General features: G+C 37.7%; 5 protein-coding genes and 1 long non-coding RNA gene across 7 annotated transcripts in view; 4 read left to right on the top strand and 2 right to left on the bottom strand.

Moving 5' to 3' along the window:
- LOC587999 overlaps window positions 1-2,998 on the bottom strand; it is a 4,224-nt gene extending 1,226 nt beyond the window's left edge. The window contains exons 1-3 of the mRNA XM_787701.5: window positions 2,928-2,998; window positions 1,199-1,609; window positions 270-442 (exon numbers count right to left, since the gene is read on the bottom strand). Coding sequence (XP_792794.4) covers window positions 270-442; window positions 1,199-1,609; window positions 2,928-2,949 — 606 coding nt within the window. The 5' untranslated portion in view covers window positions 2,950-2,998. The remainder of the gene's footprint in view (window positions 1-269; window positions 443-1,198; window positions 1,610-2,927) is intronic.
- Window positions 2,999-8,371: 5,373 nt separating this feature from the next.
- Window positions 8,372-22,903, top strand: LOC105443141 (lactase-phlorizin hydrolase). The gene is made up of 9 exons (XM_030998603.1): window positions 8,372-8,829; window positions 9,297-9,771; window positions 10,292-10,856; window positions 11,594-11,913; window positions 14,503-14,585; window positions 17,891-18,214; window positions 18,518-18,992; window positions 19,684-20,251; window positions 21,142-22,903. Exons 1-9 carry the CDS (start codon window positions 8,546-8,548, stop codon window positions 21,450-21,452), a joined length of 3,405 nt encoding a protein of 1,134 aa, XP_030854463.1. The 5' UTR covers window positions 8,372-8,545; the 3' UTR covers window positions 21,453-22,903.
- An 8,223-nt stretch (window positions 22,904-31,126) lies between these two features.
- On the bottom strand, window positions 31,127-34,546 carry LOC592486 (lactase-like protein). The gene is made up of 3 exons (XM_030998596.1): window positions 34,248-34,546; window positions 33,419-33,893; window positions 31,127-31,708 (listed from the first exon to the last, which is right to left on the bottom strand). Exons 1-3 carry the CDS (start codon window positions 34,544-34,546, stop codon window positions 31,127-31,129), a joined length of 1,356 nt encoding a protein of 451 aa, XP_030854456.1.
- A 7,599-nt stretch (window positions 34,547-42,145) lies between these two features.
- LOC575323 (general transcription and DNA repair factor IIH helicase subunit XPD) lies at window positions 42,146-65,209 on the top strand. The gene is given in 23 exon segments (XM_030999388.1): window positions 42,146-42,248; window positions 43,030-43,129; window positions 43,795-43,935; window positions 44,576-44,689; window positions 45,170-45,286; window positions 45,762-45,878; window positions 46,637-46,760; window positions 47,406-47,502; window positions 47,877-48,010; window positions 48,531-48,699; window positions 49,207-49,328; window positions 49,656-49,725; window positions 50,244-50,313; window positions 50,740-50,841; window positions 51,415-51,478; window positions 51,888-51,979; window positions 52,868-52,990; window positions 54,826-54,898; window positions 55,974-56,128; window positions 56,746-56,805; window positions 63,021-63,048; window positions 63,051-63,163; window positions 63,530-65,209. Coding segments are annotated over 23 exon segments (2,283 nt in total). The 5' UTR covers window positions 42,146-42,243; the 3' UTR covers window positions 63,623-65,209.
- Window positions 65,210-66,297: 1,088 nt separating this feature from the next.
- On the top strand, window positions 66,298-143,743 carry LOC579469 (polypeptide N-acetylgalactosaminyltransferase 2). Of its 2 annotated transcripts, none has more exons than XM_030999095.1 (14): window positions 66,298-66,637; window positions 71,170-71,411; window positions 79,450-79,548; window positions 80,607-80,674; window positions 106,328-106,393; window positions 108,842-108,963; window positions 112,484-112,659; window positions 128,924-129,027; window positions 132,548-132,674; window positions 133,883-133,975; window positions 134,566-134,649; window positions 139,813-139,939; window positions 140,573-140,692; window positions 141,749-143,743. In XM_030999095.1, exons 1-14 carry the CDS (start codon window positions 66,533-66,535, stop codon window positions 141,908-141,910), a joined length of 1,695 nt encoding a protein of 564 aa, XP_030854955.1. In that variant the 5' UTR covers window positions 66,298-66,532; the 3' UTR covers window positions 141,911-143,743. The 2 variants fall into 2 exon arrangements, with proteins under 2 accessions (XP_030854955.1, XP_030854956.1); XM_030999096.1 differs by lacking the exon at window positions 66,298-66,637 and adding an exon at window positions 70,273-70,360.
- Window positions 81,243-84,073, top strand: LOC115929590. The gene is made up of 2 exons (XR_004066611.1): window positions 81,243-81,856; window positions 83,486-84,073. It is a non-coding gene; the product is annotated as an uncharacterized LOC115929590 (long non-coding RNA).
- Window positions 143,744-144,179: the final 436 nt, after the last annotated feature.

Raw genomic sequence — 144,179 nt, 5'->3', positions numbered from 1 at the left:
ACTGTTCCGCATATCGATTGCATCCCTTTATTTTGCCTTAATTCAAGCGCATCCATGAAGTTAAATAATACCTGTGTGGTATGAAAATATAAAGTTGCTAAATTTACTGCACAATGGAAAACATATAGGTTCCTTATAAGGGTCATGGCATTGTTTCAATGTAAACCTGTTAAGAGCCAAACTGGCATTGACTCTATTTGAAATGATGCAAGGTATAGTCCTTCTAGGTTACAATGGATGATATATCCATCTGATGTAAGTACACTCACCCCGCAATGCGTGCAGGTGGTGGCTAGCATGCGGTATCCCTTGAGTAGGTAGTCTCCCATCAGTTTACTGATCTTGTCTGATCTTTCCTTCTTGGCTTGAATCACTTTCATCTCAGCCTCGGTGGGCGGGGTCCAGTCACAGTCTGCCCCCATATCCATCTGCTCACCTCGTCCTGTATAGAAAGAGGGAGAGAGAAAGGAGAGATAGACAGAGACAGGTATAGAAAATAAAGAGAACAGAAAACAAATGAGAGAATGCACAAAAAGGAAGATACAGAAAGGACAAATAGAAAACAGAGAAAAAGGAAAGGGAAAATTTAGGAAAAGAAAAGGAAAGAAAAATTTGATACAAGTTTGAATTTTAATGATGATCTAATAAGATATCTGCGAGAAGCAATCTTGAATGAACAACAGCAACAAAATTTAGATTATCCTTGGTCTGCAAGATATATTGATCAGAATTGCCAGAATAGACTTCCCTGAAAACTGTTTGTACAATGCTCCGCTTCTCAAAATTCTCAATCTAATATAAAGTTTGACACTTTCAACATCCATTCTCTACTTCGCAAAGTTCTTATTGACAGGAAAATTCCAGGACATTAGATTACATTATAAATCCAAAGACACTTTTACACATCATTTGATTAGTATAACAACTTATCTACAAGTATACAAAAAGGATTAGTATTTCCAGATCAAAACCTGAATTTATGAAAATTTTGAGTTTATATTCAAAAGCCACAGCTCCATACCTACTACCGGTATGTGTAAATGGGTTAAACTAAATTATCATTGAGTGCCAAAATCCAGGTCCAACTACAGCATTAAATGGAGTATTTATTTCAATCTCTTTGTCATTCTGAATTCAAAGGGGGAGGGCAATCTATAAGAGGACAACCCTATTCTCATTTCAAATTCTTATGATGCACCTTGCTGAACAGTGACTGCATCTGCAATGTCGACGCCTCGGCTCCTCCCACCAACTCTCCTATGCACCCCTCCCTGGCGTCTATCCCCCGCGCTGTACGAATTAGGTTGGTAGATCACCCCTTCCTGATGGAGCCATTTCAACTCCCTGGTATAGGCCTTTCTGAATCGCCACACGCTGGTGACGGCCACCTTATGTCCCAATTCACGGCTAAAGTGTTGCGCAGTCTCCAGGTCTCCTGCCACCATCGCGTACTTGGCAATGCGGGTGCGCATTTCGGGGGTGTACGAGTTGTACTTGCGGCCGTTGGGCCTGATTGAGCGGTTGCCTCGAGGGTATGGAAGGGCACGCTGATTGACTATCATGTCAACTGCCATCTGGTTTACAGCAGCCATGTTTCTCTTCATGTCACCTTAATATAAGTGAGACAGAGAGGAGTGGAAATTATTATGTTTTAAAGTCTATTTTTATTTCATCTATCTACCACAGTTGGCCAAGCTATTCTACTGGAAACTCAACTGACTTGTCTTTAATTACTGAACATTTTAGGGGTACTCTCTTGGCACTGAATTTTGAAAGCTAACACAGGCGTTCATGCTGGGACCATAAATAAAGAGAAAGATTCTACACGTCTACTACAAAGCATAGCATGCAATCCTAAAAAAATTCCAGTAGTTGATGTCAATAGCGTGCCCTTCCATTCTCCTCCTGATTGGCTGAAAAGTCCCTGAAAATCAATCATTAGAATGTCACTTCTGTTTGGGAAGGACCTCGGTATTCAGTCATTTTATGTCCCATACATGAATTGACATAAAAAGTGTCATTTTCACTTAAAAGAGTGCTACATATCTAGCCATTTAGCTATGTCCATTAAGCTGGATCCAAGGCCAGGGGAGTGATGGTAGAGTGCAAGGAGCATCATTACTGGCATCTAACTAGACCTCGACTTGTATAGCTTTGATGTTTGATGAGATTTTAAGACGAAATACCTTGCGCCTTTGAATGTTTTTTTAAACAGATATATGGCGCCATAAAAATGCTGTTCATCATCATCATCACTGAAACAATTTTAGTAGCAGACATAAACTTGTTAATGTTACTTCTTTTTATTGAAAAACTGTTTCAAACATTGGCACATGCACAACTTCAAGCCACAACCATGACAACACTCAATGTTTTGGAAAGCAACTACTGAACTAGACTTTCTAGAGCCTGGCTGAGGTCTAGATAGATAGATAGAAATTAAGATAACATCAAGTAGAACTAGAACTAGATCTGAAAACCAGACTGCAGTAAACTAATCTGCTAATGACTGCATTTTTTCAGATCTGGTAATAAAGGTAATAATAAAGACTCAAAGTCAAAGCCAAAAGCTACAACCACTCCAGCAAAGGCCAATACTAGTACGCCACTGGTCTTTCTGTCAAATCAAAGCATTGACCACCTACTACTACTACTACTACATGTACATAATGGTAGTCAGGCGAGTCTAGTGTAGTGATCAATGCTTTGGTTGGAACTTATTCAATAACACGAAATACTACGAATGGGGCTACAGTAGCTCAAATCTACAAAGAAGGGCGTCTTGCTTCTTCATTTCAAACACTTTTGCACAACAAAAAACGCAATGCAATACAAAGGAAATACACTTTACCGAACATACCACATGCCAAATTAAAATCCATCATAAAATGTATCTTAATTAGAAAAAGGCGCAGTTTCGCCCTTACCTGATGATGCGGCTGCATCCATCCTTGTCAATGAAATTATCGGCTATAGATCACATGCGCTTTATTTGACGACAACATTGAAGGTATCTGCGCTTGCAAACTTCTCTTATATAGGCCTACATAATTCCGATTGATATCAATTGTAAATGAGTTGCGATTAATATCAACTCTTTACAAGATCTGAAGATGGGGCCTAATTTGCAATTCATTAATATGCGCATCTACGTAAAACTTTCTGGTACGTACTGTGTGTGGTGATCGACGGTCTCTTTGACTGCATCCCTGCACCGAAATCGATGTCGTAATCGCACCACAGACTACCACCACACCTGGCAGATTCCCTTTACCCCCTTTAGGCCCTTTAGGCCATGAATTTTTATAACAATAAAGAAGTTTGATGGGCTCCGGCCCGACCGCCCCCCTAAATTTCCTAGAATAATTTTTCCGTGAGACGTACTTCCAGCATAGTCCTAGAAACAGACCTGCATGAGTGTGCATGGATTTAGTAAGGGGCATCTAGTAATGGATTCAACACTAATGATGCCAATAAGTTCATAATGTAATATGTATATATATACACATATATGCTTTATATCGAGAAAGATTTTAATATATCTCTATATGTGTAGACCGGGTCAGTATTATACTGGAAACATGACGGGCCCCGACTTAGGTGGAGAAAAGTAGTAGCCCCTAGCTTGTGGGCAATGGCTTATCTAGTAATGGCCAGGTGAAAACAATTAAATTGCACCCGGCGGGGCAAACAAATTGGGCAAGTAGTGAAATTACGCCGCCCCCCCCCCCCTCCCGCCCGAACTTGTCTACATAACTGTACTACGCCTGAGAGCAAACGAGCAAAGCAAACGAGCGCAATAAAAACGCAATTTCTCCATCTTACCTAAGGGAACAATTCAATACATGTAATATGATGGGCTGAGACCTCTATGTCGAATATCATAATATATAAATTTCGCAAGCGAAACAAAAGAATTAGAAGACTTTATTATGGTATAATAAATTAATTCGTGATCAAAAGACATTACATAATATTCAAAAGTTAAATTCGGGCATCTTGCTGCCCGAATAAGAGGTGATAGTTGGCCAAATATTGGAATTTTGAAGAAAAAAAATCCCCTGCAATCGAAGAGTAGAGTTTCTATAATTATGGACGACGATATAAACAGTCTTCACTTCACTTCTTTTTCGAATTTCGAATGGGGTGCAAAGCGAGTCAACGAACTCTTAGAAGGAAATATAGTCAAGGAATTTAGAAAAGTAACCGAAAGTTAAACATTCTTTTAAATGTTGAACCTTAATTTGCAAATGACATTGTACACTCCATTATAATTATTGAGGCGCAATATTCATAAAGACAAACACCATAGGGAGCAAAGCGATAATATTCAAATTCAAGATTACAAATTTGAACCCTATGTATAAACGGTATGCTCTATTGGGGTACATAATTTGGGATCCTGAAACAAAACACGCGAGGCAGCAATAGAGGTCTAGAACAAAATTGCATCTCAACCTTCAAAAAGTCTTCTTCTTTTAAAACATGATGCACTTGGGGCGCATGATTTTAATCATAATGGTCATCATGGATAATGATTTTTCTTCCTTTCCGGTCATTTCTCTCTGTGTCGTTTTTCTATGCGTCCCCTTCAATGCTGTGCCGGTTCACCCCCTCCCACCTACCCTATCTCTCTCTCTCTCTCTCTCTCTCTCTCCCACCCTCTCACTCACTCCTAACTCTACCCATCTATACGCTGTCAGTCATAGGCGAAAATACCTAATGTAGAGTCGAAGCTGACCAGGAAATTGTAAATTATTTAAAGAGCGCACAAAATATCTCTGAAAGAGGGTATTTAATATTATACTCCATGACTTTATTTTATCACTCTTGAAATAGAGAGTAAAACCTTTAACAATTCCTCTAATCGAATAATCACGATTCGCAAAAATTAAGAGTAAATAATATCATTTTTGTAACTTTTCAAGTTGCAGATGATGGTGGGCTGATGGTTACAAAGTCACGGTTTTACATTACTGGTACTTCCAAAGTGCCTTCTATTTTGCGATGAACGGGACCCGTTAAAAACTTCTTTTGCCAATCTAGGTAGCTCTCCCTCAAATTATTCATTTGTATTTCTGCCACAACCGTTATCGCATCATACCTAATCTGACTGGTATTGGTAAACATTTCTATTGATTCGTTCATGCCCGGTAAACCCTTTGATGATCTTACAGCAAACTCGGACACACCTGATGGAGGAGAAATCGAACCTACTCCCACTATTGTTGATTTGGAATCATTTTGTGATAAGGATTCTTCCAAATTGTTTGCCAACTCTTGTGGATTTTCATCGGGTGTTGTTTCATTTTCATCAAAGTTTAATTTGAAGGTCGACATGTGCCGGTTTCCATCGCCCAATTTAACCCTACTAGTAGGCCCGGGCGGTAACGGTGGCAAGGTTTTAAGGGACATTGTCAAATGTTGGTCCGTCGTCATCGTCCTACCAACTTCTGTCTTTCTATCTTTGAACATTGCATTTGTTGCCTGCCACTGGGATGGCCGCTGCGATTTCATTACGGTTGGATACGTGTCATCGAACATCGCCGAAATTTGGTCCGAATATATTTTCGTCTCCGTCTTGCCAGCATCCGTCTTTCTATCAAGCAGCTTTGCATTTTCTATATTCGATCGAGTTGGCTGCGATGTCATTTCGGATGGAATTGACGGTAACATTTTATATGAAATCTCCAGTCTTTGGTCTGAGATTCTCCTTATCTCCTTGCCAACACCTGTCTTTGTCTGGAATTTAGCATATTTCGTTGTGTTCGAGTGGGGTAGTTGCAATTGCTTTTCTGACTGAAATGGCAGTTTTCGAGACAAGCCTGGGATAGTTTCGAGACACTCTGTTTCCATGCGATATACTTTCGTTTCTACTTGTGTCGCAGACAGGTCCTTAACGTCGATATCTAACGCAAGATGATCACCTATCCCCGCACCTATCTCATTTCGTAGAGTTACGTCTGTCTTTTGTTTTGCTTTATTACCGACCTCCGGCTCCATATTGGAACTTGCACCGATGGTGACGTCGCCCTCTGCTTGGAGATGTTTGTCATCATCTTTGTGGCTTGATTGCTCTTCCCGCTTCAGGTCTTCCCGCAGTAGCCGAATCGCGTTGTCGAGTTTTTCCATCTCTTGTTGAAATTTAATTGATTTTCGATCTTGAAGTTGAATGTCTTGGTTGAGTTGATGGTCCTTTAGTGTATTCGAAGTTTCCAAGATTGTATGCATTTTCCATCGTCTGATAGCGCTATTGTACACAACCAGGAATATTGTTGAAGTTTAATAAATTAGTAAGATTTTGAGAATATTTTGTATTAAGAATTTAACAACTGTCTGTAAATAATACTGATTTTGTATGTAACGTTAAAAGGTCGAAATGACCTGTGAATAATCTTGCTAAACTTAATTTTAAAAAAACAAGTTACAATCATTGACCCTTTAAAGTCGGCATTTCGACCATGTCTTACAAGCCGATATTTCGTCCAGAAATTTGTGTTATCTCTAACAGTAATATAAGAAATATATATATATATATATATATATAACCGTGATTCATGTATTTTTGTCCTTTATTTTATCGAACCTCTAGTTTGACCGTTATGATTTTAATGTGTTAATTTTGCAGATAGGGGAAATATTATTTTTTAACCTCCCTCAACATCTATTACACAGCCTCGGAGAATATACCTCATGTCCATATGTATCATAATTTCACAAATAATTAATTGAATATTTACCTTCTGAGGATGCCGAATATCTTGATGTCCAGCATACCGTATTCATCATCGAATATACACTGGTCACAACCGAGAGGTTGACGAAGCGACGTTTTTCCAGGAGAGAGACGGCGATTATCCATGTTCTGATAATGAGACTATTAATCAAACAGGCATAATTATGCTGATTATGCTGGGAGGAAAATAATCAGCCGCATCTCCTGGAGATACTAAAGAGGAATTACATTTTCATTAAGTAGGCCTATAACGTTGACCTGAGTAGACACAGACGAATCAGAACAAAATAAATTGAAAGATAGAAAGAATTACAAGATGTATCAAAATATTTTGCGAATTGTTTCGGAAAGGCGGTATGTGTGGCGTTAATCACCGACTCTTTCTTTTACCTTCCTGGTACCGCTCTAAATAAAAATTAAACAAAAATACGATTCTTCTAATACAGTAACCATGACTGCATCTTCTCATGATTGATGCGCGCAGGATGACGAATCACAGTCTGCGCATGTACAATAAGGTATGTCACAATAAAGATCGCTTGGTTGGTTTTGGCATCCCCATCCCTTCCTCGTTGCCCCAATTGTGTATTAACCAAATTTCAAGAGTACCGGCGATTATTGGCCCTGGTTTCCCGTAGCCCATATATTAAATTGAATCTGTTATGCAGACGAGTTATTTTATGGGGGTGCCAAAAACAACCAAGCCATCGTTATTGTGACGTACCTTATTGTACATGCGCAGACGGTGATTCGTCATCTTCGGGGAACTATGCCTACACAAGGCCATCTGGCCTTTTTTTAGTTCCCTTTTTCAATTTCTTATATATTGCAAAAGGTTATTAAAGTGCATCTATGTATTGTTTTGATTGAAAATGGAAATAAATAAAAAATAAATAAAAATTGAATTGAATTTATATGACCTCGTCCCAAATCTTACAGTTCGCAAACACCTTTTCAAAGTTTACCTTTAAATCTAATGTGCCTAGCAACCTGATATAGATATTTTACATAATAATATCCATCGAACAAATAGCGAAAGGCAAGTCTTACCAAATGTTACTGCAACACGGCCACATGCATCTAAGGCAATGTTGCAAAACCCTGTACTTTACCTATTGAATGTGCGAATAGTACAGTGACATATAGAGTGGTATATAATTGAGACATGTTTTCTAGAAAGGCAATACAAATTGGGCGTTGCATTGCCTAATGTTGATTTCTTGAAATCCCTTGCGAACATATTCTGCTATAATTTCAGTAATAGGATTAGAGTACTAGAGTAGGTCCAAAGCAATGTTTACATACTCGGGGCTTCACTCATGGCTGGCTGGGACCTGCCCATTCAAACTAATATACTTTTTTAACCGGCAATCAAGCCAAAATATTGAGCGGACCGTGAGGGACCCCCCCCCCCTTCCCCCGCTTCGACCACTCCGTACCTGGTTGCGCCTCAGACAATCATGCAATTGATGGGGAAAGGTTATGAAACAAATTCTGTATTTTTTTCTTTTCTTTGAATGATTCAATTAAACATTTCAACCACTCTTTGAACCTTAGCTGCCGTAAAGGAGGCGTTTTGTTTAAGGATCAGTCGATCTTGTCAATATAATGATAATAATAATAAAAAGTGTGGTTATAAAGCGCTTACCACGGACGTCTCTAAGCGCTATTGACTGAAAGCATCGCCAGGATGTTTCATAACTGAGTTCAAAGACAGCTCAATTCTACTGCTTCTCTGCCAGACCATAAGACTCGCAGACAAACTTAGTCACAAACCAGTTGGTTAGGATTAACACTTCGACGCAGACGATGGCCACTTACCGCCTCCTCGTATTTATCACACTGTGCAGTGTTTCTGCACTTGCTCAGGAATTCGTGTATCCCAACGTCTTCAACGATCCCGAGAGAGATGCTTTCCTCTACGGGACGTTCCCCGACGACTTCGCCTGGAGTTCGGCAACCTCGTCATACCAGATTGAAGGGGCGTGGGATGGTGAAGGCAAGGGGGAAAGCATCTGGGATACTTTTACCCATGAAGGGGGACACGTTTACAACAACGATACCGGTGATGTTGCTTGTGACAGCTACAATAAGTAGGTTGATTAAGATAAATTGTTACAAAATGGCAAGGGGTTAGCCCATCGTCGCAAGGGTTGTCCCTACATGTCATTACATTGGTCAAACCCCTTAGTCTAGCGTTTCGGCAAATTTTGGAAAACGTGGAAAATCTTTGCTCTTAGGCTAAAATGACAGGGGGTTAACTTACCGTTTTTGCGAAAAATATGAAAATTTTGATTTGTGTTTATTTGGTCGCAATGATTGTCCCTGCAGGTCATTAAATTGGTCAAACCCCCATTTATTCCTTAGAGGAGCGTTTGGGCAAATCTTTGAAAAAATGTTGGGGGAAAAACAGGGTAATAACTTATTCCCTTCCACATCATTCTAATAGCTATACGACTTGTCAGTTTAGTCCTGAAAATATTCATCTACGAAAGACCATATTACCCCTAACCCAGATGACCCCCTCAGTACGTAACTGTTTTCTTCGTTGTTCTTTCAGGTATGGTGAAGATGTAGCCTTGATGAAGGCCATGGGACTGAAGTATTACCGATTTTCCATCGCTTGGGCACGGATCCTGCCAGACGGCACCATCGACAACATCAACGAGCCCGGCATCACGTATTACAACAACGTGATCGACGAACTCACGGAGGCCGGCATCGCTCCCATGGTCACCCTCTACCACTGGGACTTGCCACAGGCTCTCCAGGATGTCGGAGGCTGGGACAACGAAACCATAGTCCAACATTTCAATGACTATGCGGACCTTTGCTTCAAGAGGTTCGGCAACCGGGTCAAGTTCTGGATAACATTCAACGAGCCATGGATTGTATCTCTCTTGGGTTATGGTACCGGTGCGTTCGCCCCTGGTATCGCTGAGATCGGCACTACAGTTTACAGGACTACCCATAACATCATCAAGTCACACGCCTGGGCGTATCACACCTACAATGATACATACAGAGCTACACAGGTATTGATTTAAAGTGATTGTACATCCTTCCTTAACCTCAAAAGTGACATCGACCAATGAGGAAAACTTTGGAGATAAAAACAAGTAAAATATGCCGAGTTATGCTAGTATGTCCCATCTGAATGCACATTCATCAGTGCTTACATTATGTTCTCGGTATCTCAGCTTTTAGACACATCAAAGGTGAGATGCAGGCTTTAAAATGGAATGTGATTGGGAAGGTTTGAGCATAACGTAATGCGTATAGGTCAAGGACCAGGTACATCTCTTCTGCGTAGCATACACATTTCATTTACAAATTTAGCTTGCATATTTCGGCAGTTACTTTGATAAAAGTCCAGGGAATCTCAGTTTACCATGCAATCTCGATGTGATAAACAGGGGAGGGTATATAATTATCTTGACTGCCCATGTGTCATAGATCAATTAGTGCAAGTTTCCCCTGTGTCTGGGACCTGTGGTCAACTAGACTGCATCCATATAAATTCTATATTAATTTTTTTTTCTTGATTCTGCACAGATGGGACAAGTTGGCATCACTCTGAATTCCGACTTTGTTGAACCTTGGGACAGGACCAATGCATCCAGTGTCGAAGCCCATGATCGGCAGCTTAACTTCAATCTTGGCTGGTTCGCCCATGCTATCTACAAAAATGGAGACTATCCCGAGGTCATGAAGTCAAAGATCGCAGCCAAGAGCACCGCTCAGGGTTTCAACCAGTCCCGGTTGCCCGAGTTCACTGATGAAGAGAAGACCATGATCAAAGGCACCGGTGATTTCTTTGGGCTGAACCACTACACGTCCAACTACGCCATCGCAGTACCGGAGTACCTTGCGAACCCGCCAAGTTATTGGACAGACTCCGATGTCGGGTCATGGCAAGATGAAGCCTGGCCCGGGTCCGGCTCTGAATGGCTGAAAATAGTCCCATGGGGCATCCGTCGCTTGGTGAAATGGGTCCACGACGAATACCGCGTGCCCATCTACGTCACAGAAAACGGGGTCTCGACCCACGATGTCTACGAGTTAGACGATAAAATAAGACAGGATTACTACCGAGCCTACATCAATGAGCTCCTGAAAGGTATTTCTCTACATACATTTCTATATACAAGGGATTGTTAAATAAATGTTCATATGCATCTCGAAAGGGAGACATTGAAATACTATAAACGGAGGAAGAGCATTGGAATAAAGTACGGAATAGTAGTTATATTAGGTACATTAAAAGATATAAGTCTTCGGTATGATGGTAAAGAGTACAATAGTAAATGTCTGTTCATTCATTTCAAACTAAAACTACGATTGATTATATAGCAAATAAGCAAAGTTTTTTATTGACGAAACACAAAGAAATTTTTCAAGAAATGTTAAGGTTATAACCATTTATTTAATTACTTGATGTAAAAATATATGAAATATGTGAAATAAAACACCTCGGTAAGAAGACCAGAAAAACAAAAATATCAAAAGACATAATTTTACAATAGTCATTTGAAAATATTAGAGGCGCTTTAACGTACTTTCTACTTTTACTTTGAATAGCCGCGTAGATGTATTTTAAAAGCCACTTTGATACTGTATACTTTTTCATCAAGCCTCTTCAGATGTCTCTACTGATGGGTATTTTTTTGTAAACAAATGTGCATACATTACAAACGGCGACGACGATCCACACCTGTATAATTTGAAAGATATATATATATATATATATATATATATATATATTTATATATGTGACATAATTTGATGTACGTACATATATAATGACTCTCATTTCTTGTTAATATTGCATATCCTTTGATTTATTTGACTTCACAGCTGTTGTATTGGATGGGTCTGACGTAAGAGGTTATACTGCGTGGTCGCTACTTGACAACTTCGAGTGGGGCGCCGGCTACAGTGAGCGTTTTGGCATGCACTACGTAAACTTCTCCGACCCCGCTCGTCCAAGAGAGGCCAAGACGTCGGCTACCATGTATGCCGAGATAATTTCCAACAATGGATTTCTTCCGGAGAACCTGATTACGTCTCCGAGTCCGACGACGTCAGGAGCCACCTCGACTACGAATGGGTCGATCATTGCCGTGATCATCGTCGCCGCCGTTTTCGTTAGCGCTTTCGATATGCTCACCAAAACATGATTCGCTTCGATGCAATTAAGTTATGGCGAAATACAACATCGTAGGAATAACGTTTGGGGAGTGTAGTTAACTTGGAAAACAAAATCTTTTCTATTTTCAAAAGCGACAGGTAGATCTCTAACCCAAATGACTGATGCAGTTTACAAGAAAGAATGGAATTTAAGTAGCCATGAACCACACTGTCAAATATTGTGCATGTTATGTTGTTTTTATGTTGATTTAACCAATATGATAATGATGATATTAATAATAAAAATAAGAAGAAGAAGAAGAATAACAATAATAATAATAATAGTTATAATAACAATAAAGATAATGAAAAATAATAATAAAAAATAATGACAATATTACTAGTATTGATTATAATTTATATTTATTTATTTATTTCATTTCTCTTCATGGTCTTTTTCCGAATTACTGGCAAGAAGATCGAAGAAAGAGAAAAGGATAAAAATGAGAGAAGATGTGAGAACAAGAGAGATAGAGAGAGAGAGAGAGAGAGAGAGACCAAAAAAGGAGAAATACAAGGTGCACTTGAACAAGAGGAGAGATAAGACAGAAGAGAATGAAAATGGAGTAGTAATAATTATAGTGCTTATAATAGCGCCTAACACTTACTTTATCAGAGGTCTTATAAGCGCTCTACAAATAATGCAGCATAATTACCCTGGTTTTAGCAGTGCAGCTGTTACGCGCGCTGCGTTTCAAGGAATACATTCCTACCAGGTACCCATTTACTTCACCTGGGTGGAGTGTGGCAAATGTAGATCAATGTCTTGCCAAAGGACATTAGTGCAGCGGGAAAGGGAAATAGAGGATAGAGGGAGGAAAATAGTGGAGGAGAGAAACAAAGATAAGAAAAAGAGAGAAAAGGGAGAGTATAGAGTAGAGAGAGAGAGAGAGAGAGAGAGATGGGAGACTGGAGGACACTAGCGCTGAGCCTATCTTGTCGTAATACTGGTATCCATAACAACGGATGGTATTCTGGGTTTGCAAGCCATGCCGCTTCCATAGAATAGATCTCGTTTTCCATCCAAACCATGTTTTTGTCAGCGTCATCGACAAAATTGAGATAAATAGAACACATCAATGTTTATCTAGTAATTGATTGATGCACACTTTTTATGCATCTGATGTACATCTACACGTTTTTAGGACTTTAGAACACGGCACACGCTACTATGATAATCACTTAAAAATAGTTATTAATGATTAATGACTCTTTTTTCCAGACATGAGATAAATTCCTGGATGTATAAAGTGTCATCATATTTACATGTAGATAGAGAGATAGATAGATAAGATAAGATAGATAATTATTAGTTTCCACAATATCTCGTTTTACATAGAGTGTAACAACATATTGAAGAATGATTATAATATAAATGTACATACAATACCGGTACACACTATTCAGAAATTGTCCTTCAGTTGAACTAAGAGATAAATTATGGTGGCGGAGCCTATATGGAAAAGCCTGTGCAAATATGTACCGCTTTGCAGCATGTGCCCAAATCACATTGCAATATGATATGTAGGGGGGGGGGGGTGGGATGGGGTGGGGGGGGGGGGGGGGGGTTAATGCAAACTGCATTATACAGCATAAAGTGTGTAGTATTTGGTAGAATATTCTTAAGTTTGAATAAAATGCCGACAGCTTGTAAAATGGTGGTACTGATAACTTGTATGTTTAGTTTCCAACTTAGCTTCCAACACTGGCATTATAAAAATACTGCTTCCATTAGAGATAAAGGTGGTCATCAAAAGAAATATTCTTTTTTTAAATCGATTCCTGCCTGTGTTTTATCAAAATGTATGAAATTTTTTTATATTTATATTTAGAGATAACTATTGCTCTTAAAACATACTGCGACGTTTTCAAGTTAATTGTTATTATTCGCCAGTGGTTCAAGCTCAGAATGAGAACAAAAGAGAGTAGTGTCATCGGCGTATAGCATAATTGTGTCAGATTAGTGGAGGATTTGAAATATGATTTGATGTAAATGAGAAAAAGAAGTGGGCCCAGGATGGATCCTTGAGGCACGCCGTATGTTATGTTATGATAGTACGAGAATTTGTTTATTAGATAAAGTCAAAAATTGTAAATAATAATAATAATAATAATAATAATAACAATAATAACAATGATAATAATAATAATAATAGGCTAAAAATACTTCTATTACTTCAACTACTACTACTGCTGTTACTAGCAATACTGATAATACACGTATTTGGGGTTCATGATTCCTTTCGCAATGAGATATTAAAGATAAAGCACTAATATTATTAGGAAAAAGTCTTTTTAAAAGAAAAAAATTACATTATTCTATTTGGATTAACTCAAGTTTATTATATATTCTGTCTGTATCTTCTTAGTTTTATATCATGAATATATGAAATATGTATTACTTTGCACCGGCTGATGATTCTTTAAAATAACCATGGAGTTATTTAGTGTTCTCCGCCGACACTTCATTTAATGGAAAATAAAGTATTATTTGTGATATTAAAGTGAGCCATATAGGATTAATATTATCATCTACTCTTGAACTTTGGATTAACACTAAGCTTTTTCAAATTAAGACAAAGATTCAACGCCTTTGTCTGGACAAATCTTCTAGAGGGTTGTCCTTCAGATTTACCAAGGGCATCGCTCAAATGCACAGGTATGTTTTCAAGCTGAGAAATGTAATTTTCTTTTTCGGGGAGGAAGGGTTTGGCGGGGTGTACCTCAATGGACCCTGGACCTTTTCAAACCTGTTTTCTCCCCTTTTCTATATTGGGAGGCATTTTGCACCCCTTTACCCTTCCCAGATCAGCCTTCAATTACGTATCGTCTATATTATGCTTTTATTATGCCTGTATTATGTTCGGGCTTTTGAATGATATCATATCGTGGTTTTATTTCATTATTTCAATAAACTATTTTAATTTGAAGTTGAATACAATCTGTACTTCTCATCAATGTTTCCCCATCCTTAAAAAACTGGGTCGGCACCCACCCATCCAGGTCGCCCCTCTTCTATTCATGCTTGATTCAATATTGAGGGAACCCTTGTATTTATGATCAGTGGGCGCCGCGGTCCAATATCCCCTGGTGGGCGTATCCCTTTATTTGCAGTTGAGAAGGGATAAGCTGAGTGTAAGGTCAGGAAAAATACTTTATGTTGAAGTAAACTCCTGCTGTGAGTGTGTATTAACAATGGAAACCAGATAATATTGATCAGAATTCAATGACAGGGATGGCTCATGAAAAAGAAGGTGCTAAGAGGAGGGGGGGGGGGGTTGAGTAATGAAATTAAAAGGAAATCAACCCTCCCCTTATTCATAGAGAGCACTTTCCCCGGAACATGCATGTGCCCCCCCCGGCCAAATTTCATAACTTTTGCCCTTCTTTTCTGTCCCCCCCCCCCTTTTTTTTTATAGATGTGTACCCCCCTCACCCTCGGTAAGCGTATCCTAGATCCGCTATTGAACTATGTCACCTGCTGAAAAAACTATATCACTCTGACTGTTATCTATAGTAGAATGACTTTACAAATTTATATTGTTTTATAAACGCACTATCTCATTAATGATAAAATGTGACATCGAAAACTCTGCGAATATGATTTATTTTATCCACCTCAGACAAAGACATTGTGTCGATTCACCTACTAGAGTAAAGACCTTTCGCCTACATATTTGAACCAATCACTTGATTTGTTCTTCTTGTCTCTCTTTCTGTCTATTCTAACCCTTTCTCTCCCCTCTTACCCTCCCCAATTGTCTGTCTACCTAGCCTCCCTGTATGTCCTCCCCCCCCCCCCCGTTCGTGTGTTTGATTCTGTTTCGAAGTATCAATGTCCAATAGGGCAATATTTCGAGTATACACATTATAAACAAGATGTATACTACTACTTCTACTACAACTGCTGCTACTACTAACACTGTACTATTGGTGATGATGATGATGATAATGATGATAACAGTAGTAACAATAGAAAATAATAATGTGTGTGTTTAAAACAATCTGCAGATTCCAAAGAAAAACATTTTGACCTTAAAAAGGATGTATCTTCTCAGGCATTGCCCCTAATTAATGAGCAGATATTGAGTCTCAACATTTTTCATGTTCCAAAACATCTTGTCACAATCCTAAATTGTTACCCCATCATCACTCCTAAAAAAGAAGAAAAAGGATAAAGATAATACGAAAATGCAAGGTACCTACGGCTATTCGTACCAAAACAAAATCCTGTTCTTAGCAATACGACAATATAATGCCCTTGAATGACGAATTTAAAGGTACTGAGCTTTAGAAAAGTTTATTATTTTCAAATATCTATTGGTATTATTCCTGAGAGGGGAGACGAGGAGAATTAGGAGGAGAGAGAGAGAGAGAGAGAGAAAGAGAGAGAGAGAGAGAGGGAGGGGGGGGGGGGCAAAGTAGATACCAAATGTTAGCACTAGATCAGGGAGTGCAACTTCATAATTGGATAGGAGAGTTCCCTTATCTTACACGACCTATTTTCACCACACGGTCGTTACTTAGGTAAGCACTATTTTTCATTATGAATTGATGTGGAATTTGATTATAAGTTGTGCAATTTGAACTTTACAGTTCTATTCAATCTTCTTGACAAACATTGCACTGTTAGCAACAATATTGATACAAACAAAGAATAATATATTTATGACGAGGCAATAGATGCTTTTGCTAAACTTTGGAATGATTGGATGAAAAGGCATATCATTGTCAATATTTAGTTTAGAAGTGGGCCTATTTGTTGAGTGTGTGGGTAAATGGTTAAAAAACATTCAACCAATCATGATATCATACCAATATTCAGAACAGGTAGCAATCCATTTAAAATCGGGGTTCTGGAGCCCACCTGAACTTCCCTCTAAACCTCAATGCTTGTACCACAATACAACAGTTATAAAAGAGGATCCTTTCCCCAATCTTCGTCCTACTCTGACTGTCTTCCTTTGAATTCAGTAAAATGACTCCTGTACACGAGACACGTCGCAAACAAAGAGAAGGAAATAACAAGCCAACATGAGAACAATCGGCAAAAAGTTTTATTACAACATTTGATAGAAAAATGAAATAAGTGAACTTATTACATCAAAATATATATATATATATTGATCTATCTTATGAGAGGCGATAACACTTCAACAAGTTACAATCAACAGTCACTTTTATTTGTACAATAATTAACCAAGTCATCACGATTACTAAAAACATGTATAATGTATTTTATACTCTTTGTATAATGTACTTTTATAACATCATGTATGGCTCCTGAAGAAGCGCATGGAGACGACGTCAATTTGAGCAACATCATCAAATATGGTTACAATGCATTATATGAGCCTTGGTCTATTCACAATCTGCATCAAGACAATACTTGAAATCTGAAGTTTGTTTGTACTTTAATAACAGATAGAGATTACAAAAGTAAATATTTTGTATATTATGATGAAGCCGGGATTATCTGGGTTATCATTCTGATATGATCCTATTCCTCCTGCATCCATAAAATAGGCCTAGTGTAAAATATAATAGTTGACATTTACTGCGAATATTTAAAAACGATAGACGACTCCCATCCTTATCTCCACAGGAATGGCAGGTAGATACAGAGCTCTAGCTAGCTATTACCCACTCCGCGGCATATTCAGGGTCTTTTGCATCAGGCTAGCAAAGGGGTGGATGATCCAAGATTCAGGATTGATGGCGGGATAGGGGGGGGGGGGGGCTGCACATGTTCGTGTCCAAAATATCTGACAACAATTTTTTTTTGACGGGGGTAGAGTTTGGAGGTTTATTGAGGGGCACGGGCCCCTGTACTCGCTGGATCCGCCACTGGTAATACAAATAATGATAATTTGCCTTGTATTCCAGTAACCTTCGCATGATATCAAAGCTCACCTTGACGTTTGGCAAGACAGTCAGGCATTCACGGGACTTCTTGAAGTAAAGAAAAAAAACGTTAGTTGAAACCAAAATGAAAATGTTAATCACTCTTGTGTCGTTGATCGTCTTCGTCAACGTTGGCGACGTGCGCTCGGTCGACGATCCTGAATTTGTCTTCCCCGATGTTTTCAACGATCCTGAGAGAGATGCTTTCCTCTACGGGACGTTCCCCGACGACTTCGCCTGGAGTTCTGCGACGTCGTCCTACCAGATCGAGGGAGGTTGGAACGCAGATGGAAAGGGAGAGAGTATTTGGGATACTTTTACGCATGAAGGTGGTCACGTGCAGAACAATGATACGGGGGATGTTGCCTGCGACAGCTACAACAAGTAGGTTACTTACTCTCTTTAAACTTGCCTATTTCAAATGACATTAACAATGCTTTGATGAAATATTATAAGAAGGAAACGTGAGGGTGCACATGCATGTGTATAAATACTTTGGGCGAAGGGCATTATGCCTGTGGTGTGTCTCATGGATGCGTCACTGCTTTGGTCTTTAGTATTTTTACCTGTTCTTACGTTTCATTTTTGCATTGATTGAACGCCTCCTGGCTCTAAATAAAACATTAATCATACTTTCCTCTTTGTGTTATTTTGAGGTTTAAGGTCATCTTGATTGATTGATTTCAGATACCAAGATGACATCGACACCATGAAAGACATGGGCCTCAACGCTTACCGTTTCTCCATATCCTGGCCCCGGGTTCTCCCCGACGGCACCATCGACAACATCAACGAAGCCGGCATCAAGTATTACAGCGACGTCATCGACGCCCTAATCTTAGCTGAAATCACCCCCATGGTCACCCTGTATCACTGGGACCTACCACAGGCTCTCATGGACGACGGGGGCTGGGATAACGAGACTATCATCGATCCCTTCAATGACTACGCCAACCTTTGCTTTGAGAGGTTCGGCAACCGCGTCAAACTGTGGATCACGTTTAATGAGCCATGGGTGGTGACGTTGCTAGGATACGGTACTGGAGAACACGCCCCTGGCATCGAAGAGATAGGAACCACGGTCTATACAACCAGTCACAATATCATCAAGGCGCATGCCAAGGCCTGGCATACATACGATGATAATTGGAGACAAAGTCAAGTAAGATATTTCCACTGGCTAACAAATGGAAAATGTATAATTCTTTCCTTTAAAAGATACGTTGTAAGATGGGACTTCATTACGCGAGAATACTGAAACCATTATCATCATAATTATGTTGATAACTTATACAAGGGCACCCCTCAGTCCATGAAATGGTGAAAACAAGGGGTAAGGAAGAGGAGGGGTGAAGAAGGGGGAGGGGAAAATGAAGGCGTGGGAAGAAAATGGTGTGGCCCCATATGCACAACCTCTTTCTTAACGTACTTCATCTATTAGTAATACATCAGTCTCACCTCCAAACCGATTCCATCCCGACTCTAAACCGACATATTCTCGGCCATTCGGGGGATAATGATGTTTGCTCAGCCTGGTGTCGGTCTCCTCGATGTGACTGGGTTATAAGACCGATGCCGCAGCCCCATAGTGCGCATAAATAATACTGTAAGGCATACACTATAATTTATACGTCACTGATCATATTGTAGAGTTGTCAATTGTTACATTCAATGGCATTACGGGACGTGTATCACTGTATCAGATTCAAATAATTTCATGTCAGTATTCTGGTTCAATTGCTCCCTTTGAGGTGACATTATATCTTAGCGCATTTTGTCACTCTTTCTTTTCGAAGGCGCAAACGGGCCTTTTCACATTGCTATATTTTTCTATCTTTCCTTCCTTTTGTCAGGCCGGACAAATAGGAATCACGTTGAATTCCAACTTCGTCGAACCTATCGACCGTGACGACGCATCTAGCGTGGAAGCAGCTGATCGTAGCCTGCAGTTCAACCTTGGCTGGTACGCTCATCCTATCTTCATCAATGGAGATTATCCCGAGGTCATGAAGGACAGGATTGGACAGAAGAGTATGGCCCAAGGGTTCAACGAGTCCAGGCTGCCAGAGTTCACCGACGAGGAAAAGGCGTACATCAATGGCACGAGTGATTTCTTCGGGTTGAACCACTACACGTCCAACTACGCCTGGGATCTTGGATTGAACTTGAACACTGACCCAAGCTATTGGGCCGACTCTGATGTGGGCAGCATGCAGGATGATGCATGGCCCACCTCGGCCTCGAGCTGGCTGCGGGTGGTGCCGTGGGGTATCCGAAGACTCCTGGCGTGGATCAAGAAGGAGTACGGTGACCTGCCCGTGTATGTGACGGAGAATGGTTACTCGGACGAAGATGTACGTGAGCTTGATGACGTCATGAGACAAAAGTATTACACATCCTACATCAATGAAGTTCTTAAAGGTGAGAGGATAGGAAACAAGAAGGGGTCTCGCACGGTCACTATAGAATTATCGACGCGCTTCCCTGATCTTGCTGAGAAAACCAATTGAATTCTAGGCATTGAGGGGGTAGCACTGGTCTTACTTTGTGAATAAAATGTGAATTATACAGACCAGCGATTAGCGGAAGGATTGCGAGTCGGGGTACTTTTATCTTCTTTCTCATCCTTTGCCCCTTTCTCTTTCCTTCTCCCCCTCTCTCTCTATCTCTCTCTGGCCATTCGATCAGGAGGAAGAGTCCTCTATGCCTACTGTAGCTAAGCCACTGGTGCCGAAAATTGTCAAAGCATTATCTTGGAATATTATACGGGGGGGGGGGGGGGGGTCTGGGTGCGGATACAAAATAAATAAATAACGTTAGAATCGTAAGTAGAGGCGCGTATTCAATATTGAGGAGGGATAGTCAGTGTGGAAGATCCCAAGTATGCTTGGCCTCAAAGCCCTGTTAGGCCTACACAAATATTTGCCACAATATTCAGGCCTGTTGCGTCCCCGACCTGTATCAGCCACTGCAAAATGAAGATTCTTTAAAGGGATTGCATTTCCGATGTCTTAATCACAACTATGTTATGTCTTATGAAATGACCCAATAAGACTTTTTCGGTAATCCCTTTCTTTAATTATCGGCCTTATGATTGCCATGTTTCAGATGAATTTTGTTTCATCAATCAATATCGAACATTCAGCTAAACGACATTGCCAATGTCGTGATAACGCTCCATTTAAAAGGTAAATATGAAAATGATCATGTATGTAATAGAAAATATTTCTTTTCATGAATGTATGAAAGCCTTGTTTGAAATGATTATGATATTAATTTTGGATCATAATTATTTTGGATCTTAATTACAGCCATTGAGGTGGACGAAGTTGACGTGAAGGGATACACGGCGTGGTCACTTCTCGACAACTTCGAATGGGCAGAGGGCTACACTGAACGTTTCGGGATGGTCTACATCGACTTCAGCGACGAGGATCGAATTCGGGTACCCAAGATCTCAACCGAAGTCTACGCTGAGATCGTGGCCAATCACGGCTTCATAAAGGGCATGACGACGATGCCCACCACGATGATGACGACGGGAATGGCGAATGCCCCGAAGGCGCTCAGTGTGTTTTTGACAAGCTTTATCACTCTTGGTGCATACATTCTTTTCCGTTAGGTACAGTACAATATGGTTGAGCAAGCTTTTTTTTATCCTGAAGGGAGGAACAAAAGCGTCTGATAATTCGGACTCTATAAAAAAATCCTAGTGAAGGCATTTGACCTAGTTAGCGCCTGCTTGCACCCATTCTATGAGCTTCTGTACAAAAGTCTATAATTTGTTCTTTATTTTTTAGAGTCGGACAAGCGTGTTTTCTCCAATCAATAAACTGTATTACAAGATTTTGTTCATGACCCCCATCCCCTTCCACACAAAGAGAGAACGAGTTAAGAGGAAAAGAATCGTTCATGTTGCTAATACGTATAGTTACGAGTTTAGTTGGTTGCTTAAATTATTCAGTTTACGGTTATGGATTAGAAGAAGAAATGATCTTCCATGATAATTTAATTGCTGTTAGTTTCCCCTCCCCCCCCCCCCCGAGGGCCAGGAGCTCGATTTTACAAATTTAGGTGTAGGGCCTTCTTTTTTCTAAAATGATGAACAAATCTTCCGATTCATCAGAAGCCCTATTATAGTTTTAGAACTGCAAGACCTCTGGATTAACAAGTTAATAAGTTTTTAAGATTCGACACCCTCTATATTCCGGCAATGAATGTAGAATTTTCATTAATGTCGAAACATCAGCAGACGCCGTATGGATGACGAGTCGACCGTAAACAATCCACCTACCTACGATTGTTGAAGTAAAGGAGATAAAATCTAGGGGGTAGATGAAGCTGAAGAATCATACTGAAAATAAAAGATTTGATCTAAAATATATTGGGATACGTGACAACGTTTTCGTCCTAGTATGCAAAAGTTATGTAAGAGAAATTTAACATTTTAAATTTTCATTTTTTCATTGTTTCATCACATCTGTTTAGTTTCTTTATGCGCTTTGTATTTGAACCAGTTTTTAGTTCATAAAACTCATTTTGCTTATGACAGAACCTTACCCAAGACAAACTTGCTTACAGGTATGCGTTCTCGAACAGCCTATTGTTTATATTGTCCATCTTATTTATCTGTAAATTTCAAAGTGACAAAGACGAATTGGTCTTTTTAAAAATCAATTATTGAACGTGTACATGAGCCAATGACATCATAATTATATCTCATGAAGCGGGCTTCTCTTTAATTTCAATTTTTAAACACACTATTTTATAACTTTATCTTAAAAATTGGATACTGCACATTCAAGCCAAGCGTATATTGAAAGTTAGTTTAGCGTAACTATCATCTAGTAATGTTACAGGTATTTTCAGAACGTCTTTATTTGCGGATTTAGTTTACAGAAAAGCAATTTTCGAATGCTCGACTTATCAAGTATTATTATAACAAAAGACATGATGTAGAAATCTATTTTGAAATCAGAATGTAAACAATTATAATGATCAAAGAATATAAATCCGGTATCGATTTTGTTCTCTAATCAAATATGCGGAATATTAATTGTATTAAGTTCTAGTAACGATTCATTAATCATTCATTCCGGCTTTCGTGTTATTGCAGGAAATAATAATAATATTCATTTGAATAACGGCTTCACAAGCGCGTGATGATGCGATGTGTCATCATTAGACCTATTTCCTGCTTAGAAATTACTTCCAGTATTACAACTATTCAACACACCCAGGGGTAGATCCGGGGGAGCCCTGGGGGGGGGGGGGGATCGAGCCCTCTCCCCTGTCCCAAAATAGATTTAAAAAAGATGGTAACGTTAATTTTACCTTTAAAAAAGAAACGAAGACGGCCCCCTAGCAATTTGTTTTCGTTTGCTAAAAAAAAAAGGGGGGGGGGTCAATAAAAAAGAGCACCCCCACCTCCGTTGGGCAAAACAAAAAATAGTGCTCATTCCCCCCCCCCCCCCCCCGCTTATTCGGTCGGGAGGCTAAGTCGCCGCTCAATATTTGCTCACGAATTGGGCCCCTTCTTGGGCTCCCTCCCTCGCCGCCGGCTGGATCCGCCACCTGACACAAACTGGTATATATTGCCCATAAATATCCCAGTAAATGTAGCCTTTAGCATTGACTAACGAGTCTACTGCTCTTTAGTAAAAAATATATGTTTTCTTGATCTTTGATCAGAGAAAAGGAAGAACAATTAGAACAATAAGATATTTGTGTGTGCGTGGATGAAGAATTATGAAACCAGTCAACTATTACGGCCGTCTGAGATGATCGTATCGTGGTTCTATTTCATGCCACTTTAAAGTTGAAAAAAAATAAGGTATTTGGACTTTATTCTCAGGAACTGAACATAGTTTGATTTTTCGTTTCATCCGCAGAGAGAGAGAGAGAGAGATAAAGGGGGGAGAAGGGGAGGAGGAGGAATAGAAAGAGAGGGGGAATATAGAGAGGGGAGAAGGACAAAGAGAAAGAGGGGGAGAAAGAGAGAGACAAAGAGACAGAGGGAGACAGAGAGAGAGAGAGAGAGAGAGAGAGAGGGGGAGGGGGATTAAAGGTGTAGATTGAAAGAAAAAGGAAAAAGAAGTACATCACATAAGGATCATTTTTTGGCAGTCATGATTTGTTCTAGTGTCACTCGACTTATTAATGTTATTTTTGTTTACTTCAAATTTTAACAATTTTTCTTTCCATGGCAAGAGGAAAAATATAAAGAAACTAAAAAGAAGAGGAAGATAAAAAAAACAACCTCTCAATGAAACAGCAAATCTAACATGTGTTGTGTAATAGTTCCTCTACTTATGGTTGAACAGTATCGAGAGAGAGGGACAGGGAGAGTTTGATTAGAGAGAGAGAGAATGAGAGAGAGAAAGAGAGAGAAAAAGAGGGAGAAAGAGAGGGATGGGTTAGAGAGTGTGTTTTTGAGTGTAAGAGAGAAAGAGAGAGAGGGATAAGTGGGAGAGTGTGTTGTCCGTGTAAGAAAGAGAGAGAGAGAGAGAGAGAGAGAGAGAGAGAGAGAGACTGAGGGAAAATGGGGAGGATCACATGTATCATGACATACAAGCAGGGAATTGACATTTGATTATTGGCAGAAGACTCCCTTCCAATGTATATCGGCCTTTTAATGTGTTTATTTGAGGGTCAACAAAAAGTTCCAGTGATTGCAAATAGAACACTTAATATCTACTGGTTCCGCATTCAGAGCAGGATGTTTCGAAAAAGAGAGTTTGAAATAAAGAGCAATTCAAGAAAAAGGGATGGAGAAAGACTGAGAAAAGAAGAAATAAATACAAATAATGAGGAACAAAGAAAGAGAATGAACACACGCTCCCCTATCTCTCTCTCTCTCTCTCTCTCTCTCTCTCTCTCTCTCTCTCTCTCTCTCACCCCTCTCTCTTTCCCTCTCCCCCTCTCTCTCTCTGTCCTCCCCTCTCCATCTACTCCCCCTCCCCACTCTCTCTCTCTCTCTCTCTGCGGATGAAACGACAAATTAATTGTTCAGTTCTCCTGAGAATAAAGTCCAAGTACCTTATTTATTGCTTGTAAACTAAATAGAACAACGATCAACTCAAACAGCCGTAATATTTGACTGGTTTCATAATTCTCCATCCACGCAAACACAAATATCTTATATTCGGAATATCGTTTAATTGTTCTTCCTTATCTCTGATCAAAGATCAATACAATCTATATTATTACTAAAGAGCGCTTGTTAGTCAATGCTAAAGGCTACATTTACTGGGTAATTACTTTATGGGCAATATATACCAGTTTGTGTAAGGCGTGTGGAATAGTTGTTAAAATACAATTTATTTGCCATAGATAAAAGTAATTCCCCTTGAAGAAAAGTCTAATGATGCCACATTACATCATCGCGCGTTTGTGAAGTTGTTATTAAATGAATATAAGTATTATTTCCAGCAATAACACGAAAGATTGAATGAACAATGAACGAATCGTTATTAGAACTTAATATTCCGCATATTTGATTATCAAACAAAATTGACATGGGATTCACATTCTTTCATCAATATAATAATGAACATTCTGATTTCAAAATATATTTCTACATCGTGTTTTTCGTTATAATAATTATATATTTGATGAGTCGAACATTCGGGAATTTAATTTCTATAAACTAAATCCGCAAATAAAGACCTTCTGAAAATACCTGTAACAATGCTAAATAATAGTGACGCTAAAATAACAGTAATTTGCGCTTGGCTCCTGCATCATGTATAGTTGAATGTACAGTATCTAAGCTTTTAGATAAAGTTATAAAATAGTGTGAAGAGAAGCCCGCTTCATGAGATATAATTATGATGTCATTGACTCATCCTGTACAGGTGCGTTTATTGAAAGAAAAGACCAATCCGTCTTTGTCAAATTGAAATTAACTGTTAAATTAAATAAGATGGTCAAATTTCATAACATAAGGCTGTCGAGAACGCATTCCTGTAAGTATGTTTGTCTTGGATAAGGTTCTGTCATAAGCAAAATGAGTTTTCTAAACTAAACATTGGTTCAAGTACAAAGCGCATAAAGAAACTTAGCAGATGTGACGAAAAAAAGAAAAAATGGAAATAAAAAATGTGAAATTTCTCTTTTATAAGTTTCGCATGCTAGGACGAAAAAGTTGTTACGTATTCCAATACATTTTAGATTAAAGCTTTCATATTCAGTATGATTCTACAACTCCATCTACCCCCTAGATTTTCAATCCTTTACTTCAACAAACGTAGGTAGGTAGATTTTTTTTTACGGTCGACTCGTCTTCTGTACGGCGTCTGCCGATGTTTCGACAATAAAGAAAATGCTACATTCATTGCCGGAATATATAGGGTGTCGAAACTTAAATACTTATTAACTTGTTAATCTAGAGGTCTTGCAGTTCTAAAATATAGAAAGAGCTTATGATGAAGATTCGTTTATCATTTTCTTTTAATGAGAAAGCCCTACACCTAAATTTGAAAAAGATAATTTCTTCTTCTAACCCATAACCGTAAACTGAATAATATAAGCAACCAACTAAACTTGTTATACGTATTAGCAACATGAACGATTATTTTCCTCTAAACTCGTTCTCTCTCTGTGTGAAAGAGGGAGGGGGGCAAAATCTTTGATTACATGTTATTGATTGGGAATAAAGGGCCTGTCAAACCTACAAAATAAAGAAAAATTATTAGACTTTTGTACAGAAGCTCACAGAATGGGTGCAACTAGGCCCTAACTATGGGTTGGCATAAACCTGTTTAATAATCAAATACTAGGATTTGTTATAGTCCGAATTCTCAGACGTATTTCTCCCTCCCTTCCCGGGATCAAAATAGCTTGCTCAACCATATTGTACTGTACCTAGCGTAAAATAATGTATGTACCAAGAGTGATACAACTTGTCAAAAACACACTGAGTGCCTTGGGGGCATTCGCCATTCCCGTCGTCATCATCGTGGTGACGGTGGTGGTCATCGTCGTCATGGTATTATTGCTCTTTATGAAGCCGTGATTAGCCACGATCTCAGCGTAGATTTTGGTTGAGATCTTGGGTTCTCGAGGTCGATCGTCGTCGCTGAAGTCGATGTAGACCATCCCGAACCGATCGGTGTAGCCCTCTATCCATTCGAAGTTGTCGAGAAGTGACCAAGCCGTGTATCCCTTCACGTCAACATTGTCCAGCTGAATGGCTGCAATTAAGATCCAAAATTAATACATAATAATTTCAAACGAGGCCTTCATACATTCATCAACAAATATTTTCTATGATATACAGCTAATATTTATATTTACCTTTAAAATGGAGCATCATCAAGACAGTGACAATGTCGTTATCGTGAATGTTCGATATTGAGTGGTGAGACACAAATTATCTAAAACAGGCGCGTACGCAGGATTTTTTCAAGGGGGGGGGGGGGGGGGGGGGGGGGGGGGGGGGGGGGGTAAGAGGACACTTTTTTTTTTTTTTTGGTCTCGAAATTTGAAAATTTGACATTTTGCTCCGTTGAGGGGGGGGGGGGGGTAAGGTCAGCTTTTTTAGGTCAACCATGGGAATATTTTTTTTTTTTAATTAAAAAAAAAAAAAAAAAAAAAAAAAAAAAAAATCCAAAAGGGGGGGGGGGGTTTTAGAAAAATTTAGGGGGGGTTTACACACTAAAAATTACCAAAGGGGGGGGGGGTTAACCCCCAAACACCCCCCCTGTGTACGCGCCTGATCTAAAACAATGTAGCAATCATACGGCCGCTTATTAAAGAAAGGGCTTATCAAAAAAGTCATACATGTATTGGGTATTTCATAAGACAGAACATAAGTGTGATTAAGGCATCCGAAATGCAATCCCTTTTAAGTATCTTCGTTTCGCCCCGGCCCCCCCCCCCCCACTCATGTTTCGAAATGACCGCATGCGTGTTGCCAAAATGTCCGGTAAAGGGGTACTTTTCGTGCGACAAAGTCCGGCCCGAGAATTGTAAAAAAAGAGGTGTATTTGACTTTTCTCCCGGAGATTTCTTTAAAAAGGGGGGTGTTTTCTTTTTTTCTCTCATCTATTTGGACTCCTGAGAAATTATTCCGAATTTAGGGGGGTACATTGAGCATTTTTCCTGATTTAGGGGGGTCTCCAAGGCAGGAAAAGCCCGCGAAAGGGGGGTTCGGAAATGTTGGCAGTCCTCAGATAGGGGATGATTTCAAAAAGAGGGAACGAGCATATGCGTACCCTAAATAACAATGAGTGGGGGGGGGGGGGCCGGGGTTTCGCAGTGGTTGATACAGGTTGGTAACGCAACAGGCCTGAATATTGTGGCAAATATGTGTAGGCCATTTGTATAGGCCTAACAGGACTTCGGGGCGAAGCATAATTCGGACTTTCCACTATCCCTCCTCAATATGAATACGCGCCTCTACTTATAATTATAATGTTTTTTTTAAAATCCGCACCCAGACCACACCCCCCCCCCCATTTTAATTCAAAACAATTGACAATTTTTCGGCACCAGTAGCGTAGCTACAGTGGGCAGAGAGGCCACGTCCCCCTGATCGAATGGCGATAAAAAAGCAAAGAGAGAGAGAGAGAGAGAGAGGGGGGGGGGGGGGGAAGAGGCATAAAGCAAGGATAATGTACATTTTCTCAGCACGACATGGGCATCACCATTTTCTTGATAACGTGACGTCCTATGTTATGTAAAGTCGTTTATGACTGATGAAGATAAATAAATATCAAGTAAATGTATTCTAATTTATGGATGCTTTCTTCCCACGTGTATGTGGTGACGCAGCATTTTATTCACCTGCTATTTCCTTTAGTAATACAATTGCCAGAACGTAAATTGCATAAATAATATGGAAGTGCTATCTTTGTTAGGAAAGATGTGAAGAGGAAAACATAGAATTCTTGCTGTTAACATGGGGGAAACTAACAGTCACCTCTGTTTATAAACCGCCGGGATCTACATTTGCCTTTACTGAACCTCAATCTTTCGACTATGACCTTGTAAACGTTATTATTTGAGATTTTAACAGCTATAGCACCTCGTGGGGATACGAAGAAACAAATGAGGATGGTGACCTTGCTGAGGCCTGGGCAGAGGCACATCGTCTTGACTTAATCCATGATGATATGCTCCCCATTCCTTCAATAGCGGTCGATGGAAAAAAGATCTATCCTTTACAAGTGAACGAATTTCATGCCAAACCAGGAAACGATTCCTAGAGCCAATACCACATTCACAACACAGACCAATAATCGTTAACATCACTGCTGCTGTGGTACCTCGGAGAGTTCCCATACGAAGCCGTTTCAACTTTCGCGAAGCTGACTGGGAGCAGTTCGCCATCCATCTAGTCTAGATGAAGCTATATCTGATCTTGACCCAGTCCCGGCAAACTACGACCAATTCGTCCGGACTGTACAGGAGATATCCAGGAAACACATTCCACGTGGATTTAAGGAATACGTACATACCTGGAATATCAGCTGACAGTGCCTTGCTGTACAAGAAGACTACAAAACTGTACGAGGAATACCCATTTTCAGAGGAAACCCTAAGTGCAGGTGGGCTCCTAATGGCAGCAATATCAGAGGAACATAGGAAGTCCTGGCAAGATATTATTGAGGGTGTTGATATGACGCACAACAGTAAGAGAGCTTGGTTTACCATTAAGAATATCAGCAACGATCCCAAGAAGAATACGCCACAAAAGGAATCCCTTGCAACAGGTTGACACAGAATCTACCTTGCACTTTAACAACCTTGAACCCAAGACGGCTATCGGCTCCCTTAAGAACAGCAAGGCAGCTGGTATTGATGACATACGTACAGAACAGATAAAATATTTTGGGCACACTACACGGGAGTGGCTACTCTCGCTGTTCGACAACTGCGTATATCTCCCAACTTCGTAAAATATGGCGGACAGCCCGTGTGATTGCCATCATCAAGCCAGGGAAAGACCTTAACGAAACAAAGAGCTACAGACCAATCTCCATGTTGTGCCACCTTTTCAAGCTCTGTGAGCGCCTCACCCTGAACAGACTGGGGCCAGTCACAGAACAACACCTGATACCAGAGCAAGCAAGCAAGCAGGGGGATCGTGCACTGACCAAGTGCTAAATCTAACCCAGAACATCGAGGATGGTTTCGAGAAGAATGAACCGACTGGAGTTGTGTTCGTCGACCTGACAGCTGCCTACGACACTGTGAACCACCGTATACTTCTCGACAAGCTCTAATCCATGACAAAGGACTCCCATCTGACTAAGCTTATTCAAACGCTCATGGAAAATAGACGCTTTTATGTTGAGCTCAACGGGAAGCTCAGCAGATGGAGGAAACAAAGGAATGTTCTACCTCAGGGCAGTGTTGCTCATGTGCTCCTTAATGTCTACACCAACAACCAGCCAGTGTATCCAGGGACAAGAAGCTTCATCTATGCTGATGACACTGATGACACTGAGCACCCAGTGTTCTCACATAGACAGGATAGAAGCCACTCTTTCATCAGCCCTGGACAACCTGACAGACTACTACAACAACAACCATCTGAAGGCTAACCCTGCCAAGACCCAGGTTAGCTTGTTCCATCTCCGCAACTACAATGCTGGGAGGAAGCTGTCAGGATGAAATGGCACGATGTCTCCTTGAAACACTGCGATCACCCTGTCTACATTGGAATCAATCTTGACCGAACCCTTTCATACAAACAGCATGTTCAAAAGGTGAAGGGTAAAGTCGGGATAAGGAACAACCTCCTATGCAAACTGGCAAACTCGTCTTGGGGTGCCAATTCCCCCACTCTGAGGTCAACTGCTCTCGCATTGTGCACAGTTTGGTGCATGATACGTACAACTTAACCTAGTACGTCACATTTTCAAGAAAATGGCTGCGCCCATGTCATACTAAAATGCATCACATCATGCCAAGAATATGTTCATTTTTATTTTATATATCTCTTGTCCATTTTCTTATGGAATTTTTTTTACCTCAAAGGGCAGGAATATATCTCATTCTCAGAACACCTACACTCAGGCGCGGATCCAGGATTTCTCAGGGGAGGGGGCCCAATTTTTTTTTTTTTTGCTCCCGAAGAATTTGAAAATCGCGCCGGCCGAAAAGTCGCTCGGGGGGGGGGGGGGCTACACTATGGGATGACGTTTCCTTTATTTCACATTTTATTCATATAGTAAGACGATCGAGTGCTACCCCTAAATGCCCAGAACTCATTTGGTTTTCTCAGCAAGATCAGGGAAGTGGGTCGATAATTCTATTTTGAACGTGCGATCGAGACCCCTTCTTTTTTCATATCCTCTCACCTTTAAGAACTTCATTGATGTAGGATGTGTAATACTTTTGTCTCATGACGTCATCAAGCTCATATACATCTTCCGTCGAGTAACCATTCTCCAACACGTATACGGGCAGGTCACCGTACTCCTTCTTGATCCACGCCAGATGTCTCCGGATACCCCACGGCACCACCCGCAGCCAGCTCGAGGCCGAGGTGGGCCATGCATCATCCTGCATGGTGCCCACATCAGAGTCAGCCAAATAGCTTGGGTCAGAGTTCAAGTTCAATCCAAGATCCCAGGCGTAGTTGGACGTGTAGTGGTTCAACCCGAAGAAATCACTCGTGCCATTGATGTACGCCTTTTCCTCGTCGGTGAACTCTGGCAGCCGGGACTTGTTAAACCCTTGGGCCATACTCTTCTGCCCAATCCTGTCCTTCATGACCTCGGGATAATCTCCATTGATGAAGATAGGATGGGCGTACCAGCCAAGGTTGAACTGCTGGCTACGTTCAGACGCTTCCACGCTAGTTTGGTTGTCACTGTCAATAGGTTCGATAAAGTTGGCATTCAACGTGATTCCTACTTGTCCGGTCTGAAAAAAGATGGACAGACAGAAAAATTAAAGCAATGTGAATAAGCCCGTTTATAGTTACGAAAAGAAAGAGAGACAAAACGTGCTTAAGAATATAATGTCATCTTAAAGGAAGCAATTGAACCGGATACTGACATGAATTTATTTTAGTTCGATACATGACATTGTATAAATAAATGATGTTGTACTTCTATTTGTTATGAAATAAGTCATCTTTAGCAGAATTTAAGTTAGATTTAAGTTAGATTAAGCTGATTTATTCATTTATTTGTATAAACAAACTGTAATTTTGATTTTGTAATGTAACATAGCATACTGTATAATTGTGTACTGAATAATATTGTGTACTTGTGGTGCTGTCGTCCCGGCTTTATTTCGTGTAAGGATATTGCTTCACTTAATGGCTGCTGGGACAACGGCACCACTGTGCCTAGAAACAATGTATTAGGCGCGTAATAAATGTGATTTATTATTATTATTATTATTGTCCCTAATGGCTAGGTCACATTTGACGCGGCGGCCGTGGGGTCTAAAATATCTACGGCAAATAGCTATTATAGGGCCGTCGTAGCATTCCCACGGGCACATACGGTAGCAGTCACAAATGTAACACTCCGCGTAGGCCTACTTTTAATTTGTGGAGACAGAAAACCTGCGGCTGCCGTACGGCCTTTGAAGTGATGACGCACGGTCACCTTAGGGCGGCCCTGCGGCGGCCGTAGGTTTGGAACCGCTCTACGGCATGGCTACGGTGTGTCTAATTGGCTAATTGCTACGGCGAACCTAGAATTGAAAAAACGGCGACCCGTACGGCCTGTAAAGATATGTATACGCCCTAGGGTGACCCTGAGGCCACAGCAGATTCTCTGCGGCCGTCGCAGGTATCTCTCGATTTCGGGGGCCTACGGCCGCCGTATCCTATCCGTAGAGCAAATGTGATCTAGGCATTAATGTCATTGAAATGTGTAACAATACTTATTGACAAAATCTAAGATTTGATCAATGACGTAGCGCCCCGGCGCAACGTATGCCTTACAGTATTATGTATGGGCACTAGTGTCACATGGGGCTGCGGCATCGGTCTAATAACCCAGTCACACCGAGGAGACGGACACCAGGCTGAACAAACATCATTATCCCCCGAATGGCCGAGAATATGTCGGTTTAGCTAGAGTCGGGGTGGAGTCGGTGTGACTGATGCAAGCACAAATATCTTGATAATCAGACAGGCGATCGGCTTGTAAAGTCATGGGGTTCCTGACTGACCTCAAGGTTTATAATTATCGTTGCAACATGAGCTAAAACCTGGACGTTGTTTTAGAATCTGAGACAAAGTTACCGGATCCCTTTAAGGTTGCCAACTTTGAGCTAGAAATGAGAGAGACATTGCGAGGGGGGGGGGAGGGTAATGAGCACTTAATTTGTTTTTTCGTGAGAAAATATTTAGTATATATGGAGCACCATTTAAAGAAATCAACATCCAGGTTGTGAATGGGGACATACCATTTTCTTCGCGTGTTCATTTTCTCCTCCCCCTTCGTTCTCCCTCCCTTCATTACTCCTTGTTTTCACCATTGAACTGAGGGGGTGCCCCAATATATCAATGTAATTATGATGATAATGGTTTCGGTATTCTTGCGTAATCTCCCATCTTACTACGTATTTTGTAAAAGAATTTCGATTTATAAGCTAGCCATCGAAATATCTTACTTGACTCTGTCTGTAATTATCATCGTATGTATGCCAGGCCTTGGCATGCGCCTTGATGATATTGTGACCGCTTGTATAGACTGTGGTTCCTATCCCTTTGATGCCAGGGGCGAGATCTCCAGTACCGTATCCTGCCACCGACACCACCCATGGCTCATTAATCGTGATCCACAGTTTGACGCGGTTGCCGAACCTCTCAAAGCAGAGGTTGGCGTAGTCATTGAAACGGTCGACGATAGTCTCGTTATCCCAGCCCCCGTCGTAATGGAGAGCCTGTGGTAGGTCCCAGTGATAGAGGGTGACCATGGGGGTGATGTTAGCTGCGATTAGGGCGTCGATTAGGTTGCTGTAATACGTGATGCCGGCTTCGTTAATGTTGTCGATGGTGCCGTCGGGGAGGACTCGTGGCCAGGATATGGAGAAACGGTAAGCGTTGAGGCCCAAGCCCTTCACGATGTCGATGTCATCTTGGTATCTAAAATCAATCAAGCAAAATTACCTTAAACCTCAAAATAACACAAAGAGGAAAATATGAGTAACGTCTTATTTAGAGCCAAGGGACGTTCAATCAATGCAAAATCAAATGAGTCAATACCATTCTGGATAACAGCAGAACTGATGACTATTTTTGTCTTCATTATATTCATGAAAGGCTAGAGTAGGAAGAAGTACTTAAGACCAAAGCAGTGACGCATCCATGAGACGCAACACAGGAATAATGCCCTTTTACCAATATCTTCAAATACCTCCCCTCATGTTTTACACTCGTGTTATTTCATCAAACATTGTTATTGAAAATACGCAGGTTTAAAGATAGAAAGGAACTTACTTGTTGTAGCTGTCGCAAGCAACATCTCCCGTATCATTGTTCTTCACGTGACCACCTTTATGTGTAAAAGTATCCCAAATACTCTCTCCCTTTCCATCTGCGTTCCAACCTCCCTCGACCTGGTAGGACGACGTCGCCGTGCTCCAAAAGAAATCGTCGGGGAACGTCCCGTAGAGGAAAGCATCTCTCTCGGGATCGTTGAAAACATCGGGGAAGACAAATTCAGGATCGTCGACCGAATGCACGTCGCCAACGTTGACGAAGACGATCAAAGACACAAGAGTGATTACAATGTTCATGTTGGCTTTAACGTGTTTAAAAAAATTAAAAAAATCCCCAAGACGTCCCGTGAAGGCCTTGCTGTCTTGCAGAACATCAGGGTGAACTCTGACCCGGACTCTGACATGCGAATGTAACTGGCAGACACGGCAAATTATCATTATTTGTATTTCCAGTGGCGGATTCAGGGGATACGGGGAACCTCCAGAAAACCTCCAAACTCTGCCCCCGGCGTCAACATTATTGTTTTTTGTCAGATATTTTGGACACATACATGTGCCTCCCCCCCCCATTATGTGACTGCTATTCAGCTTATTGATTTGATTATAGGTCTACAAAAAAGGTTAACAATTATATATACAGAACAATGGGGGGGGGGGGGGCTGGTAAAAGAGAAAAGGGGAGAGAAGTTGAGGGGAGAGATTGGAGAGAGACCGAGAGCGAGAGAGAATAGGGAGAAGGTAACATGGGAGAGAGAGAGAGAGGGCAATGTATCATGACAAATAGGGAATTGACACTTTAAAGTGGCACGTTTCCGCCAGTGTAGTTATCGCTGCTCTAGTCATCGCCATCTTGGTTCCGAAGATCGACTTCTAATTTGCATACAGCTGTCAATCAAAGTACGCGCGGCCTGGCCTGCCTCCGCCAAGCCAGCTGATCGCTAACGATCGCGACGTCACGAAAGTGGGCGGAAACAGCAGCCGAATCTTAGAGCCGAACTGCGATTGGCATTACTTCGGCACATTGTATGCGATAATCGGTATTGTCCGGGCATTCGGAACATGCCATCTGCGTAAGAGCCGTATTCTGTTGGTGTCAATAGGCAGCTAGCACCGTCCGCCAGCGGGTACGTATTTTGAACGCCCTCTGGAATACGGGGAACATGCCTCTTTAATATCTAATAGTTCCGCAATAAGAGCAGGAGATGTAGAGAAAGAGAGATTTGAAATAAAGAGGGAAACAGGAACAGGGATGGAGAAACGAAGAAAGAAATACAAAGTAATTAGGAACAAAGAAAGATAATGAACGAAAAAGGAGAAATAACTAAGAGAAGATAAGAGAAGACAGGAAGAGGGAGAGAGAAAGAGAGAGAGAGAGAGAGAGAGAGAGGCGGAATTTGTCTCTGTATTAGTTCCTTTTTGCTGAATTACTTTAAAATCTAATTATAAAATTGATTCAGCAACCCATTGTTATCTTAATAGCTTAATTAGCTACTAAAATAAAAGATCATGCCCCGACATGCAACATATTATTGGACAATAATAATAAAAAAAGAAATTTATTTTATTGACTTGCAAACGCCCACAAATATTGATTTTCTTACATCATTTCACAGCTTGCGACATGACTACTTTTCCCCGTCTTTTTGTATCAATTTGTACTTTGTCTAGAATTATCTATAAATGATTGACGATTCAACCGCTTCTTGATTTCATTGTGTGTGTTAGTATTCCATGTTATTGTCTCAACCACAGGCGCGGATCCAGGATTTCTTAGGGGAGGGGGCCCAACTTTTTTTTTTTTTGCTCCCGAAAATTTGAAAAACGCGCCGGCCAAAAATTCGCTCAGTGGGGGGGGGGGGGGGGGGGGGGGGGGGGTAGTGAGCACATTTTTTTTTTTGATCCTCAAAAAAAATTTCAATTTGCACCCCCCCCCCCCCCCCCCCCCCCCCCCCCCCCCCTTGAGCGCCAGGGGGGGGGGGGGGCCCAACCCCCCAAAAAGGTAAAAATCACGTGATTTTACATGATTTTTTTCTCAAGGCCCCCGGCCCCCCTGGATCCGCCACTGCTCAACCATACCCGTAAGAACTGTTCTATCGATTTCTTTTAGTTTGCACGCTTTTCTATGAAAGGAGGTAATAAATCCAATTCAATGTAATTGAAATTCAAAACACGAATTTTGTGCATACTTCTTATTTTGTTAATGTTGCACAAAAAAATTCTTTTACAAAAAAACCATGCCATTTTTGGTATGTGTATTTTCAAATTGACTTCAAAAATATCATTAAGAACTTGTCCTTGAAGAAAAGTCTGATTTTTTTTTCTTCTAGATTAGTATGCCTTTAATCACAAAAAACAAGAAACTAATGCACATCAGAAGTTCTTCATAAAATGATATACTTTCTGTATTCCTTTATTTAAAATGCTCTTAGGAAATATAATGTCACAATGCATAAAACAAACATAACATTTTGAGAATCATTTTAACCATAATCATTTTGCATAGTGTCAATTCCCTTGTGGCTTTCAATGGGAAATATATCATTGTAACAATCTCCTCATTAATGAGTATACCGACTCCAGTCAAGAGGCACATCTTATAAGATTAAATTCACAAATGTCTACTTCATTAAAAAAAGTGATCCGGCAGAACTTGGATTTATATTTTTTTATATGTCACTGCTTTTCAGTGATATACGTTGGTTCTGTTATCACAGATTCATGACTGGTAGTTTAAATATTATGAAATGAAATTTTAAGCTCGCTATAAACATAAGAAGCATAGATAATGATAATTTGGATTTGAATTTGAATCTATATTTTGCTTATCATAAACAGCTTGATTTGATATAGTACACACATTCACAGCATGTTATGGATAAATACATACCATGCGATCAGCTGATATTTAGCTGTTTTCCAATACCGGTAAGTCATAGGCAAACTTATTATGAGCTCTCTATAGCTACTATTACCCTTGCCATCGGATTAATGAACATACACAAACACATATTAGATTGCCATGTCTCCTTTGCTGATCAAGAGCATTATTATCATATAGAGGATACTGCAATTTCATTCAAATTTAATATTAATTTAATATTCTTCACAATAAAAACAAAAGACAAATGTAATATCAATATGCATAATAAAGAAAAGAGGATTGATATACTATTTCCAATATAAACCTTTGAAAGCATGAAATGAGCATGAATTTTGAGAGTGGTTCGGATTTGCAAATGGTTCAGGCCGCAAAATAATTGAATTATAACCGACACAACACTTTATGCTCGTAATTCACAAAAGTTTCTTACTGTGTCTCCAGACACAATGTTATGTTGGTTACATGCTTTCCCTCACTCTTTAGTGTATTGAGTACTTTGATATCAATTCAATCTTCTTTATCTCAAATTCTCAATACTGATAAACACGTGCTACAGACAATATATTGCATTGAAATAAACAATACCGTAAATCTCCGTGTATAACGCGCACTTTTTGCCGCCGAAAAAAATTGAAAGTCGGGGGTGCGCCTTATACATGGGTACAGAAAAAAAAAAAGTTTTTTTTTTTTTTTTAAATTATTTATGGCGCTATGCCTGGCAATGTCTCCCAGCTCAGTAATCAGTGTGTTGACTCACCACTCGGAAACTACAACAACACTAACATTTGTCTGTCATCTTGGTTTGAAAGTAAACTTTCTAATAGATCTCAATATGTAGTTTATAATAATAATTCCTCAATTTTTTTTTATAACAAATGGTGTACCACAAGGTTCTATCCTAGGACCTAGGTACTCTATTGTTTTTAATTTACATTAATGATCTTACAGTCTTCTAAAAAGGACATTGTTTGTGACAAGTTTACAAGCACAAATCAGCTCCTTTAACTGCCCCTCGATGTTAAATGAAGGTCCTTCCCCGTGTGGGTTTTCGGCAACAAAACAACAACAACAAAAAACGATTTTTTTTTTTTTTTTTTTTTTTTTTTTTTTTTTTTTTTTTTTTTTTCTTCTCCCCAAAATAGGGGTGCGCCTTATACACAGGTGCGCCTTATACACGGAGAATTACGGTAGATCACATTTCTCTTTTTCTCACTATACATGTATTATTTTACAGTAGTAAGCCTATAGCTGTCATTTGTATAAAGGCTACAAGTTGTCCAATGTTGTTAAGACACGCTATTTACTATCTTCTTTATCGTACTATTCATAATTATTTACCCTTTCAGGGTCTGAAAGTCCAATTCCTTGATAGTGTTCATTGATTGTGGCATATCCTAATATAGCAAACATGTATCCTATTATCCTTTACCTTAAACTTACTGGATACAAACAATTGTAACAATCGCCCATGCTAGGAAAAAGGGTGCAAACACAGATACAGAATGAATAGATACCTAATGCCCCATCATTGTTTACCATTTAGATGATAACAAATCGTAACAGGGTGTAGCAAAAGAAAGGTGAAATTCTTTAAGTGCAAAAAATTCAGGGCCGAGTCTCTTTAATGCCGACTTGGTAGTGATGAATTGGAGCTACTGACTGAGCTCTCAACAATACACTAATTTCACAAGCTTTTGAAGGGCAGTTCAGTGACTCATAGAGATCCTTCATGTTTTAAACGGACCTCAGCAGATGATACGTTCAATTCCGATATAATAAATATAATAATTCATCATGTAATAATCAGCTTTATAGGCTGCTCTCATAAATCCTCCCCTGTGGTTGGTTGACTGATTTCCCACGTGGCATAGTCCTGCAGTCTTGCATCCTTAAATCCTCCAAATTCGGCCCCTTTGTAGAATACTGTAAACAATCATTACAAAAAAAGCAATGATAAAGATGAGATTTAACTTTTTCCTATCAACTATATTAAATATTTCCTTCATAAAAACATTTAACCTTTACAGGCCAGTGAAGTTTTTTTCGGAGGCCTCTAATTATGAAGAGGCTACATACAGGGGGCATTGTTATTTGTCCCTTTAATTTTATTTCTAAGAATTAAAAGGATTGAATGTGACATATAATGCTGTCATTTTGAATCTATGAAAGTAAGGACCTACATCTCATTTTCTCAAGACATTAGACCGGTTGACTATCATATTCAAATTTATGGATGTTTTTTTCCTGGGGACCTAGTCAGGAGAACTTTTGCCATTAACCTGTCATTAATGAATGAACTAAAATACTTGGGCAAGCTTTCAGTTTGTCAATTAATACAACCTCTGTTTAAAAGTATGCAAACAATGTGAATATGGTAGTAAATCAATCTATTTGTTTCCTTTAATTTTAAATAAAAATTAACTGTGATTTATAAACACTGTCAATGCAATCTTATCTTTAAAAGGTAGTAACTTGATTTGTTTCCTTTACTTACAATCTAGAATCTTAGGATGACTCTCGTGCATGTACTTCCTGAAATCTGTAAAATTAGACAAGAAATCATTCAAAAATTGGCATACAACAAGTATCTAGACAATACATATTCAGTAGACAATAGTTGTGGGTAATATTGGGAAGCAAATTTTATATCCTACATGAAATTAGGCTTGCATGGATTGATTTTTTAATCATTGGCATATTTCCAAAGTGTTGTAAAGGTTATACAAATTTGACATGCCAAGCAAAATGGATATAAGATATTATTGGTATTTCCCATAAGCATATGGCACCCATTTCAGACAAATTATATAATAATAAAACATAGACTATGTGGTATTATAAAAAAAAGGGATTGTCTAATTCGATCTCAGTGATAATAGTTCATCTCGATCAAACAGTGTAGCCATATACTATGGCTCTATGTATGGAGTATTGGTGAATGAGTGAGAGGAGGAAAACATGACTGTCCTTTCTGTTTTGAGTTTTGACATAACAAATATATAATTCAGTTTGATTCAAAATATCAATGAAGGTTGAGAAATCAATCACTTTATAAATGATGCTTAATACACTTTCTGATTAAGTCTTAAATTGTTATAACCCTTGATTCCTCACAGATACCCCCCCCCCCCTTCCTCAAAAAAATCTAAACTTCTTTTAAACGTGAGGCAATCAATGCAGATGAGGCCTGTTAATAATTTACACTCACCTTGCTGCGTATTCATCCTGTGCCATACGTAGTAAGCAGCTCCAAAGAACCCAATCTCAGCGTAGATGACCCATTTCATTCCCGTCCACAGGCGGCGACCACCAGAACTGCTGAAGTTAAACATGACTGTCTGAAATAGAAACAGCAACAATAGAAATAAATAGAAGTTATATTATATAATTTTGAGCAAGCATTAACTCTCTCTTATTAAAAATAGCCTTCCAATGAAATTAAAAGGCTTCACTAAATTACATTTATACAAAGGCCATTTGTATCGTAACCAGGTCTAGCTAGTCTAGATCAAAGCAAATCTACAAATATGTAGCAAAAGACTGCATCATCTGAATGACAACTAGATCTATATCATGTTTGTTGTTGATTATAGAGTAGAAATGTTGATACGCTTAACAAGAAAAGTTACATCTCATGTTCAGTGATTTCATCATCATCATCGTGCAGGCCATAACAAGCAGCTAGATGCGTGTATAAATTGCAGAGGCTTAATGGAGCCCAAGCCTTAATCCAGGCAATGACATTTGATGTCAGTATCTATCCGAGTATTACCCCATTCACAGTGGTTTTGAAATTTGTAGCGGCGTTGTAGCGGAGCGGCGACACCGCCATAACACCGCTACAAATGCATTCACAGTAGAAAAGTTATCCCGCTGCAGCAGCGTGATAAATATCATGTACCATTCACGCTGCAGCGGGTGATTTTTATTACCTCCGTAACAAACACGTGTATGCATGGCTCATGACCCGCGAGTGACCCCGATATGACCGGAAATACTTGCTTGAAATTGCGCGGTAAACATGTCAAGTTGCTTTTTGTATCCTCGATCATATTACTTTTTAAAAAACTAGCATTTTTATTGCTTCCAGTCAGAATATTTTAATTTTTTGAAGTGTGAAATATTTTTATATGGATAATTATAATACCTACATAATAATAAAATCAATTTGAATCCACTGGTTACTTTATTTCTATTTCACTTTATGTTCCCCATTGCTGTAGAAAAGAGGTCAGTGATAGGTAAGTAAACAAATCACACGTGTTTGTCGCGGTGTTATAGCGGAGAGCCTTCACACTGAGTAAACACCGCGACAGCAGCGGGACTGTCCCGCTGCTGTAGCTAGGCGTCCCTAGCGATAGTTTGTGTCGGCGTTATCGCTAGGCGGTGTTATCCCGCGATAGTTTATAACGGGTCCGAGCCTTCACACTGAAGACAACACCGCGACAGCAGCGGGACAGTCCCGCTGCTGTCGCGGTGTTTGAGGCCACTGTGAATGGGGTATATGATGACTAAAAATAATTGTGAAGCCTAAATTCAATATATTTACCTCGGTGTGATTTACGTTCTGGTCTATACAGCAAAAGGAGGGCTTATTCTTCTTCTTGGCAACATCCAAATGATCTGTGACGAAATATAAGACAACGATAATTATATACCAAAAAATTCACTGAAATATTGTAAGGATCTCACATCACATTTCTGTCGCAATCCACATGATAATTGCATTTCTATGGAATGCTTCGAGTACAATAAGTTTTCCTCTGTTTTCATTACATCATTACAACTGCAGATCTCCGAGAACAACGGAGGAAGAAGAAGAAGAAGAAGAAAGAAGATAAGAAATTGTACATGATGTTTAATATATATCATTTTAATACTTAAAACAAGAGATATAATCTAAATATTAAAGTAAATGTTATACATATTGACATTTTTTAAATGGGAATTAAACATTGGATTATTTTCTTGCACTTTGGAACATTTCTTCAGCGGCTTCTCATAATCACTTTCGCATGATTTCTCCTCGAAGTTTCAGAAGTAGGGCCACGGATCTTGTCTCGAATTATCAAATTTTCAACTTGAATCTGATAAAAAGGAGCAACAAATAACAATGAAGTAAGCCGTAATTTCTCACTATTTTATTGAATTGAATGATTGCAATGTAATGATGGTGAATTGCTTGCTGTTAGTCAGTGTGTGTGAGTGTTTTGATAGACATGCATGCCCACGCGAGTTTTCAGCCAAAGCCTCGGTTTCTGCCAGTCCGACAGGCTCGGCATGCTCGAGGGCTGCGGTACGCTGGCTTCATTTGGTGCAGGAAGATCGAGGAGGAGACAGCTCATATTCGTCTCCTCCTCGTGATTGTGACTCGTACTCGTGAGCTTTGTATGCCAGGAACAGGGCACCAAGATTTTACTCTATGCTCTACCAAATTGACTAGGAACTACCACAAACATGTGGTATTCTCTGAGCCCAGTGAATAAGCATGCCAGGCACAGGCAGCTCTCTTTTGTCTTCTTATTCTTAACCGTCTGAGTGACTGAGAAATATATAATTTTGTTGTTTATGACTGAGTACTGAGCTGAGTATGAATATGTCAGCTCAGTATGTCTATGACTATGTGGGCCGTGGGTATATATATGTTTTTCCCTAGCAAAATAGAAAACTAGAAGAAACAAGGAAGATAAAATAAGTCTTGGTCTCTGTTTGGGACTGCTATTTTTAAAAGAGATCAATGCTGTCATCATTTTAAGTGAATTTGATTTAATTTATTTGTCAATTAATATATTCTCATTACATTGTAAGCATTTTATTTTTAACCTTGATCGTCAGTCTACAATGTACCTTTGATAGGCATGGTAACATGAAACAAATCTTTGACGTTCTTTCTTCACAGGGTCAACGTAGATGGTTTGTTAGTTCACTTCCCCTATGACTACATCTACCCAGAGCAGTTTATGTACATGATGGAGCTGAAAAAGCTTCTAGATGCCAAGGTGAGTTTTATTGACAAGTGTAAGTTAAACAAAATTAAAAATAAAGAATTAACATCAATTTAAAAAAAAGAAAGGAGAGAGATGTTGCCAATGTAAGCTTAAATTGCTTTTACTCCATATTTGTAAAGATCACTCCCTCTTTAACTTTGGTCATATCTCATAAAGATTTTAAGGATTTATTTTGGGTTAAATGTATGTATTCCATGGAGGTTAATCATCAAAATAATGACTGATGATCAATGCCAGTATTCTTTAGATTGAAAAGTGATAGGTCTCTAAATACTTTTGGAAGTGAGATTTCTTGTTAGCAGCTTATTGAATTTACTTATTGAATTTACACATGTACAGTATGTGTAAAATTATTAATTAACTTCAAAAGCTTTCAGGAAACCTGAATGGCATTCAGTCAAGTTTAATATAGGTTTTAAAGTTTTGATTTGTCCAGATTGATCACAAAGTAGAATCCACCATTCATTCCATATTTTTTATTTAGATTGAAAAGAAAAAAATACAGAATTGCAAAGACTTCTGAAAATTCATTATACAACCTGAACATGATTCCTATGGGACATACAGTAGGGTATTGTAATTGCGCCAGAGTTAATACGTCTAAGGTTGTTGCAATAGTATTAGAGATTGATCTGTTTTATTTTCAAATCTTCTAGGGTCATGGAGTTCTTGAGATGCCATCAGGAACAGGGAAGACTGTTTCTCTGCTAGCTCTTATCGTCGCTTACATTCAGGCCAATCCTCATGAACTTACCAAACTCATCTACTGCTCAAGAACAGTTCCTGAAATTGAAAAGGTATATAATCCTGTTTAGGCCAAGTGGATTAGCTTTTATGCTGCAAAGTGAGATTTTTCTTTGCTACATGTATGTGTTCTTATTAAACAGTATGTCTTGTAGCTGAAAAGAATATTCATGGACAAAAACTATGCTAAAAAGTTAAAGATTTGCCAGTTTATCATGTATAAACACAATGACACATATTAATATTCTAATGCTTATTTTACCTTTTAAAGCTCCAGGGATCAAAGGCCATACATGGTAAATGCAACCAAAATGGGCACAGCGTGTGCAGAAATTGTTGTACCGGTACTCCCTTCCTAAGTTGTACAAATATCACTTTTAGGTCTGTGAATTGAAAGCTATTGAGCCATCTTTAAATGGAACGAATTTGTGAAAGAGATAAGTCTTTGTTGAGTATTATAAATATGAAGACAGAAATTATTGTGTCTGCTATTCCAGTGTATGAATGGTTCCTTATATACTGAACCTGAACGTGTTTAGTGTTTACTCTTTAGTCTTGAAACACCCCTTGTATTTCCATTCACAATCTAGTTGATCATTTTGTCAGATTAAACCAATGACTTGTGTTTGTGCTTTGTACTACATGTTCTATTGAATCAAAGAATTCACTGTCCGAATATTTATTTTCTTTCAGGCGGTGGAAGAATTGCGAAGACTGTTAGATTACATTGAGGAACAGACTGGGGAGAAACCCAATTTTGTAGGCCTGGCTCTCAGCTCCAGGAAGAACCTCTGCATACATCCAGAGGTGAGTGTGTGGATAAGAATTGGAGTGAATCGATATTAGGCGTGAATAAAAAGGAACAAGATACTGTGGTTTACGTCTTTGAAACACCTTTATGTGAAAGCCTTATAATGTAACAGTACAAAATTCCAAGTATTTAATCTAGAATATGGAATGAAATAGGAAATCCCTCCTTGGATACATTGACTGTGAACCATTTTGTTTAGTACTGTCCAACATGTTTTTTCACATCATTTGTGATATTAAATAGGGATTATCAAATCAGATTTATGAATGGTGACGAAATATTTCTCTATTTCTTGAGACTATTGAAAGCCTGTCCTTGTGTACATTTGCTATTTTGTCTCCTTGCTGTCATGTTATTATACATGTACTTCAAATGAATTGATAACTTTTATACAGTGTGAATAGCTGGATTTCTTCTTTTAAACAATAAAACACCCATATCTGTATTTTTATTTTAATGTATATTATATATTCTAGGTTAGTAAGGAGAGAATTGGGAAAGTGGTCGACAGCAAGTGCCATTCCCTCACAGCATCTTACATCAGAGAGCGTAGGAAACATGATCCAGCTGTTCCTATCTGCGACTTCTATGAGGTAATAACAATGCACAGATACAAGGACCAGTGCCCTTGCACAGGTTTTCCCCACTTATTTCTATTTCCCATGGTGTTTAGTAGAGCTCTCCTACATTAAATCTACATTGAATCATTTTTGTCCATGATACAATTACTAGATGAACTAATGTCAGTGTGCATCAAGTCTGCTCTGGCAAAAATATGTTCAGAGATGAAAATTTTGCCAGATGTTTACAAATACATCTTGGATGACTGCGCATTAAGCTCTTCTTTGTTCAAAGTCCAATGCGCCTGTGCTATCTTTTGAATTGATAATCTATGTACGATTTCTGTGTTTCTCCTATTTTATATCATTGATTATTACCTACAACTGTTCACTTGTTACAGAGTAGTAATAAAACGTGATAATTTCTTATAGCGCATATAAACAAGTGATAAAAATTATAAAGTATTTTTGTTTAAATATGATATAATTCATTTTATTTTTATAACAGGAGTTTGATGCCGCCGGGCGTGATTCTCCCATAGAACCTGGTGCCTATAGTCTTGATGACCTGAAAGAGATAGGTCGACAGAATGGATGGTGTCCTTACTTCTTGGCCAGATACACAGTAAGAACTCATTACTACATTAACACAATAGATGGGACCACATCCCTGATGCTGTGAATATTTCACAGTGGATACTTCTTGATTGGTCTTTCTTGTTGGCGTATCACAATTTATTTATACAAATTCATTCATTGATCAACTGATGTGGGTATACTTTAATAGGAGATTGGTTATTTCTCATTTTTCCAAAATATATACAAATAGTAGATATGCCTATTGCATTCACAGATATATTTTGGTTGATGTCTTATGTTGTGTAATCGTGCATTTTTTTAAAATAGACTTTTGCAATAATTTTATTTGAGATTTCCAGCACACTTAATGAGATTTCCTATGCTCTAGTATATTTTTTCACTCGTTGGGACTGCATTTTCGTATATTGCTTGAATAACCTTGACATAAAGACAATCATTAACCAAGAAGGTGTGAAATTGTCTGAAATTGGTTGAGAAGAATAAATTCATGCTTACTAACATTAACAATTGTGTAGTTTATTTGAAATGAAAGAAATAGAAATATTTTTGAAGGGTATACAATTAATTATGAAGAAGTAACCTTGTCACTATCTGAAAGTTACTATTGTCTTTACAAAAAAATTGCCTTGGGACCAAGATCTGTAACATAACCTAGACCTGTGAATCAACCCATTGACTCCAGGAACCGGGTAGTCCCTGTATGAAGCCTATGTGAATCTGAGAATTCAATTGTCAAGGGGTTAAGCTAGTCTTATAACCTGTCTCTGTCTGTTTTTTTCCCAGATCACTCATGCCAACATCATCGTGTACAGTTATCACTACCTCCTGGATCCCAAGATTGCAGAACAGGTCTCCAAAGAACTCTCAAAGCAATCCGCAGTTATCTTTGATGAAGCTCACAACATAGGTAAGTTTATAACCCTCTTTGTGATTTTGTCATTAATCTTTGATCCTCATGCTCTTTGTTCTTCATCTGAGAAATAATATTAATACTCCGCTTTTATATAGAGTGAATTAAAATTAAGTCTCTAAGTGCTTCCAAACTTGGAGATTATTACCCCGGCTTTAGCTGTGCTGCCATTACAGCACTCTAGCATTTTAAGGAATTAATTACTGTACCCATTTACATCACCTGGATTGAGTGTGGCAAATGTGGATGCATGTCTTATCAAAGGACTTTAGTGCCGCGGCGGGACTCGAACCGCAGACCTTGTGATCGACGTAACCACTCGACAACGACACCTCTACAAAAAAACCTCTATAAAAGTTTCTTAACTTAAGATGGAAATTGGAATCAAGTTTTCTTTATGAAAAGCTTCCTTCATCACTTTGAAGACATTAAGTATTCTAGTATCATATCAAGGAATAATCCAAACTACATAAGCAAAAATGTTACTGAATAGTCTATAAATTGGTGATAAGGTGATATATTTCCTTTCAATTCATGATTTATGTGAATTTTATTTTGAAAGTTTCATCATATAGTTTATTTGATTTGAATATATGCATGTTTGTGAGTGGGTTAACAACCTGTCTATTATTCTCATCACAGATAACGTATGTATCGAGTCCATGAGTGTGAACATCAGCAGAAAAACGTTGGATAAGAGTAACCAGAATTTGGATTCCCTCACCAGACATATCAATCGGTAAGCTGATTCATTGTTAAGCTCAAGTGGGTAATGTCAGCATGATGTTTTTCCTTTACAAGGAATTCTTATGTATTGTCAAAATCAAACCCATAGAATGTTGCAATTTTTTTTTTGAGTTTCTGATAGTATAACTCTATTATCAAATAAACATTTATTTTACTTGTATTAAGTAGAACTGTTGCTGAGCTAGCACCATGAGCGTCCCTGGATGGTTCGTGCGCTCTATCAGTTTACACTATTATTATTATTATTATTATATACTGTAAGCTAACTATCCACTTGAAATTTTGTTTTCCTTTCAGGCCAGTGTGGGTTCCTTGAAATGTGTGAATTCTAATTCGAAAAAATATTACATTTTCTGTTGTAAACAGTATCAAAGACACAGATGCCCAGCGCTTGAGGGAAGAGTACCAGAGGCTTGTGGATGGGCTTAGAGAAGCAAGTAGAGCAAGAGAGACGGATGTACATCTCAGTAATCCAGCACTCCCTGATGAAGTGCTAGACGGTGAGTAGCAAAAGGGCATTGGTTGGGGGATCACCTCTCATGAGTAATTTAATTAAGCCTTTGCAAGTCTTGTCATAGTTATTTCAGTGGATCCACTTTTCTTTCTTTGCTTGAAGGAGCTTTCTTTGAATGTCTTGTATAATTCTCAATCTTCTGTGGATGTACAGAAAGATGCTGTCTTGCATTGTAGGATAGCATCAAGCCTGGACTTTAAATAAAGTGATGCGTTAGATAAAGCTTATTAATCTTGATAATGATATTTTTTCTTGCACTTGTGGATTAATGAGAATAGCCCATTTATTTACAGGAGTAGTTTTTTGTGGGGGTTTACAGAGATGTATCTGTCAAATATGATTTCTTATGTCTAGGACTCCCATTTTGGTGTCCATCCAACGAATGGGTCCTTGTTCCGGATTTGAATCAGGGACATGATATACTAGATGTGCACGATTGAATAAGTTGTTTAAAATGCTTCAAGCTATCACCATGTAAGCTCTGATTTCCCACTATTCTAACACAGAGGCTGTACCCGGTAACATCCGTACTGCGGAGCATTTCATTGGCTTCTTGAGAAGGTTTGTGGAATACCTGAAGACAAGGTTAAGAGTCCAGCATGTCATCTCAGAAACACCAGCATCATTCCTCAAAGACGTTTTCTCCAAAGTGTGCATTGAGAGAAAGCCACTCAGGTAGGATAACAAAATTAGTTTCTTTTCATAAACTTCAATCACTCATCATTTTATTCATTTTTCTCATGATATGATTGGAATCTGATGTGTTGTTATACCATAGAAGTGTTTTCTTAGAATTACAGGTCATATATTGAAGTTATTTATTATATGTATATATTTTGCCTAGGCTGTAAATCTTGTCATTTTTATGCCTTTGCCTACTCTCTGTCACAGTATCTCAAGCATCTGAAGACTGATCGTCATATTTTGATCAGCGATCACTGTTACACAAGAGTAAACTAAATAGATTTGGGGTTAATTGAGTCAAGCGATCACAAGTCACATAGGTTTCTTTAGATGTACAGTTTATAATGTATGAATGAAATGGAGTAGATTCATGATGGAAATGTATAGAATGATAATAAGAATGACATTAATGCCATTCCTTTATTGTTAGTTCTACTATAGCAAAGTATAAAAAGGAGACAAAGCTGATAATTGATTTGATTGTGTTTTGGAATGCAGATTCTGTGCAGAGCGGTTACATTCTTTGCTACGTACCTTAGAGCTCACAGACGTGCAGGATAACATGTCTCCTTTAGTGGCTGTATCAGGGTTTGCTACTCTGGTCAGCACGTACACAAAAGGTATGTTATTTTCTCTTCTTCTGTGTCTCATGCCAAAAAATTGAGGATTCCGTAAAATAGGGTATTTGTTAAAGGGCATCCCTTTGGCTGCGAGGCTGTCATGTCATTTCATATTATGTGCTTGAGCGTGCAATATCACAACTTTTTGTGCATGGTAAAACACGTACAAAAGTGACTTAGGATGCACACCTCGATCCCCTGACCTTACCCATTGTTTGCATTGTCGCCATTTAACACAAAGGCAACTTGACTGTAATTGAGAGGGCCTGAATACAAAGAATTGCTGTATCTATTTATTTATCTTGATATTTTCTATCATTTTTGCAGGTTTCAGCCTCATCATAGAACCTTTCGATGACAAAACACCAACCATTTCAAACCCAGTACTTCATTTCAGGTAAGCACACTGTAAACCAAAGAGTTGTGCAAGTTTTGTTTTAAGTTGGCGTTTTTACTTGTGTAATCTATTTAATGATACAGGATATGAAGCTTCGCGTTTACCTTGAGCTGTTTTTGTAATTTTTGGTTTTGCAATGAATGCTCTTCTGAGAAAGATCTCGCAAAATTATTTTCAACATGTAATTCTAATAGACAGGTTTACCAACATATTCAAATGTATGTATTTATGGGGACCTAGTGATGAGTTATTCCATTAACCTGTCATTGATGACTCGGAATGAACTACAACACTAAGAACCCAGTGTGTATATATTACTTGTTACTATGTCAGGCAAGCCTCTGGTAAGCTTTCAGGTTGTCGAGAAGAACTTTTGTTAAAAAAGTATGCATAAATTTGAATATATTAGTAAATCGCACTACTGCTCCTGGTAGCATTTCATAGTTTCAAGAATTAATTATTTTTTCACCAGATATGTCCTAAAACCCCTATTTCTTCTTTCCACTACATTTCTACAGCTGTATGGATGCCTCTATAGCCATTAAGCCTGTATTTGACAGGTTTCAGTCTGTTGTCATTACATCAGGGGTGAGTATAATAAACCACCTTTTTGTGGCCTAGGATGAAAGGTCAAAGTTCATGTGTCAGTGTTCAACCTTTGATCTTACGAAACATAACAGCTAGTTCATAGTTAAGTATCATTTCCCTGTTTAATCACTTTTCATGGCAAGGCCAACATTTTATTGAGTGGCAAATCAATTGCTTTTCCAAACATTATCCAAGTGACAGATACTTAATGTTTAAGGGGAGAGCACTTATCTTGGGATATGCTTTATAAGTCACATTCTCCAAGAATATACGAGATGCCGGCCTGTGATATTCCTATTGCTTTATTTCCCATAAATTTTGCTGTTGCATACACTTAGGCAGATTTACCTCCATAGTTGTGCAAAGTGTGTGTGTTTTTGGTGAAGTGATTTCTTATCTTTTTTGTTTTTTTGTTTTTGTTGACAGACACTTTCACCACTGGATATGTATCCCAAGATTCTTGACTTCAGACCTGTGTCGATGGCTTCCTTCTCCATGACTCTATCACGCAGTAGCATCTGCCCAATCGTGAGTAATAGTGATGTGTGCATGGATGGGTTCAGTTGAATGGTTTGTTTGGTAATTAGTTGGTGCAGTTAGGTACGTTAAATTACAGAGTGATTGATTGACCATGTCACTGATTGATCGACTATGTGGTCAACTGGCTGAATATTTTAGTTATTGGGCGATTGACTGAGTTACCCACTGACCTATGTATTGTTCAACTGGCTGAAAGAAAAAAAGAGTCTTACTTATCATTTGGCTGGCTGATTTACTGATTGACCCTCCAGTTGACTAATTGATGAATGGATAGATGGACTGATTGACTGTCGGATAGATTGACCATTCATTCATTCAATTTGTCGTTCAGTTTTATTAGTAATCAATGGAGGTAATAATTTGTAGGTAAATGTATTAGAAGATTGGGTGATGAATTTTCCCCTATAAGCATTGAACAGTGGTAATATCCTCACTTTCTCAGTATTAATGCTCATGTGGGAGGGGGGACAGTTACAGAAGGAAACTAATTTTCTGAAAATTGATTGTGTATACTAGACAGAAAGATGTTATAACTCTTTGAGTTGTCTTATTTTTATTCAGATTGTAGCAAGAGGAAACGATCAAGTAACAATATCATCCAGGTTTGAGAGCAGAGAAGATGTGGGTATGTATCATTTTCTTCTTCCAGGTTGTATCTAAAGATGTAAACTAAAGTTAAGTCAAAGGATGTAGTGTAAACACCTCTCAACAGAGTTGAAGCATAATGTTTAATACGTAAAAGCCCCCAAAACAATTTGCCCGTTATAGGGTGATAGTATAAAGATTGAGATGTCCAGAATTCTAAATGGCTGTTAAAATTCCTTCTCCGAGAGTGGGTAATAATCGCTTGCCATTTATTTTCAAGCAAAAGTATGTCAACAAACTTTTCTGTGACGAAAATATTTGATATTCCTTGAATGCAAAATGTTATGATTGTTATGATTCAGTGATATATGAGGTAACGAGATCAAGTAGGTGTGTCTCTATTTGACTGCTCATATGCATATTTAGAATACATTCATTTTGTTTTACAGCGGTCATCAGGAACTACGGCAATCTCATAGTTGAACTTTCAGGTATCGTCCCTGATGGAATAGTAGCTTTCTTCACCAGCTATACTTACATGGTGAGTACTTTTAGCCGGACTTGATGATAAAGTACACTATGTCTTCTAAAACAAGATATTTCTGTTGTTAGTTGTTTCTCACAACTATGAATATCAAGAGGCATTTGATTTGTGTGACCCTTTTTAATATGTTATTATTTATGATTATTACATCCGTCTTGATCCCATGAGATAAAAATGTGCATTGTTTATCATACTGAACATATTTTCTTCACATGTGGATATAGTTGCTAACTGAGCAATATCCCTAACAAGGAATTTCAAACATAGTATCTGCATGGTTAGAGTTGGTCTAAAAAATGAGAGGGGCGTGTGCTTCAGGTTTTACTGTTAGAGTTGACCCCCTTAAAAGATGGGGGTGGGGGAGGGGGATGCCCCTGCACCTCCTCTTTATCTGCCACTGTCATTGATATTATTACCTGCTGAAGGCAGGAACATCAACATTCTGCGTGAAAAGATACGAGTTAATGCTCGCTTGGCTCTCAGCAAACAATATCTATAATATCAAGTGTTTATAATAGTAATAATATTGGGTTCTTATATAGCGCTCATATCTGTCAGACTTGACACTCCTGGCGCTTCACAATTATTACCCCGGCTTTAGCATGGCACCCATTACGGCACTCTAGCATATCTAGGAATTAATGCCTGCCAGGTATCCATTTACATCACCTGGGTTGAGTGTGGCAAATGTAAGTTAATGTCTTGCCAAAGGACATTAGTGCCACGTCAGGACTCGAACCGCAGACCTTGTGATCCACAGTCCGGTGATGTATCCACTTGACTGCGGCACCCCTGTTAGATATGCATTGTCTTTTAAACTGATAAACTGAAGTGAGTATTAAAGATTATTCCAAACGAACCATACTGAACTGTTTTACATCACAGGAGTCGGTAGTTGCCACCTGGTATGAGCAGGGGATCATTGACAGCATACAGAAGAATAAACTTCTCTTCATCGAGACACAGGATGCTGCAGAGACCAGTATTGCACTTAACAACTACCACAAGGTGAGTGCTACATCTATACCCTTAAACCCTTGCCATTTGTAAGCTACAGGATGAATAAGATTATTGACCTTTAATAGATTTATATTACGAGCAAAACATTTGTAAATTTCATTGATGGAAATTTGGATCACATTTTATTCATACTTTGTTTTATAATAATCTAAGACATCAAATTTTAAAGTTGAAATATGAAAAGCCCTTGTCCATAGAAACAATTATCTTTGAATAATTACATTTTTAATGTACCTCCACAGTTCTTTTATGATATTCTTTTATTATTTTTTCAAAATTAATTTTTCTAGGAACTTGCTATCCAATTATGTTACCAACAAAAGTATCACTGAAAACAGATCCAACCTTCCATTAGATATTAAACCATAAAAAGGAGATTTATCTACAGTGAAGTTTAGTCAAAGGTTAAAAATCATTTAAATTAAAACAAATCTTGCACAGTAGAAAATATCAAACAGTGCCCTGAGTATTTCGCGTAATGGATATGGCATTTTTGTCTCGCCTGCGTAGCAAAAAGCGAGACATAGGCGCCGCTTTTCCGGTGACGGCGGCGACGGCGGCGTCAACATCAAAAACTTAACCTAAGGTTAAGTTTTTGAATTTTTGATATAATTTTTAAAGTATAAGTTCTTAGTCAATGAAACTTTGACTATAGGGTAATCAAGTATCCCCAATCATGTGAGTAGAATTTCAGATCACAAAGTCAAGGTCACAGGTCATTCCAGGTCAACAGACTTGGATTATGTTGTAGCATCATCATCGAAAACTTAACCTAAGGTTAAGTTTTTGAATTTTTGATATAATTTTGAAAGTATAAGTTCTTAGTCAATGAAACTTGGACTATAGGGTTATCAAGTCTCCCCAATCATGTGAGTAGAATTTCAGGTCACTAAGTTAAGGTCAAAGGTCATTTAAGGTCAACAAACTTAGATTTTGTTGTGGCATCAACATCAAGATTTTCAATATGCTTCTTCTTCGTTATTTTTCAACCGATTTTGATTCTGATTGTTTCATATGATAGGGCTAGGAGGGGGATTTAAAATTTCTACACAGAATCGTGAAATTGATTATCTATGCTAATTTATGAAATTTATTCGAAATCACAAAAAAGGCTTCTTCTTCTCCCTTTCTTGACCGATTTTGATTTGGTTTGCTTTATATCGTAGAGCTAACTTTGGTACACTAAACTTCTACCCAGAATTTTGAAATTGTTCTCTATTAATTAATTATGGTAATTTATGCAAATTTATTCCAAAAATAACAAAAATTGCTTCTTTTCCCTCATTTCTTGATCGATTTTAATTTGGTTTGCCTTATCTGGTAGAGCTAAATTTGGAACACTAAACTTCTACACAGAATTGTGAGATTTTGCTCCATTGATTATTTATGGTACTTAATGCAAATGAAATGAAATTATGTCCCTTCCAGGGCATCAAATTTTTATTTTTTGACCAGTTCAAAAGTGTACCACATAAAATTTACGATATTTGTTGTTGCGAGATGCGGATGAGCGCTACGTCATTGACCTTCTGGTTAATCATATTGAATTGCGTTATGCAGGCTAGACCACCGAGAGCGTTTCCCTTGTTATAAATACTCATTATTGTTGGTGTTGTAGTTGTTGCTGCTGCTTTTGTTGCTGTTGTTATCAATTTTGTTGTTGTTACTGCTGATATTAATGTTGTTGTTGTTATTATTATTGAGATTCAAATTTTTAAAGGGAAGTCAAAGAAGTATAATTTGTTATTCAATCTGGGTATCGGCATTCTCAGAATGTGTCAGTCTGAAGCATTGTGCAATTATTACGTTCATTTGTTTTGCAGGCCTGTGAGAATGGACGAGGTGCCATCTTGCTGTCTGTAGCCAGAGGCAAAGTGTCTGAAGGAATTGATTTTGGTAAGTCAGGCTTGCTACATGTTAAATTGAATCCTGAACAACATGAAATGGAATATTCTAGAAGTGATCAGTTACAGCGAAATGGAAATTAAGTTAAAATCTGCAATTACAAATGTTTTTGAAGACATTCTGAAGAAAACACGCATATCATGTTATGCAATTGGACAAGAGACATCCTTTAAACATGTTTGTGTCTGTATTCTATATCTCCTTACAATTCTTATGATTGCCGATGGATGTGTGGATTAGTTGGTGGGAGCTTTGATGTTATGTCCATGTAAGCACAATTTTCATGGCCAGGTTTCATCATGATATTAAGGATGATGCCTAGGGGAAGTAATACCTCTATATTACAATTACAATTTTTCTTCAGTGAATTCCCTTTATTTTCTTTTTGTTGAGAAAATAAATTCTTACTTCCTAGAACTGGAACCATTACATATTGGGCACTCAAAGTTGTATTTGTATGTGCTGGTACAGATGTTACAAATAGAGAAGTTTCCAATAATAAATAAATAATGTAAAAGAAATTCTTATTGTTAGAATGATGCAAAGAACCTCCTATTGAATCAAATCTAATGTTTTAGTGATATAAATCTCTATCATATAATGCTCCATTTTTCATCAGATTTTAAAAAGCAGATCAAAGAAAATGACTTCTTTATGTTAATTACTATTTTTATGATTTAACTTTAAATCTTGACGTCCTCCATGTTTAGATCACCACTACGGGAGAGCAGTGATCATGCTGGGTATACCGTACGTCTACACCCAGTCTAGGATTCTGAAGGCTCGTCTTGAATACCTGAGAGATCAGTATCAGATCAAAGAGAAATGCTTAATATTAATTAATATCTTTATGATTTAACTTTCAATCTTGACATGCTCCATTTTTAGATCACCACTATGGGAGAGCAGTGATCATGCTGGGTATACCATACGTCTACACCCAGTCTAGGATTCTGAAGGCTCGTCTTGCATACCTGAGAGATCAGTATCAGATCAAAGAGAAATTCTTAATATTAATTAATATCTTTATGATTTAACTGTAAATCTTCACATTCTCCATGTTTAGATCACCACTACGGGAGAGCAGTGATCATGCTGGGTATACCATACGTCTACACCCAGTCTAGGATTCTGAAGGCTCGTCTTGAATACCTGAGAGATCAGTATCAGATCAAAGAGAATGACTTCCTCACTTTTGATGCAATGAGGCATGCAGCACAGGTATGCTATGAGCTGTGTATTGTAGGTTGAACCTCCAGAGTTGTGAGAAATCCCAGGCCAAGTCCAAGCAATTTTTTCCCATACGTTACGGACCACATCTAAGATTTCACTGTATCTGATGACTGTATTAAGTTGTAGATCCTCAGTAGATTTTGAATTAAATATCAAATATGATGGTATTTTTATGTCAAATTTGTTTTTTCACATGTTGTTCACAATTCCAGAATCCATAGTACAAATCAGTAATACTTAGTAACGTACGGGACATACCTTAGACTTGCCCAATAAGAGAAGGCCCACATACTAATTGGACCCAACTTTATTATCAGTTGGACAACTACAATCTGAACTTGATTTTATTTGATTCTCCGAGTTCTGTGACACTCTTGTGCGACTCACTATTTTGGAACACCCTTACCTCTATCAGTTACTTAAGACCTGTTCAGACTTTGAATATTGTTATCTTTACAGGCACTGAAACAAAATTAAATTGTCTAAATTGCAATCATATAAAATTATTTATCGCCCCAAATATGTCCTTGCATCCTTAAAGCTATCACAGTTATATTTTTCATTCCTTTTACACTTCCTCTCCCATCTTGACTGTCTGTCCACAGTGTGTTGGACGAGCTCTGAGAGGGAAGACAGACTATGGAATCATGGTCTTTGCTGACAAGGTACTTTATAACCATAAACCTGACCACTATTCTAGGCAGAGTACGCCCACTCATTTGCAATTTGTAATACTAAGAATGCTCCGTACACGTTGCATTCACTGCTGTACATATATATACATTGATATTAAACTTTGTTCACTTTTAATTCAATTATGAAAAGTACTGACACACATTGTACACCACTTTTTAAATTTTTGCCACAAAGCATGCACATTACACATAGGGATCACTACTGAACATACACATCAACATTTAACTTCATTGTCATAGATCTTATCTGTTTGGGCTGTACACACATCCTGTGGAATGTTAACAATGACCAAAGGTTAGTTAGGGTAGCTCAAAAGTGAACTTCCTGTCCATTCAGTGTCAATGAAAGGATGGATTATATTTATATTCATGTGCACCTGCCCCAGGCAGTTATGTTTTTAGTTTTTTGACTCTAACATAAACTGTATTTATTATTATTCTCTGTGCATGTTTCATTACGCCAAATAGACCTCCCCCCAGGCGCGGATCCAGGGGGGGGGGGCCGAGCGGGCCTTGGCCCCCCCCCCCCCGCAAAAAAAAAAAAAAAAAAGAGAGAGAGAGAAGGAAAGAAGTGAAAGGGAAAGAGGAGAGAAAGGGAAAAAAGAAGAGGAAGAAGAAAAGAAAAGAGGGAAGAAGTAGATCGGGGGGGGGGGGGGGGGGGGGGGGGGGGGGGGGGGGGGGGGGGGGGGGGGGGGGGGGGGGGGGGGGGGGGGGCAAAAGGACTTGCCTCCCAGGCTGTTGCCCCCCCCCCCCAATCAAAAAATAAAAGAGAAGCAAGGAAAGGGAAAGAAAAAAAGGAAAAGAGGAGATACAAGAAAGGAAAAAAGAGGAAGAAGAAAAGAAAAAAAAGGGGATAACCACACAACAAACCGTCTTCTTTCTCTAATGATTTAATGAAACGTAAGCTTCCGCTTAGCGCGGGAGGAAGAAAACTCAATTCAGACGAGGATTATTTTTTGGGAACGGTACAGCAAATCGTCTTCTTTCTCTAATAATTTATTGAAATGTCAAAGCTTCCGCGTTTCGCGGAGGAGGGAGGGGGAAATTGCCCCTCCCTGCACCCACCCACCCACCCCAATTACGTCACTGCTGGTCACCATTACGAACCAATATTTGGCTCGCATAATTTCAAATTTTGCCCCCCCCCCCTAAGAAATCCTGGATCCGCGCCTGATGTATATATACAGCGGCAACAGTTTTAATATAAAATGTAAGTTCTTCTTACTTAAATCATTGGTCTGGAAACAATTATTTGCCCATTGTTGTGTATTGTATTACATTTTCACTGACAATGAATTCACATTGTAATGCAATTTTCAAGTTTCCCAGGCCTATTTAGGAGAACAGAAGATTGATATTGTTTAGTTGTACGATAACATCACTCAGTTTGATTTGATTTGATTGGAGATATATCTCATTAAAAACAGAGTAAAGGCTATACAGTTTCAAACAAACCTACACCATTAAACTTCAAGCTCACTCACACATGATTTATTGCGACACTTTCAAGGCTACTTATTATTTCAAGTTCATGTATATTCAAAGGGCAACAGCTTCAATATTAAACGTTATTAAATCAATGGTCTGGAAAATGTTAATGCCCATTGTTGTATATTATACAACATTTTCCATAACAATGAATATACATTGTATGATGCAATTTTCAGGAAAACCATACTTGTCATTACTGTTATATTTGTTATATGATACTAAAGCAAATCGTTTCGCTTATCGATAAGATAAATCAATGTGAAGTACGTGTCAAATGCTATTTTTAACCAGACTAGACATTTGAAACGTATAAAAAATGTATACACTATTGACAGCAAGCAAGTTTTTTAAACAAAGAATTCAGAAATTGAACAACATTGCACATTTTAGTCTACACGATATGCTCTACACCCTTAGTTGGACTGTAAACAGTTGTCTTCTTAAGTCTTCCATATAAATATAAATTTAAAGGAGGTCAATAATCATTACGAAAACACCACTTTCGTAAGGTTGACACATCAATATATATTGTGCACACATGTAACAATGTGATAATATTTTTTCTGGGGGGGGGGGGGGCGGGAGGAGGGCAATCCAAAAAGGGACTGATATGTGAACATTAATATTGATAGGTCGCTTCACAAAAGGGGCATACATAGTCCTTTTTTGTGGATAGTTTTTTGAGCAAAACACAAAATAGGTGGAAGGACGGGGTACACGTCTTTCTTCAATTTTCTGAGGGGGATCGTCCCCCATGGATAATTTGAAAAAGTGCACACCAACAAAATGTATAGCAAATACTGACTAAAGACTGCAACACGCTTTAAGGCTCTGGTGGGCCCAAGAGTACAGCGTTTAGACTAATAGAAATGCTAAAATCTTCTCGCTCGGTCGCTACGCTCCTTCGCATAATATCCTAAAAATATACAAGTAAATATTGAAGAAAATATGTATTCTGTTGGTATCACGTATGTACAAATTACACTGTATGTTAACAAGATTAAAAGTTATAGAAATAGATCAGTGTTCCAAAAATGAATATTCAGCTTGCTCTTTTAAGAAGTCCCTTCCTGCTCAGTCAAACTAAAATTTACCTAGTAAATATTTACAACCCTTCGGACTGCACACTAGATATCGGCAAAGTAAAAGTGAAGCGTGAAAAAAGTATATTGCTTGTTTTTATGCTGTAGTTTTGCTAAAGAATGTAATTTTGTAACACAACAAAACTTCAAAAACCTGTGAGGGGTTTACATATAAGACTTATCATACAGCTTTATGGGGGTAGTCCCTTCCGTCACCTCCGCCTCTTTCACTGGCGTACTGATGGGGGGGGGGGCAGTAACCCCCCCCCCAATACAATTTAAACATGGGTTATTTTTAATTTGATACCAGTGATTTACAAGTATTGCTAAAATGGCAGTATTTTTCCATGAGCTCCCGGGGGCTCTACCCCCTGGAACCCACCAAGGGCCCTAAGGCGGGCCCTGTTTGCTCATCTGGCCGTAATTAAATGCCTAAAGTCCTTGAGCTTTCGGGGGCTCTGCCCTTTGGACCCAACCAAGGGGCCTAAGGCGGGTCCCTAGATGCGTAATTTGGTGCCTAAAAGCCCTTCGGTTATGTATTTCTTATGTATTTCTTTGTCTTTCTTTCTCCATATCCTCTGCACTCTCCTTATGTATTTTTTTGTTTTCCCTTTTCTATTACCTTCTCTTCCCTGGGTATACGTGCTTGCACATGAACTATATATGGCTAAACAGTTTTGTAAAAAAAAATATGCGCGAACGGTCAAGGAGTAAGAAGAAGGCAAAAGAGAACAAAGACGGCATCCATGGAAGCCATGTGAGAGTGTCCACTTTTTTCGCTTTTACTTTCACCCTTGCATTCTTTCCTGAATCAGAGTTTTCTCACACCTTGTAGACTCGTGCAGGTTATGATCTTGTGTGTGTGTGTGTGTGTGTGTGTGTGTGTGCGTGTGTGTGCTTGTGTTTGTGTGTGTTCGTGTAACGAAATAACGTATACAATAGCTTGGCAATTCTCATGGTTATGAGATACAATGTGAAAGGAATTGAGAGAATAATGGTCGCGTAGCTTAAATCAAAGTTCCCCATTGCAGTCCTCTCTTTTTGGATATTTTTGCATTTTGTTTTTGTAAGAGGTGTAGCGCCAGAAGAAAGAAGAGGAAGAAGAAAAGAAACGGGTGAAGAAGGAGATCGGGGGGGGGGGGGGGGGCGAAAGGGCCTTGCCTCCCAGGCTGTTGCACCCCCCCCCCCCCCTCTAATAAAAAAAAAGAGAAAAGGAAGGAAAGGGAAAGGGTAAGAGGAGATAAAGGGAAGGAAAAAGAAGAAAAGAAAAGAAAGGGGATATCATTTGCAATTTTCCCGTCGGTGGATCGAGGAGGGGCAAAAGGCCCTTACCTCCCCCGCCCCCGCTATAACAAAGAGAGAAAGAAGAAAAGGGAAAGAGGAGAGCTAAAAGGGAACAAAAAAGAGGAAGAAGAAAAGAAAAGGGTGAAAAGAACGTGAGATCAGTTCCGGTTAATCCCGCCAACAACGTGTGGATCGGGGTGGGGACCGAAAGGCCCTTGCCCCCCACCCCCCCCCCCTCGGCAAACCTTAAGGAGGAGAGAAAGGGAAAGAATAAAAAAGAGAAAGAAGAAAAGGGGGGCACTGGCGTACTGATAGGGGGGGGGGGGGGGCTTGGGGAATTCAAATTCAAACGTGGTTAATTTCTAATTCCATAACGGTGGCTTACAAATAATGCTGAATTCTTTCCGAGATTTTTCCTCAGTTTTTAGTAAATTATACTTTTGTATGCGTTTGTTGGAAAATGACAAGTTCCTAAATTTACAGCCAGGCAAGAAATATGATTCTTGAGAAAAGTTAGGGCCCGGGGATCGGCTGGAATCGCAAGCCTCGAGCTCCCCCCCCCCCCCCCCTCCCCTCCACTTTTTTTTGAAAAGGTATAGTAAAGAGAAATAGAAATAAAGAGAGAAAGAATAGTTAACTAGCTGCTCATCTGACCGAAATTAAACGCCTAAAAACCCCTGAGCTTCCGGGGTTCCGTCCCTTGCACCCCGCCAAGGGCCCTAGACTCCCCTGGATGCTAATCTGACGGAAATGTAATGCCTAAAACCCCTGTTTTCTGGGGGCTTCGCCCGCTGGACCTCACGCCAATTAGTGTCCTGCCAGTGTCACAAATAAGGTATAAAAATATGTTCATCTGACCGTAATCAAATGCCTAAAACCCCTGAGCTTCTCGGGTCGGACAAGGTATCAAAATTTGTTTATCTGACCGTAGGCGCGTAGCCAGGGGGGGGGGGGGTAGAAAAAAATAGAGAGGAGAGGAAAGGAAGAGGACGTAGGGAGAAAAAGTAGCAGACAAAAAACATCTTTGAAATTCAGACAAGAATTAAGAGTATAGAGAACGGTACAACGATTCGTCTTCTATCTCTAATAATTTAATGAATCGTCAAAGCGTCCGCGCTTCGCGGAGGGGGGGGGGGGTGGACTGAATTAAGACAAGGATTAAGAGTATAGAGAACGGTACAACGAATCGTCTTCTATCTTTAATAATTTAATGAAACGTCAAAGCTTCCGCGCTTCGCGGAGGGGGGGGGTTGAATTAAGACAAGGATTAAGAGTCGAGAACGATTCAACGAATCGCTTTCTTTCTCCAATGATTTAATGCAATGTAAAAGCTTCCGCGCTTCGCGCGAGACGGGGGGGGGGGGGGGGGGGGGGGGGGGGGGGGGGAAGGGGGCTGAATTAAGACAAGGATTAAGAGTCGAGAACGGTACAACGAATCGTTTTCTTTCGTCAATGATTTAATGAAACGTAAAAGTTTCCGCGCTTCACGCGGGAGGGGAAAATTGCATTCAAACGAGGATAATTTTCGAGAACGCTATAACGAATCGTCTTCTTTCAATAATAGTTTAATGAAACGTCAAAGCTTCCGCGCTGCGCGGAGGGGGGGGGGGGTGAATTAAGAGTCGAGAACGGTACAACGACTTGTCTTCTTTCTCTAATACTTTAATGAAACGTCATATATAGCTTCCGCGCTTTGCAGAGGAGGGAGGGGGGAAACTCACCCCTCCCTACATCCCCCTGCATTACGTCACTGCTGGTCACCATTACGTACCAATATTTGGCTCGCATAATTTCAAATTTGGGCCCCCCCCCTAAGAAATCCTGGATCCGCGCCTGCCTCCCCCCCCCCCCCCAAAAAAAAACAACCTTCCTCAAACGCTCTAAATATTTGTAGATTTTTCACCACTTTGTATTATTTACAGTGAGGGAACTGTTTGTATAGAAAATAAAAGATTGTGTTTGGATCAGATAACAAAATAATTATCAGACAGTATTGATAAGTACCTCATTTGCCACAAATTTCATTCAATTGAAATAAATTACTTGACACGGTTTAAAGGAAGTATTGCCTTTAAAACAAATGGGGCGATCAATTTGTCATCAGCGTATAGCAGGCAAGGTTGGTGTAAAGGTCCATCATGTATGAGTAAAACTCTCACGTTTGGTCCCCAAATACGATACGTCATTATTTCATTAATTTATTTCCATGTCAAGATAAAAACAATATTATAGGAAATTAGGTATGTATTTAGGTATCTCCTCCAAATTAGTTTAGGCTATTACCTAGATAACTTCATCAATGTAATTGTTTTTTTCTTTATCCCACAGAGATATTCCAGAGCAGATAAGAGAGGGAAGCTCCAAGATGGATCCAGGAGTATCTGAAGGACAGCGTACTCAATCTATCGACGGATGAAGCTGTGCAGATCAGTAAACGATTTCTACGCCAGATGGCTCAGCCATTCAAGAGGGTTAGTGGTTCTGCTTTATCACTAATAAAAATCATGTCTTGATCTGTATTTTATAGATTTGTTGATTATATGCAGTTTTAAGTTAAAACTTTCAAAGAATGATATAATATGATAGATTTTCTGTACGGACACTAGAACTGCAATGTATAGGTAATGCCATTTTTGTTACAAGATAAAGTAGATGATTAACATACACATATAGGGGAAAATGGTTAGCATTGCTTCATATCAAACATTGTAAAATGCATGTCACCCTTTAAAACATTTGCTATGATGTGAAGAATTCACAATGAAATTAGATAATTTTTCTCAAAATGCAGTACATTAGCAGATGAAAAATCTAATTCTGTAATTGTTCTTTGACAGGAGGACCAATTAGGGATGTCTTTACTCACACTTGAACAATTAGAATCGGACGAGATGAAGAAGAAGCTAGACCAGACCGTTCATCAAGTCTGACATGGAACTGAAAAGACAAGGACCCACAAGGCTTGTCTCTTCTCACACTTGAACAGTTAAGAATCTGAAGAGATGAAAACAAAGCTAGACCAAAACATTCACCAAGTCTGACGTGACATTAAACGACCGGGACTAGTGAGGCATGTCTCTTCTCATACTGGAGTAAGTAGAGTCAGAGAAGATGAAGATGAGGCTGGATTAAACAGTTCACCAAGCCTTACATGGAATAGAAAAGACTAGGACCAGCATGAGCATGACATATGTCTCCAACATTTGAGCTTCTAGAGTCAGACAATATGAAGAAGAAAATGGACCAAATGGTGCTTTAGGTCTGATGTGGGATCAACCATTTTGTTGAGTGCATTTGAGCTTGTGAGATGTCAAAGGTCAAAGGAACACTACAAATGATGGTCAGGAACAGTTTGGTGCCTGCATTTTCCTAAGATAACCTCTCTCTTGCTCTCGGGAGCTGGACCAAATTATCAAGTCTGACATTGAATAGCTAACTCCACACTGACCACAAAAAATCCACTCATGACCCCAAAGAAGCCCCCCCCCCCCCCTCCCTCCCTCCCCCTCATATATTAAATGAAACAGAAGTCAATGTAGAGCCATGAATGTTTAACAATGATCATTAGGAACAAGTCTGTCACAATGACATCAGGAGATAAACATAACTCAGATGAGCTTTATCGCATTGATGACTGATTATCAACTCAGGCATGGAATTGGCAATCTTACACTCAGGAGCTTTATTTTGATCCACCAAGGCCTTACAGTTTGGAGCTCCATTTTCATTCTTTGGAGCTGTTCTGAATCATGTAACATGCGTGATATGGAATTGAAAAATGTTAAATTTATGGGCTGCATTTTGGACCATGAGATGCAAGATGCCTGGAACTTAGTACATTTAGAATGGAGAAATTGCATTCATATGCTGGTTTAAAAAGCAAACATGTTAGTATTATAGATATGCAACAAAGGACCTATTCTAGGCGTTTTTAAGTGATGATTATCGCTCAAGGATTACTTTGTAGTATATGCACTCCACGAGGACCCTGTTTCATAAAACTTCTTAGTAATAATAAATTTGCTATTAGCCAATCAAATGCAAGGATTTCAGTAGCTTATAACAGTTATAGTACCGTGTCATTGATGACAAATTTTTGTTGTAATTTAGGTATTCTGTAAGTTGTGCTTCTACTTAGACTTAAAGTCTTTTGGTTATGAATTCACAGTTTAATGCAAAAACAAGGAACTAGCAATGTTCACTCATGTATGGATAACTGATATATCGTGTGCTTGGAGCCACGAGGATCTTAATTTGTATACATTGTACCTCTTCATAGAGTTATTAATGCCAAACAGATGTGAAGGGTTAAAAGTTAAAATGTTTCCACCAGTGCAGTTAATTCACAACCCTGATGATAACAGATGGAGAGAATATATGATCCTAAGTCCAAGCCATGTAAAATTTAAAAAAAAATGATTCTGCATGTCTTTTTGAAAGTTGATATATTTCAGTATGAATTGTATCACATATCATGTGTAAAATATGTAAATTAAACTTTTTTTAAACACAAGAAAGTATTGCATTACTGGTATTTGTTTTTTATGCTTTATTGTTCATTGTTGAGTAATGGTCACTGTGAAAAAAGGGCCTAGATCTCGAATATTTTCTTGTAGAAAAAAATTGGAGAAGCAAGATTGAATTGTGAATTATGCAGGGTTGTGAATGAAACATTGAATTCATAGAGAGAAAAGAAAAAGAGAAATTAATATGGAATAGTAGGAAAGAGAGAGAGAGAGAGAGAGAGAGAGAGAGAGAGAGAGGGGGGGGGGGGGGGGGGGGGGGGGGGGGGGGGGGGGGGGGGGGGGGGGGGGGGGGGGGGGTCATGTCATAGAGTACCGTAGTCAAATAGCTTTGAGAAATGACTCCAGTTCAAGTTGATAACAAAAATATGAAAAATAATATATGAATGTATGTATTTCAGATGGGAGATAATGCAGAAAAGGACAATTGAATTCTATCGTATAATGTACAAAGCAGATTTAAGGTAAATATTTAGTGTGCTTAATTTGATTTTATATCCAATTTATGAGCCAATTTAAAGAAACAAAAAGGAAAGGAAGATATGAAGGAGAGAAAGAAAGAAAAAAAGGAAGGGCCAAAGAAAGAAAAAAGAAAAAGCAAGGAAAGAAAGGAGAAAGAAATAAAGGTAGCAAAATAAAGAAGATAAGACTCATTCATAGTTATGATAACATTAGTGAAATATACATCTTATGTGATGATGTCCGTCTGGATGACAAAGTCAAATAGTGTAAACGCGGTGTAAATGATGAAAAATTCTGAAGTTTTTACTACAACACTCCTCCCCCCCCCCCCCCCCCCCCCCCCCCCCAAAAAAAATTGTTAGTCTTTTTATGCAGACATTTAAGTAGATTAGTTCTGAATGAAGGATGATGAGATAGTTTGAATTCTTCTTCGTTCTGTGATAAAAGTTGAAGAAGGATGGGCTAAATGTCAGTATTTGAGTGTAATATAGAATGATTAAAAAGACGATCGGAAAACGAATATTTTATTGGAGTACCTTAGTTCTAAGTAACATTGGTAACATTGTCTTTGCATACAAGCCTAGCTACTTAATGCAACTCCCCTCAACGCGCCATGCTATACTGCATTAGTTTCATGTCCACACAGCAGCGGCCGCGTCGCGCGTGTATAACGTATTAGTACTGTAGCGGATCAGCTAGCTCGATCGTGCTATCGCCGCTACACTCGGTGGCCAAGCGGACAGTCAGGCGGTGGTGACACAAGGATTTCCAGGGCCAACATTTTCCGGAAGACAGGAACGGAAGTCGAAAAATCAGTGATACAATTTCCCGTATTGCTTTTAATATTTATTCAAGATGGTGGCATTAATCAGGAGAAGATCTCGACTGTTGCTGATTGGCGCAGTAGCGTGGATTGTTATCGTACTTCTGTATCTTCACAACAACGACGATGGGCAAAAAGTGAGTGTATTCGCTTCAAGTGTATTTGAATGCACTGCATAGGCCAGGCCAGGCAACAAGTCCATATCATGTCATATTACACATGACTAATTTTACAATCATGCAACCATGTCATCAAATGAATGGGCATTCAGTATGGCATATTTGCCTACATGATCCCATCCTGTCTGAGATTTGACAGATCTGGATTTTTGTTTTTTGTAGCTGGACATTGTCGTTGGTCAGATCAAGTCAAGCCTCAAGCAAGGTCCCCAGAGTTAATCTCAAGTTCAACATTGTAACTCCTTGTTTATAATATGTTATCCTTCTATAGGCAGTTGGATTGGAAGATGGATAAAGTTTAAGTTACTGTTTGAAGTGAAAATAGATTGGAAAAGTTTAATGTGAAATGTGTGGACCTGCATAAAAATTAAATTTGTGAAATGTGTACGTGGACCTGCATAAAGTTGGGAAAACAACGACTGGTCAACAACAAAACATCCAATTTTGCTGATGAGTCACAGCTGACTTCTCAGAAATTAGTTGATGATGAGATTATTTTATACTCAAATTAGACTATGGTATGGATTTGACTAAAACATTGAGAGAAACAAAAATATGTCTCCAAGCATAGGATCTATAAAAATATAATAGGCCCCTACACATTTTAAAAAATGAGTAAAAGAAGATAATGAGAAATGTCTAATTTAGTACTATTTCAATCTATCCACATGCCTCAACTGTGTGAATGAGTGCGCAGACATGGGAACCTTTTCAACCTTTGTTTTTGCAATGTCAAAATGACACTGAGCACTACCTTTTTTTGTTAAATTGACATTGTCCTTGCTTGAATTTGACCGATATTTCAGCACACTTACATGTACTCTCTAGAATATAAGGAATAAGATTAAGATGACATCAAGCAAAAGGGGAATATTTAGAAATTTAGAAAATTCTTGAAAGTTTCAAGTGGAATGTTAGTGCACAGACATGGGGCTCTCCTTTGTACGTTTGTACGGGTAGATCTAATTTAAGTCTTTTTTTCTCTTTTTCAATAGGGATATCAGATCGTGTGATAAAGACCAGTTATGGTCATGCGATTTCATTGTGAAAGAAACGTTGTGGAATCGATCATAAAAGGTTGATCATCTAACATATAAGTATTGGTGTGTACGGCAAGGTTCTGGAATCCTCAAAATGATAAGAAATTTGGCCCAGTCTTCGTAAAGTAACAAGCTCTGTACACAGAAAGATGTATATGGGACTACGCACACGTGTGCGACACATGCGTTTATCTCTCACAGTCCAATAGATAAACTAATTTACCAAATATATCAATTACATGTAGTAGGCGGTTTCCCTGCAAATTTTTTATCATCATGTATTAGTCAAAAGTTCAAAACATATTCTTTCACATGATTGGTAATAAGAGCTTCCATTTCATTTTTTGAAATTGGGGCGTTTCCAATACTGGTCTTTACCTTTAAGTTTTAAATAACATTACATTGATGATTGAAATGGATGTACATGTATGCTTTTAACCAGAATAACTATAAGTGTGTACATGTTGTAGCTTGAAAGATTGTCATGAATACTTTTTTGTACATGTCTGAAAATAGATTAAATTGATGTAAAGTAAAATTTGCAAAGTTTGTACATGTACAGTAGGTATAATCTGCGCATGGGCAGATAAAGGTCATTGTACAAAATTGTAGAATCCACTAAGACAAATGCTGCATATATGTGCTCATGAAAGTTATGTAATAGGCCATTTTCGTAATACTGTAACCAAATTTAATGCATAAGTCTTTGTGAAGTGCCTCAATACAAATTATTTCATTCACCTGATAAGAATAATAGTACAGTATTTCAATAGTTAGAATGCAAACTGCATATATTAAGTGTTGCTAGGTAGGTCAAGCCATAATGCTTGTCCAACCTGACAACAACTAATGTACATGTATGCAGTTCGGATTCTGCCTATTGAAATACTATTATTCTTTTCAGGTGAATGAAATAATATGTATTGAGGCACTTCACAAAGACTAATGTATTAAATTTGGTTACATTACGAAAATGGCCTATTTGTATGGAATACAGGCGGCAGTATTTTTCTCAAGAAGGCAGACAAAAGTTTGCATGAAACACTTCTTAAAGACTTTTGTACTAAATACTCTAAAATACAAAAATTGTGGGACTTCACCATGTTTAAAAGGTCCGTGGATATTTTGGGTCATTTGAACCATGTGCTGATTACAAACTGGTCTATTGGATACAATGCACATTTGTGGAAAAAAAAAAAAACCCAAATCAAGAACAACAACATACATGTGCATGTTTGTGTATTCATTTTTATTTAACTAGTTAGAGCCATAGTCGTTTACAAATCACTTTAAGAAAGTGGATGGAAGAGACTGAAAAGGATCAGCTTTAAAAGTGGGGCTGGCCATAATATTATGTAGAATGTTCTCTGATGCTTTCTCTCTGCATTTTTATCAACTTTACAACAAAATAATATTGATAATGGTAAGAAAAATAATAATGGGTAGCTTTCAGAGAATTAATCAGAAAAACAAGGAAGTTTTTTTTTTTAATTTAAAAAGAATAAGTCATCATGTTTATAATACATGTACATGTATATACCACTTGTGTCTATAACACCAGCAAATCACAATACATCTCAGTAGGTTGTTCTGTGTATTCAATGTCATTAAAATACATCTCAGTTCTCACTGTAAACAAAGACATTTTATGTAGGCATGTCTGTAGCCTTTGCTTCCTCCATCTCCCCTGCAATCATAAAAAGCTCTCCATAATAATGAATGCAGGACATTCCTCCCCTGCATGATGTACAGTACATGACAGTACATGTACCTGGTGCTTTTCCAATAGGCCATTTTCGTAATGTAACCAAATTTGATGCATTTCTTTGCGAAGTGCCTCAATACAAATCATTTCATTCACCTGATAAGCATAATAGTATTTCAATAGTCAGAATGCAACTGTATATATTAAGTGTTGTTAGGTACATGTAGGTCAAGCCATAGTGTTTGTCCTACCTGACAACAACTAATGTATGCAGTTCAAATTCTGTCTATTGAAATACTATTATTCTTATCAGGTGAATAAAATAATTTGTATTGAGGCACTTCACAAAGATACATGTATGCATTAAATTTGGTTACATTATGAAAAAGGCCTATTCTAATAGGCCATTTTCGTAATGTAACCAAATTTAATGCATATACGTCTTTGTGAAGTGCCTCAATACAAATTATTTTATTCACCTGATAAGAATAATAGTATTTCAATAGACATAATCCAAACTACATACATTAGTTGTTGTCAGGTTGGACAAGCATTATGGCTTGACCTACCTAGCAACACTTAATATATGCAGTTGCATTCTGACTATTAAAATACTTTTATTCCTATCAGGTGTATGAAATAACTTGTATTGAGGCACTTCACAAAGACTTAAGCATTAAATTTGGTTACATTACGAAAATGGCCTATTGACCAATCAAAGGGTTTTTCCTGTGTTTTACCCATCATTATCACACTCCGGTTTCAAGTCCAGGAGAAATGCTCATGAGGAAGGAATGTTGCCTGCAGCCATCTCATGTCTCGTTGCGTTACCTTGAACTTCTTTAAAGGGAAAGTCTGTCTATTAATACACGCCTGTTGGGTTATTGGAGCTCAGCTGAGCAGAGTCCAATTGCTTCCTGTGGCTACAAGTACCAGGTGTTTTCTATTTGTGGGTTTTTACATCCTTTGATGAGCATGTGTGTCCAACTGTGAGACATTGCTTCCCTGAAGAAAAAAATAAATGGCTCTTCTTCAGATGAGCTAACTTCAATTTGCCTGGAGATTGGAATATTAAGTACATCTGAATAAATCTTGGGAGCAACGTTTAGCCACGTTTAGTTGTAGGCCTTTGTTTTTTTGCATTAAAAGTACATGTACTTGTTTGTGATGGGCATCGAGAATTTTCTTTCTTCGGTCTGACTAACTGACAATGTACGTTTAAGAGTTTTCTGAAAAAAAGTTTTCGTAAATATGAGGAGTGTTCCAGAATTTGGAGTTTCATTTACCGGTAGCTAGTAATGGAATCACATAAAATGATAAGAAAGTAATGGTTTATTAGAGCCTTTAGAGGTTCATAAAAGTTTGTGGTTTTACAGTGGTGTGGTCATTAAAATAAAGTTAAACCACATGGTTTTGAATCCCAGGTTTTTATAGATATCAATTGCTTGTCATTTATTTCTATTATGATCATCAATACTGACTACAGCCAATTTATCATTTTTGTGCTGGTAAGTGGATGAGAAAGAAAAGTCCATGAAGGTCCAAAGAATAGGCAAGTAGTCGCAAAATTGTCAATTGTTAATTGTTAACTGTTAATTTTATGGATTAGAAAATCAAGATGTAAAATTCATTACGGGAAATTTGGAGGAATTGAAAGAATGAAGGAATCTTCCTGTCCTTCCCCTCTTGATAAATGTTCCGAAGTAGAAGTATAATTTCTTCTCATTTTTATCTTTGATTTTCAGAATTCAAGAAAAGGAAGACTGAAATTTGATGCCGCAGATGTACCAGCACATTTAGGGGACATTAACAACCCTGAACACGCCCATGAAAAGGACAAATCATGGAGAAACTTTGATGTTGCCGCATACATAGAGAAAACCAAAGTTCGCCCGGGTGGTGATGCCTACGTGAGAAATAAGTTCAACCAAGTAGAGAGTGACAAACTTGCCATGGATAGAGAGGTACCAGACACAAGAAATTCACTGTAAGTATGAGCACCCCATTTATTTTTTTCCTGGAACAGAATATCATGTACCGGTACTGTACGTTTAGTTTGTGTCGGGTGATAACCTGTGTTTTACTGTGCAGCCTCATATCTTTTATGTGGGGTCAGGTTCAACTCTAATCTCCACAAGTCAACAACTTGGGGGTAGTTCTGCCAATGGAAACAATTTTACAACATACCAGAAGTGTACAGTGTTCTGCTTTAGTGACCACTTGTCTACAAAGACTACATTTTTTGTTTCCCAAGAAAATGGTTTCTCATCGAAACGTAGAAGGAACCTGCCTATAAAGACCACTTTGTGTGTTTCCCTTGGGCAGTCACTATTGACTGTACTTCTATATTAATGCATTACTTCTTCAACAATGTGTTCTCTTTCTACCGACTAGAAGATGTGCATAAAACTTGCCTAACATAGCAGCAAGTGTATTCGGATTCAGTCACGATGGTTGAGGCAATGTTCAATAACAAGACGTTAAAAAAAAGGAGTAATTTTGAAAAATATGTAGTCAATAAGCCTACTCTTCTAGTGAAATTACCTATTTTTGTAATAATATGGCGCATAACTGTGCGAATGACTACGCGTTGATGGTTGCGTTGGCAGAAGACACTTTTGCAAACAGCAATCGTAACAGCAATTCAAACAATTTATCTGTAATCAAGATAAAGAGTCACAATACCAACAAAGTTGTCAAAATTTAGTCCCTACATTGTATTTGATGCCATGCCATTCACCCAATTCTACAGTGCTTCACAAGATCAGCTTAGCCCTTGTTATATTACATTCATGTATTGTACTACCAGCATTATGCACCCTACTCATGAATATGCTATACTTAGGGCGCGTTCATGCTTGATTTTGAAGGCAGAATGAGCGATTTGTAACGCTCATCGTAAACGCTCATCGTAATCGCAGTTCCACGGTGCACTGTTCATGCTCACTTCTCCAGGCAATTCTCCTTGGGTGGCCTTCAGCTGGATTCGCAAACCTGTGTGCGCATGCTACGTACACCCACTAGAGGTCAGTGCGTTGACCCCATTTAAACGCGTTTACAAATTGTAAACGCATCTTTTTGTGAGTTTACGATCGGCGATCGTGATCGCCGTTTTTCGGTGATTCTACAAAAGTGAGCATGAACGCAATCGTGTTTTAAACTAAACGCGTAACAGATGCCTGATTCTGGCCATCAAAATCAAGCATGAACGCGCCCTTAGCTACACCGCTTTATGACTTCAACAAGTCTATAGCTATATCTATGTTCGCACGAAACTGTTCTAGTTTTAATTAAACTTCAAGTTTGCTATTAACCTCAACGGGTTAATCACTGACCCACTTACAACAACCTAGGTTCACTTGGCTGCTCAAGGTTTTTAACTCAATGTTAATTTTGTCCGCACCACCCATTTAACTCTAAGTATGGATCCCCCTTGGCTCAAAGTTAAAGCAGTAATCATGAAATTGTTTTGGTTTTTACTTTGACTCCAAGTAAACTTTTAAAGTTAAATTACGGTCACAAAGGGAGGTTTGTATCTCCCTGTTTTTCCATGGTCTTCCCGAATTTCCATGGTCTGAAAATCGTTTGTGCGGCGCTCGTAGCAGTTCGTAATGGCATTTGTGACCGAGGCTTCGATGAAACTATAGTGCGTCTGCAAGTTCCCTAACTACAAGATAGCCTTGAAGTTTTAAACCATGAATTAAACCTCAGGTTTACTTAACGGCCTGTCATGTGAACGTAGCTGTTATGATGATGAGTTAGCATGGGTGAGGAATGATGATAGAGGATACTGTGAATGACTGCAGACAGATGGGTGATTTCAATCATCCGTGGGGTCCCTGTAGAGTCTTCCAGGTATCCAATATCTGCGCCCCAAGCTCTCTCAAGAATGGAGATATCTGTATACAGAGTAATGATCGTGGATTGATTATGAGGACTAGGAGGTGAACTTTTAAAGATCTTGATAATAATGATCCTCCATAATAACAAACAACAAGCACATGTAACTTTAGGTTGGTCGTTGTTTTTTAAACCTCCCTCCCCCAACCCCCCTCCCCCCCCCCAAAAAAAAATAACGACTTGTTTTCAATTTATTTGTAGTTAATGCAGATTCTTTATATCTAGGCTAAACTATGTTTGTCAATTATTGTCAATACCTAACTTATTAGGTATTATAACTGTGGTTTTAATTTAATACATTTTTGATGTGTTTGACATGAAGTACCAGATACATGTACATAAAGGCTATAAACAATATAAAACCTTTCTATTTTTCCCCCTTACATGTATCTAAATTGAAACAAAACCTTTGTTTGCAATTCATTTTTCTAATAAAGGACAGAATAATGGAACCTTGTACTGTACATACACCTGTAACCTGTTGGCAAGCTTGAGTACATGTACATGTACTTGTCTACATGTTTTTTTTATAACCCTTTCAGGAATTTTTTTCAGGGCTTCATTGATCACATAATATTCTTCAAATTGGAAACAGTCATATTTATCTTTTATGGTTAGATCAAAAGTTGGAGAAAGGCGGATTTTTATAGGAAAAAAAAACATGACTTTGGATCTCTGAACGTCAGATTAAGGATATTAAAGCTTATTTTCCTTTAAGAATTCTTGGCATCAAATGCAATATAGTCATCAATTAAAAATAGATGAAGTGTGTGCACAAATTTCTGCCCTTTCCAGTCATGCATCTGGAATGTTTCTTAGGGCTCTGAAATCAATTTTTTTGAGCCAAACCACAAAATGTGGAATGGTTGTCGTTAAAGGGTTAACGAAGTACTTCCACTGCTACTTGTACATAAAACATAATCATGATAAAATATTTGTATCCAATATAAAATTTTCTTAAAACTACCTGTAACATAGAAATTTAGCTTCATATACTGTACATGTACATGTACATGTACATGTACTAAGTTAGAAGTCAGGTCTGTAAGCTACACTCAGAAAACACACATACTTTTATAATATTTAGGTCTCTTGAAGGAATTCTTTATTTTCTTCTTCACCAGTCATATTCAGAGATCCTGGCGTGAGACATGTACATGACACGTAGCCAATTCCTACACTGTACTTGTTCATGTAACGCATGTATGGATCAGTGACTCATAATCTACTTTCACCGTGACCCTAAACAAGCAGCCAAGTTTCCTCTGTATAGTTATTAAAAAAAAGTATGGAATGTATGTACATATACTACCTGTATTGTAATTTGTAAAGGAACTGGTCACAGATGGATGATTCCATGCATTGTGTACGACAATACGACATTTCAAAAATGAAAAATCTCTTGGATATTGAGTAATGTCAATAAACTTTTTTTGACACAATTGGAAAAAAGGGTATGTTTTATACAGGACACATTGTAAGGATTTGCACTAAATGCATACAAATGTAGCCTAAGCTCTGAGGTCATGCTATGGTCTTTTGTGTTTGTACTTTGCTTTTTAGACCGGGACATATTTGAATAACAGGTAGTATATAAAACCTAATTAGAAACGGTAGTGGTTGCGTTGCCAAGCACAGAGATCAAATATGGTAATCTTCATGTCCCCATACACATGTACCTCAATTTCTTGCTTTGCTGATAAACTTGTAATGATTTTAATCCCTTACATGGTTGTATGTACACTGAGCTGCAATCGATTCTCAAAAATACCTGCTTATGTAAGAAGTCACTTAATTAAATAGAAGGGTTGTTCATTTATTGTACAGTTTGAAGTAGGCTTACAAAAGTGCTTCATTGTGCTTGATTTTTATGCACTTTTAATGTACCTGCATATTGGTTAATGACAGATTTTCAAATAAACCTCACAGTAGTCATATACATGTACATGTACAAGTGTAGGTGATTTTATGTTTATTGTAGCTAGTCTGCTTCTGAACCCTTTTAACCCTTGACAAAAACTGTCATACGATATTGTCTGAGAATAGATAAGATGCTTGAATATATTCCATCAAAATAACTCCCTGGTCCTAATTCCCATGTACGGCCTCCTGCATCTTGACTTGTATTGTAAATGAGGACCATATTTACAGTCCTAGGTTCAACCATTAATCCTTTCAGCATCATACTATACATTAATTTTTAGACCTACAGTACAGATGTATGCTGTGGATAGCTAATTTAATTGGAAGGGGGTCCGGATTAAATTTTTTACGGTCAATATGTACTTCCAAATTTTGGGGGTGAGGACATGCATGTAGATTATGGGTTTCCATGTGTTACCGGGCACCTGTTAGTGTCAAGCCTAGATTTAATGTTTCAAGTCAAAGTCAGTGGCACATTGAGTTTGGATTCTGAGAAGATGTAATCCTTGGTCTATGGTATTAGAGTGATTTCTGTATTGGCCTAACGGAATGGGATTGAGAGAAGTCAGTAGTGAGTGGGTGAATTCTCCTCTGGCTCCAGTCTACATGTAACATGTTCATTAGGTATATACAGTACCCAATTCAGAAGGCAGTTGGCCCCTCCCATCTGCCTGATTTATCCTCTAATATCACATGCAGCGCTCACATGAGACATGGCCAGCATCAGGCGGCCTGCATGTGGTAATTAATCAGCTAACCTATGCCCAAGACACGGATTACTTGTTTACCAGTTAGGACGTAGCTCTTATGGAGAACACGATGTGCTCTGCTGCGCTTTATACGGATCTGTGTCCTAGGCCACAATGGAATCAATCCACCCAGGATCAACAAGTTGACCACCTCCACATTGCTACTTGGGTGTGTTTGGTGAACTTGCTAAGATACCGATACCTCTCTCAATATCTCTTGTTTGGAAGTGCAGGTACATGTACATTTATCCGGGGGGAAAGCTAGCAAAGCGGGCAAACGATAGCCCTTGAGCCAACAAGGAGGGTAGGAAGGTGTGCTTTGCAAGCTTTAGAGGCTGTTTAATGAGTTGATTTGGTGTTGTATGTCTGCTTGTTATCACCAGTGATGGGATTTGAGCATTCCCAGGAAGCAAGACGTGTATCTATTCTATTATAAAGTAGCATAGCTTGTAGGCTAAGGTACAGTTCCCCTGGTGGTATGGGAAATAAGTTTGGTTGCATCAGGAGTGCATATACAGTATGTATGTAGACTAACAAGTATATCACTAACTTAATGAAAGTGAATTGATGGGATTGGATGGTGTAGAGATTAATGGGGTTAGTTAACGTGAATTCAAGCTTGGTCAGCACATTTCCATTTAGAAAAGGAAGAAGTCACTTTAATATCATGAAATCCAGGGCATCCATACCGAAGAAAATGTAATGTTTTATCTACATGGAGGAGTGCACATTTGGATAAGATATTTGATCCATACAATTTTTATTTTTCAAGCACTCTAAAATGTACAATTTTGTACCTACAGGTAACTAATTTATTTTTTATTTTTACTGTACCGTACTTAACTGTGTATAAACAGCCCTTGTGTATTGACTGCGCTTCTTTTTTTTTTTGGGGGGGGGACTCTTTTTTGCCGACTCTGTCGGCAGCAAGCCAGTTCCATGTTAAAAAACCCACGCGGGAAGGCCTTTCATTTAACTGCGAGGTGCAGCTGAATGTGTAAGATCATTAGTAATGTAAATTAAAAAACAGTAGAGGACCAAGGATAGAACCTTGTGGTACGCCTTGTACAATTTGACAATTTGAAGGAATTATTATTATAAACTACATATTGAGATCTATCAGAAAGAATTAAAGATTACTTTCAAACCAAGATGATAGACAAATTTGAGTGTTGTTCTAGTTACCAAGTGGTGAGTCAACACACCGATTACTGAGCTGGGAGACATTGCCAGGCATAGCACGAGGTGGAGGGGCATAAATAGAAAATTAAAAAAAAACAAAAAAAACTCACCACTCAGAAAGTGGGACCAAATGTCCGGATTTCTGTTTGAACTCGGAGGAAAATGGATTATTCTGCCATCTTTGGTTTTTAAAACAGCATTGTTTATTGCTGTTATTATTATTATTAAATCGGCACCTTCAACTGCTCTTGGGTATGGTGGTGGCTATAAATTTTTTTTTTTAAAACGTGGCGTCCGAATATTCGAGTATTCGCTTGTAAGCCTAGGAGTGTACTCGGGTACCTCATTACACGGTTGTGCACAGCCTTAACATGTACAGGTTATATCAATTTTCCTGCAGTAAAATGTACCAATCACCAGAAAATATTTGTTAGTATGATATGGGTTCCATTTTTCTACACTTTATTCAAAATATGAGCTTCAAATGTTTAAATACAAACATATTGCAAGTTCAATGACATTCTCATTAAGCACAAGACAGACTTGAGAGTAGACTACATGTACATGTAGTCGACTTACCTGTGCGTTCCGTGCGCCAAGTTAGGTTGATTTTATACATTCTGGCTGTATACAAATTATTTATCAGGTGATTGATACAAGTTCCTATCAAGAAGATCGTGCAAGTCAAGCTAAAGTAATGAAGAGGAAAATGTTGGAAACTTACAATGTCAGTGACCGGGCGCAGATCACTATGTTTGCCTGTGTAATGACTTAAAGCATCATTGGAATGACACCCAACGGATATGAAGCAGGAGCAGTATGTTATCATGCATAAATCATGCAAATCCAGGAGAAACAATGTTACAGGGCAATGAACCGGTGGAAATAGTGGGTGGTGGGGGGGGGGGGGGAGGAGGGTAATCTCCCACTTAAAAAAACATCACTACATACACCCTAATTTTTGGAATGCATGAAAGATTTAAGAAATAGGATGATCTCCAAGTCTGCTTTAAGTAGCCCCAGTATTGTTTTAATAACTTGGGTGAGAAGGACAATAACTTCTTTGATAATGGCAAATCATGTGTAAACTACCTAATGTACAAGAAATAAGTCCCAATATTCCATACTGAATCTTTTGATGCCCTTTAAATGTCAGTTTGCAAATTCAGTGTTGTTTACAAAATCAATTCCTGAGTTCTCAGAAAAAATACTTAAAATACTCCCCCTGAAAAAAAATCACTACCCCTCCCCCTTCCCACCCACATACACACACTGCATGATATAAATGACCAACAAAAAAAAGCATGATGCACGAAAAATGATTTGGATAATAATGTTTTTTTCTTCAAGTTGATAAGTCTGCCATAAGTACTGGTCTGGTAGCCCTCAGCACTTTTTTAGAAAAAATCTCAGGTGAGAAGAAGAACAACTTTGAAGGTTCTTTTGGAAAATCCTGTTTGAATACTCTATTGTACAAGAAATCAATGCCTGTGTTTTCACACCGAATGTTAGGATACACTTTAAATGTCACGGTGTGGAAATTCGGCGTTGTACAGGAAATCAATTCCTGAGATTTGAGATAAAATGCTTTGAAGTGCTTTAAATGTCATACTGTCGGACATTGCGGATCACCTCCCCCTCATCTCAAGATGTTGTCTTGCATCGGTGTAAACACTTTCCGTTTGCACAAATTGTTCCCCCAGTACGACTTGTTTTGGAGCTCTCCTCTTATTTATTCAGGTTTGATTTACATCCGCGGCGGGCTCTAATCATGCAATTTGAGATGTTAACGTGCCAAGCTTCCAAAAACTTCGACCAGAACATCACATGATAATTGAATGAATGAAACTAATCTGATAAATTTCTTGATAGTTAAAAACGAGCCATTTCAAATCAAGATGCAGAATCAGAAATTCGTTGAAACTCAAATCCCCCTGGTGATAAATCTGATTGTGATGTAACAAATTAAAAGAGGAATGCAGCTATTTTACACTGTACTGTAGGCTCTTCTCTGTTATAATGTCGTTAAAGTGAATTTCATGTGTCGGAAGTGTAAAACCAGAGAATTTAATATTCAAGTCACCCCACCAAAAATGTCTCTGCACAGCCTCAAAACTGACCCACAGTGCTGATCTAGAATGTCTCTTAAATTCAGTGTTTTTATCTCACATAAATTTGCTTTTTTTCTTCTATTGATTTATATTTCTTAAATTGAATTCAGTATTATTTTCACATTCTCATATCTTTTATTATTTTCTTAACAACATACAGATGCAGAAAACTTTCATGGGATTCGATTTTACCTGCTACAAGTGTCATCATTACTTTCCACAATGAAGCACGCTCAACATTAGTTAGAACAGTCGTCAGGTGAGCAGATGATTAAGACTCAAATCTAGAATTATTTTTTTTACTTTTAATTTATTTTGAATTTCAAGCTTTCCTAATAAGCTTTTTAAATGTAACTTTGTAAATGTAACATTTGTAATGTAATTAATCTTCCTATTCCTTATTTTGTTAAAACATAGAAATTGTAAACTTTTAGGGCAGATTTTTATATTTATTAACACAATTTTTGGACAAGATTTAAGTTTTTTTTTCTGTTTCATTTTGTACTTCAGAAAGAAGAAAAAAATTAAAGACCATATGCAGAGCTGATTATCTGTACTTTCAGTATTCTCTTGCAGGTGCTTGTAAACAAGATGATATTATTGATTAGTGTTCTGTGGTTTTTGTATCTCTTATCTCTTCCTTTGTTCTTGTTTTGACGGGATGTTATCTATGTTTTTCTTTCAGTGTAACACCTTCCATCGTGCTATCTGTCTTCTCATCTCTCCTTGCTTTTGTATTTTTTCTCCTGTTTTCACTTTCTCTCTCTTTCCCTCTTTTTCCCTCTCTAACCTTTCTATCACTTTATCTTACGATCAGTCCATCTCTGTCGCTTTCTTACACCAAGATTTACCAATCACTTTCCTCTACCCCTCTGTCCCTACCTATTTGTCTCTTTCTCACTCTTTCTCTCCCCCTAATCTTCATTCTTTCCCCTCATCCTCCATTGGTTGCTTACAAGTAACACACAGTTGTTTTGGATTATGTTTTTTTCTTCTCCTGCTTTCACTCTCTCTTCTCTCTTTTCCCCACTCTATCCTTTCTTTGACTATATCTCATGATCAGTCTCTCTCAGTCTCTTCCTTGCACCAATCTTTACCAATCACTTTCCTCTACCCCTCTGTCTGTCGGATCTGTCCCTCTCTCCATCTCACTGTCCCTCTCTCCATCTCACTGTCCCTATCTCTTTCTCATTCTACGTCACCCCCCTATCTTCATTCTTTCCCCTCATCCTTCACGGGTTCCTTACAAGTAACACACCATTGTTTTGGACGTAAGAAGAGAGTTCTAATCTCGTGAGCTTTGGTTTTCTCTTTCAGTGTCCTGAGGAGAAGCCCGCCTCATATGATCAAGGAAATTATTCTGGTGGATGATTACAGTGATGACCGTGAGTATTTATCTTCCCAATTTTGTAACATGATGCTTCAACAACACCTTACATGTATGTCCATGTTCTCGAATGTAAGGTTGGTGAACCTCACTGCCTTACTCCAGAACCTAACCTACAGGACAGTAGATAATCTTTGATGCCTTTCAAGAACTTAAAGAAGTACCCAAATAGAAGGAAAAGACAGGGTTCTTTTGCTAGTTTTCTTTATATTGGATGTGTGATATTGTTCTTGTGACTGGGTTTCCTTGATATCCATTGTATATCATGATGCTCCAACAACACATTGCTTGTATGTGCATGATCTTGAATGTAAGATTGGTAAACCTCACTGCCTTACTCCGGAACCTAGATAATCTTTAAAGCCTTTTAAGAAGGAGAAAGAGGGGGTTCTTTTGTTATTTTTCTTTATATCTGATGTGTGATATTGTATTTGTTGCTGGGTATTCTTGGTATTTATTAATGCTCCAACAACACATTGCTTGTATATCCATGATCTTGAATGTTAGATCAGTGAACTCCACTGCCTTACTCTGGAACCTAACCTACATGTACACAACAGTAGGTAATCGCTGAATTTGTTTAAAGGACAAGTCCACTCGAATTTTCAAAAATCATAGCATGTTGTAAATAAATCAAAGGTTAAAACTGCCAAATATCACTGCTGTACTTCAATCGGTTGATTTTTAAGAGCGATTTCTATTTCGGTTATTTCTAGCAAAACATTTAAATTTGCCACACCGATGTCAGATTGTTGATCACGTGATGTGACGTATGGTCCTCACAACTACTAAGCGCATATCTTACATTCTGACTAGTCAAGATGCCGCTGTGCCAGGCGTACGGGTGTTCCAATCGGCCAGGGTATGGGAGTAAAAAAAGTTTCTTTAGCATCCCAAACCCATTGCAAGACAGGGAGAGATGTTCTCAGTGGTTGAACAATATTGGGACGAACAAGTTTAATATACGGACATATCAATTTAGCAAAAATAGAGTCGTTTGCGAGGACCACTTCGAGGCTGATTGTTTTCAGGAATTCGGGCGAAGGTGATGAAGTACGAGGCCCGAATGAAACTACTACTAAAACCCGATGCCATTCCTACCATCTTCTTCCACCGTCCTCAACCACCATCCAAGAGGAAATCAACAACACGACGTCGGGAAGAGTCTGAGCGTCAAAAGGTAATGTTCTTACAAAAATATGATGAAGTAAACAATTAAAAAGTACATCCACAAACGTAGATCTTGGCTTCATTCAGTAACCGTATCGTACGCGATGCCTGCGTGCCCGGGCCGCTCAGGCGTAGATCTACAGCGTCGTAGGTCTATGCGTGCGGCCGTGCCATGTGCATGTTGCTGCTAGTAACCTACCGGTACAAACAATGCGCCAGAAATGATCATTTACACTCGTCTAAATTATAGGTTGACCTTAGTAGCGCTGTGGTAAATATGACAAAACAGATGACAGATGACAAAATACTAGCTTTCCTGAGATACATTGTAGATGTTTTCCAGACTAAAGCGCAAATTATTTGTGAGGGTGTACTTACTTCTGTGGAATACTGTCTGTAGATGTAATAATAACCTGAAACATTAATGATATTATTAGTAATAAATAAGGACCGTGTTAATGATGACAAAGATGATGAAAATATTTGGTTTGGATGTATGTCTGATCTTTGGAAGACAAGCTTTAAGTCAACTGTCAATTAGTCATCTATTTTTGGCGACGAGTGTTTATTTTATTTGCATGCATTATTAATTATTTCACCTCCAGTTTAAATGATTCCATTTCACATAATATCACATTCACTAATCACTATGAACATGACACAAGAATCAACAATATTTGTGTTCAGTGTTCTTCAAAGAAGCTAATCCCTAAATGCACAAGTTTATGTACTGTTGTTCAGTACACTACAGTTAGGGATGAACTTATTTGAAAAACATTAAACACAAATAATGTCTTTCAGAATCTATATTTAAAAATAATAATGTACTTCATAGACATTTTGCCCAAATTATTGGGCTATATTTTGGAAATCTACCGGAACTAGACGGAAAATGATTCGAAACCGCAGGAAATTGCTATGGCTACGGCCTTTTAGTCAGAAATGGCGGGGTTTCTTGTGTGTCGCTGTTCCATTGTGTGGTGCATACAGTAGTCCCAAGTGTATTTATTTGTGTCAGCTTTTTAGTTTTTGTTGTCGCAAATCGACAGCAATGTAAATAAATCGACTGCTGACACTGACTGCTCATTAGTCATTGCTATTTATTATAAATCTAGAACAAATGATATGTTTTAAATGTATATTTACAAGGGTTTAAACATGTTAAGACAAGTAATGAAGGGGTTTGATAACTGTGGTCGAATTGTAAAGAACTGGAATCCTTAGCTGAGCTGAGCTGGATATTAGAATGACAAATTACAGGATAATTAATTTTATTATTTTAATATTCTCAAACTTTGGTTCTGCCTTCTGGTCAACTCAAACCTTACAGCCAGCCACAGAAATAAGCAACAATTCCTTGTGCGAGTTGTATATATTATGATTATGAACAGAGCAGAATTAAAACAAAAAGCCGAAGTTAAACACTTACATTTTAGAACTTGTGCACATCTTGAAAAATGAAGGGAAAACTTCATGAATCTGACACCTGTAACTTGTTTTCATTTAAAAATAAATTTGAAAGCAAGCCAGTTTTGGCTACCATAAATGGCTAGCTACTTTGATAAGTTCTTTTCAAATCCCCATACATTGAACTAAGCCATTTTATTCTTCTTATCATTTGTTGTTGTTTTTCTGACAGACGCACTTGACCATCGAAGCTTGCGGGACTTTGACAGACATCACACATCAGTCTCCATTGCATTCCTGGATCAACATTTGCTGGACTGAGTGGACTCCAGGCCTTTGTTCATTTTAATGGTTATTAATTTGAAGACTCATCAGCAGTTATGCTTCACGTTGCAACAAACAATCTTGAACGGGGAGTTTGGGAGAAGGACGAGAAGGATTTTGTTCAGCTTAATCCTTTCAATAAAACAAAAATCTCTGATACTCCCAAAGTTCCAAGGTGGGATTCCAGAGCTTCACACGAACAAAGCATTTATTATATTAATAGAAACATGACTGAACAACAATCATTTGTTGTTGTTTTTCTGACAGACGCACTCAACCATCGAAGCTTGCGGGACATTGACAGACATCAATCTTCCTTGTATGAAGTAGCATTTACCGAGGAAGAAGAAAGAAGAACTGTCACCTTTATACAATTTAACAATATTGAACTCTAATAATACTTTTATTCTCAGCGACACATTTTATGCGTGTGATGGTCTCAATATAAATGTCAAAGTCAGTTCATAAATAAAATATAAATATTATAAAATGCAAATTTTATTCCTAGTCCTATCGCATTTATTATTAGAAGTAGTGTTAAATAATACATTTTTTGTTTAACCGTTGTCTGTTTACTAGGCTATTCAGAAGAAACCAGAGCTGGTTTTCTTCTGGGTTAGTTAGCATGAATTTTGATTAAAGAATGTAAATTACACAGACCTGTTAAATAATAGCCCCCCACAAAAGAAAAACAATTTTTTTTTTTTAAGGATATTTTTTGCAGATTTGTATTTCATCCAGAAATAGTACCTACACAGGGTAAACATAATATAAATAGTCAAGCATTGACATTTTTTGATACGTTGGTGATGGTGATTGTGATGGTGGTGATGGAGACGGTGGAGATGATGGTGATGATGTCAGTGGTGAAGGTGATTGATCATGATGGCTATGGTGATGATGATAATGATGACGGTGATTATGATGATGGCAACGGTGATGATGTCAGTGGTAATGGCGATCATGATGACGATGATTATAGTGATGATGGCGAAGATGATCTTGATGGCAATGCTGATGGTGGTGATGATGAGGGTGATTATGATGGCAATGCTGGTCGTTACGGTTGGTTGTGATGATGGCAATTAATGGTGATGTCGGTGGTGGTGATGATCGTGATTCGTGATGGCGATCGTGATTCGTGATGGCAATGATGACGGTGATTATTATGGCGATAATGATCATGGTTATGATAATGGCGATGATGATGACGGTGATTATGATGATGGAGATGATGATCATGATGATGACGATGATGGTTGTGATTGCAATGCTTATGGTGGTGATGATGATGTAGGTGGTGACGGCGATGATGGCTATGGTGATGATGATAATGATTGTGATGGCGATGACGATTGTGATAATGATGTTGAAGATGAAAATTAGAATTCTTCAAGTTATATTTGAGCCCTTCAGCCCACCGCACACTAATATTTCTATCCGAGGGTCAAACAAACCCCGAAAATAAATTTTCAGATATATATATTCCGCGGGTCACTTTAAAACAAAATCAAACAGGAAAAAGAATAAGGGAAAGAATTTTGTAATATTTTATTTCCAGGAATACACATGAACTGGAGTAACACAATTGACAAAAGAACTATGAAATAAAATATTACCATCCTCAAATGTCTGGGAATTACCAAAAGAAATTCCTGTTTAAGGCTCTTCTCATTAGCTCATGGTTTACAAATATAAAAACACATTTCAGAACTTTTACAACCATGAAATTATTAGCAGGGATGGGAACAATCATATTTTCAATTTTAAATCACATTGCCCCCCCCCCAAAAAAAAAAAGAAAGAAGTTTGTATTTACACAAACATACATTTCATACAAATAATGTGTCTTCTTTGTTAAAATGATATCAAAGCCTGGCCAAAAATAGCCTATATAGACACTTAAATCCCCTCTTCTGTCCCTAGAGCTGGTATTCTATATTGTACTTGATTGTACTTGTGTGCGTATCTGTGTCCATTTTGTACTTTCCGTTCACTTCTACAAGTATGTAGCGCATGAATATCGTACACAATAATAAGTATGTGGGGCAATGCAAAGCCTCTACGACCGGGGGTTACGCACACGAGAGTAATTCATGAATATCCTTAATCTTCGTCTATCTTCCGTGCGTGATCACGTATAGCGCGCAGACTGGTTGGACCGCGAATCGACGCAGAGTTATATATAACGTGGTATCCCCCGGTTGATCTCGATGCGAAACGCTCGTCGATCGGCCATGTCGTATTTTCCGCCGAAGTCTATTATGCATCAGCTACTACTTTGCTAGTTCCTGACTGGTATTGAGACAAACATTGACAGGAAGTATAATATTATGTTAGGAAAATATCTACATTATGTGGTAAGCCAAAATTCAGCGAGACGCACCCCCAATAAAAATGGTTATTTAACATGTATATCCGACTCTTCAAATATTTTTTTTTGCAAGTTTTATTTGGTGTTTTTTTCACATTTTCAAACTTCACTCACTATTTATTGAATAGTACTTTATAATGTTTATAGTTCTGGCTCAATATTCATGACGAATTCAATGTTATTAAATGAATCCTGAGCATAGCAGAAAGATGAGAACTGTGCCATGTTTTTGCTTATTACGTATTCATGAGGAGCAAAAACGTGCATACGACTTGAGTAAATACGTGCGATTTGGCGAGCGCTGCGGTCTGACTGGTTCGCGTTCGCGAATGGGCATCGTCTCTAGCTCTAGCTCTAGCTCTGTGTTGTGAGGACCCTACGTCACAAAAAATGTCGCGCGATGCATTGTGGGGGAGAACCGGCTCGATCACTAACTTGTTCTTTGCTCATTAAAACAATTAATTAAAAATAAGTCCGAGCTCCATTTTCCAAGACCAAGTTATATTTGGGCTTTTTAGATTTTTGTCTATCTAATCATTAAACCTTTTTAGCCGAGTGGACTTGTCCTTTAAGAGGTGCTCAAATAACAGGAGAAAGAGGGGGCTCTTTTGCTAGTTTTCCTTCTATTGGGTGTGTGATTTTGTTCTTGTGACTGGGTTTTCTTGATATTCATTGCATATCGTAGTGCTTCAACAACACATTGCTTGTATGTCCATGATCTTGAATGTAACCGGTGACCCTCACTGCCTTACTCCGGAACCTAACCTACAGGACAGTAGATAATCTTTGATGCCTTTCAAGAAGTTGCCAACTAGAAGGAGATGAGGGAGTTCTTTTGCTAGTTTTCTTTACATTGGATGTATGATATTGTACTTATGACTGAGTATTCATGGTATTCATTGTATACCATGATGCTCCAACAACACATTGCTCGTATATGTCCATGATCTTGAGTTTTAGATCAGTGAACTCCACTGCCTATAGTTCAAGGTGAACTTGGCTTTGGTGAAAATGGAAGGGGGAAGGGGCAAGAATCTTCAGATAGAAATATCATGTAGTGGTACCATGGTCTAGTGGAACTTGCAGACTGTACATCACATGGTTAAATCCTCACCATGGCACTAATGTCCTTTGGCAAGACATTATTTACACTTGCCACTGTCAACCCAGGTGTTCGTGAATGAGATCCTGTGTAGAAGAATGTTTGCCATCGACATCAGTGTAGCCCTGTTACTAAAACCAATACTGAAGGCAAATTGTCAAATGATTGTCAATAGAACTAGAAGGTAAAAGGAGACTGTGATGGTGTTAAATTAAAATAAAACACCGGCAAGGTGTTGAAAGTGATATGTGTTTGTACTACATCAGTTCTTTGAGTAATAATTGTCCTAACAAACTAACGGTGTTTACTTTGTTACTAAGATAGATAAATGCAATAACGCATAAGGTGTAGTGCTGTGAATTGCATCACCAAGTCCTGCCGCTCTGTATCCAATGTCAGCAGACTGCAATGTTTGATGGAGTATGACACCTTACATTGTTTGCATGAGTGACCAAACATTGGGCGCAGCGAGGCTGAGAGAAAAAGGGTGATTCGCCCAAGGACACACACCTTTATACTGGTGGAGGATGTGCTTATTCAGGCATCCTCATAATTACTGAAAAGCGTACTTTGCCAGGCTAAAGGTAGATGCATTTTGAAAACTCATGAAGATGATTTATTAATCTTTGCCTCTGTATGCTCTTTAAGCTCCCTTTCTTTTATATCTTTTGAATGAAAGATATGATAAACATTAAATATACTACATCCTTTCAGTAATCAGTATGAAGAGCCAAGGAAAATCTGGAAATTGGATATGATTTCTAGATTTTCTTTATCAACTCTTTCAATTAAAACCACACGCTATGTATGCACCGTAATAGAAAATCATTGATTAATTGAAAAGAATTTGAATAATTGAACATTTATACAATTAAAGTTTCCAATGAGTAATAAAAATTTCTTGAGGCATTCATTCAGTTTACAGTGTTTTTTTCAGGCCAATTAATACCTCACCCAATTAGATAAATTTACAATTGCTTCTGAAGACAGTTTTATAATGGAGCATTTTAATAAAGAAATACAAAGGCAACCCTTTTTAATTGTAAAAGAGTCATAAAAGAGTCAGTGCCTCCATTATACAAATTAATGATGAAGTTCATCTACTAAGTGCATCCAAATTTTATCATTGACCTGCATGGACCTGTATAAAGGCCAGTGACATATTCCTCTCACTAGAAATGGCGCAGAGACCCATTTTATGCCATTTTCTCAATTCTTTCACATAATTGGATCCACTCAACCAATACCTTCGCGAGTAAAGATCATGCATATTGTGCACCCAGGTATGAGAGCGAGCAATTTTCATACCGTTGTCTCAGAATATGATAAACTCTATTTAATGAGGACGGGCCAGTGTCCCACGCACTGTCTGCTCGCTAATCTAATACCCTCCAATCATCGCACAATGCAATCACACCAGCTCTTTCCTCCTCGACCCTGCCCTGCCCTGGGCTATTTAATTGCATCAGCTTTAAATCAATCTCGATTTTTATTTGTTTTACTCCATACTGAATGGGAGGGAGTGAGGCATCCGAGGGTGCATAAAATCATTTTCAGGCGACACAAAATTAACGTCGGCCTCGCTTACCAAAAAACAACAAGGGATTTCAAGATGAATCCGTATTTCAACAACAACATCACATGTTTGTTGGGTATTTGCCTTTTTTTTCAAGGTAACTAGTTCAAAGGAAATTACTTTCTGTGCTGTGATCCTATCATTCAAATCCTTGTTCGATTGCAGAAACTAATTACATTTTAATTTAAGAGGAATTACTGTGCATCTATGTCATTTTTGTTGCTGTGATAAAAGAATTAATGATTTGATATCAAGGTTTTACCGTATATCATTATTATTGTCATATTTGTTATTATATTCCTGGATTACAAAAATAATATTGTTTGCTTTGGCAATAATATCTATTTTGATCAAACATAGGGATCTGGATGATGCAGGAACCTTGAAATAGATTTTTTTTCCTAGTATTGATCTTTTATTGAGCAAAATTATATTATTTGGTACAGTACTAAGGGAGATTAACAATTTCTAGGCTTTGGATCCCGTGTTTTTATCAATTGCCTGTTTGTCAGTATTTTCTGTAATGTAATATTCAAGGAGATGGACCACAAGTTTTAACTTAACTAAATTTAGAAATATACTTTTCTATAAAAAATATAGAAACAAGATAACTATAAAAATATGATAGAAAATAGATATTACCCCGTCATGCGATGCTCATCACCGTCATACAGACCTCTTTCTTGAAACCCTAGGGCCATGCACAAACTAATGAGCAATATTGCGTCATCCTCCTTCCTACAATTGTCTTTTTAAAAATAAAACTGATTTTTTTTTTCTTCTTCATTTTAATACATTTTATGGAGGTAAATAGCATTGTGTACAGTTTATTTTTCTCAATTGATATTAACATTTGATTTTTAACTTATTAAATTTTTGTGTGAAAACTGATAAAAATATTTAACCAGGTAAACTTTACCTAGCCTGTATATATCATGTACCTGTGCATTAGCTGAGCAAACATTTTCATCCATCCAGCAATTTCAGAGATAAATATTTGATTATACATTGGGGACTTTTCGTCTTCTAATTAATATTTGTAGCTAACGAGTTTTGGTCAAGTAAGTGAGTACATTATTAACTGCTGTACCTACATTGTACACACTATGCAGTAATTTATGCCACATCAGGAACAATGTACTTTGAATTTAGCAAAGTGGATTTTTTTGTTTATGTCATTGGACTGAGAAAAAAAAACTTGTAATGGACAAAATGAAAGCTATACACCTGGGTCCATATTTAGTTCATTACGGGGATTACATGTACAGGGTGGTAAGTGAGTATTTTACTAAAGCATTTTGCTTGGCCAAGTAGTATGCCTTAAATCGTGTTCAGACCATATCTGAGCATTTTACTTTAGTAAGCTGACTCTAAAGTAAACTACCTACCGATTATTGTTGTGACGTATTGTCAATCCAAAATAATGCTCAATCAAAGCATTGCATTGTTTAAAATGTGCGCTAATATAATAATAATGTGCAGCTAATGATAACTGCATATGAAAACCAATTGCATGCTGATCAAGGCCGTCAAATAATTGGCTGAAGTCTGCTAGGAAGCTGTCCTAAATCTAGGGTAAATTAATCAGGCAAAAACTAACTGAATGTCAAAGATGGCTTAGTAATTTATTTAAGCCAAAAAACTAATTAAAATGTTACCCATGTTTTTGACATAGGTATTGAATTGAGTACCGGCCCAGGAATCATTTGAGAGAGCGCAAGTGAATGGGACTCATGGTCTTTAGAGTGTGTACAGAATGTAGTCGATTGCAATTTTCCCAACAATTATTAACATTTGAAAGGATAATTGACCTTTATATCTACACACAAGCCGACTTATACCCCTAACTTGTGAACATGTAATTTTAACGAAACTTTGTAGTCTTCGGTATGCCTGTATGTTTTTTGAAAAGAAATAAAATAAAAAGCACAATAGTTCTGCCTCGAGTAAAATACAGAAAGCTCCATCATGATCGTGTATCTTGCAATAGGGAAAGGTCAAATTAAAAGGTTATAAAATGATTAATACACAAGAATGTTGAAATATGTAGTGTTAATAATGATAATAAATTTAGGCAACAAAAGAATAAAAAGAACGAGAAACAGTATTCAAATATCGCCTCTGGCACAGAATTTAAAGGTGCATTACTACAGCCAACCAACAAGATGAATTTGACCAATAATCTTTGTTGGGTGGGGGGGGGGGGGCCTGAAATATCACCAGTCCTCTTCAACTTGTCCAGTTATTTACATTTCTAGTCTTGGTGGACAGAATATTCTCCACGATTGCCTCCAATACCTGGGAATAATGTTTGTCTATGATGGTAGATACAGAGGGGGTGGGGTCATAGGGATCTAGAACCCCCTCCCCCCATTTTATGTTTTGCTTTTCAGAGACCTTTTTTTAGTGATTACACATCCTTCTTTCTGCTTCATATCATTTTAATTTAACTTTTTCTATTTTGGGAATGGGGCCCTCACCTTGTGCAATATTCTGGAGTTGCCTCTGGTCCAAACGTCCAAACATCTATCGGCTCTTCTGATTGACGGTCTACCACATGAAGATATTACCTGTTTTGTGTGCTTCGGCAAGGTGCTTGTCCTTTGTAGTGCAAACAAGCTCACCTCGTGGTTCAATATTAATAAATAGGTTGTTCGGGGGAAGAGCGATCTTGATCTCGCCAATGGCAAGATTCCGTGTATGATTTATGAACATGCTGCATGGGACGTGTGAAGGGGAAGGAGAGGGGGGAAATTGATGTGTCTTGTCGTGTTCGTGGGAGATTTAGATGGGAGACCGATGCTGGAGACTAGAAAATGAATCCCGCAGGGCTGTAAATGAAATGCTATAAAATTTATGACAGTTTCTTCTAAATATGTACCCTTTGATGGAGCGGTTGTATAAGCATAATCATTCCTTCATAGAAAGTTTGCTGGAATGAATGTAGAAGCAAAATAATAAACTGTATTAGTGAAAGTGCAGAAAAAACAGACGAGGAACAAGAAAGTAAGGGATTGTAGAAAGTTTAGAGCACTATTGACAATGGGAATTTCTCATTGGCGATGAGGTCATAATGTTTTAGTTGTTTAGAGAGCTCTTCCTTTGTTTTCTACCCAAAGCATCCCTCTTCTAAATAAATGTAGTGAAAGAGACATTTGTTAGTCATAGACTTTATTGGATAACTTGTTCAGCACAAGGCTAATCTGCTACAAGGTCCATAGTGGTAGGACACTCTGAGTTTCAGAGGGTCACTTACCTTCACAGACAATGTTCATGACGTACATGCATGTCCAATTGAAATTCATGTTCATGCTCTGATGCTGCATGATACGCATGTGTCAGCTATCCCTTGATGCACGGCATTCATGAGAGTCATCAAAATGTGAAATTTGTGAAGTACACAGACATGTGTTGCAAGCCAAGTGGTGCACTTATGTTCGGTATTGCGCTGGGTTCATATAATTGTTGTTTTTCCTACATTTTGATGTATTTTTCCTCCAATAAAGATTGAAAGACCACATCCATAGTATTTACTTACCGGTATATGTGTCTATTGAAAATACAGGCACAAATTTGGTGTTCTTTAGTTTTGTTGTTCTGTACACTCAACAATGCATAAAAGGAATGATCGTCTGGACCCAGAAGGGCTCTGAGCAGATGTCATATACATTCTTTATATATATTTACAGGGAACAGGTAGTGTAGCAACCATGTATTGTATACAGAAAGAAAGGCTTAACAGTACATGTGAAAAATCAAGTGCACATTGCTGTGTAATTCAATTTGGAGATGCCAGTTTTTCAGGCAATTTCCTGACTGAAGATTCCCTGACCGAGTATGAGCTCATTTCTGGTGGTGTGTTTTCATCCGACTATAATTCAAGCTTTTTTTTAGGCATCCTTGTGTAGAATCTCTGGCATTTTAGACTTGAGTGTTTGTGAAATATATGAAATTAATGTTTATAAGTAAGTACATTTTAAAAGGTTTGTGAGAAGTATGTCACGAAAGGTATAATTTATAAATACCTTATTTAGTAGTACAATATGTGTATAATGAAATCCCTGCAAATGCATCCCATCTGCTTTTATAGAACTTTGCTTTATAGATCTGGCATTTTGATATTGGTACTCAACTACTCATTCCAATTCTCTTCCATATTCTGGTTGATTTGTTTCTATCTGTCTGTCGTGTCATGAGTGTATTTGCTTTCGTGTACTCTATTTTCTCCTTTTCTACCTCTCTCTCTCTCTTGAGTTATTTCCTGGTGTATCACCAACTTGTCTTTTTATCTTCTCCCCTTCTTTCTCTCTCTCTCTCTCTCTCTCCTATTCTTTCCTCTTTTTTTTCTCTCTCTCTCTCTCTCTCTCTCTCTCTCTCTCTCCTCTCCTCTCTCTCTCTCCTCTCCTCTCTCTCTCTCCTTTCCTTCTCCATTCCTTCTCCATTCCATGTCCAAACATCGCCCTTGTATCTACAATGTACACCCTGCAAATATGAGCTCCAGGCACGACAACATTAACGTTTAATGATCAAGCACGAACCAGCTGACCAGAACATGGCTTCCATGATACGGCCAGGATGAGTGCATAGAGCCTGCATCCAGACTCCATCTCATCTCGATGGTGGTGTTTAATGCCTACTTAACACCTCGCCCAGTGCCTAGCAATGAAGAGGGTATGCACCTGCCATGCATTCCATTGCTCATATTGTAACGCCCAGTTCAGACGTTACATTCTAAAACACTTTTAACAACTAGCCCAGCAAATTCAATTAAGATGAGCACTGTCATGTGCTTCGTATCTCAGCCCAATATGACATTCATAACAGTAGGTATGCATTTGGGCCATTGTGGTACAGAGGTATATTTTTTACCCCCAAATATAGACCCAGGATTCCATTTTACATGAAGTTTTGTTACACCTTTTTTTTTAAAAGGTGGTTTAAAAGTTCCTGTGTGAATGAGCCTTGGAGGCTCAAGGTACAAGCACTCTACAGACCAGGGGCGGAGAGCATTTCATGAATTTTCAATTGTATAATGCATGGGATTTAAGGAGCACTTTCTTCAAGTGCATTTAGTTCTGGGGGAAAAACGCAGTCTCATCTTCCCGGTCACACTTTAAACGGTCACACTTAAAATTGTTTTTTCAGACGATCTGATCCATACAAGTAATATAATCAATAGTGTTGTTGTGCTGCCTTTATTCTGAGTTGATGAAATACATGCAATATAAAAAACATATTCAGGCTTGAACAGAGCTGCCATGTAGTGCTTTGAGCATTCTAGCCCATCTACTGCTCATGGGTCAAGAGAGACAACTGCAGCTGAAATGAGAGAAGTAGATTGTGTTTTGAACCCACAACCTCATGACAAAAAGTCCACTTGATTTGCCATTACGTGCTGTGTTATTCGCCTTCACAAAAACAAACAAAAATCAAAATGATCCAAATGTAATCAGTATCATAAAATTCATCAAGGGAGTTCTTGTGAAAAATATGGTGTTTTTTCTTGGGGGGGGGGGGAGGGGGGGATTCAGATTCAAGTAGATAGCTTTGTTGAATGCTATATTTGACCGACCTGCTATTTTTAAACATCAATGCCATCTTCTCTCTGCTGTGAAAGATATAGAGCAAATAACTCAAGGATATATTTAGGTAAAAGTGATATTGATATACCTCTCATGGACAGCACGTAGCCAGAGTTGGATTTTTTTTTGGGGGGGGGCACATACATGTAATCAATAGAGGTAAAAAAAAAAAAAAAAGGGGGTCTAAAAAAGTTCAATCGATCTTGGAAATTTTTGGGTGCCCCCCCCCCACCCCCCGTGGCTACGTGCCTGCTTATGGATACAATGTATCATCATATATCTAAACAAGACTGACTTTTATATGCCTCATTTATTATAAACAAAAGGAAATTTGTGTTTATACTTAACAAATTGTCTGTTTTATTCTGGCAAGTTGGGTTTCTATTAAAGAAGAGAATCAGGAAGCCAGTCAGCCAATTGTTTAACTCGGCAGGGATTCCATCGCTGGAGCCCTGATGCACCTGAAGTTTGATCTGTAAAGTAGTGGTGTTTGCAATCTAGCACCTTTAAAGTGGGTCCTATAAATATGCACCTGCCTGTGCTTACGGCCTGTGCTTAAGGCATACCCCCCCCCCCCCGAGAGAGTGGCTTGGAGTATATGCCAAGACATTTAGGTCCTCCACTGATGGATAGCGCCGTCATTTACATTCATCCGTGGAGGCAAACGGGGTCGTTTGGGAGATTATCCGATCGCGGTAAATGTGTGTTCGGGGCTAAAGCCCATTACCGCGATGTGAGGCTGAGTAATCGGACGGAATGTAGCCGCATGAAATCATGCTGTTTGCAAGATCAGCTTCTCTTGAGAACCAACGGTATGAGGTACGTGGGTGCTGGCCACCTGAACCTCGCTGTTTGGCGCACCGGTGACATTTTACCCAGAGAGATGGCTTCTTGCATAATTCTAGTCCTCATGCAATGTATAATCAAGGCTAGACACATCTAGGTTTAAAGCAGTTCAACAACAGTAATAACATAGCAGTCTGAATTTTGTTATCAGTCTCGAATTTTAAAAGCAAGGCTAGACCGGTAGACATAATTAGACCAACACGGATATTGCTGTCGGAATAATTTATCGGTCTTTGTGAACTTATATAATCAGGGCCAAGAACAACATCCTCAGCAACAACAAAAAGAACAACATCAACAACAATTTTGTTCTATGAATGATTTCATGTTCAAAATTCACAATCATTGCTAGACAGAGCTAGCTGTAAAGCAATTAAACATCGATCACAAATTATTCCAGTTTTGCATGCATGATTGTATGATAATTTATGCAAAATAAAAGACATTTTATACATTATATTTGAAGAATAAATGCATCATTTATTCAAGTTGTCAATATACACGTTTATTACATATTTATAAAAAAACTTCATGCCATTCTTTCTATTTCTATCAAATGAACATGCACCCCACACCTTCTGACTCCGAACAAACAATGCATTCTCCATGCATCCATTCACACACTTCTCAATGGCCAACACTGATTTATCATATAATGGAATAAATACGCGCCTCATGAATGGAGATATTTTTCTAAGCTAATGACATTATTCACCTAATTATGCCCATTCTCCAATTCAACCATGGTTTATCATCTAGGATGAAATGGTTCCATAATTGAATATATATTAAAATCTGCACTAGTGATGATATACCAAAATTAGACTCATTCACACTTGATAAAATTTGATTGCCTTAAAGGTAAAGACCAGTATCGGAAACGCCCCAATTTCAAAAAATGAAATGGAAGCTCTCATTACCAATCATGTTAAAGAATATGTTTTAATTAATACATGATGATACAAAATTTGCCGGGAAACTGCCTACTAATTCATATATTTGGTAAATTTGTTTCTCTCATGGTCTGTGAGAGATATAGGGTAGTCCCATATACATCTTTCTGTGTATAGTGGTTGTAACTTTACGAAGAATAGGCCAAATTTCTTATTATTTTGATGATTCCAGAACCTTGCAGATGCTAGATGCTAGATGATCAACCTTTTCTGATCGATTCCACAACGTTTCTTTCACAATGCAATCGCATGACCATAACTGGTCTTTACCTTTAAAAAAATGCTGTAGTGGCAAAATATAATGTTAAATATGGTGCACACCACATTCCTATAACACACATACATAGGTGAGTGGCTTGTAGAGGCCTTTGTTGTGCGCAACTCCTTTTTTTCCATCCCCACTTGCTAATCATTCAATACGCGGGAGATGTTTTTCTTTTGCCGCAGTATCCCATTTAAAATGCAGGTTAGTGCTTAATCTCTGAACAAGGATCTCTATCCCTCCCTACCAGTCCTGTGCCCTTGTACAGTGTCACCCCATTACATGATAAATTATAATATGCGAGTACCGGTGCTCATATAGCCCTCTCTGCATGCATGCATTTTCTGATTAGTGGTTTCTTTAATCTTTGATGAATGGACATCTAGATACAGTGTTTTAGGACCCACTTTAATTAAAAGGGGGTGGTTTCTTTAATTTTTGATGAATGGAAAACTATATATAGTGTTTTAGGACTCGACTTTAATTAAAAGGGGGTGGTTTCTTTAATTTTTGATGAATGGAAAATTATATACAGTGTTTTAGGACTCACTTTAATTAAAAGGGGGTGGTTTCTTTAATTTTTGATGAATGGAAAACTATATACAGTGTTTTAGGACTCACTTTAATTAAAAGGGGGTGGTTTCTTTAATTTTTGATGAATGGAAAACTATATACAGTGTTTTAGGAATCGACTTTAATTAAAAGGGGGTGGTTTCTTTAATTTTTGATGAATGGAAAACTATATACAGTGTTTTAGGACTCGACTTTAATTAAAAGGGGTGGTTTCTTTAATTTTTGATGAATGGAAAACTATATACAGTGTTTTAGGACTCACTTTAATTGAAAGGGGGTGGTTTCTTTAATTTTTGATGAATGACTAGTAACCCGGACGCTAGATTCAGTGTTTTAGGACTCACGCTTAATTAAGAGACTGAAGAGTGATGTCTCAATCATTGGTCCAGTGTGTTCCAAGGTCATTCGCATAATGATTGTGGACATCTTGCTGTACAGATCTGATGTACACAGAGGCATGTCTAGGCCTGGGGTTGTCAGTGTTATACCCTGATAAAGACTTCGCTACATGATATTAGTTTGCTCCATAGGTTATATATGAATTGAGACAATTGTCTTACTTTTCCTATTCAAACTTAAATGGCTGACTGGACTCTTGTTTAGAGTGATACTTCTGAAAGAAAAATCAGTTTTAGATTATGAACCACATGATATGAATTAATCTGATGAAGACATTTTTGTTGTTGCACAGATACATTAACAAAGATCAATTTAGCATATTTTCAGGATGCTCCATTTATACTAGCTTAACCTGTGAATGTATAAAGAATGACAAGTTTATGTGGAAAATGATATTTCTATTTTATTACATGTTGTGATGTATCTCCATTCTTTTACTTGGTATTAATGTATCTTGTAGGAAACCAGTGCAAGACATTATTATTACCATCCAGAGCTGGTAGCTGTATTAGACAAAGAAAGTGAACGCGTATATTAGACTACCAGCAGATTAGCCCCAGACTATCCCCAGATAATCCCTAGATTATCCCCAGACTATCCCCACATAATCATCGGGCTACACTCTCTCTGCCCCAGTGAGGCTTCCCTGGAGAGAGCGAGCCCCTCAAGAGACTGTAAATCATGCTGTAAACAAGACGAGTGACCCTAGAAGTTCATCCGCTTGTACCGGCTCCTCCTCATGCAGACGGTGTCTTAATCCCCTCTCATGACAGCATATCTAAATTCATACCTCAAGTACCCGCTGAGGATCATGTTGGAGGGATTTTCTGAAGGAGGGCTGGAACCGCTCGGCTCAATCTGTCTCGTGTTTCTGATGAAGTGATGCATTGGAAGGATTCCACATCTACCATAGATCATAATAGTCATCAGGAGCCGCATGGAAGAAGTGGCTAAAACCTCTTGACTATTGATAATGGGATTGTGGTTTCCATTCAAGGCCTATTACCTATACCTGTGCCCTTGCACAAAGGTATTTAATTTAGAATTTGCCTCTCTTGACCTAGGTGTAGTGTGTGTATATTTTCTTGATTGCAATGAGTGCTTACCGTAGCATTTAAAAACCCAGGGTAATTATATTACTTCTTCTTTGTGTTTGTGCGAAGATGAAATCGCCAATGCATAAAGAAAATAAAAAACTTGAAAATTATTGTCTGATTGCCAGAAAAATCACAATTTTCATTGAAATTTTCAGGAAAATGATATTTCCAAATTCTAAAATATTCATAAAAAGATATTACATTTATATTTGCAAACATTTAGTATATATTATGCCATTTCAGAGTTGAAAAGAACATGGTTTAAAAGAAACATGACAAAGATTCAATACTAATATTTCGTTTTCATAATAGGCCTATATTGGGTGTAAATATGCCAAGCAAACAATTTGAATACTTGCCATGGGGCAAACTTCATTTATCATTCGAAAGTGGTTTGAGAAGCAAAGCAATATAGTAGCAGAATTTTATTCATTCATTGATCTTTATCTTTGCGTTGCTTGAAGAATAGCACTCTCAGAACCACTAGGGAGCTTCTGCTGTTATCTCTAGCAGTGTGAAGAAAATGCTTTTCTGTTCAGGGGGCTCTTTTAGGACTTGGTGTTGTAACAGTGTGGTTTTCTAGCATAATGATATTAAAGCATTTTATTGTTTTGTTAACCAGAGCTCTTTTTCAATATACCAGAGCACTCTTATAGCTTTTGAAAGCTAATTGTGCAAATTCCTTTTGACAGCATAGAAATGATGAAAACAAGGGAGAGTGGAGCCAGTAAGCACTTAAGACATCATGCAGATATTTTAATGAGCAAACTAATGGATATCATACAGTATATCATGAAAAATTCATCTAGGTGGATGATCAAAATCCAATTTCAAACTTTCGTTTATGAAATGCTAGTTGTTTGATGTACATGGGTTCTAAGTACTTCAAACTTATGAATAATACATTTAGAAATAAACTGGCAGTATTGAATATCCTTTATTCAAATTCCTTGTTGCCTACAGACAAATTGAAACCCCCCAAAGAGTAAAAAACAAAGCAAACAGTTTATAGACCTGGTAGATGTATCTACCAACCTGCAAGCATCTACCTACACTGTATGCTTACATACGTATATATGTATATATATATATATTTGCCAGTTTGATGCTTCAGATGAAAACCGGTCTTGATGCCCCAGGGATGTTCCTGTCAGCCTCTCTGAGCAGAGATAGATGGTGCTCTTTAATCCAGGATTCCATTCCATTTTTTAAATGTTTCTTTTTTCTCATTGTTTTTCTGAATGTTCGATGCATCAGTAGCATCAATCGTTGATGCAGACCCAAGTTTTTTTTTAATCCAAAGAGGCAAATCCTACTCCTGGCAAATGAAGGAAATGTAAAAAGTACTTCAAGGAAATCAAGTAGATTGAAGAGAAAGTAGATGTGTGCTGCAGAAAGGGATTTTAGCTGTAAGCTTTGATGCTTGAAATTGGTAGATCCCAAGGGAGGGAAAGGTAGAGAAATGGTAAGACAACGAATGCAAGATATTTGGGAAATGAGCCGCATCAAGCACCACTGCTTGTGTATCTTCTAAATGTTTGTTTTCAAGAATGCAATTTATGCTCTAGTTATTTCTGTTCTAAGTGTTTCCTTTCTTTCTTTGTTTCTTTTTCTTTCTGTAAAAAGCTATTTTTCTTAATAGTTTTGTAGCAGTTTGGATGTTCCCAGGTTAAGTAATCACAAACCTTCCCAAATCGTCAATTAGTATAAATGACAGGTAATATGCACATGTGAACAAGAACTAGGGTTACACCCAATGGCCAATGTGCTTCCTGTGTCGCACTGTGAACTTTTGCCATTCACACTTGATTTATGTAACCTTTGGCTATAGATTTCAATATCTTTCAACTGACATTTAACTGTAACTGTGGATTTGGATCCGAAATGAGTACCATCAAGCCGTACAAATGGTCCTCAAATTGATCCTATCAATTTTAATACTCTGAAGGTAATGAGATTGAAATTTGTTTCCGTTATTAAAACACCATTCTGATTTGCTGAAGTTGATTATAATTATAATAGGCATTTTCCTTTTTTTGTGAAGACTTCAAAGGTAGATTTGCAGTCATTATGGCAAATGTTCATTTTGAGAATATAAATTCTAATGGAAGAAATCAAATAAAAACTTCCGTAGCTCTTTCAGCTTCTTTTGTGTTAGCATCTGCTTAGAGTCAGAAGGGCCTTACTTGAAATCTAATGTTACAGGAAATGATTAACACCCCTCTGGTTTTTCTGCAGAAAATGTTAATTTCTCTGATTTCATCGGTGTCGGAAGCTCAGTTTTGCCCAATCAATTTACAGATACAAATCGGAGTTCTGCATGATCAGAGATATAAATACATCTACATTTTTTAAGTCCACCACAATGCATTAGTTAGGAATACCATGTAATTGGATGAATATTGCTGGTTCTTTGTTTGTGATTAATGTATTCTAGGGCTACAGAGTGATGTTACAGTACTTGTAGGGTGAACTTTAATGCAATGACACACTTTCGAAATGCAAGGAAGAAAAAAAGGAAAGAAAGAGAATACTATCTGCAGAGAGCCAGGAGGGTGTTAAACCTACATGTATCTTAAAAGGATTCAAGTTACTCTCCTAGAAACACTACATGTATTAAGTAAACAATATCTTCATCTAAATCTCTCTTTTTATTTTTAATGCTAAAAAAATGAGTTAAAACATGAGAATTATTATTTTTCCCTATCTTAAAAAATGTCAAGAATATTTTATATTGAAGCACGTTGATTGTTTTGCTTAAGTAGTAATTCAGCACAATATACATGTAAATGGTAAGAGCAGGGTTAAGAATAGAAAATATGTTGGTTTTGGCATGAACAAATCTTTGTGAATGGTGACAAACATTGACCCATGTTAGCATGTAGCTTTCAAACTATTATGCTCTTGTATTGCCCCATATTTGCTGTAAAGGGAGAAATTAGGGGCTACTGCTACTACAGATAAGATACATGCATACTTGATGATCACATAAAGCTCGTTGAATAGCCGTTCCCTGTTTTTCACACCATAATGGCAATATTGTCATCCATCATAGTTGCTTATGCAGAATCGAGTTGCACCTTATTCATGTTACATACATTATCCTAGATGCCCATTCATGATAGTGATCAGTCTATTTGAATTATGGATGAGAAAATTCTGTTGGTGCTTTTAAAGGCAGTAGAAAAACAACATTTCTGGGTGCCAAATGGATTTGATAAAACTGGAAACCGATTATAATGACTCATAAATTTGCTATTAAAATTTATCATATTTTTTTCTGTATAAATCCATTGTGATTTCTTTGTGGTTATGTGGAGTTTTCATATTTAGATATTTGAAAGAGAGTTATAAAGTGTTTAGAGACATTTGTATTAAGCGCTATATAACAAAATTCAATATTATTATTATCATTTAGTTCCAAAGGTATGACTCTTTAAATGTGGATCTGGACCACTTGCAACATTTACTGAATTTCTCATACGTGACAGTTTTCTGTTTTTAAAGTACTTCAAAAGTGCGGCAAGTTATGATGAAGGCATTGCCTCAATGTTTGGATGCCAATACGAGTTCATGACCGCACACATACCTCAATACATAGCTGTGTAATGTTCTTAGATATGAAAGCCGACAATGATCGAAAGCAAACATAAACATTCTCACCATACCCCACACTGACATACATTCCATCTATCAAGTCAACCTAACCTGGCGATAGGTGTTTGGAATTAGATTTGGGTAGTCGAGTGGATGCATGCAGACTATGCAAAGCCGTTGAAGGGCTGATGAGTGATGCCTTTGTCAGTGAGAGAGTTATTCTTGTGGTATCACTCAATGATGCTTAAGCTCTAAACTGCGCTCCTGTTGGGGTTGAACCACTTTCTCGAAGATTTCTGCCGGAAAATTGAATTATAAGCTAGAATATTCCTGCTCCGGTCATAGCTTGTTTGCTTGCTTGGTAGATCATAGTGTAAATGGCCTAGGGATATTCTTGTTGGAATATTTCTGTGAGAACTTGCACTATAATAATTGTCCCCTTTATTTTAATACTTCAAGGGGAAAAAAATGTGCTAGTAATGATGACATGTTTCAGATTCGTCCCCAGGTTGTTTTCATGCAAGGCTTAATTCCTGGTTCATATCTTCTGACCTCTGACCTATTTCTATAGTGCTAGACTTATATTTTGTAGACAATTTCCATTTATTTTTGATAAATATTCATGCACACTGTGTTTCTTCAAGAACATAATTCTTCAGGAACTTTATTTCCTGGAAGGTTCATTGTGAACAAGGGTGAATACTGTAGAAACAAGTGCAATGTTACACACTTTTAGGATGAAAAGTATGAATGATCTGCTACATGAATGCAAATGCATTTTAGAGGACATCTAACACCTGTTTGATGAATGAGAAAATGCTAGTAAAATGTGAGAGAGGAAAACATCTAGGATAATTTTGTGGGTGTAAAACTGTAAATATTTAATCTCTTTCCTTAACATGGTTAAAGGCATCATTTATCACATTGTTTACTTCAGTAGAACATGTCAGTGAAATGCCAATGAACTCTCTATGCCATTAGTGCTTTAACCAGAGCATTACTATCTGATAAAAAAAAGAAAAACAATTCTTTAGAATTTTACTTCATTATTCACTACTATCCAAATATAATGTATGTTATTGTGACATGAATATGCAAATTAGTTATTGGGGAAACTTTTCTTTTAGGGGTTTGATAATCCTGGTTTGATTATTGTAACTTGTCAGAAACCATTTCTTAGTCCCCCCACCCCTTTTTTTTTCTGTCCTGACTGACTATATTGTCACACTTGTCTGGAATAATCCTCCAGATGTGCTTTGAAAATCCAAGGGAATTTTCAGTTTCTCCCCCCCCCCCCCCCCCCCCCCCAGATAAAATGTTGTTCACCGTGAAAGTGACTGCGATTCTCTGCAAAGTACTCCTCCAGCGTTTAAACCAGAAGACAGAAAGATTCTATCTTCTTAACCTCTCTCTAGTCTCTACGATTAGGGATAATTTCATTTATTGATTCTATTTGGCTAGTAAGTGGAGACAGGGTGTCTGTTTTGTTGAGTTATCTTTATTCTAGATCTGTTGTCAGCATTACTTTTTAAAATGATATTCATCGTAAAAAGGGTTGAAGTTTCTGCCTGGCGCTCCAAGTTTTGGTTTTTTTTTCTCTCTAATTCCTCTTAATTTCATTCTCTTTCACTCTCTTATTTTCATTCTTCATTATTGTATTTTTGGTTTGTCACTGTGTTTTCTTTTCCATTTCCACAATTAAATCAGGATTAGGGCAATGCCCACAACATTATACAAATCAATATTGATTGTCTGTAAAAAATGTCAATTAAAGCCACCAAAATCATGGTCTGTTTTCGATGGCTTCTTGTGCTGTGGAGGGACATTGAAAAAGCATTTACAAATGCACATGTGCTAGACATTTTAAGGTGGGAATGCCCTATCCCTCCCCACCTTAAAGCTTTAATTGACATTTGTACAGACAAGCCATATTGAGTTTTTAAAATGCTGTGAGCATTGCCCTATTCCTGATTTAATTGTGGAAGGGGAAAAGAAAACACAATGACAAAAAAACAAACACTTTAGTTTGAAATGGACTTTGGGCAAATTATTCATTAATCATCATCTTTCTTTATGGAATGATTAAAGGAAATTTGCTCTGTACATATGTTATCACAATAATCATATTATGAGAAGATTGGTATTTAAAGGGGTTTAGCAACTCTATTCATCTCTTTAAATCATTAAAGAATAATTACAGTTTTTTTTCCATGTGTAAAAGATACTTATAAATCATCATACTGTCCATAGGTCTACAGTTTTTTTATGATGAGCCGCTAATGCATTCTGTAGATAATTAAATAAAAATATAAAATTGAGATGATGCAAAGACTTTGACCATGCCACTTCTTGCTGTCCACTCAAAGACCCGTCCACACATGAAGTGGTAAATCCACTTTAAAAATCCAGCAGTGGCAATTTGAAATGAGCAGACAAAAGTGTAGTGCTCTCCATTTTGCTGTATCTTAGATCAGGGAGTAAGTTTTTAACTGGTATCATTTTTTTCTACCTCACAACGTTGCCTCTTGCTGGAAGTATATTATTTAGCTGGTTTACTGTACCTCATCATATTCAAAGAAGGCTTTTAGTCTTCTTAGTCTCTACTCTCTTTTATGGCTTTAATATCTTATTGCATTAATGATAATAATAATGATCTGGATTCATATAGCGCTTAAAAGAAAATACTGTCTTTAAGCGCTTTACAGATATTATTAACCTGGTCATTGGATTCTTTCACGCACAGTGTGCACTGTCTCCACTCCCTGGGGAGTATTCCTACCATATGGTCACCCAAGGGCATATGGCAATTACTAACACATACATGTAGGCTTCCTGTTGCAATACCAGGGGCCCGTTTCAAGCATTTTTCAATGAGAAATGACAAAAATCAGTGACAAATATACTGAAAACCAATCAGAAGCAAGGATTTCAGTAGCTTATAACAAAAACTGTCATTTGTCACTGATGACAAGTTTTGTGAAACGCCCCCCAGGTCCCCATTTCTCTCCTGGGCATGGAGTGGTAAATATAGACCAATGCCTTGCCAAAGGACATTAAGCCTGTGAATCCATGTATAAAGACATGATTGGAAGAGATCACAAAGTTCACATCTACCTGAGATAGTATGATAGCGAAAGCTAATGTGCTTAGATAAGCAAGTGTGCGCTTGTAAAAATGACACCTGGCTGGAATGCTCCCCAGGGAGTGGAGAATGTGCATACATTGTGTGCGAGTAAGCCTGAATCCGATGACCGGGTAATAATATGATTGCAGGGCCCTCAGGGAGAACAGTATGAATACTGATGAGGCTACCCTAGGTAAACAAGACATATTATTATTATTATTATTATTATTATTATTAACCTTGGATTGAATATCAACTCAAGTGTGTTTATAAAACATTCATAGTTAGGAGTGGGGTCGTGTCTGAACACATTGCATTGATGGATGATATACCCATGACATTGGAAGAATATTTCCAGTTTTTATAAATCACAATTTCTTCCCTTTTTCTTCAAAAAAAAAAGTGGAATACACTTCGTTCTGCCTAATCAAGGCAATTTCCTCCTATTTTATAATCATTTGATTTATCTGTTAACATTATCTGTTTGACTATTCCTATTCTCCTTCAGTTCTTTCGATATGTTAATGTCTTTTTTTGTCCTTGAGTTGTAGTTTAAAATTTACAGTAGGGTATTCTCTTTGAGTCTAGTAATAATGTTCAGTATTAAAGATCATAGCAATTTTGGATAAAATATTTCTTTCAGATTGACAGTTATTTGTTATATAAATCAATTTACATGCAGTTCCTTTGTCCATAATATTGGTTTGATTGATTTTGAAATCGCAATTGGTGGCACTACATGTTGGTATCTATCCAGCTTGTGAAGTAATTTGGGGCATTGATTTTAAAGTCATCAGACAAAAGCTATTTTCAGCACGTGTGGGTTGAATGCTAATACTGTTGAATCAAACAGCAGAGTTTTCAAATGTCAATGACTTTTCTACACAATGATCAGCCAAACAACTGCAAATTAACTTGAGTACTGAAGCTATAGGATTTCGATCTATAGTGCCTGATAACATGTTAGTATTTAACCCTTATACTCTTACAACAAAACACGTCACAAGTTAGATTTCATGAGCCCATTTTAATCTTGGTTCATGTCTCTGTTTATGATGATACAGTGTTCAATGATATAAAATTTCACCAGTCGTAAGTTCAATAAGGAAAAACAAGCTCTACTTAGTTCAAGTTTGTGAAATTGAATATTATAATTGGGGCAGTTAGAACTGCCTCTGGCACCTTGTGGGTTAAGGGTCTGAACGGAAGTGTCTCGTCTGCTTAGATTTGACGTTTGATTTGTCTTCTATTTCCCCTCCTTACAGCTGAAGACGGTGAAGAATTACTCAAGATTGAGAAGGTGAAACTTCTGCGGAATGAAAAGAGACAAGGTGAGTGTTGCAATGCGGAGTGAGGGACATCTTTGCTACAGACATTTACAGTGAAAGAAATGCTGGAAATGCTATAGATTATTATTTTGTTGTTGTTGTTGATGTGTGGCGATTATCATAAAATTCACATATAGAATGCTTTGAATTTGACTGGCGAAATTGCTTACCTTAGATTTACTCACTATTCTTTTTGATATTTTGAAGAAAAAGGTATTAATTTATAATGAATTTGGTGTATTGCTAAGTTGACCTGATTTGCCTATTCTCTTTCTAGATAATATTTGATTGGTATTTTGGGTTATTGAGGGACAGAGTACATGTTCGTATACAATGTACTTGAAAGTGCATGGATGGGAATTAATGCACAAAAGTCAGCTATTCACTATTTCATTCAGACATCCATAACACTTTTACACGGCACTGGGCAATAGGTCATTTTCATAATGTAACCAAATTTAATGCATAAATCTTTGTGAAGTGCCCCAATACAAATTATTTCATTCACCTGATAAGAATAATAGTATTTCAATAGTCAGAATGCAAACTGCATATATTAAGTGTTGCTAGGTAGGCATACATGCCAACATTTGAAAATCAGAAATCTGTACAAATTATGCTATTTAAAAAAAAGAGAGGAACAATCCTAACTCTCCTATTCAATACTACAGACAAATTTGTACAGGAAGAGGAACACCTGCATTAAAATGATAATTATCTTCTCCCAAAAAGAGGAATGTTCCTCTTTAATCTGAACAGTTGGCATGTATGGGTAGGTCATGCCATAATGTTTGTCCAACCTGGCAACAACTAATGTATGCAGTTCGGATTCTGTCTATTGAAATACTATTATTCTTACCAGGTGAGAGAAATAATTTCTATTGAGGCGCTTCACAAAGACTTACGTATTAAATTTGGTTACATTACGAAAATGGCCTATTGGGTTTGACTATGATGTAGGATCATTTGAAAAAGTGTAGGCAAAATAGGTTAGAAAAGCCTACAATGTGTTTGTATTAATCCTAGCATGTCATACATACATTCATATCATGTAGAATATGCCTCAAACCTTTTGAGCAAGAGTGTGAGAGGAACTTTATGATAATTCTGATCTAATCACCTGCACAACCTTTAAAGCATTACCGCAATTTAACCACTTAAAATTAAACTATTCTTTTGTTGCTGAGTATCAAAGGCATATCTAGAACACCTTTTGTGGATTAAACTGGCCTATCAGTATCATACTGCCAAAGAAGATCACACAGAAGTGCATTCTCCAGGGAACTCCATATGAACACGTCTATTAGGAAAGGCACAATACCCATACAGGCACCTGAAAGTGGGTTACGAGAGGGAGGTAGAATGTCCCATTACAGGGAAGTGTTGTGAGCTTTAAGGACCAATATGCCACTTCAGTCGTTCCCCAAGAGTAGCTCAAGTTACCAACCGTTCCACCGACCGTGGCGCATTGCCCCGGTTATAATATCATATCCGCATCAATCTCGGCAATGGCGATGCGAGCGCAAAACATGAGAAGCGTTTGATGGCTAAAAAGCTCTTTAGCGCCTCCCTTGTCGGAAATCAAACTAATGGCTCTGTTTGAATTTGCACAAACATGTTAGTGATACGTTTGATATATAAACGCTTCTCAGAGTGGGATCAATGTGTAATACTCTACTGTGTATTCATATATAGCATGAAATCCATTTTTGAAGAAAGTGCAATCAAATATCCTACTCTTATTCCAGATAATTAATCATTCTAATGTTCTAGTATTGAGATAAGTAATGACATGAAGAAACAAAAAATATCCAGTAAATTTGTATCAAGTTTGTGTGATCTCTTTGAGGTAGAAGTATCATTTACTCTATCAGAAATGGGATATGTTTTTAAGTTGAAGATAATTCCAAAAAGAACATGTTTTTCCAGGCTCAAATATAATTTCCCATGTTTCCATAATAGAAAAGATTTTTTTTTTCTTTTTGCAAAATTGCGTTTCAAAGGGCATTTTAATACTGTCATATGATTTTGAAAAACAAACATCACTAAAAAAGATCACCCTCTCTGTCCAATATTTCTATATATGCCAAATCGATCATGTTACATGCATATAAAAAATGTGGTCCATGAAAGAAATACATGATAAAGAAAGAACTCACCATCCATCTAAAATCAGATAAGCTGTACTTTTGTAATTCTATTTGTTGTCATCATCACTACCCGAGATAACCTTCAATGCAAACAGTAATTACCTCCCGCTGAAACAAACCCTCTTCAGTCTATAAACTAATGCTATCGTTTATCTCATCCCGCCCATCGAGAGACGGGCGCGAACGAAAATTGAACAAAGGTGGGAGAATGGAGAGATGGGTGAATTATGGCCGGTTGAAAAGCAGTGAATGATTTATGAGCTCATTTGTGGCTGGCTTTTTAACCCCTTGCTGTCCGCAGGATTGATCCGATCACGTGTGAGAGGTGCTGACCTGGCCACTGGAGAGATCCTTACCTTCTTAGATAGCCATTGTGAGTGTAATGAGCACTGGCTGGAGCCGCTGGTAGCTAGGGTAAATGAGGTGAGTCTTTCACGTATGATACGACTTCCATAGAGCAGCATTGTTGAAGGGTTTTATGTGCATGCATTTTTCTTGTAGGTTTGGAAAGTTTACATCAAGTGGAAATGTTTCGGTTATGTGAACAGCAACTTGCACAAAATTTGGGTCCCTGTCATCCGTGAAAATTTCTGAACATATAATTGTCAGGTTATACAGTCTTTTCCAGAGAGACATTTACTTTGGAGGGCACTGTTTTGATAGTTATCTCCTGCAATGTAAAATTTCTTGATCATAGGAAGTTGTCGTTACAATATTACAGGGAATGTTTGCCATGAGACAAATACCGTATTATTCAATACCTGTTGTTGTTGTTTTGTTTTTTTTGGGGGGGGGGGGTGGGGACTCTCAATAGACTGCATTCCTACTGGAAAATATCTCAGGAAATAGTCTTCAAGTGCAGTTTACAACATTAATTAATGTGGGAAACACAACATCCCAAGCAAAGAAGGATCATTAAACAATATGTTTTGTTGTCATATTCAAATTGAAACCGTGACATTTTGACTCAAATGAATTATGAATAAACACCGCTGATATTTGCTCAGGTGACAAACGTTCTTGGATTTTATTTTTCAATTAGGGTTGTAAATTGATTTTACATGTATGTTAGGGTTAGGGTTAGAGTTATTCTTGGGATGAAGTTCAGAATTTTGGTTGGTGTAAGTGGAATATCTATCATATAGTGGTTGCAATAGAAAATGTATAGATTGTATACATGTAGGTCAATGTTTGTCTAGGGCTCAAAAATTATATGCAGGTTGCAAGAGGAACAATGAATTACATATTAATCTTAAAAGGTCTCACAATAAGTGATATTAGATCACTGAAGCATCCTATAGGAAATGTGTTAATGTTTGTGATATGTATTAACTCATTCACTACAATGGTTCTCAAAATATGATTACGCACGTTGCTCTTTAAAGAGGCAATCCAGCTGTTAATGTCCAATATTGCTTATATCCAGAGTTTAATTATACACATACATACACAGTGTAGAAATAATGGCAGAAACTTGCTTTTCCACTCATAAAGCATTTTGAATGTACCCATGTGCCAGACACTGTTCGTAATGGTAGCGGTAGGTGTGAGGAAGGTACATCTGTGACAGGTGTGATACCAGCAGATAAGATATGAACATTGAGATTGCGTCGTAAATGATGAATTAAATATTCTTGTTTGTGGTATACCTCAAAAGACCTTTCTATTCTAAAGTATAGGTGACATTAAGATATGCAATGTCTACCATTCATAATGAGGAATAGCGCAAGGAACAAAAACATCCACCTACCTCTCCTCCTTCCCTCCAAGGGGGAGAAAAAAAAACAAGAAAATGTCATTTCCACCAACCAGGCACCATACACACTCAAATCAAATTAGCTCTAAATTGTCCATCATGGTGTCCAAACTTCCCCCTGGCCAAAAACACATTAGTCTGTGTTCACGTCGCAGTGATAGGAGATGGATATATGCTAGGGAGTATTAGCATTCAAATTGAAAGAGAGCGCTTGGGGAAGGGGAATGCCCTGAACATAACAAATTCTGTGTTATCATCGTTAAAAGGGTAATGTTCTTCATCCCTCGAATCCCTGACTCTCTTTATTATTCTTTACATTTTTTTTTGCATGATGTGATATCCTAGCCATGTCATCTTTGTCAATCTCTGAGGAGTAGTAGTGAGGATCATGCCATGTGCATCTCTTTTTTTTCCCAAAAAAAATCCTTGATTCATGTCGTCCTGTACCTCTCTTCTCTCGTGGTTTATTTCTGTCTCTGTCTCCCTTTAGTTTATGTCATACAATCTGATCACGTTTCCCCCTATTTCAAGTTTGTCCTAAATTGTCGTACAGTGTAGGTTATTTTCATTCTCATTTCCCCCTTCCATTCCTCTTTCTCTTCTTGTTTTCTTCCATGTCACTGTCTTTGCCTTATTCCTTTACCGTAGCTGTTTTTTTTTCTTCTTCTGTCTACCCCTCATATTATAATTCCTTTTCATACTAGTCCATGTCTTCAGCACCGTACATTTTCATGCACATTCCCTCTATTTTTCCATCTTCATCTCTCCCCCTCAATCTATATCCTTCTTTGATTCTTGGTCCTTATTTCTTTCTCTCTCACTTTGTCATTTGTGATCAGCTTTTTCTTTCCTACATTCATGTTTCAAGAATGCAGAATTTACATTCTCCATGTAACTCATGTATTCTTGACGAAGGACATGAGTGCCTAGATGTAACAGATAATGTCTATGTTCGGAAGGGATCCTCTCCATTTTCATCGGGGCATGGATTATACTTGCAAAGTTTTTTTCAGCACCCCTTCTTTTTGCCAGAAAGACTTCCAGTAATGTACATGTACAGTATATAAATGATCACTAAAAGCTTTACTTGCGACCTGCGCTGAATTCCCAATCTTATTTCTTTCAGTATTATAACATAGAATCATCACTCTAGAGGGTACTGAAGCCAACACCCCTGATGCATGACATAGCCCTTCGGCAATAATGCTCATCATGTAGCACATAATTGTGATCTGCAGCACGTTTTTCTAGATTCCTAGCACCGATCCTCTATTAAGTCCTCAAGATGTTCACCTAGGACAATGTTTAAATGCGGTTAGGAGGGTCGGGAGGGTCGGGATGCTGAATGTTAATCACTCCCCTCCAGACTGGATTTGTCGTGACTTTCTCTAACCTTCAGAATCCTATGAAAAATAGGGTGCATGCATGTGGAACATTGCAAGTGTGAAGAAAATGTAAAGTTTTGATCATGTGATGATGATGAAACTGTAATGTAGGTCGGAACATGCACTCAAATCCTCAACTTGCACCTAATATTGATAGATCATACTTGATTGAAGAGCTTCTTTTAAGTTTTAGCAAATTAATAATAAACTTTGATTCTTTTTTTTGTTTGCATTCATATCTATTTTAAATATAGAGGCATTTTGTGTAATATACATGGAAAGGTTAGATGAACTTGTATCATCACATTTGATTTTAGTTTGATTTTAGTTTGATTCCTGTTGTTTGGCCATCATAAAATTTGAGTACATGTACCTTACTCGCACAGTTGTTCTCATGGAACTTTGCACTATCATGGGTCATTGCAATAGCAGTGCAAACATTTGAACTTGAATGAATAGAGATTGTGCTTGTTGAATTAATATGATATAGGTATACCCCCTCCTCCCCAGGACCTTTGTTTAAACTATTTTATTTTAATTGTCAGGGACTGAAATCCATGTTCTTATAACTGCACAGGACTATATGTGTGTAGGGATTTCTCAAGAAGTGAGACTATATTGATGTAATATCAGATGGTCAAACATTCACTTTAATAGTTATATATCTCCCTGTACAAACGAGGAAAATTGGAGAAGATACACGTAGGAGTTGTTTATCAACCAATCTCGCATACTTGTCGTCACAAGTTTAGACGTTCTGATCTTCCCTAACCCTGCTCTTCTAAACAATCTCCCCGTGCAGGATTACCGTGCCGTCGTCAGCCCCATCATAGACGTCATCAACATGGACAACTTCCATTACGTGGCTGCCTCGGCCGACCTGAAGGGGGGATTTGACTGGAATCTAGTCTTCAAGTGGGACTACATGACCCAGGCAGAGAGGAACAGCAGGAGGGCAGATCCTATAGCTCCTATCAGGTAAGTCCAAAGTCCGTCTGCTCAGGTTATTTTAAAGGGAAATGTCAAGTTCTGTTGGCAAAACTTAAATGTGAAGCTCCTTATAAGTCCAAAGTCTGAGGCCTTTTTAAAGGTAGATGTCAAGTTCTGTTAGCAAAAATTAAGTTTGAAGCTCCAGTCAGGTAAGTCCATAGTCTGTGACCTTTTTAAAGGTAGCTGTCAAGTTCTGTTGGCAATGATTTAATTTGAGTAGAACTTGAATTGTTGCATGTATAGCAGAAGTGTTGAATCAGTACGATACCTTTCTATTCCTGATTTCTGTTCAATCCTGGGTAAACATCTACAATTGCGTCTACTGTGTAATAGTTTTACACAGACGCTTAATGTAAATGTCAGTTTGTACTAGTATGTTATATTCTCTATTCCTTTGAAAGAAATTGTTCAAATATTTGTTAAGTTTGATACCACAGAAAGCATATTAAGTGAAATCAGTTGGGATTATCTTAATTTTTCATAACCAGCATGTCATACAAGCCATGAGTTTTCCTCTCCTTCTGGAGGAAAGCTTATGCCAGATTTTCACTTTGCCTTTAATGGTCGCTGCCAAAACCAGTTTGTGACACTGAAACTCAATCTGTATATACCACAACGTATTTAATAGTAGATTATCTCAACACCAAAGAGTTACCATGGGGGAGGTGCTGCCAGTGTGTTGAAATCATTGATATTTGTTTAGTCAGCTGTTCGCAGGGATTACAATTTTGCTACAATATGAAGTATTCAAATTTGAAGTTCTTTTCTGAAAGTCACTTCAGACATAATGAAAAATTAGAGGGGAAATATTATTTGTTAGGAGCAGACATGTTTCAATTCTTTTGATGGTGCTTGATTATGTCAATTGCTACTTGCCAGCAGAATAAGTACTCTACTCCAGTGCTTCATGTTGAAGTATTAGCATATGTTAACTTCCTTTAAAAAATATATCAGCTGATATTGCCAACTAAAACTATTACGCCTTCATCAAATATCAGTAGGCCTGTGACGTTGTCTATTTTTTGGTGTAATACCTTGAATTTATACTCCTAATTTGAATTATCATTGCATGAATTACAAGTTACAAACATATTTTCCCAACATAATCGCAAGGACTTTTGACAAATTTACCTAAAGTAATTTTAGTAGCCTTGTGGGTCACATACTGAAATGTACGAACATGATTACTATAGGCAGTAATATAGGGTATTGAAATTGTTTCCATTTGTTGATTTTTTGAAAGTCTCTGGGATTGTGTTTTCTATTGAAATAAATTGGGGGGGGGGGTGGACCACTGGTGAAAAAAATTATGTGGTAGGGACAAAAAGCAGAAGATTTCTCAGTGAAACTATCTCTTCTTCTCACTAGGAACAGTGACCGAAACTGACAGGGCCAGCAGGGGATAAGCAAAGAAGGTGGGGAGTGAGGGGGGGGGGGGGGGTGACAAGGATTTAGAGGTTAAATCAGGGGCAAGCTATAAGATAGCCACTACTCCTCTATGAGATGGGCAGTTTTAAATTCATAATCATAAGAATGGTTTCATGTGTGTGTGCAGTGATCATTCAATAACATCTGGGCCCCAAGGTATAAAGAATATCTTGATATCAGCATACAAGAGATGGGACTTTGTAAGTTTGTGAATCAAAGACTTTGATCAATCTGGATCAAATGCAGCTATTTTTATTATAGCCACTACTGCTCTATCAAATTCATTATCATAAGAATGGTTTCATGTATGCAGTGATCATTCAATATCACCTGGGCCCCATGTTATAAATACAAAATTGTGATTGATTTAAATTGGTCACAACTTGATATCAACCCACCAGTTTAATAAAGAGATGAGAGTTTGTAAGTTTTTGAATGATTGGAAGATCCACTATCAATCTGGATCAATTGCAACTCTTTATGTGAGAGGGCCCTGGTTTAAGCAATTAATCAAAAAGGTTGCCTGAGATGACATGCTTAAGAACAAGAGAACTAATTATGGAGGAATTGAGAGTGAGCGAGACAGAGAGAGAGAGAGATGTCATTTTTTTCTCCATATCGATGAGAACTACTCACAGTTTCAGTGTCTACACCACTAGATAAATTAGTTTCTGTTTTTAATAATCTTAGCTAAAAATCCTCATTTCCTGCCTCCTAAGAAGTTTCTCAGATCTCCAACCTATAACAGAAAATATTTAGCCCTTGTTCACGTCCCCCTGTAATTGCCTTTAACCATCCATGCTGTGATTGGTAGGGCTCGGGAAGGAGGTGGAATTTATTCCACGAAATGAAGATGATGCGGAGGAGTCAAAGAGGAGGTTCAGAGTGATCCTGTGGCCTTCAGATTCAATATGATAAACAGTTCAGGTGGATGACTGGATGTTCAATTTTGAGACAGCTGCAAATTTTTTTGATATTTTTGTTGGCATTTGATAAATGTATTGATGTCTTTGGTATTCGTCATTGTTATCTTGGTTTGTGGGTATGAGAAATACGTTTCCCCCCAAATCTAACAAAATGTGCATTAGGAATGTTTTCACGTACAGAAATATGAATAAATCATAGAGATTAGGTTGAAACATTAGACTCCAATACTTATCTAGTCGCATATATGCACATATCTCTGGTATTTTATTCATATGTAGGCCTCAGCAAAGTTTTTTAAAGTTTGTAGACATTTTGCTAGTCCATACGTCCTATGAAACCTGGGAAACCTGGGAATTGTGTTTGGAGGATAAAAGATGTTATAAAATCTGTGTTAAGTGATAATAGTTACCCCTTCTGGCTTGAAAGAAATGAATTTTTAAGATACAATCATCTATGCAGCGTGACTATTATATAGTCTCTCTCTCTCTCTCTCTCTCCCTCTCCCTCTCCCTCTCCCTCTCTCTCGAAGTTCAGTTTCAACCCAGATCAAGATAACCTCTAAATATCTGTCTCTGTCTCCCACTTGTAAGATATGTACATACAGTGTATGTGCCTTTCTGTGGTTGATTACTTCTGTCTCCCCAGAAACGGCTACCATTTCTCACGATGTTAACGCTCTTCCATCTCCCATTGTTTATTATTCTGGGTTGATTGGTTGCGAGTAAAGAGTGTGAGAGGCCGTGACATTGCTTTAGTTTGGCACTCCAGCAATCGGAGAAGTCGTTGGGCGGACCTGGTTCTCGTAAAAGAGCTCCATTAATAATGATTGGAATCGTGATGATAGTGAATCCTACTCCACCCGCCATCCCTCCCCACCTCCCCTTTCCCCTGATAATGAACCCCACTCAAACACCCCACTCAAACACCCCAGCTCACTCCACTCCTTGCCTACCTCCTTCGATGGAAGCATGCTGGGCGAGCTTGGTCGGTACTGAGACAGCAGTGGGCGGGTTTCAGTTTAGATGAGACCTGACAGCATATTAGAGTAGCAAAAATTGTACCAATTATACCATAGTCTAATATAGGATATTAGGACAATGTATTCCTGAAACAGCATGATGTATGGAATATCCTTGTGTGGTACAGGTGCGGACATGAACTCTTCTCTATTTAGATCATTTTCTTTTTGGGGGGGGAAGGGGGAGAGGGGGGAAAAACATAACTGAATTATTCAAGATGTCATCCATTGTTCCAGGAGGGAAATTATGTCTGTAATTGCAATTATATGGGGTAGATAGAAATATGAAAATATGGATATGTCTGCATCTATTTTTGAAGATAGCTTGAAGATTATATCCAGTTCTCTATTATTTGATCAAATACCATGCAGACTTGTTTTTGTCTCTTTTCCCCAAAGTAACTCAATTTTTAGATATGGTTAAAATCAGGGAATATGGATGCTGACGTTATGCCTGAATGTTGATTTCCAAGTCGAGCAATGGAAGATTTCTCTACCCCATCCTCATCAGCCTTAAGGAGCCAACGATGGCAATGTGTTATTAGACAACTTCAAGTGTTTCTCTTCCCCCCAGTCATTTTGTTTCATTATAGCCTTGTCGCCAGGCAAATGACGATTACATAGTGATGTCTGCAACATGTTGATTTGCCCGCCTCCATCTTGATATGATGTGTTTACACCCCCTTTCCGTGCGTGTTAATGTGAGAGGTCATGTTTACATTCGTGTGTAGAAGACAATGGAATGTGAATTTGATACTTCCAAAAAGACTCAAATAATGTTTAACATTTTCTGCCGCAGTTTTTGCTCCGGGCTTTATATTTTTTCTGAAAGATATAAGGCTAGGGTTTCAGTTGGGTTTGAGATTACGTTTTGCTTTAGATAAAGGTATGAATTGAATATTATGAATTAAATATGAATAAAAAAAAAATTAAAAAGGTAAGGGTTGGGATGAGGCATAGCATTTTGGTTTAAGGTTAGGAACATCGTTTGTTAGACAGGACATTAAACACATCAATTGATACAGAAGATGTAGTATTGAATAAAGATCACTGTTTCAAACTTGATCTAAACATGTCCGTACATGATATTTGTGTTGTTACTGATCCGTCTTAAAGACTGCTCGACCAGGTTTCTGTCTGAAAAAGAGTTTTGATGGTTCCGTATTGATTGCAACTCAACTCCAGTTTGATTTTAATTACAACAACAAACATGAGAAGTTGGCAACTGCAGATTGATTAATGAACTTGATCAATGATAATGAACTTGCATTCACTTCTTACCACTTGAAACTGTTATGAAAATGGGGCTCTATAAGTGAAAGAGTTATTAATAATTTTAAGAAGGTTTTAAGGAGTGAATACACAACTGATAAAACATTGCCTGATTTCATTACACTGATTCAGATCTTGTTGCTTCATGCAGTTTGCCCTAATAACAACAAACTGATCACTTTAATACAGTAATTGTGTAATAACAGAAATGCCCTTAAAGGTACTATGTCCCATTTGCAGGCCAAAAAAATGAAAAAGTTAAATTCCAACTGCATTTGAAAGATAATACTAATTTAGAACTTCCCTAAAAAAGGTGGGGCTTGAAAACATCTTCAAGTGGGAATATAACGACTATTAGTTGTCAAATCGACTTTAGGGCTATAGAGCCCAAAAGTAATAGTCTTGATTTTCAGACAATTGCACCGAATGGTCATACGTTTTATGCTGCACAAAGATTCAATCAGTTTAATCTTGGCCATCACAAGAAGTGGGTTATTGATGTAGACAAATGCTCATGTACCCTTTACAACTCTTTTCATGTATGTTATTACCAAAGAAGAAAAAAAGCCAGTCAGTCACTCAATAGTGTCTGACAGTGAAGTCTAGCAAGTAAACAGGTTTCCTTGCATAATTTGAATATGAGGACACTGCTAACGTTTAAATTTCACAGATAGGACATACATGACATATTCATAATTCCTGCAAAGTTCTACAGCATTTAAGGTTGGCTGCAAAAGGGACATAGTACCTTTAAGAGCAACCTTTGCAATTAAACCTTAACAATTGAGGGAGTGCTGGCATAGCAATTTAATACAGTCTCAAGATTGATGGAAAGTAAATTTTGCACATCAAACAGACAAAATCCTCTTTAATGTATACTCTGACTAAATGAGCCAGTATTTTGAGCAATAACAAAATATTGTCAGAAATTACCCTCAGAGATTTTACAAGCGTGCAAAGATGAAATTTGTTTCAAAATGCTAACAATATTATTCCCATTAAACTGAACAAGTGATGTTTCATGACATTTAATGATTTCCTGTATGAAAAAATACACCTGCAGCAGTATAGTGTAATTAGTTTGAAAGTCATTATATAGTTTTTTCACCAAACATTTTCCCTACAATTTCTACGCAAGGCAATAATATGATAAATTCTATTTTTAATAGAGAATCACACAGGAAATTCTAGTTTTTCATTTAAAACGATGCTCAAACCTCTCTTCGTTTAACTCCTTCAAAAGCTATGAAATTCTTGTTTTTACCTGCATGACAGCAAATCTAGAACATGTAGGCAAATTTGATCAATACATGCAAACATGGTGTGTTGTCAGAACTAATTTGCCCCATGTTTTGCTCTAGTTACACTTCCGAAACTGTACTTTAGGCGTGTCTTCATCATCTCGAGATTGCCAAATATCTCAAATTGCCAAATAGCCCGCTATTTGGGAAATAATCCCAAAGTAACAAATCGCGTCTGCACTATCTCGAGATTCAACCTCGAAACTTGAAACTCGACCTTGAGAAATTAGCTCGAGATATTTTGCTCAGCGTTAGCGTGTATTGCGAATCTTCGGTCTAGTGAAGACGCACGGGACAACTAGCTGGATATTTTGCCAAATAGTAGGATATTTTGCAAACTATCCCAAGATATCTTGGGATGACAATCCTGACCAAATATCCTTCTAATTGCTACTTCGGTCTAATGAAGACGCAAATTAGCTGGATAGTTTCCGATCGGGATAGTTCAAATAGCTGGATATTTGGCAATCTCGAGATAGTGAAGACGGGCCTTATTTTGTATTAAAGTTAACTGTTCTAATTTCACCTGGGAGATCTCTCTGATGCAAACAGAGTAAGTATAAATCTTCAGTGGTGTGCTAATCATTCCTTCAGACATCGTAAGTGTTCTGTTTACATACCAAAGCTGGTCTATTAGAAGGGCAGAATGGATCAACTTTTTCAAGTACCTCACTGCTGAGTACTCTTTCCATGTGTGCTCAGTCTACATTTTATATCAATTGCAACTATTGTCTTAATATTCCATCAAGTGGTGAGATCCCGATAGTACAAAGGTGGCAGATGAAATCATAATTGATGATTACAAACATAATTATAAAGGAATTTCTCGGGAAGAAAAAAAAGCTATCCACATATTCATCCTCACTGTTTCATGACAAAGTGTTCATATATTCTGAGAATGGTTTGTTTGAAAGCAAGTTGTAATCAAATTACAATTCGCAATTGCCCCATCCCCCATTGGAAGTAGTCATGGAAGCACAATACGATCAGTATGGCTTTTACTGAGAGCAATTTAAATTTCATTTAAACTTAAGGCAATTTTTAAAATTATTTCCTGGTTGCACAATAGGGCAAGTTTATTGTAGTATAATGAAGGCAGTTGAGATGAAAATTGAAATTAAAATTCTTCTACTATGATGTTATGCATAAGGATGTTGCCAATCACCATATGCGCCTTGCTGAAGAAGAGTTACTGTATGCAAGTAGTTCAATTTTGGTGAGTTATTATTCCATCAACCCCCTGGCAACCTGAGAAATATCAACTCATAAATCAGATATCCACAGAAATAGGAACATGATCCAGTAATCAATTTGCTGAAGCAAAATCCTTCCTCGGGATTGATATGAAATTACTTGTAGGATCATACCAGTGCTGACATGTGTGGAAAACATCTAGAGAAAGAGAGTAACATGTTTGAATGCGTAAGGTTAGTTATATACAATGCAATCTGCAGATGAAATTCATGTCTGACAAACCCAGATGTCTCAAATTATATCTCGACGTGATGGGAATTCAAGCCTGAGATTTTGCGGGGTGAAAAGAGAGAGAGAATCATGAAATTCCAGGTCACTCGCCCTACACGTATGTTATGATTTAGAAATATGCATTGTGTATAGATGGGAAATATGTCTAGAAAGAAGAAGAAAAGTGAAAAACAGAACTTTGAGATCTGTCTCCTTGTGTTATGATTCAGAAGTAGAGAATGCATGATGGAAGTTATTCCAAAAGTTAGGAAATATCTAAACTTTGAAGCCTGTGTTTATGATTCATAAATGCACTGCCTGGCACCAAATTCCCTCCTAAAAAAATTCATAGCCCAGGCATAACACGTGTACTAGCCATCTATGACATGAGAGCAAATATTCTATTACAAGAACAAGCTTCACGCATGGCGAGATTGGCTGATGAGTGATGGCCTACGTGTCGCCGTGCAAATAACCCAGGGGCAGAAAATGGGAAATGGTGATCAGAGAAGGGATCGACAAATTGTTATGATTACACACCGGGCATCTATATGGATTTTTCCCTTCTCCCTATGAATATTGGAGGAAACGGAGAGCCTTGAGGCACGAAGCAATATCTAATGATTTGGAAAGGGGTAGAATTGCTGATCCTCCGCCTCTGGAGCTGGCTACCACTGATTGGAAGGATGGATGGAAGGCTCACGATGTTGATGATGTTATCATAAGTGAAGGAGGAGGAGGAGGGGATCGTGAGCGCGCCTATCATAACACCTAGAGATCGCAGGCCTGAGATCAATAGTTCAAGCTAGCCAGGGCAAGATTTGGGTTGGGTCCGTCCCTTCATCCATGGGTAGATTTAAGTGGTATTTGTGTCAAAGAGGTGGGGAGGGGGAGGAGTACAATTTTGAAAATATATTCTGGTACAAATGTATATATGCTAATTTATCGAACAAAATGACTAGCAGAAAAATGCTAAAATAGGAATTAAGCAATAAAACCAAAAATTACCTCATCACAATTTCCTGGGGCATTTTGGGTCTATAGTTTGAAATGTTGCCATCGAAACAAAATGAGGGGCACAGTTTCTTGGTGTATTATAAAGGTATGTATGATTGGGTTTTAAAAGGGGAGGGGGCATGGTTTGGATGGGCTCACATCCCCCCCCCCCCTCCACCTTAAACCTCAACTTGTTTTCCATCACCGTTGACACCATCAATGGTGGTCCCCCTTAGATTGTGCTGTAATTGTACCCACATGTCTTTCCACTTTTTCAGGGATAATTTAATTTAGTGAAAAGATTCTTTCATAGTTTCAAGCTAGATAACTGCCTCGCCCATTGAAGAGGATGTCTCAGGCATTATGGTTTGATCTGAAGGCAGACGGCTTGTCTACTAAATCGTATTGAAATCATGATAAATACTATGAAAAGGCATGAACTTCAGCAGACTGACCGAGAACCACTAATTTTTTTTTAATGATAAAAGTGAATGCTTACATGACATTATTATCACGTTTGAAGTGATTTCTTGCCTCCTACAATTAACCCAGAAATAATGCACATTATCACTGAAAAACAAATCTCGTTGCATAAACATAAAGTCTATGATTTTAAATTGATATTACCAAAAATATTAAAGAACAAAGATTTTATAATGTAAGGGCCAACATTAAACAAAAATAGCCTCCAAATTTGTTACATAAACTATTATTTAAAGAGAAGAATATCATGCAATCCAAAACATATTTTTTGTAAGGTACATGTAAATGATGTATTAACCCTAAAAAGGCCGGGCTATTTGAGGTCTTAGTACGGCCGGAGGGGGGCCATTATGGCCCCCCCTTAAGATCTCGGCCGCAAAGCGACCGATCGCCGCGAAAATTTGCACGCATGTCAAGTGAAGTGTATAGAATAATATGACAATTTCAATTTTTTGAAAAATTCACTCATTTGCATATTTATGGTAATTTATGCAAATAAAGTCATAAAAATCACATTTTTACCCATAAATCATATATTATTCATATTAAGCATTGTTTTTCACTACATATATTCATGAGACCATTCTGAATAATAATACAACAAAAATATTTGAAAGAGCCAGCTTATTCCTTATGTTATCCCTTGTTTTGATAATTTCTTATGTATTTCATTGTTTTTTTAACTTATGTATTTCATTGTTTTTGTTGTTTTATTTCATTTCTTACTACAATTCAACTATTTTGACTCCAAAAACAACCACCTAAACTTTAAACAAGACCCAATAACCCATGTTTGATCTGTTTTTAGGAAAAATGACTTTTCCATATGTTTTGTACACAAATCACGAAAATGAGCGATTTTCGGGCTGACATGCGAAGACAAAAGGTCACATGACCTTGTAACCGTAGGTCTGATTTTCAAAAAAATTGTTTAAAAAGTTGTGCAAGACTCGAAAGAAAAAAGTCAGCGAGCGGCGGGGCGCCATCCATATGTGTTCTCGAGCAATTGGAAAAATCGTGGGGGGGGGGGGGCGATAATGGTTCGATTTTCAAAAAAAATTGTTTTAAAAGTTGCGCAAGACTCGAAAGAAAAAAGTCAGCGAGCGGCGGGGCCCCATCCATATGCGTTCCCGAGCAATCGGAAAAATCGTGGAGGGGGGGGGGGGGCCATAATGGCCCCCCCGGCCTTATTAGAGTTAATGAAATGGTCATTTGAGATCACCAAAAATTTTGAATATATACTGTATGTAACCAATAAATGAACTGTTTTCGAGTCGAAAATGCCGCGATTATATTACCAGGGGAATCTCTCGGGGAGATCCATGCCAGTAGAAAACTACTAACATGGAACTGTGACAACAGGGCCAGATATACAGCTTTTATCAACCCCCAAAATACCACTACCCAATTTGACCCCCCCGGCCGGCCAACTGATGATCTGGCCCTGGTCACATCCAGTACAGCTGCAGTCTCCTCAATATATACCTTGCCAACAGATAAAGAGTTTTTAGGACAGTTAGTACAACTTATCCCCTCCTCACCAACATTTCTTCTGACTTATGCATAGACATGATGAGCTGATGAATAATCATTGCCTGAACAATTGATTTCCCACCAAGCATCTTAATATATGCACAATCATTGAAAGCTCTAACAATCACTGTGGCTAGATAAAAGATTTTCAGCTGTTCCTCTATTTAAATACTCAATGAATGACACTGGCAAGACTTAGGCATGCTTGATTTGGTAATGGCATTCTAATGTCTTGTAGTGTACACAATAGAGAAAGGTGTTTGCTGAATTGTATCATTAACCGTGTTCACACTATGCACTATGAACATGACGTACAAAGAAAGCAGACAAAATATACAGTTCCTCAGGTACAAAATGGAACATCCCTTCACTGCTATTATGTAAAAAGGTGAATATGCATGTGACACCTGTTCTACACATTTTTACATAATAGCAGTGAAGGGATGTTCCTTTGTCTACCTGAGGAACTGTATATTTTGTCCGCTTTCTGTGTCAGTCATGTTCATAGTGATGGCAATATCAGTATGCTTCAGATACACATGGCAAAGAATGAATTCAACCGTTTACATCAACCAGGTTCATTCTCCAGTATTCTGTTGATAGCAATCCAGCATTCATTTCCCAAAGGGTTTGTTGGATCGTGTTTGTGATACTTCCCAAGAGACAGGGACAGATAATAGATTTCAATTTTTGATAAAGTTCAGAGTATACTGTATGTATATAATGTCATCAGTACAAAGTGAAAATCGAAGTTGTCGAGAGGAATAACTCTGCTTTTGCATCAGCAGGTAATATGTGTTTGGTGATTTCGTTGTTATCAGTCCAATATCTTTGATTTATGCGATGTGCGTTGATGTCGGCGATTGCTCTTTAGGAGTTGTGATGTGTGTTAAATTTTTTTTTTTAAATACCTTTAAAAAAAAAAAAAAAAAAAAATTCTCCTTGATAAATATTCAAATTTTAATAATATAATTTGATATATATACCAAAGGTATAGTCAATGTGATAAAAACAATTTTGAGAATTCATAAAGATCGTCAAAAGAAAAAAAATGAGACAACACTCTTACGGTAGAAATGAAGCACGCCTGTGTGATAATTTTGGAGGATAATCCTGACCAAAATTCATGACATCTTGTACTACAGGCAGTCAAAGGCGGTACATGGACAGCATATTAAGTTACGATAAAACGGCATTTGGTAATTGGATTCCCCTAATATGAGGCTTACACTACATGAATTTTAATCATATCTTGTAAGCTCTTACAAGGAATAATTCAAAGCATTCTATCAGTGAATATTATAACATAATAACATTATATACTCCACATGTATACCATTTTTTGGTAACAGGTTTTACATCTTTAGAGACAGTATCAATGAATTTGAAACAAACTGACTTAAATTGTTGTGATAACATCATGATTGTACCTTACCAGGATATAATGTGGATAACATTTCAGGCTAATTGCATGTCATTTTTAATGGATACTGGAGGCATTTTGTCACCCCCTTAAATTAGTAATACATATTTTAGTATCTAGGTCCATGATTAGATTGAGTAATTCATTAAATTTTGTATGTACCCGCTGGCCTATCTACCAGTAATTGTTTCTGTTGCGTGGATGAGCAATTTTGCAACAATTAGACCTTCATCAAATAGTTCCCTTTCATTGCACTATTTGTATCACGTAGATATACAGTAATAATACAATTTGCACATAGTAAATTTCTAATACTACTTTGCTGTTTCAGAGGTTTAAGAATTAAAAAAAAAATTAATGTAAATGTGCTCTGGAAATTAAGATCTAGATAATTGCACCAACATTTCCAATCACTGTGCATAGAAAGTTGCAGGGCAAAATTATGTTGATTATGCCACCCTTCGCCCTCTAGTAAAACTTACTGAAATCAATTTGTTTGTGTCTAATTAGCATTTTGGCATGGTCATGAATGTACTGGAATCATTGATTAATTAGTTGTAAAATGGAAGAGGAAACATCACATATTAGGTGCATGAGTTCAAGAAAAGAAATATCTTGATGATATTTGATGATAGCGTTAGTAATACTGCATGATGTTGATGATAATAATAATACTAATACTAAGGCTAATTGAAAATTGATTCCATCACCGTACAAAATTGGTATAAAATCATTACTGTAGTGATTAAAAAAAAATTATAAAGAAATTTCACACCACTTCCATAAAATCCTGCTCCTTGAACGGATAGTTAGCATGGATTTCAAAAGTTAAATATTACTTTTAGCTAATTTAATTCAAAATGATTGATTGAAATATGCATGACTCAGATGTGCCTACCGGTATTGTATATAATACCAATTTTCATCGCTAAAAATCAAGGTTGGATTAATTTGACGTCTGCTTTGTTTGCATGCATACCGATCCTGGCTTTACACCAGTATGCATCTCGTCTAATTAATATCAGGAGTGAACTATTGCCCTATAAATGCATGGCCTCGAAGCTGCCCTGTCAGCTCCATCATTTATGTCATCCATACCAGTTTCCATGGAAACGGTGCTTTCAATTACCCACTTTTTGTTCCAGGGGTGGACTGACTCCTCAGAGACTGGTATAGCGAACACTGGGCTAATTTGCATTTTGATTTTCTTGGCATACCTAGTGAAAATGTTGTATTAAAGGCAATCTAAGCTTATGGTGATAATGGATAATAGAATTTTTTCAAACCAAACTCTGAATGTGCAATTCCATTATTTTATGAGCACAGAAAAGTTTTGTACAGCTGACCTTTTGCATTATAAATAATTTTGAATAACTTTAACCCAGATTTTCATTAAATACATTTCCATCAGCTCCAGAATTCAAGGTTTGCTTTGGAATGGGTTTAGTATGTATTAAAGGGAACATATAACAAGAGATTTATTTAATGAAGACTAACATTTGAAAACAGTAAAAAATGATACCAATTGTTACACATGTCCCCTCACCCACATTTAGTGTTTATTTTTAATATTGCCTTGGAACATGTGCTTACAAAACAATTTATTGCTATTAAAACAATTAGGAGATCTACAGCAGTTTTTAAGCCTCTTTGATTGATTAGTGTTTCAAAACTGTTTGAACCTAGGACCCTCTGCTTTGGGATGTTTGCTCTCAACCCATAAGCTTTTACACCTTTGCTAAGATAACGATATCTGGGCCCCCATTGCCTAAAATTAGCATCTGCGGTATTGCCATAGAAACCTTGATTTGATTGGCCATCAAGTCATGTTGCCATGGAAGTCAAAAACTGATGGCAAATTTACTATGGTATGATGTTTTACATCTAATGATGTTCACGTTTTCTGGATTCAGAAAGGCAAGACTGAGACAACACTCGGGATTGCATTTATCATACTTTATTTTGTCTGTAGAGAGCATGACAGGTATTAACTCCATACAAGGTTAATGCTCTTCTGGCTTATCAGCAAATGATCTCAGGTCCTCCATTTATGAAAGCAGCATATATATTGGAAGTTTTTTATTTGGTTTTCAAATGCTGCTCGGTTTTCCAAAGAAGCAGCTGTTTCTGAACTGAATTATTCTGATTGATCATTGCTGTATTTAAGTACCAGCTGCACATCTTAGCATTGATCTATAAAATGATTTTTATCACCCACCGACAAAGCTGGTCTTATCCATAGACATGAGTAATGTCATAAGATGGTTATCCCTTTCTTTGCCACCAATGTTGGAGGAAAATAATGAAAACTGAACTTTCGAAAGTCAAATTATGAATTAATTAATAGATTTGGTATTGAATACTATTTGTTGGAAGTATTTTACACTGCTTGTTGTTAATTTTTTTTCATTTAGAAAAAAAAGCAAACTATCCTTAATCTGAAAAATAAAGTTCATCCAGGCTACAATTTTTGGTTTGGAATTGCTGCCCACAGTGTAAAAAGGGGTTAAGAATTTGCCAGAAGAATTCAATAAGTTATTGAGGATATTTTTTTGCTTAAAATCTTTTTTCCCCTCATATTTAATACAATATAAACATTCCTTCTTGTACCAAGATTTGTACCAAATAGAGCAATGATCAATTAGTACCAAGCTATGAAGTATGCTTCAGGTCCCTCAAAACCAGCAGAAAGAAAATAACATATCGATATACGTAAAATGTTGATAGAAAATATATGGTTTTGATCTTTTAAATAATTGTAAAATGTGTTTAACCCTTAGCAACTTAACCGCCCGAAACTGCCCCTCCTTTTTACTCACTGAACCACATGCCGCTGCCCGTCCGTTTTTTCCCGTTTTCAACGCGCTGTAGTATTCGTTCTATGGGGTCTGTCATGATAATGTTATACATGCGTAATCCTTACTATTGTCTACAGTAGGATTCTGCATAGAAAATAGCACACGTTTGATATTGTTCAGAACAATGTCAAAATGATGATATTATGCTTATCTTACAGTGAGCAAAAGGCCATTTTAACAAAATCTCTAGTTGCTAATGGGTTAAAAATCCTTTATACGTAGTTCATCCAGAGTTGAACAAATGATGGATAGATTTGACGGATATTTTCCGAATTGAAACTTCTCTATGGTGGAATCGATATATTGTATTCTCTGAAACGTAAACTCTTTACTTCCAAAGTGACGTCATCCCAAGACCTGCCAAGGCAGTGACGAAATGTTTTTTGGACCGGAATGGCATGCTCTAGAAAATTGATCTTTCATCTTCGATTGGAGACTTTTCTGTGAATGTTGATGTCCGTTGTGGCAGTTGTCTGTCGGTATATCGAGGGGTAATGCAGTCTAGCAAATTAATTTGCCTGTTCCACGTCTTTAGCATCTGGGCACGAAAGGAACCAATTAAAAGACGAGATGAGAGAGAAATTTGTTTGCATTATTGATTGGTGTGAGAGGTGAGCTGGAAGGGGATGTATGTTGAGACTAGGAGATGAAGAGTGAGAGAGAGAGAGAGAGAGTGTGTGTGTAAGAGAGAGAGAGAGAGAGAGAGAGAGAGTGTGAAACAGATAGAGAGAGAGAGAGAGAGAGAGAGAGAGAGAGAGAGAAAAAGGGGGAGTGGGAAATATATATATATATATACTCATCTGCACACAAACATTTATTAAACAAACAGGAAAACCTTCAATAGATAGTTCTTAAGATTTCTTCACATTTATTGATTTTGGATAGAGAGCAATAACTGGTTCGACGGACATATGAGTTAAAATAGAGTTCATTAAAAAATGTGAGATGTTGTTGAAAAGGACAAATAGATGAACATACTAGAAAAAAGGCAAGACATCTGCAATGTGACATTGTTAGTTTTTATTTTTTCTTGGAAATTGTATAGATTTTTCTCTTTTGTTTTTCTGCTACTTTTCAATAATTGAGATGAGTAGGCTGCTATTTAAGATATACATGTACTGATTATTTGTGTCAGTTTTAAAACTCTAAATAGTAAACTTCTAGTGTAGCCAGGGTTCTTGAGAGGGCACACATATATGATTGAGTTATTGGATTGAAAGTTGTGCCAAGAATTGTGTATGAATTTCAAGGGAGTTTCAGATATGTTGTCATCTTCAATATCACTAAGATAAATAAAATATCCTTTAAAACAGATTTTTAAACCCATTTTGTCATGCAAACTAGCCATATAAGTATGAGGTTAATATCCTCTGGAGACATAAGGGTATTAACCCTGTGTTTAAGTATACCACTTAATGCCCTTTTGGTTCCAAATGTATGATAAAAGTCTTATTATGAATGTAATATAATGAATGCTCTATAAATTGGTGAATTATATAATATATGTGAATTTATTGGAAGTATATTATTTTTCTCTTTCCTTGACCAGAACACCAATGATTGCAGGAGGATTGTTTACTATATCCAAAAGATGGTTTGAAGAGCTGGGGCAGTATGATATGATGATGGATGTATGGGGAGGAGAAAATTTAGGTAAGCAATTTCACTTTTATCATTAATCATGCATGATTATAGAAAGGGGTTAATTGAATAATGTTTTATATTGGTAATTAAGATCATAGCTTTAGCTTCTTGCGAGTCTGGTTTGATTATCTATTTTACGTTGTTATCATTTTGTACCGTGCAACAGGCCTTAAATTTCGTCATTTTTAGGGCAAGGCCAGTTTGGCCTCGAGTACCTCATATTTTTAAGGGCACCAAGGCCAAAATATTTTTACAAAAAGGGCATCGAGGCCAAAATATTTTACAAAAAGGGCATCGAGTATGAGGCCAAAAAAATTGATTCTATTTTTGTTAGATGTCATGTGTATTTTATGAAACTTGTGCAGGATCAATTTCCCATGACTTTTAGCACCAGCTTCTTCACAGAATGTATAGAGGTCTACGGTACATACAAACAAGCAGGCGCGTAGCCACGGGGGGGGGGGGGGGGGGGGGGGGGGGGGGGCACGGGGGGCACATGCCCCCCCTAAAATTTCCAGGATCGGTTGAAATTTTGTAGACCCCTTTTTTTGACCTCGATCGATTACATGTATGTGCCCCCCCCCCCCAAACACCAAACTCTGGCTACGCGCCTGCAAACAAGGCGGCGGCCCGCAAGCCTTAGATTTAGCAGCCAGGAGCAAGGGGCAATTTTTTTTTAAGTTGCCCTTTGCCACGGGAATTTACCAGAGCAAGGGGCAATTTTCCAAAAACAGATAGGCCGCTTATCTAATCATAAGTTCAAAGAGAGTCTACAAATGTTAATTTCATAATGTGAATAGATCGAACGATCAATTTAATAACTTTTTAATCTTAACAATATGAACAGGAAAGATTGATTAAGAACATCAAACTTGCACATTAAACAGTATTTTAAAGTAACTAAAAATATTGATGAGCAAATGAATAAATAAATTGTCAATTTCACAAACATCGAAAGTCAGAAGGACTTAATTGGCAAGTTTACCGGGCCGGGTATTCCAAATCAAAATCGCACCTCACACACAAACCTTAATTCCGCCACTCTCTCGGACTCGGTAGTAGGACTCTAGGAGCAAATTTGAAGAAATTATCTTTTTAACTGTTGTATAGAAAGGTCTACATAGGCCTAACTAATGAAATAAGATGTAAAAATGTCCTTATAGACATTTGACAGCTGAAAGTGACACGCTCAGCTCAGTTGCGTAACGTGCATTCACGAAACCAAAATCGTTCCTCGCACACACACTCTCGCCACTTTTGGTGGGAAGCTGTCGGGCTGGAAGTTTGCCAGCGAAACCGATGCACCCTCGGAATTTTACCGGGACTCGAAACGTTCGTCTTGGGAAGCTGGCGGGGTAGCTTTTTGAAGCGAGGTCGGCTGGTGGCAAAATGAGAGTAACTACGATCGAGAACATCGTAGGTGTTCTTAACTTATTAATAAGATAATTCTAAATTCTATTTGAGATAAAATAATAAACTAGGCCTACAAACAAACCTCGACAGATCTCTAATGACTATTTGAATGCTTGTTTATTTCTCCATTTGACGATTTGTTTTCTTGATCCTGGCCTTCGATTTGTACGTACGTGCGTGCGTCATCAGCATGCACCATATGCATATCATGCGATCGCATAATATGAACGTACGTACGTACGTGCGCTAGCGCATTGCCTATATAATAACAAAGGGCGCATTTTCACGGCACTTGCGCCTTATTAAAGCGCTAAATACGAAGCTAGAAGAGAGCTCGTGGGCGGCAAACTGTTCGTGATTCGTGTATTTTTACTGTTCTAATAATTTATGGGCGCATTTTCACGGAAAACACTTGCGCCTTGCCGTCTAGTTTTAGATGATTATGGGCGCAATTGGTGGTTTTATGTGCGCAAATTTAAAATAAAAAGGGCACGTCCAGTTGGAAAAAAAAGGCACGTCGGCCAGTTTGAAAAAAAGGGCACGGCCTTTTTGGCCGTGAATATATCTTTTTTTGGGAGGGCACCGCGGCCAGTCATAGGGGCATCGACGGCCTGGCCGTCGATGGCCGTCGATTAATTTAAGGCCTGGTGCAAAATGAGTTTGAATTCTCATTCAGTTTTTTGAATAAATTTAGGATGGGGTTCTTAAAACTATGAGATAGATATTTACCAATTTTCACAGTTTCCCTTTTTCTTTTGTTTAGGTTAAAAAATTACAAGTAAATTAATATATGCATTATGTCTTCCTATAAGTATTGCTCTTTCCTGGTGTTATTATTATTGTTTGTTCTTTTAAACATAAAAGAGAAAACGGTTAATGATGATACCTGGTAGATGGGCTTGAATGAGGACGTGGGAGTTTATCTTAAATACACTTTTAGGAAAACTTGTTACTCATCTCCACAGGGTGACATTTTCTATTATGCTCAGTAATGGGAGACACCCCAATTTCAACCTTAGTCAATCTATTTTTTAATATGATATGCCTCAGTTCTCAGAAATAGTTTTAAAATGGTGTTAAGCTCAGTAACATAAGATCATGATGTAACATTTTCTTATGATATGATTGCCCTTAATCGCGTCCAAAAGTGGTAATGAGGAGTTAATGTATTTAAGGAACGACCATCTCCCTTTAAAGATTGATGTCCACTAGCCAGCTTGCTTGTTGGTCTAATGATAGAGTTAATATTTAATGCACATAAAGTGCACCAAACCTGCGTGGGACTAAATTACCCATTGACCCAAGGGTCCCTCTAGCGCTACCAGCCCAAACTTTTCTCCCAGTTATCTAGTAGCTTGAAAATTGAAGAGAGTCATGCGTAAGTACGTTATTGATGAAGTCTGCGTGACTTGCCAGTCTCTCCCCCCCCCCTTTTTTTTATAGTGCTGCTAAATTATTGAGCAGTGGGGGATAGGCTCCAGCATGACAGAGCATGGCTCATGCGTGCATGCCGGGTTTTGTTGTGGCTGCCGTTAATACATGCATGATAATGGGTAGCTATGATGATGATGTACGTGTGTATAGAATGTAAGACCATTTGCTTCCAATTTGGATTTTTTTTTTCTCCATAAAAAGGGGCTCTTTAGCAAATGGTAAAATATGGGAAGTTATGATTAGTGGAAGCAGGTAATATAAAAAGTGCCGTGCAAGTTTTTATTAATATCAACTGCAGATGATATAAAAATGATTCTACAATATGTTTGATATATCAACTCCTATCTCCTATATTTCTCTCTCACTGCTGTTCTCAACTTGTACATTTATTTATTTATTCTACTGTATTTTATTAACACTCCTCTCTTAAATATTTAACTTACAGTTTGTATTAGTCTTCTTTAATAATCCTAAATTGGTTTTCTCAATCTCCAATGTGCTCCTTATTTTTCCTTTTGTCTTACATTTGTTTTGTATAGCCTTTTTGTATTCTTGGCGTTCTCTATTCATCTCACACTCACCCCCACCCTTTCTTCTCTCTGAATATTGTGTATGTATATCAATTTTTTTTTACTCTTCCTTTGATACATGTATTTAACTTTATTTTTTTTTTGTCCTACAGAAATTTCCTTTAGGGTGTGGCAGTGTGGGGGTAGTCTAGAGATCATTCCTTGCAGTAGAGTGGGACACGTCTTCCGAAAACAGCATCCTTACACCTTCCCAGGGGGAAGTGGAAATGTATTTGCGAGGTATGTGATGTGCCTTTTAAAAAAAATAATGAACAAGAGAAATTCAGTCAGCCATCATAGACAGAATATATAAAAGGAACAGTCATTTCTTTCTTAGAAAACTGTTTTCTTAATTTTCATTGATGGATCTTTCATTGCAATCACAGACTGAAGTTTGTTGAAAGCTTAAATCATAGATGATATATATCATTTAATTGTATGTTTTCATTGATATGATTATCAGTGTAATGATTTTTGTTTTTTATTATTAACATGTCTAGACATCTTACTGTTAGAGAGTTCACCACTACTATTCATCTTTTTAAAGCCAATTCATAAAATAGATATTAAAAGAGACATTGTTTAAATCATTGACCGTAATTGAAACACAGAATGTGGTATCCTTGACCTTTTTCATGATCTTGTAAAGTTGTATATGAAAATGATAAACCATAATAAGTGTATTAAAGAGCATGCCTCTATTTTCCATCTTTGAAGGAGAATGAAATCCAACAAAACTAGTTTAAAATTCTTGAAATTGCTCCTATTTGATAACCTAACAAAGAAAATTACCCCTCCAAACTTTGCTGTATCATTGCTTGCCATCTTGATTAGAATAGTGATGTCAGATTATTACATATCCACTGACCTACATGTACATATAATGGATATGTTGCATAATGACTGGCCATTAATACAAAATTTGGTATCAATGGCAGCCATCTTGTTACTCTGGCATGTCAAGCAGGTGCTTTTTATGAGCAGTTCTATGTACATCTTTGTCACTCTTTGAATAAGTGGGGAAGCTTTGTCTGACCAAGCAACCACTTATAAATGCATGCCAAATGTTGCTTATCAAAAGAACTAAAGAAACTGCTCAACAGTTGAAAGCAGCTGAACCAAATATCTTGCCACCACATGTTATGAGAGAATATCCATTAATCTGAATAATGATCTATTATTAGGAAACCTGTGGTATGCACTCCTTGGGTGAATATCCTACATTGTAGCTAACATACAGGTTAGTGGATACCTCACATGTTAGACATCATTATTTTAATTATGCTAGCAACTCTCATGGGAAAATGGCAAGCAAAGAAAGTTTTGAGAGATTGTTTTCCATGTTAAGGTAGTCAAATATTGAGTAAGATTATCAACTAATGTTGGTTGGATTTCATTATCCCTTCAAGAAAAGTGTTTCAAATCTGGTATCATTTGTGTCCTTGCAGAAACACACGAAGAGCAGCTGAAGTATGGATGGATGAATTTAGAGAATTTTATTATGCTGCAGTGCCTTCTGCAAGAAATGTCCCCTTTGGAAAGTAAGTAGAAACTCTATTACTAGACATTGTCTGCTAAGAGCAAGAAGGGCATTAAGGGCTTGATCAGATATGGATTAGAAAACCACATCATCAAATAGAATTACACCAGTTTGTTGAAACTGTGTGCAAACAAAGGACCTACGCATATTCTCTTATTTAGGTCTGTGTTATAAGATTGGCAATATGGAGCATAACATACTTAGTTGTTATAAAAAATGCTGCAGTTTTCATATCTAAACAAGGCCTAACTAAATAATTTCACATAAACTGAATGCACTCCTGACTCTTAGCAGATGACATAAGATATGCAAGTAATGTCATGTATTGACATTTTTTTTTACTCGCAACAAAGTTCCTTTTTATTGCTTGTTTTGTTTACAGAAATGGAGTTAACAATTCATTGATTATAGTTTCAGTTTCATGATACAGTGCAACAGGTATATTATTACTGATTAACTGTTGAAACCTTCTCAGCCAAAACAAAAGGGGATATTGTGTACATTAACATTTGTAGTGCAAAGAGTAATTGACATGCTCAGCCATCTAATTAATACATTTAATTGTTATTTCTTCTAATGTCATCTTGACAGTATCCAGGCAAGGACAGAACTAAGAGAAAAACTCCACTGCAAGCCTTTTAAATGGTACCTTGAAAACGTCTATCCAGAATTAAGGTGAGTCCCTTTCAAAGTAGAAGTAAAGTGTTCAAGATTCAAGAACATGGCCGGAAGTGGGATTTCTTGCTTGCTTGCCTGCACCACTGCAAGTCATGAGTACTCGGCATCCGGCCATGTTGTCGAGTGTGGTACTAGGCCTGTTCCCACATGAAGGAATCTGTGTGGTTCAAATTACTTGCAAGCAGTAGTGGATAAAAAAGAAGTGTGCTTGTTTTGAAGAAAAAAATACTATTGATAAGATTCAAATGTCACGAGATGAGTATCACTAAAAAGGAAGAATCTTCCTCCAGTTGAAACCCAAATTACTCGATGATAGTTTGATTGAAATCCAACTAGCTGGTCAAATAAAGGTCACTAGGCATTTTTTTTAAAATTTGTCGTCTGTTTGCAGTTGAGGGCAGAAATAAGATACAAGTATTGTACATCCTGTCATGTATTTCAGATATTCATTCAGCTACAAGTGATCAGCATGTAGGCCACTATTTTAAGTTAATGTGGCATGCATTGTTCTACATTGATGTTAAAGGAAAAATACTTGATTTGGTCCTTGTGCGACTGGCAGTTTAGCCGTGTGAACTGCCGTTAGTTGGGCATGTCACATCGTCTGCTGCAAGCCAAGTTGATGTTAACTCTATATAAAAGCTTATGAGTTAATGTTCCTCTGGCCTTCAACAGAGGACATGGAGAGAGAGAGAGGGAGAGAGAGAGAGAGAGAGAGAGAGAGAGAGAGAGAGAGAGAGAGAGAAGGAGAGAGAGGGAGAGAGAGAGAGAGATAGAGAGAGATAGAGAGAGAAAGAGAGAAAGAGGGAGATAGAGAGAGGAGGAAAAACTTTTTGAGTGTGTGAGTGTACTGTAAAAGGCACCTACCCATGGGATTGTAGCTTGGGACATTTAGTCTGAAGCTATGCAAGCAGAACATTAGATTGGGAGCCCCTTCATGGATGCCTAAAGTTGAGCACATGTGTGAAAATTACTCAGCTGTGTTTGAAGTGACAAGCTGAAGGAGATAGGAGAATCAATGGATAAACAGGAGAAAGATGGAGAGAGAGAGAGAGAGAGATGGACAAACAGAGGAGAAAGAAAGAGATTGAAGAAAAGGTCAGAATGAGAAGATGGAAGAGAAGCAGACAGAAAGTTGGGAGATGTCGAACATTTATAGAACAGTGGGAGAAATTTTTTACTAGGTGTGTTAGAAGTGACGACATAGGGGAGATGGGATAATTGATAGACAAAAAGAGGAGAAAGTAATAAAGATGGAAGAGAAAGGTGAATGGAGCGTGAGGAATAGAGGCAGATATTGTACACTTGGAAAATTATGACAAAAGCAACATTATTCAGGTGTGTTTGAAGTGACACACTCTGGAAGATAGGAGAAATGATGGATAAACAAAGGAAAGAGAGGGAGAGAGGGAGATTGGAAGCGACATAGGCAGAGACATAGGCAGAGAAGAGATGTTGAATACTTGAAGTATTGTGAAGATCAGGCAGAATTGCTAGGCACAGGAGGACATACAATTTACCAATTGTGTGAGCTACAAGACTTTCAAGTGATTAATTATGGTGTGAAGATTACTGAGGTATGTGTGAAATGGCAAATTAGGTGAGAAAGGAGAATGGATGTATAAATAAAGGAAAAAGAAAGATCAGAAAGAAAGAAGTATTGGCAGATTAGATGAGAGATAGACAACAGGCAGACAGATATGAAGGAAATAAGAAAGAATTCTGATTGGATAGTCACATACAGGCACATAGCTAGAAGACTTAACAAAAATAAGTAATTAAATATAGCGTGAAGATTACTCAGGTGGGTTTGATGTCTAAATTATGGAAGAGAGGCAAATAAAATGGCTAAAGAGAGAGAGAGAGGATGAGCAGATTGGAAGAGAGAGATGGGACTTTAGCACTTTTAGAGCTTGGAAAAACAACCTGCTCAGATATTCATGGCAAGATCTTTGACAATTTGTTTAACTTACGAAGTCATAGGACCTGTAAAAATGAAGTAGTGAATAATAGCTTGAAGATATAATACAAACACAGAGAAAGAGTGAGAGAAAGTTAGGAAGAAAAAGGGAAAGAATAAGAGACATGGTTTTAAGGAGAAGAGAGATGAAGAGAAGAAAAGGGGGAATGACTGTAAAAACAAAACAAATGACTTTCAGACAAAACAAAACAAAAAAGAGATCGTAAGTGTTGGGAAGAGGTTTCAAGAATGTTGTAAGAAATAATATGTGAGACAAATGGGTCATGAAAGAAGAAATAGAGATCTGCTTGCAAGGAGGTGGCATGATTCAAACTCGCTTGCGGGTACTCCACTTTGGAAAGAAGGGCTGTTGACGTTCGTCTGCATGCAGGTATTCTTGACCCCGATTTTAGGCCTTGTTCATACACAACATGGTCAACCACCCAAATGCCAGCAAATTTAAATAACTTGTTAATGTAGTCTGCTTCACATTTGGGCAAGTCTGTTCTGCAACGTCCCATATAGTGTATGACATTTGTCCAATCGTTTCATCCAGAAATGAAAATCTCTTGATATGGCCATTGATTAATGGTTCATTGTGGTATAACTGACAAGATTAAATGGTCCAATCGAGATATTATTCACATTTGGATGAAATACTTGGATCACAGATATGTGTTATACATGACACGTTGCATGGAATTATCCATTTCTGTATCATATGATAAACAGATAAGTGAATATGCATGGGGAGTGTTGTTGCGTGTAGCTGCTCAATTAAACGCCAATTGCCATTAATTAAACCTAATTATCTTTATTCTGCTATTCTGTTAAACTGGACACGAGGACTAAAGTCATGTAAACCCAAAGAAAATAGTAGACTAGATCAAACATCGGTCAAAATTCCTTTGTTAAACTCATTGGTAGGTTTGAACTTTAGTAGAATACGGACTACAATTGTTTTTATTTCGCTTCAGTTCATTTTCGCCCCCCCCCTTAATTGTCTTGTGTGCAGGAGGCCTCGGAGCCAAGTATAAAACAGGAACATGACCGTTATTTTAGATCTTACTGGGCCATTAGCGCAGACGAGGAAATGTTGTTATTAAATGATAGGTCATATCAAATTACAACTCGACTGAAAGCGGTCATTATTTTTTTTGCATTTATCACTAGTTTAAAGAAGAAATATCGAATTCGATATATTCATTTTTATGCGGGAATCTGTTCGTTTAAATAAATGATTTGTTTGTCCTCAGGATCCCTCATTTTACATTCATTTGGTAATGTCACTTATTATTACAGGATTTCAATTGATGTGCATGTATCAAAATTAGCCCCATTTCAAGATATTAAAAAAACATATTTCTAAAGTTGAAAAACTGGGAGATGAGTTTGGCGTACTGAAAACCTATACCAGAACCGAGGAGCAAATGAGATTCGGGAAACTGTAAGGAGCTGTGGAAAAATCTGAAGATTAAAAATATATCTAGAGAGAGAAAATAGAATATTTTTCTCTAGAAAATGTAATTTTAAAAGAAATATTTATTTGAGAACAAAGTAGGTTAAATTAAAACTTGTTAGACATTGTACAATTAAAAATATCAAACAGCTGCCTCCCAATACTAAGACGAAGTATTTTTCAATATTTTGAACTGTGTAATTTGGAAGGAGCAAAAGAGCTCACACTCACGATGGTGCTTCTTCTTATGCATAATTTGGATCGTGACAAATATCTTGTATTCCTGATCAATGCTATCAGAATACAAACACCTGCCAGCCCTGCTCTTGCTCCCTGATCAGTCTCGTCTCACTCTCCCTCATCGATGCCTTCATCGACGCCGCCTATGCGTGGCCAGATGAATAGAACATGTAACAAGTGCCTGCAGGAATAGTGTAATATTATACAATAACAAAATATAAGCAGGCTAGCATCGCGGTAATCCTATTAAAGGGTTGCCGTACATGCTTGGTTGTACGGCTGAAGGCATCGATTGCTTTTTTAATCAAGATGAAAAGACGATTCTAAGGTGCTCATTCTGCGATTATTATCTGTGTTTAAGTGCTGCCTTGTAGGGAGAGGAGTGTTAATCTTGCGTTCTCATCTATTTTGCTATCATTTCTCTGTTTGTGTTTTTTCTTCTCTATTCTGCGATCATTTCAGGTTTTTGGTTTGAATGTGAGGAGACTTGACTAACATGAAATTTCCCCTCTCAGTATTAGATTAGTTTGAGGCAAGCAGTTGTTTGAATACTGGGTTAAATTGAAGGGTGATTATGAAAGTGAGGGAACAATAGCTTCCTCACATTTGTGGGCCCTTTCTCCACCTTGTTGTTTGAAATTTGCACCTTGAAAAAGTGATGTCCTGTATGCCAGTGGCTGAGAGGAGTCAAAAGTCACGATTGGACGTTGTAGTGTGGGCAGGGTGGTTGGTAATGGATCAATAATTCAATTTAGTTTTTTTTTTTAATCCTCTAGATAAGAGCGACACTGTCTAGTAAATTATATAAATTCTTACTTTGTATTTTAAGAATCTTTGGTTTATTCTTTCTTACGTGCATGTACATGTATATAATTTGCTTATCAATTCGTCTCTTTGATACTGAACAAATTTAATGTGTCATAGCCATATAGTGGGAAGGTATTGTGATATCACATTAGGTTATTAAGTCTGCATAGAACCATATTCGTATTTTGTTCAAACTCTTGTGGCTCTCACAGAAGAATTTTGCCTATAGAAGCATGTATCTTTCATTTTCTCCCTCTTGAATGTAAAAATTTCCCCAAATTGTCAGATTTTTATGCTGAATTAAGCTGTTGATTGTGTTATAGTATAAGAATAATTATTCCAGAGAGAATGGAGATAAGTCACTTCATGCTACATTCTATTCCCATACATACATTGTTGAGACTTAAAACTGGGCCGTATAATATAATTAATTGTATCTCTTTCATTCAGCCGGAACTTTATAATTAATAGCAACTTAAAATCAACTATATTTTACAGATAGATGCAATGCATGGTAAGATTGAAGATAAAATAGATTTGTTTCATGATTGATTGTAAGTACCGGTAGATCTTTGTGTTACAGGGCCCAGATGTTACTTTAATCCCCAGTAGAGATGTTTAATATTCAAAGTATACATGTAATTTCCTATCTCTCTAAAAATTGTATTCCTTTCATTGTTTGTTTTGATTGCAGAGTACCAGATAAACAAGATATAGCCTTTGGTTCAATACAACAAGGTTCTATGTGTATGGATACACTAGGCCATGTACATCAAGGAACGCTGGGTCTCTATGACTGTCATAATAGTGGAGGAAATCAGGTGAGATAGATCTCAGTTCCGTCCAGCTTCTCGTACAGGTGTACTTTATTTTGTTAGAGCTGTGTATTATGTAATCTGGTCAAAATTATTTCTTATTTTTTCAGTTGACGAAGTTCGAAAACTACCTCATTATAGCATTGTATGCACTTTGAGTTATATGTGTGGGGATAAAAAGTTGATGCTGTTAAATATGCAAATAGTGCTTGAAGTATACCAATCACCTTAAAAGAATAACTTGTGTACAGCTTCGATTTCTAGGATCAATCTCATGGTGGACTCGAGTTCAATGGGAGAGCAATATGAACGTGTGAAGCAGTCTACTGACGATTATTTATTATGTTCATCGAGAGTGTATTTAAAAGTGCAGTATCTCTTTATAAGAGAAATATTTTAAGCTCATGTTTTGAATTCAGTATAGCCACATAGAACCCGTAGCATACAGAACAAAATAATTTTTGGCGATTGGTGGTACATTTTAATATCTAAGAACTGGTGAGTAAAGTGTTTCAACTAGTTGCAGGCAGACACCAATTAATCAACCTTTTTGTTCATGTGAAATGATTGCTTACTCTTGTTGAAGTCTTTCTATGTAATTAATTGGATCTTTGTGTTTTTATTATTTTATACTTGCAGGAGTTTTCATTTACAAAGGATAAATTGATAAAGCATTCAGATCTGTGTTTAACAGTCACAGACAGGAAATCAGGGACACCTATTACACTACAAGGCTGTCAGCCTCATAATGTTAACCAGGTGAGATATATGCAATGTCCAATCTTGGCTGGGAGATCATTCTCTCGGGGTGAAGGGGGAGGGAGGGGGCTGCACCAACAAAAAAAGTGTTATTAGCGGAAAGGAAAAGTGACATCAGAAGCAAAAAAGGGCTTTCTAAGAATGGGGGCATGCCTCAACATTTGCTCCGAGCTTTGTGTCGTTGAAATATGAGGGCTAGATGTTGGTTCCTGAGTGGGAGTTTTGGTAGGTGTGGGATATTACCACGGAGCAAGTGTCTTTGTCGTACAACCCTCCCCCCCCCCCCCATCCCCCAGTAGCACTACCTCTTTGTTTGAAAGTATAATAAAAGCAAAAGATTGTTTGACATCCGATTACACCACCACAAGTTCATGGATGTGAGAGGTGACTAGAAATTTAAAAATATAGGCCTCATTGGTATGCAGTTGAAAGACAAATATGGTCATCAGAAAAACACTTCTGTGGTATGGTTTTAGATTAATCATGTGTATGAATGTTCTTTTGAAAAATAGGTTCCAGTTTCATTGTAGAATTTTACAATTTAATATCCTAACCCTACAATGATTCCTCTTAAGCCTCATTCAAATATGATGCAGCAAAACTGAGCCTTTGGGTTCTATTTTCCTCTTTGCTCCACCCTGATATTAAAATGATATTTACAGGCCTGATAAAACCCGATTTAAATCGGTTTCCCGATTTTTTTTATTTTTCCCGATTTTTTCCCGATTTTTTTTCTTCTTCCCAATTTAAAAAAAAAAAAAAAAAAAAAAAAAAAAAATCAATTTTTTTTTTCTTCCCTATTTTATCCTGATTTTCCCGATCCCTCTTATTTTCTCTATTCTTCCCTATTTTGCCCTATTTTTCCCCATTTTCGTACTCGAAAGTGGGGGCATGTTGTTAAATGCCATTTTTTCCCCGCGAATCCTCTCTTCTTTTTTTTTCTCAAGGGGGTGTAGTTGAGGGGAAAACAAAAAACCTATTTTTTTTTAGTGCTCACTATCACCCCTGTATTTAACTACTTTCTCTCTCCCTCTCTCTCTTTTCACCTCTCTACAGAAATGGGACCAGACAGACAACAAGCGTACGTTCCGCTTCCAAAACTCCGACCTATGTTTAGACAGCAAGGGCCATAAAGAACACGGCCTCGTCGTCGAGACCTGCAATCAACGTTCCCTCACTCAACACTTTAAATTTTCAATGTCCAACATCGCTCACTGACATCACGTTCATCACACCATCTAAGAATTGCCTTCGTATCCCGGGGTTACATTCCCACTCCACTTTTACCTTCCCCCTTTCAGCATTTGTATTTTTCTATCAAAATCTGTATAAAACAAAGAGAGTTACGAAGTTGATGTACAAGAAGAAAATAAGTGCTGTGGTACATCGACCAAGCATCTGTCATTTTCATCCTTCTTGTGAGATTGTGTATGTGTGTGTGTGCGGTCTCTGTCTATATATTTTTGTGGCTGCTGTATTATAGAGGCATATTACCCAGGGAAGTTCACCTGTATCACGCCTGTACACATGAAATTCACTGAGAAAGAATCCCTTTTCAGGCCATCTGAATTTATTTTAGCAGATCCATATATTAGAAACCGAATGATGGGTGGTTTAGAATGTGCAAAATCTTCCAAATCATAATTTCGGGATGCTGTGGGGAGACGTTCTTGAACATTTTTTAATTGAAAAACTGAAATTTTTTGTGTTTTGTGTGTTATGCAATTTTATCTGTTTTGAAGTAGGGACACTCATTGCAAAGAAGTCTTCTTTTTTTTTGGGGGGGGGGGGGGGGTGCAAAATAGATGTTATTTGAAATCCTAGAACAGTCAGTCCCGTGATACACCGATTATATTCTCTACCTAAAGCCAGACGGACAATAATTCACATGAATTTTACAGAGTTATTACCCTTCTGGCTCCAAACAGACATCATGAAGTGAACATCCTGGGTATTTTATACTCATTCAACTATGAATGGAATCTATAAGAACTGAAGTTGCTAGTGTACATGTATGTATTGTGTGACTTGTCCTTTTATTACCCTCATTCACTTTTTAGTAGATAGTACTTTATAAACAGCCATTATATTTTTTTGAAATTTGTTACCTATTTACTACTTAAGCACCATCGCAAAAAATTGTAAGATAATCATTTTGAAATAACCTAAAATACTTTTTTTTTTTTTTTCTGACACGTTATGGATATGCGCTTATTTTCTTCCTCTTTGTTATTTTTCATACTTATGCCAGTTTATGAATTTATTTTCAATTGATGATCTGTCACAATTTATGATGCAAAAAATGTTTCATTCCATTGTATAATACTTAACTTTACTTACATGTTTGTACCTAAATAGAAAACTGAATGTAAAATTATTAGTGACTTCTGTACTACAACCTTGAATGACACACAATTTTTCTTTTTTCTTAAAACTTTGTAGTCATATTCAATTACCCTGTATTTTCTCACTAGTAACAAAATTTCAGAATCCTGAAAAGAAATCAGCATTCTGCTAGAACATGTTCAGTTGCAGTACCGGTATCTGCCAATTACAATCATAAATTTGCTTGCCTTTTGACAGATTCTGTTGACAATGTTGTTTTTAGGGTATATTGATTTTAAGAATAAGTTTGAAGATAAATACATGCATTTGGAGACTTTCATGTGCCTGTATGTCAGTACATTACTCTGTGAAAATCAAATTTGTTTAGCCGTTTTGGCCGTGAGTCATGAAAAGGATTTTTAAAAAGATCAATAATGATGTAAGTATTTCTAATTGCTGATATGTATTATTTAATCTGTAATGTAATATATATGAAATTTAGAAGTATATTTTTCTCTGATGTTTCTCCATTCATGCTTTTATCTTGCTTTTAATGTAATGTCATTCAAATAGTTTCCATGTCTGCTGACTATTTTCTGCAATTGAGTGTGACATGAGTAATTTTGTCCTGTGCATTTCAGATTTCCCTAACTTCACATTTATAGATCAATAATTACGCTTTGCTGTGGGAATCTCCTTTTCATTCCGATTGTCATTCATGTAAAATGATGTGTAAAATTGTGTTCATTTTAGAGGAGCATTTTATTTTGGGTAAAGTTTATGGCTCCTTGTGTGAAAAAATTCGGCTTTAAAGACTTGGCAAGCAATATGTGTTCATCAGGGGTGATAGTGAGCACTAAAAAAAAAAAGTTTTTTTTTTGTTTTCCCCTCAACCACGCCCCCCTTGAGTAAAGAAGAAGAAAAAAAAAAGGATTCGTGGGGAAAAAATGGCATCTAACGACATTCCCCCCTTTTGAGTAAGAAAATTGGGGAAAAATAGGGCAAAATAGGGAACAATAGAGAAAAGAAGGGGTAAATCGGGAAGAAGAAAAAATCTGATAAAAAAAAAAAAACGATTTAAATCAGGTTTTTATCAGGCCTGGTTCATCTCACTTGCCTTTCCCCCCAAAATTTGATGTTGTGTTTCAAGTATTTCTTACTT

The sequence above is a fragment of the Strongylocentrotus purpuratus genome, unplaced genomic scaffold (assembly GCF_000002235.5).
Source record: "Strongylocentrotus purpuratus isolate Spur 01 unplaced genomic scaffold, Spur_5.0 spur5_scaffold_5, whole genome shotgun sequence".
In the NCBI taxonomy this organism is placed as follows: Eukaryota; Metazoa; Echinodermata; class Echinoidea; order Camarodonta; family Strongylocentrotidae; genus Strongylocentrotus; species Strongylocentrotus purpuratus.
The sequence above is the reverse complement of the archived record's forward strand: the minus strand, read 5'-3'. Positions and strand labels throughout refer to the sequence as shown.

What these genes read in the sequence shown, in the direction of transcription:
- LOC579469 (XM_030999095.1), top strand. Translation starts at nt 66,533, where the DNA reads ATGGTGGCATTAATCAGGAGAAGATCTCGACTGTTGCTGATTGGCGCA. An exon ending in GCGGAATGAAAAGAGACAAG is followed by an intron (nt 106,394 to 108,841) that starts GTGAGTGTTGCA and finishes TGCTGTCCGCAG; the next exon opens with GATTGATCCGATCACGTGTG. An exon ending in GATCCTATAGCTCCTATCAG is followed by an intron (nt 112,660 to 128,923) that starts GTAAGTCCAAAG and finishes TTCCTTGACCAG; the next exon opens with AACACCAATGATTGCAGGAG.
- LOC592486 (XM_030998596.1), bottom strand. Translation starts at nt 34,546, where the DNA reads ATGAACATTGTAATCACTCTTGTGTCTTTGATCGTCTTCGTCAACGTT. An exon ending in GCTTGCGACAGCTACAACAA is followed by an intron (nt 33,894 to 34,247) that starts GTAAGTTCCTTT and finishes GATTGATTTTAG; the next exon opens with ATACCAAGATGACATCGACA. An exon ending in ATAATTACAGACAGAGTCAA is followed by an intron (nt 31,709 to 33,418) that starts GTAAGATATTTC and finishes ATCTTTTTTCAG; the next exon opens with ACCGGACAAGTAGGAATCAC.
- LOC105443141 (XM_030998603.1), top strand. Translation starts at nt 8,546, where the DNA reads ATGGCCACTTACCGCCTCCTCGTATTTATCACACTGTGCAGTGTTTCT. An exon ending in GGCATCGCTCAAATGCACAG is followed by an intron (nt 14,586 to 17,890) that starts GTATGTTTTCAA and finishes CTTGAAGTAAAG; the next exon opens with AAAAAAAACGTTAGTTGAAA. An exon ending in GCCTGCGACAGCTACAACAA is followed by an intron (nt 18,215 to 18,517) that starts GTAGGTTACTTA and finishes GATTGATTTCAG; the next exon opens with ATACCAAGATGACATCGACA.